General features: G+C 52.7%; 6 protein-coding genes across 11 annotated transcripts; 3 read left to right on the forward strand and 3 right to left on the reverse strand.

Moving 5' to 3' along the window:
• Positions 1-1975: 1975 nt before the first annotated feature.
• On the reverse strand, positions 1976-13552 carry ANKRD54 (ankyrin repeat domain 54; the record flags this gene model as incomplete). Of its 2 annotated transcripts, XM_082666852.1 has the most annotated exons (8): positions 1976-3248; positions 3586-3693; positions 3901-4025; positions 4099-4146; positions 4648-4719; positions 7068-7166; positions 11526-11573; positions 13228-13552. In XM_082666852.1, 8 exons carry the CDS (start codon positions 13550-13552, stop codon positions 3174-3176), a joined length of 900 nt encoding a protein of 299 aa, XP_082522978.1. In that variant the 3' UTR covers positions 1976-3173. The 2 variants fall into 2 exon arrangements, with proteins under 2 accessions (XP_082522978.1, XP_082522979.1); XM_082666853.1 differs by lacking the exon at positions 7068-7166.
• An 8469-nt stretch (positions 13553-22021) lies between these two features.
• On the forward strand, positions 22022-42641 carry EIF3L (eukaryotic translation initiation factor 3 subunit L). Of its 2 annotated transcripts, XM_082666137.1 has the most exons (13): positions 22022-22080; positions 22627-22675; positions 23579-23789; positions 25088-25167; positions 27941-28002; positions 31204-31273; positions 31473-31546; positions 34092-34263; positions 35989-36143; positions 36915-37085; positions 37899-38396; positions 41154-41234; positions 42420-42641. In XM_082666137.1, the coding sequence occupies exons 1-13, from the start codon at positions 22048-22050 to the stop codon at positions 42456-42458; spliced, it is 1695 nt and encodes a 564-aa protein (XP_082522263.1). In that variant the 5' UTR covers positions 22022-22047; the 3' UTR covers positions 42459-42641. The 2 variants fall into 2 exon arrangements, with proteins under 2 accessions (XP_082522263.1, XP_082522264.1); XM_082666138.1 differs by lacking the exons at positions 22022-22080; positions 22627-22675; positions 25088-25167 and having other exon boundaries at positions 23583-23789.
• Positions 42642-59779: 17138 nt separating this feature from the next.
• Positions 59780-88042, forward strand: MICALL1 (MICAL like 1; the record flags this gene model as incomplete). 2 transcript variants are annotated; one of them, XM_082665183.1, is made up of 16 exons in its annotated part: positions 59780-59925; positions 64147-64195; positions 64641-64782; positions 69550-69638; positions 70760-70902; positions 72560-73005; positions 74581-74638; positions 75313-75671; positions 77103-77518; positions 80117-80251; positions 80866-80992; positions 81128-81218; positions 81365-81438; positions 84465-84579; positions 84750-84796; positions 85834-88042. In XM_082665183.1, 16 exons carry the CDS (start codon positions 59780-59782, stop codon positions 85953-85955), a joined length of 2559 nt encoding a protein of 852 aa, XP_082521309.1. In that variant the 3' UTR covers positions 85956-88042. The 2 variants fall into 2 exon arrangements, with proteins under 2 accessions (XP_082521309.1, XP_082521310.1); XM_082665184.1 differs by having other exon boundaries at positions 77103-77512.
• Positions 88043-88329: 287 nt separating this feature from the next.
• On the reverse strand, positions 88330-95401 carry LOC309830317 (UPF0193 protein EVG1; the record flags this gene model as incomplete). Of its 3 annotated transcripts, XM_082666789.1 has the most annotated exons (6): positions 88330-89259; positions 89451-89551; positions 89734-89865; positions 90570-90752; positions 94246-94308; positions 95299-95401. In XM_082666789.1, the coding sequence occupies 6 exons, from the start codon at positions 95399-95401 to the stop codon at positions 89188-89190; spliced, it is 654 nt and encodes a 217-aa protein (XP_082522915.1). In that variant the 3' UTR covers positions 88330-89187. The 3 variants fall into 3 exon arrangements, with proteins under 3 accessions (XP_082522915.1, XP_082522916.1, XP_082522917.1); XM_082666790.1 differs by lacking the exon at positions 94246-94308; XM_082666791.1 differs by lacking the exon at positions 90570-90752.
• Positions 95402-95966: 565 nt separating this feature from the next.
• On the forward strand, positions 95967-107560 carry POLR2F (RNA polymerase II, I and III subunit F). The gene is made up of 5 exons (XM_082665133.1): positions 95967-96080; positions 97364-97433; positions 102578-102708; positions 106797-106868; positions 107373-107560. The coding sequence occupies exons 1-5, from the start codon at positions 96061-96063 to the stop codon at positions 107461-107463; spliced, it is 384 nt and encodes a 127-aa protein (XP_082521259.1). The 5' UTR covers positions 95967-96060; the 3' UTR covers positions 107464-107560.
• Positions 107561-112525: 4965 nt separating this feature from the next.
• SOX10 (SRY-box transcription factor 10) lies at positions 112526-120939 on the reverse strand (the record flags this gene model as incomplete). The annotated part of the gene is made up of 3 exons (XM_082665563.1): positions 112526-113229; positions 115617-115885; positions 120506-120939. The coding sequence occupies 3 exons, from the start codon at positions 120937-120939 to the stop codon at positions 112526-112528; spliced, it is 1407 nt and encodes a 468-aa protein (XP_082521689.1).
• Between the last annotated feature and the right edge of the window lie 17799 nt (positions 120940-138738).

The raw sequence follows: 138738 nt of genomic DNA on the forward strand, positions 1-138738 counted from the left end.
CTCACCCGTCCAAAGCACCAGCAAGGCCGGTTATCTCACAGCATGGTTGGGAGAAGTTGTGAACATCTCCCAGGCATTACCACCGTCTGCCATGGGCAAAGGCAGGGATTTTAGTTTGCTTTTCTTGTTCCCTGTTGTATTCCTACCTGGAACATTGCCCAGCACATGGCAAGTGCTTGATAGGTATTTCCAACGTGAATGAAATGGGAGGTATAAAGCAAAGGACCCTACCCAGCCGGGGAAATCAGCAAACAGGACTTCTTCTTACTGCCCCCCCAACCCCCTGGCCCCCTCCCTGCTCCCCCCACCAACTCGGTAGCTCCCAGAGCAGCTAGTAACAGAGCTAACTCCCGTGTGGGCAGTTCTGCATCCTGCTGTGTCCAGTTCTCCATCCTGCCCTGCTCAGCCCAGTCTGCTCAGGGCCAACTTGTGTGTTTTCTGACTCACCCTAATGTCAGGCTGACTTTAACTGGCTGGATCTTCAGAGAGATTTGGGATTGCAGGAAAAATCTTGGCCACAAAAGGATCGAGGCAGATTGGCTAGCTGCCTGGCCGTCTGGCAAGTGTCTGATGGCTGGCCCCCAAGCCACCTTCATCTGTCAAGCCTTTTGTTCACTGTCTGTAGGCCAGGGTGGGGCTCATAATGGCCCCCTCGCTTGCCCCAGTGGGCATCCTCCTAGTTCCATGGCTACAGGGCCAGGGACGGGTGGGCGGGGCACCACAGGGATAGAGGATGCTGCAGGGAGGCGCCCCACTTGCCAGGTGGGGATGGCTTGGTCCAGGCCAAGGACTTGTTAGGGGTTAGCCCGTGAGTCTCCGAGGCAGGTTAGTTATCTTAGAAATGCGCAGTCATCTCAGGGCAATTTCACAGTCTCAGCACGCCCCACCTCCTCAGCTCTGCCAATAGAAAGCAGGCTGCCCTAGGGGATAATGGGTCCCAGAAGTGCCCAGGCAGTCCCCAGGATGCCCTGGGCAGGCCTCTCACCTATCTGCTCCCAAAGTTCTGCAGCAAGAGATCCTAACCTCTTCTGAATGTGGACCCTGCTCAGAATAAATGCTATAGACCCTTTTATCAGTACATGCGTACTCTTCCCACAAAATCTTGCATCGTTTCAGGGGGTTCATACCTCTCTAATGGCCCACTAATTGAACCCCTTAGACCTGAGGTTGAGAAGCCTTGCCTCAAGGCTCTTTAGGGTGATCAGCCCCGGAGGTGTGCTGGAGGGAGGCCCAGAGAAGCAAGCTCACGGAGTTTGAGGTCCCTTCCCTCCCATCCTGCTTCTCCTCTGCCCCGGGCTCTTCCCTGCTCAGCCCCACCCCTGGGGCCAGGGCCAAAGCGGGGCTGTGTCCAGGCACAGGCCCCAGCAGAGCCCCCAGAGGGCAAGCTCTAGCGTGCCCCCTGGGCCTGAGGGGGCAGGCTCACCTGCGGGGGTTAATCACGTGGGCAGGAAGGAAGGGAGAAAGGCCGCCCCGCCCACCCGCCTGTCCCACTCACAGGTCGCTCCTCACCTTCCTCTGGCACACGGCCAGCCCGCAGCCACCCTGCTCACGGCAGCAGCAGCTTGTGTTGCATGGACACACTTTACTGCTTCCTCTGCCCTCCTCTATCCCCAGTTTTGGGGAGGGTACCGTCCCCAACCCTGGCCACCTGGTGGGGCTTGCAGCCTCCCCTCTCCCAGGGTCCTGGAGGCAGCCCCGGGCCTGTACCTCAGCCCCACAGAGAGACCCTTTTTTTCCTTAGGGTCTAGGGAACAGCTGGGTCCCATGAGTTCAGTTCAGGTCTGATCGAGCTGGGATTTGGGAGACAAGCTCCCCTCCTCTGAAAAGCAGCCAGGATGCCAACTGGGTGAGAGGGAAGGTGGGGCAGAGCCAGAGCAGACAGGGACTGCCGATCTGGAAACAGTCTGTCTTTACTCTGCAGTAGAATGGTTCCTGGGAGAGGGCTGGGCACAGCAGGCCCTCCCTTCAGGCTTCCTGCTGTGGCAGATCCCTTCCAGGAGGGGGCGCCGCCTTTGGCGTGTTGGAGTCCCAAGGGGAATAATGTCTGCTCCTATCGGGGCAGAAGTGGCAGGGGGTGGCGGGGTGGGGCTTCTTTGCAATGAGTTTTTGGGCCTTCAAACAACACAAATTTATTCTCTTATGGTTCTGGCAGTCAGAATCTGAGATCTCTCTGAGCTAAAGTCAAGGTGTCGGCAGGCCGGTCCCTTCTGGAAGCTCTGAAGGGAGAATCCATTTCCTCGCCTTTTCCAGCTTCTGGAGGCCGCCTGCATTCCTTGGCTTGTGACCCCTTCCTCGAGTTACTCCGATTTCTTGCTTCCGTCACCACATCTCCTGCTTCCTCTCTGAGCTCCTGCTTCCCTCTAATAAGGATCCGTGTGATTATATCAGGCCCGCCTGGATAATCCAGGACAGTCGCCTTGTCTAAAGACCCTTAATTTAATAACATCTGCAAAGTCCCTTTTGTCATTTAAGGTAATGTTCACAGGTTCCTGGGATCAGTACATGGCCATCCTGGGGGACACTCCTCCACCTACTACAACTAGGCTGCAGAATGGCGACCCCCTCCTGGTGTTTCAATGATTGGGAGAAAAAAGGCTGGGGATTCCCTGCTTTGGGTTCAGCCGGGCCCTTCCTAACCTTGTATTTCTAAGGTCTAGGCTTCACCAACCCCCTCCTTCCAACCAGAGAAACTCACTGCCATGTCTCCTTGAAAGTCCGGTGACAAGCCTAAATCTAAGTGCTGGTGAGAGGTGCGGGGCCAGCCCAGAAGCCCTCTAGGCCAGAGGGTGCCCGCCCTAAGCCAAACCCTGCTGGCCACAACGAGCCCACGGTTGGAGACAGAGAAGGGTCTGGGGCCTGCCGAGGGTGCCAGGGAGGCCATGGGACGAGTGAGGCCTGCTAGGATAGCGCGTCGGCCAGAGCTGAGTGAGGCGTGGCTGCGGCGCCGTGGGAGCCGAAGGAAGACGCTGTGGGCTGTGGTCCCGGCCTCCAGGGACGATGGAGACCGCGGCTGGGAGTGGCGCTGAGGTCAGTGAGGGAGCATCTCTGCCTCACAGCAGCTGGGGGCGAGGGCCTCGGCAGACAAAGTCCCAGGCACTGGGCTTTTCCTTTGTAATGAGAGGGCAGTGGGGCGGGGGAGAGCGGCGGAGCGGGAGGGCAGGGAGCCTCTCTTGCTACCTCTTCTCCATGTTCTGCATCTGCAAACTGAGGGAGGTGAAGCTGGCCAGCAGGTCGGTCACTTCATCCACCTGCGGGATGAAACCGAGGCTCTGTTATGGGGTGCCCCCGGGTCCCCCCAGCAGCACCACAGGCATGGAGGGCAGACACTGTCTCTCCCCGCAGGGCATGTGGTGGCTTCACCATGACTAGGGAGCTGCTGTCTGAGGCTGAATCCTTGCTGCCAGGTGGTCTCAGACCGCCCCAGAGAGAAGGGCCCGGGAAGCTTCAAAGGAAGTGGACAGAGGCTCTGAGGTCCACAGTGGGCGACAGGCCTGCAGCCACGCCTTTCTCCTGCGTCAGAGCAGGGGTGGGCTGGCCCTGAGGCTCCGGCCAGGGCCTGGGTCTGGACCTGCAGCTGCGGCTCACCTGCTCTTTGGTGCTTGTCATCTGGAGGCGGGTGCAGAGGTCATCCAGCCGCTCCCGCTGCTCGTGCCGCCCCAGGCGCTCCAGGTACTCCCTCAGCATCTGGATGATCTGAAACCGGAGGGTGGGCTGAGGGTGTGCTGGGAGGCACAGAGCGGCCTGATGCTGCTGCCGAGGGGCACAGTGGAACAGGTGCCAGCTGGGGTCCGCGTGAAGCCACCCAGGAGCCCTGGTGCCGAAGGTGGGCGTGTCTGTGGTTCGGGCAGCACCTGCCCAGGGTTTGCTCGGGGCCGCAGCTCAGCTGAGGGGGGCGCTCACCTGCTTCACCTCCAGCCGCACGGCCTCCAGGCACTGGGAGTGGCCTTCCTGCAGGATGTTGAGCTTCGACTTGGCCAGGTGCAGGGGCGTGCGGCCCGCTCGGTCCAGGGCATCTACCCGGGCCCCTGTGGGCAGGCAGAGGTGAGCATGCTGGGGGTGAGGGGGAGAGAGGAGGGAGAAGGGGAGGAGACCACTCACCTCCTCGCAGCAGTGTGGTGATGACAGGGACGTGGTTGGTGCAGGCCGCTGAGGGAGAAGAACAGGGACTGAGAGTCCAGGACCACTGGGGCTTGGCCTGGGTGCCCACCGGAGGAGCAGGACTGTCTCTGAGGGTCCCGATGCCAGGTCACGCCCCCTGAGAAGGCATCCCCAAGGCAGCAACTGGGAGGGACTCGGTGATCAAATCCGACTCCCTCCCTGTACAGCTGGGGAAACTGAGGCTTGGAGACGGGACCTGCCTCACCGTGAGCCACAGTGTGAGTCAGCCTCAAGGCGGGAACCTCCCCTAACAGAGCTGCTGCTGAGTCAGCTCAGGTTGTAAAATCAGCTCTGCTCAGGGCACAGCCAACTGGTGATGGATGGGGACAGCCACGGGACACAGTCCGAGGGGAGTGTGGCCCTGGGGGCTCAGGCTCCCCCCAGATGACAGCAGAGCCTGCTGGGAGCCTGCAGGACCCCAGGCTCTCCATCAGAGGAGCCTGTCTGTGCTGCAGAGAAGGGTGTCTCGGCAGCTCGCCAGGCACTTACCCAGGTGCAGTGGTGTGTTCCCCAGCCCGTCTCGCTGATTGGGGTCGGCTCCATGGTCCAGAAGCAGCTGCACTGGAAACAGGAAAACCCAAGAGGAGCTGTTGGGGGCTTCTATGAGCAGCACCCTAACCCCACCCGTGACCTAGCTAAAGAGGCTCGCTCAAAGTGGGGGACACTGAAAGCTCACACAGTCCCCCACGCTGTTTCATCCACTCACTCACTGGCTCATTCGCCCCTAAGGCTCATGTGCAGGACTCTAGGGCCAGGAACTGAGGATTCTGGGAGGGCCCCCTGGCCTATGCAGGCATTACGGGACTGAGACTCTAGGGGTTAAAGAAAGTTCTTCCAATAGCAGTGGCTGCTAGTGAAGGCTCTCAAGGGCATTTTCTGCTCCTTCCACAGCCAAGCACCAGAGTGGGAATTAGGCCAATAGAAGATGCTGAGCACCCCCTCCTCACGAGTCTCTATGTCACATCAGGGGCAGGCTGTGGTGTCACCAGGGCTCACCAGTTACCCAGATGGATGTGCAGGCAGACTAACTCACATGAGGAGGCCAATCTGAGCCTCACAACATATACAGAAACTAATTCAGGAGGGACCATGACCTAAATGTGAAAGCTATAACAGTCAGGCCTGTAGAAGAGAACAGGAGAATATCTTCACAACCTTGGGACAGGCAAAGATTTCCGAAACAGGTCACAAAAATACTAACCATAAAAAAGAAAAGATTGATAAATTGGAATCATTAAAATTAAGAACTTGTGGGACTTTCCTAGTGGCGCAGTGGATAAGAATCCGCCTGCCAATGCAGGGCACACAGGTTCGATCCCTGGTGCAGAAGATTCCACATGCCGTGGAGCAACTAAGCCCGTGCACCACAACTACTGAGCCTGCGAGCCACTACTACTGAAGCCCGCACTCCTAGAGCCTGTGCTCCGCAGCAAGAGAAACCACCGCAATGAAAAGCCTGTGCACCGCAACAAAGAGTAGCGCCCGCTCACCGCAACTAGAGAAAGCCCGTGTGCAGCAATGAAGACCCAACGCAGCCAAATATAAATAAATAAATAAAAATAAATAAAATTAAAATTAAGAACTTGTGTTCATCAAATGAGAACATTCAGAGAACAAACAGGCAAGCTGAGAAAGTCATTTATATTTAATAAATGATTTATGTCCAGAATATATGAAGAATTTCTACAAATCAATAAGAAAAAGATAGGCAACTTGTTAAAAAAAATGGACAAGAGACTTGAACAGATACTCCACAAAAGAGGATACAAAAATGGCCAATAAATACCTGAAGATGTGCTCAACATTACTGACCATCAGAGAAACGCAAGTTAAACCACAAGGAGATACCACTATACCAGAAGGGCTAAAATTTAAAAGAGATAATACCAAGCACTGCCAAGGATGTGGGAAAATGTGGAACTCTCTCACAGTGCTGGTGGGAGTGTATATGGGTAGAACCATCTTTGGGAAAAGTTCGGTAGTACACGCTAGCTAAACATGTGTGTACCCCAGTGACCCAACAATTCTAACACAGATAAGTGCTTATATCCATCAGGTCACATGTACAAAAATGTTCCTAGCAGCTTTGCTCCTCCTAATAGTCCAGACCTGGAAAAAACACAAATGCCCATCAATAGTAGAACGGGTGAACCATGGTCCGTCACGCGATGAAACACCAGCCAGCAATGAGAGCAAAGAACTACCATTACTCACAACCTTCAGGGATGAGTCTCAAGAATATACTTCCTTTTCTTGTATTTTGGCCGCGCAGCATGTGGGATCCTAGTTCCCCGACTAGGGACAGAACCCTCCCCCATGCATTGGAAGCGCAGAGACTTAACCACTGGACCACCAGGGAAGTCCCTCAAGGATATAATTTTGAGTGAAAGAATTCAAGATACAAAAGAGTGCATATTCTGTGCTTCCATTTATGTGAAATTGAAAAACAGGCAAAACTAATCTATGGTGATCAAGGTCCACGCAGGGGTAAGGACTGGAAGGGGCATGAGGCAGGCTGCTGGGTGCTGAAAATATTCTATATTTTGATCCAGGAGGCGGTTACAGCAGTGTATACACACAGAAAGCTCACTGTTTATAAGTTATACCACGTCCAAAAAAAACTTATAAAAAAGGGGGGGCTGTCCCGCTGCTGCCCTTAGCACTGAGTAAATGCTGCCTGAACGTCTTGAAGGACTGGTCCGACCTCAGAGGCAATCATATTCTTTCCCCTGGTGGACCCCTGGCCCGGTCTGGCAGTGCCAGTTCCACAGGCTAAAGGAGTGAGAGGGGCTGGGTCTTCCTTATATCCAGCACCCGGCTGAGCAGACAGCAGATCCTCCCCCAGCCCCTCAGAAGTGATGCTACTCGCCCAGCCTCCCTCCCTCCCCCTCCCCCTCCCCAGGACTCACCAATCTGGTCATTGCCGTTGCAGGAGGCAAAGTGTAGGGCTGTGCGGCCCTTGTCGTCAGCTGCACAGGGATCCGCGCCATCTTCCAGCAGCTGCTGCACTGACACCACGAAGACAGAGGGAGCAAGTGGAGAGAGCGGCAGTGTTAGCCAGGCTGCAGCCCCAGGGGATAGATGGGGATGCTCAGGGGCCCTTCCAGGCAAGGCATTGACAATGTTTGGGAGAGCCAGTCCCTCCTAGATGCTGGCCCCACGGGGACTGCCACGACAAGGGACTTGTTCTCCTGAGGACACAACTGAGGGCCCGTATTCTGGGTGCTCAAACTACGTGTCTAGGGATAAAACATCATAGAAGAATCTCGGCCCTCAGGGTCAGAAATTTGGGCGCCGTGGAAGTCCCCGGCGTGGACTCGGGCCCCGCCCCTCTCCCTGCATCTGGCTGCACATCCATTCCAGCTGGACACAGCCGAGCGAGCTGTGGGCTGATTCTTACTTTGCTCCCAGGAGGCAGCCCTTTAGAGTGGACGGAGCACAGGCTCTGCCACACAGACCAAGTCCCAGGCTAAACTAAGCAAAAAGGAAAGGAGTTCATTGCCAACAGCACGGGGCAGTGGGAAGGCCTAGATTTAGGCCCCCGTTCACCAGCGAATGGGAGGAATCTCTGCCCTGCTAACCTCCAGAGTTGCTGTAATGAGAATAATGGATGAGCAATTCCTTCCTTGAAAAGTACAGAGCCATTATAAAATGTGAGGCATTGTGCATTACACGTCCACGTCAACTGAAAGGCAGAACTTACCGCCAAACATCATTCAGAGCAAGAAACAAAATGCTCTAGTAAGCCCCCAGCAAAGCTCTCAAGGACTTGAGTCCTTCCAAATGAAATCCAGGTATCTCCTGCTTTGTGAATCTCTCTCATCTCCTCAAGCTGAGTGAGCTGCCCCCTCTCCTGCATCCCCATAGTGCCCTGTTCATCCTGCTACTCTCAAATTCATATGCTGTGCTCTTTTAGAGTAACTACGACTGTAGACGGAGCACCAGCCAGGCGTCAGGTACCTGACTGCCAAACCCCTCAACCACTCAGCACAGTATCACATCCATGGTACAGATCAGGAGACAGACTCCAGCCCAAGCCAACAGGAGGCCAAGCTGGGATAGGAACCCAGGTTTCTCTGGCTCGAGAACTTACACCTCTCCAACTAAATACAGGACTTCAGTTTCCTCGGGTTTTTTTTTTTTTTTTAGAAGTGGTGTTGCTTTATACTCTTCTTCTCCAACTATTCTGTAGGTTTTTTGTTTTGTTTCTTAATATCTTGGACCAAGATATGACTTGCCCTGCTCCATGAATGTTGCTGACTGACTGAATAAATGAACGAATGAAGGTGGTGGGAAAGGGTTATGAGAGTGGAGGAGAAGGAGAAGCTTCCAGTCACCTCTGTGTTCATCACCAAACGAGGGCCAGTATCCAAGAGATAGAGCAAAGCTAAAATAGTCAGTTCCAGTTCTGTGATTTGTGCAGCTACAGTCTTTATGGAAAGCACTTCAGCAACATCTATCAGAAGCCATCAAGATGGGCGTATCCTTTGAGGTAACAACCCCATTCCTGGGAAATTATCTTAAAAATGAAAAGCCAGTGTGCAAACATGTGACTGACTAAATAACTCTTGCTTTGTCCCTCTGAAGGCATCATGTGCGTCCACTACAAATTGTGGTTATAACTGAGGCATGGAATTGCAAGGTGATTTCTACTTTTTACTTTATAAGCTTCAAAAAAATTGTACAGCTACATATTCATTCTATAAATAGGAAAGAATAACGCTTCCGTTTTGAAAAGACAAATGGTTATGAAGACTATGAAAAATGTTTATGATACACAAAACATTATGCGGGCTACAAAATTGTGTATACAGCACAGTTTGCAAGCCCTTCAAGAAACTTCCTCTGTATAGGAAAAAGGACAGGAAGGATATTCACCAAAATATTAACAGAGATTCCTTTGCTGACATTAAGGATGTTTTTCATGAAGATTTTTCTAATTTTCAAAACATTTTAAATGCCCATATTATTTTCACATTTAAAATCTTTTAAATGATTATGAATTCACAGAAAGGCACTTACGATTTAACGATAGCAGGGTATAAACTTTACATCCACTGTAATTGCTAACCTATACCAAAAAAACCAACAAACATGCAGAGCAAGATTAAACAAAATGCTAACCATACAGGAAAAGGAATGAAGAGGCCAATCTACAGCCACTTTCGCTGTCAGAGTCCTGCAAGGGCCTGGTAAATCTAAGAGCCACTTAGATTTGAAGATGGGTGTGTCACAGACTCTGAATGGAAAATTACAGCATTTCCACCAAAATAATAAAACCATCATGTGGACACCTGATTCAAGATAAACTAGATGTGGAACTTCCCTGGTGGCGCAAAGGCTAAGAATCCGCCTGCCAATGCAGGGGACACGGGTTCAAGCCCTGGACCAGGAAGATCCCACATGCTGCGGAGCAACTAAGCCCGTGTGCCACAACTAGTGAGACTACGCTCCAGAGCCCACGTGCCACAACTACTGAAGCCCACATGCCTAGGGCCTGTGCTCCACAACAAAGAGAAGCCACCACAATGAGAAGCCCTCGCACCACAACGAAGAGTAGCCCCTGCTCACCACAGCTAGAGAAAGCCCGTGCACAGCAACAAAGACCCAACGCAGCCAAAAATAAATTTAAAAAAAAAAGATAAACTAGAATATAGCCAGTATTTTATAATAACTATAAATGGAGTATAACCTGTAAAAATTGTGAATCTCTATACTGTACACTTGTAACTTATATAATATTGTACATCAACTATACTTCAATTTAAAAAAGAGAGAGGGACTTCCCTGGTGGTCCAGTAGTTAAGAATCTGCCTTCCGATGCAGGGTACGTGGATTCGATCCCTGGTCAGGGAACTAAGATCCCACATGCCACAGGGCAACTAACCCGAGCGCCACAACTACTGAGCTCACGCGCCTCAACTAGAGAGCCTGCAGGCCGCAACCTACAGAGCCCATGTGCCGTAACCTACAGAGTCCATGTGCTCTGGAACCCGTGCGCCACAACTACAGAGCCCACGTGCCCTGGAGCTTGCATGCCACGACTAGAGAAGAGAAAACCCACACGTTACAACTAGAGAGAAGCCCATGCGTCGCAACAAAAGATCCCGCATGCCTCAACTAAGACCCAACGCGGCCGGAAAAAAAAAAAAAAAAAAACTAATTAATAAATCTTTAAGTAAATAAATGTGAGAAAGAAAATAAAAGAAAATAAACCCATTTTAAAAAAAAAAGATAAACTAGACTTTCTGTGAAACGGAGGTGTAATTAAAATATTCTCTGGCCACACACTCAAGATATTAAAAAGAGAACACATCATCTTTCCTTGAAAAGCTATATAGGTTGCTACCCAAATATTCCACAATATTAAAGTTCATGGAAAAGAGATAAAAGTGGAGAGCGCTGGAAACCCCTCCAGTTTCCAGGCCTGCTCACTATGCTCTGCCAGGGATAAGGGACCCACTCTAGGCCTGTGTTTTAACGCCCAGCTCCCTGAGGGGAACGACCTTCTCTCCACGCCTGCTATAAACGGGCTCTTATCCCTCGGCTGACTTTGAAGATGAAGGTAGAAAACTACGAGGTGGAAAAGGCGGGGAAACAGATCTCCCTTGAGCCTCCAGAAAGAAATACAGACACTTTGATTTCAGCCTGGTGAGACCTGTGTTAGACTTCCGACCTATAGAACTGTCTGATGATAAACTTGTGTTGTTTTACATTATCTTTGTGGTAATTTGTTACAGCGGCCAAAGAAAACCCATATACCACTTTTCCCTGATTCACAGAAAGAATTGTCAGTGAATACAATTAAAATTTTTTTCCTATAGCTTGTCTTGTAGCTTTGATGCTGCTACTGCCCTGTCAGCTAGCAAATGGTGAAGAGCAACAACAAAAAACAAAGTGGTGTCCTGCTAGGAGCCTCTCCCATGCCTTTCAGATGTTCTGTCAACTAAAGTTTGAGAACCACTGACCCAACTACCACAAGGCCTCAGGGAGCAGTTGAAAGTGGTGGCTCTCCTGGCACTTCAAATTGACTGTTCATTCCCATTAACCACAAGTTCCAAAAAGCTCCTACTCTGCGGCTGGGTGCCAGGGATACAAAAGCAGACATGGTCCCCACCACCATGGAGCCCACAGGATGATAAACACTATGACATCAGGAAGTACAGGGTGACAGGGAAGCATGGGAAGAGTGAGCATCTGAGCCAGACTTGTCATCTGCAAGATGACTGCAGTTATACAATAAGTACAGCGAGCCTGGTCCTAGGGGTGAGCCAGCAGAATTCAAGCACTGTCTTCCCAGATGTTGGTTACCTGGATTCTTCCTTCCCCGACCAGACCGGGGAGCTGGACTCACTCTGCACACTCACCTGTTTCCACATCGTTGGCATTGGCTGAATCCCTCAGCCTCTTCAGAGCTGTGAAGACAATAAGAGTGCCAGTTAAAAAAAAAAAACAAACCAGCAATGGCCATGATGAAGCAAAAAGTGATGGCTTCCTAGCTACCCACCACTCTGCCACAATGGCATCTAAAGAGAAAGAGAGGGCTTCCCCGGTGGCGCAGAGGTTGAGAGTCCGCCTGCCGATGCAGGGGACAAGGGTTCGTGCCCCGGTCCAGGAAGATCCCACATGCCGTGGAGCGGCTGGGCCCGTGAGCCATGGCCATTGAGCCTGCGCGTCTGGACCCTGTGCTCCACAGGGGCAGAGGCCACAACAGTGAGACGCCCGCGTACCGCAAAAAAAAAAAAAAAAAAAAAGAGAAAGAGAGGGGCCAGGATACAAGTGACACTACCTCGGGAACCAGGAGAAACCTGAAAGGTGACACAGCTAGTGCAAAAGCCACATTTTGTAGCAAATCCTCCAAGGCCTTTGGAGGCAGATCTTGGCTCTGCCACTTGTCGGAGCTGGGTGACCGTGAACAAGTTAGTTAACCCCCTGGGCCTCAGGTCTATCACCTGCAAAACAAGGTTGAGCTCTTTCCTGACAGGCCTGAGTTGTTGCAAAGACCAAATGAGGTGATTTACACGGAAGCGCTCTGTGAGCTGGTTACACAGATAATCTTATATCCTCTTTCAAAACAGACCACTCCCAAATGACTTACTTAAATTTGATGATTCCTATGGAGAAACTTTTTTCTCCACAATGACACTACCTGTATATTAGAGGCTAATAGAAAGCAATGCCTTTATCATCAGAGAAATGGACAAAAATTGCAATTCATATATATAACGATTCCTTACATTCATATAGCACTTTCAAATTTTCATTTAATCTTCATAACACCACTAAGATACAAGTAGGTATTAAAGGGCCCCTAAAAGTCCCCATTCTTAAAACTTTCAGGGTTTCCATGGCATCCATAAAATGTAAAAGACAATATGGTAGAAGTACCAGAGCAGGAGTTCTAATACCAGCATAGCCAATTTCTAGCTATGTGACTTGGAGCAAGACAATTTCTCTGAACCTCAGTTTCACCTTCAGTAAAATGGGAACAGTATCTGGATCTCAGTGAGTTATGACGAGGATCAGAAATGATCAGAAACCACCCAACAGTGTTTGGCACACAACAAAGGCAGAATAATAACTATATATTCCTTACCTTACTTAATAACTCTGGCAACATCCCTGTAAAGCATACCATACCCATTCTACAGATGAGAAAACTAAAGCTGAAAGGTTCTACAGTTTGCCTAAGACCTAAATGAGATAGAAAAGTCCAATCCAGGTCTGTGCATTTAAAGAAGTAAGTTGGTAGGACTTGGCTCTGATATCATAATATTCTCCAGTATCCCATTTATTATCTACAAATAAACACCTGGAGTCAGGAAAAGTTTCTATTCAAGAACTACCAAATGTGAAAAGCCACCGGGACTGGTTCTGAGCGGGAAGACTACTTTTTTTACACTCATGGTCCTTAGCAGCTATAATTCTACTATTGGTACTGAAAGTGGACTCAGGGGTCACTCCAGGTCCGTAACTCAGACGTCGGAGGACACCATCCTGAACGGGCTGGGGAGATCAGGGCCCGATTCTCAGCCGAGGGCCAGCCCCGCCTCCCGCCGCGCTCCTCACCGTGCACCTCCTTGCCCGTGGGCCCGAGCCGGCGGTGGGGCCTGGCGGCGCGCCTCAGCCGTCCGGAGGGGATCTTACAGAGCAGCTCATCGCGGGGCTCCGCCTCCTGCTGCCACAGGACGTGAAGGTAGCGTAGCGGGGACTGGGCCCCGCCGGCCGCTCGGCCCGGGAGCCCCGCGCCGCCGCCCAGCGCAGACCCGAAGTCGGCGAAGGAGAAGAGGCCCTCGGGCCCCGTCAACGGCTCTGGCGCCACCGCGCACTCGCCATCCGAGCTCGAGCGGCCAGAGCGCGACTCTTCGTCCGCGCCCCCGGCGGCGGCTGCCATGGCAACGGCTCCGTGCTGGCCTGGCCGCGGGAGCCTCGTGCTTGTGGGACCGACCGACCCGCTTCCCTCCGCCCTAAGGCTCGCTGTCAGAGGACAAGCGGGCGGGCCTGGCCTGCAACCACGGCAACCGAACGGGGGGCGGGCTCGGGCCGCAAGCGGGGCAGTTCCGGACCAATGAAAACCCTTCCAGCCTAACCCCCACCCCCTACAGCCAAACGGGAGTGGTACGGGCCGAAGAACTTGGTTCGCTGCAGCGTGACTGACGGATATAAGAACCAATCATAAATTTGAGATGCCCAAGTCTTCGCCGTACGTCCCTAAGCGGAGCCAATAAAACAGCGGAGTTTAAGACACTTTTTTTCTTCCCATTTCTCCCATCGGATCAAGGGAAAGATAACTGGCAGATGCCCTAGCCAGTCATGTTAAGATGATTTGCAGCCAATCACAAAGGAAAGTGAAGAAGGCAAAGGAAAGGGATTGAGAGATAAGAAAATGTGTAAATCAATGACCGTTAAAAAAAAAAAAAAACAACACAGAACTTCCCACAAATACAGAATGTAAGTAGGAAAGTGAGAATATGTTAAAATGTGGGGCTAGCAACACGAACTGTGGATAGTTTCTAAATGCGATAGATCCCGTTCGTTCTCTCGGTAACTCTGGGGTTGATCACTGATTTACAAAGAATTCTATAATTCAACACCAGAGCGACCGACGCTTGAGTCCGAGAGCCAGTCACTGACCCAGGTAATTCTCTGTGCTAGGTCCTGGACGCAGAATCAGACTCGGTGCCTTCTGAGACGCTCAAGTGGGATGGGAGAAGTCAGAGCCGGAAGCGGAAGTGTACCGCAAACAGCTGATGATGAGCTTAGCAACCACTCCCAGGTGCACTGTTTTGTAGAATTTTCACAACCCTGAATCCCACAAACACTTCTATAAAGTGAGCAAGGAGGACCATCCCTATTTTATAGACGAGGAGCTGAAACCAGAGAGATCACGGACTTGTTCATGGAGGCCCAGCTCTCTTGAGAGGAAGGCTGTGTCCAGGAAAAAGTTGTTCCTTGTCATTCAACGCAGTGAAAATATAATCTTGGGCTTCCCTGGTGGCGCAGTGGTTAAGAATTCGCCTGCCAATCCAGGGGACACAGGTTGGAGCCCTGGTCCGGGAAGATCCCACATGCCACAGAGCAACTAAGCCCGTGCGCCACAACTACTGAGCCGGCGCTCTGGAGCCCGCGAGCAGCAACTACTGAAGCTCTTGCGCCTGGAGCCGGTGCTCCGCAGCAAGAGAAGCCACCGCAATGAGAAGCCCGCGCACCTCAACAAATAGTAGCCCCCCGCTCGCCACAACTAGAGAAAACCCTGCGCAGCAGCGAAGACCCAACTCAGCCAAAAATAAATAAAGAAAATTAGAAAAACAAAAAGAAAATGTAATCTTTCTCTGACAGTTGAAAAACACTTTCAGATTTTGCAGTGTTCTCAGAACACCACTATGAGGTTTATCATTGTAATGTATGGAGAAAAATGTTTATTTGAATTCTTCTCCTCTGCCCGATGCGGGAGAAGGACATATGCCAACTCCACTTGTAGCTAGAAGGAAACCGAGGAAAGAAAGAAACATTGAACGCGTACCATTTACCAAGTGCTTGATATGTATTTTACCATTTAGTTCTCCTTCACAAGAGTCTTAGCAGGTAGATATTATTATACCCACTTTGCAGATTAGGAAATTGTAGTCCCTAGATGTCATATGAATTGTCCAGGGGTACGGGACTAGAAATTTGGAGGACTGGGATTTGAACCCAGAAAAGTCTTCTCTTTCCATCACGCTGATCTCTTTAATGAAGAGCCTACTGGAAATCTGCCTCCAGAAAATTTAAGTGACATCTGGATATGTATACCTCACTCCTGCTGAATGTACCCTGAAATAACTTTATTATTCATTTCTCCTCTTTTTCCACGTAATAACCTCCAAAATAGTCGTCATTCCTCCAGTCCCTCTGTGAAGAACCAAAGGTGTACTTGCTGTCTAAAGTACAATTCTCTTCACATTTCTAGGATCTGCTCGCCCACTGAGCTCAGGCTAAAGTCCAAACCTTTTATCCTAGCAGTCAAGACCCTTGATGATTCTGACCCAGTTGTCTTTGCAATCAGTGTCTTTCTCCTACCAGTGGGTCTTCAAACCATCTGGTCTACAAAGATGTTTGCATTGACAGAAATCTTTTAATTTAAACAGGATCCCTAAACATCTAGGGGTGACTGTTACTTCTAATTTTTAAATCAACTTTGTTGAAGTACATAGCCCAACCCTCTGTGTGTTGCAAGAACCACTTGTTATTTTGGACTTGAAGAACGGGATGTGGGTTGAATGTGGACCCAGTTAGCCGCACCAGCAGGATTTTAGACTGGAACTTGGGTCTATGAAGTTGTATTCCCTCATAATGCCTGGCTCAGCAACTGGCACCAGCATGTTGTAGCTATTTGACTGACTGACTGACTAATTAAATGAATGAATGAGTAAAAATAGTAGCCCAGCGGTTAAGACCATGAGTTTTGTTGGTTTGTTTTAATATATTTATTTATTTATTTTTGGCTGAGTTGGGTCCTCGTTCCTGCACGTGGGCTTTTCTCTGGTTGTGGCAAGTGGGGGCTACTCTTCATTGTGGTGCGCGGGCTTCAGTAGTTGTGGCTCGTGGGCTCTAGAATGCAGGCTCAGTAGTTGTGGCTCGCAGGCTTAGTTGCTCCGCGGCATGTGGGACCTTCCCGGACGAGGGCTCAACCACTGTGCCACCAGGGAAGCCTCAGACCACCAGTTTTGAAGCCACAAATGAGTGGGTTTATAGCTTTGAGCAAGTGACTTTCCTTTGCTTATCTTCAGTTTCCTTATCCATAAAATGAAGGTAAGAGTACTACCTATATCGGACATCCCTGGTAGCGCAGTGGTTAAGAATCCGCCTGCCAAGGCACGGGACATGGGTTCGAGCCCTGGTCCGGGAAGATCCCATGTGCCGTGGAGCGACTAAGCCCGTGCGCCACAACTACTGAAGCCTGCGCGCCTAGAGCCCGTGCTCCACAACAAGAGAAGCCACCGCAAGGAGAAGTTTACACACTGCAATGAACAGTAGCCCCCACTTGCCGCAACTAGAGAAAGCCAGCGCGCAGCAACAAAGACCCAATGCAGCCAAAAATAAATAAATACATAAATAAATAAAAGAGTAGTACCTATATCATGTGGTTATCACAATGACTAAATAATATAATGTGAGTAAAGCACCTAGTACAGAGCTGGGTACAGAATTAGGGCTCAAAATATGGTAGCTATTGTTCTTATTATAAAAAGTTCAGATGCAGGCTAGGGCCCATGCAAATCCTACGCAACTGTGGGCACATAACACTGGCACGAACTTGACCTAAGGGTGCTGCAAGCATGCATACACAAGTCATTTATGTTTGGTCAATTAGCAAATAGAACATGAAGCACTTAACAGGAGACAAAGAAAGTACCTGTAATGTTGCTTTGGGGGAAAAGCTTCTGCCTGGGAGTCCAAGAGCTTGTGTTCTAAGTCCTACTCTGCCGTGACTCACCTCATGATTTGGGGGCAACTGTTTCCTTTCTTTGGGCTTCAATCTTCCCATCAGAAGGTTTTGTTCTAGGTCAGCTACTGACACTGGCTCAGGCTGGCTTAGGCTTTCCTTTTATTCTTTCCCTCATCCTGTTGGCCTACACAGTATTTTATTTTTTTGCTTTTGTTTTATATTTTATTTCTTTGTATCAACAGGGGCACAAGAGAAAAGATCAAAAAGCAGGTTGTCCCTGCTGTCTCAATGCCACCAGCCGCTTCCTTCCCGTGGCTTCAGATGTGATAAAGAAAGCTGTGGCTTTCTGTAGTTTCATTCACAGTCCTTTTTTTTTTTTCCAAAATACCACAAATGTACTTTATTTCTTCCCATTCACCTAAAGCAAGTTAATTAATTAATCAAAATAATCAGTGAATTTTCTTTTTTTTAATGCCCAAATCACAGTTTATTATGTTTTTTTAAAAAATATCTTTATTGGAGTATAATTGCTTTACAATGTTGTGTTAGTTTCTGCTGTACAACAAAGGGAATCAGCTGTATGTACACATAAATCCCCATATCCCCGCCCTCTTGCGCCTCCCTCCCACCCTCCCTATCCCACCCCTCTAGATGGTCACAAAGCATCTAGCTGACCTCCCTGTGTTATGCAGCAGCTTCCCAGTAGCCATCCATTTTACCTTTGGTAGTTTATGTATGTCTGCTACTCTCTCACTTCGTCCCAGCTTCCCCTCCTCCCCACCCTCCGCCCTCCCCCCCAGCCCCGTGCCCTCAAGTCCGTTCTCTATGTCTGCGTCTTTATTCCTGCCCTGCCACGAAGTTCATCAGAAACATTTTTTTAGATTCCATGTATGCTACACAATATTTAAGAGCAATTTGAACTAGTTGCCAACATATAAAAATTGAGAGCTTTAACATAAAACTTTTGATTTCCAGATTCTCTTAAAAATGAGAAGAGGGAATTCCCTGGTGGTCCAGTGGTTAGGACTATGCACTTTCACTGCCGAGGGCTGGGGTTCAGTCCCTGGTGGGGAACTAAGATGCCCCAAGCCGCGCAGTATGGCCGAAAAAAATAAAAAAGAGACAGAAGATATGGCAATACAGGACTAGTTGGCTGGAGCTGCACAGCAACTCTCCTCTTGAGATGGGGCGTGCTGCAGTCCCCACCACTCTCCACTCTCTGTTACCTCCACATTGAGGCCTAAATACAATTGCCATTTATCCTCATACTTTTCATACTTGTGATGTTGTTTTTCTTTTTTTTCTTCGCGCCACACGGCTTGTGGGATCTTAGTTCCCCGACCAGGGATCGAACCCACGCCCCCTGCAGTGGAAGCTCGGAGTTGTAACCACTGGACCGCCAGGGAATTCCCAGTGACGTTGTTTTTCTTAAATGGAGTTAACAGGAAATTAAAATATCGCTTGTCTTTATCAAACGTGGAGTAATGGAAACTAGTGTGGAGGAAAATTATTTAGTGTCTAAAAACATGACATACAGTGATTATGTGACTTCTTAATGTCATGCTAGAGTATTTCTAATAAACCCACATAAGGGACATCTGACTCTCTGGGGAAGTTTAACTTTGACTAACAATTGACTAGGACTCAGTGATGTCTTATAAATCTGTAAAGTTAGAAGTTAGCTTTTAGGAAACTGATAAAGTGCAATAATTTTTGTATGTCCAATGGAGAAGATAACCCCAAAGGTTATGGTTTTATTATTCTGTAGGGCAGGAAACAGATTTGGATCTAATTTAGTAATTGTATTTCATCCTTCCTTTGCCCATTAACTATTCTCAAATTCTTTTCAAGCCAGCTCTGTCATACTGTTGTTTCCTTTATTAATGATTAAATAAGCTCACTATTGGTAGGCGAATTACGTTTTTAATCTCTTAGTGGCATTAATCTTTTGTCTATTGTGTAAGTTCCAAAACTTTTTGGTTAGTAATTTGTTGTTAATTTTACTTATAATTTTTTAAATAAATTTATTTATTTATGGCTGCATTGGGTCTTCATTGCTGTGCACGGGCTTTCTTTTTGCAGCAAGTGGGGGCTACTCTTCGTTGTGGTGCATGGGCTTCTCACTGTGGTGGCTTCTCTTGTTGTGGAGCACGGGCTCTAGGCGCGCAGGCTTCAGTAGTTGTGGCAGGTGGGCTCAGTAGTTGTGGCTTGCGGGCTCTAGAGCACAGGCTCAGTAGTTGTGGCGCACGGGCTTAGTTGCTCTGTGGCATGTGGGATCTTCCCGGTCCGGGGCTCGAACCCGTGTCCCCTGCATTGGCAGGCAGATTCTTAACCACTGCGCCACCAGGGAAGTCCCTACTTATAATTTTTAAATCAAATTTATTGAGGTATAAAGTATATACAGTAAAATCCACACACACACAAGGGGATTAAGTGTACAAGGCTGGTGATTTTTGACAAATGTATACACTTAGGTGACTATCACCCCAATCAAGATATATAGCATGACGATTATATTTTTAACAATTTGAGAATTGATCTATTGATCTTTTAGACTGCAGAGAGAGGGCACTGTATTTTAAGAAAAGTAAGTGAATATTTATTTGCAGGCAAGAACAACAGTCTTCGATATTCTCTGTGAAAGAAGGCTACAACTTAACATGCACTCAGGAAACATTGTTCTTTTCTATCTAGTGGATTCCTATACCAGATCATCCCTAAAGACACTTCTAGCTCTGATTTGTAAAGACTCAGCTACTGGTCTCTCAAGGCCTACATACTCCTGCCCCAAAAGGCAGTGAGCAGAGGCTTCTGAGATCATCTCAGGAGAGGGAAACAAACCAGACAGTACATGAACTACAAACAAACTAGAGATTCTTGGGAAGTGGGGCTTGAACTTTGAACATAGCTGAAGAACCCAGGACGACTATAAAACATAACTAATGGCTTTTCTGAGTCAGAATTTCCTGCCTCAAATCCCAAGCAAAAGAAGATCAAGAGAAATAGGGTAGCTTTTCAGCTGCTGAATCCTCTCAGCCAACTCTCCCAGGTAAAATTATTCCAGGAGCTTTGTTCTGCCCACAGTTTCTTTCCCTTTGAAGTACTGGTTTTCCATTAACCAGGGAGACTTAGAAAATCAAACACCCGGTGATCAAACATTTCATAGTCTACAACGGGGTGCAGCTGCTCTCAGGTCAAAGTTGGATTTCTAAGCAGACTAAATGTGCTGCCAAGCAATGTCCGAAATTTCCATTCAAACGCAATTCTACAAATAGGGAGAACTGGAAGCAGGAACGGTGAGGAAGCTGCTACAATACAAATGAGGTGATAGTGGCTTAGACTAGAACGATAGCGGCAAGGTGGTGAGAATTGAGTCTGGGAACACTTTTTTTTTTTTTTTTTTTTTTTTTTTGCGGTACGCGGGCCTCTCATGCTGTGGCCTCTCTCGTTGCGGAGCACGGGCTCCAGACGCGCAGGCTCAGCGGCCATGGCTCACGGGCCCAGCCGCTCCGCAGCATGTGGGATCCTCCCGGACCGGGGCACGAACCCGCATCCCCTGCATCGGCAGGCGGACTCTCAACCACTGCACCACCAAGGAAGCCCCGAGTCTGGGAACATTTTGAAGGTAGAGCCAAGCAAGGGCAGATGCATTGAATGTGTGCTGTGAGGAAGACTCAAGACAAGGGTGGCGGTTTCCCTGGTGGTGAAAGACACAATTCTTTTCTAGTAATGTTATGAACATTTGGGGAGTTGTCAAAGTCGAGGGCAAACTGTATCAAATTTTTGTCATAGATTAACTGTAATTTCAGGTAATTTCAAGTCTTCTAGTGCCCTGATTAACCTTAAATACTTATTTCATTGAAGACACTCATTGATCACAGCGGGCTAGGTGTATCTTACACACACGGAAGGCCAGCAATAACTATTTACGCTAGAGTGTCACATAAATATATCCTACTAAACTCAAATGTTCCCAACAGGATTTCCTTTAGCTGAATCCCAAACGCCACTAGACACAAGGGGAAGTGTGACAGGGGAGAAATTGGAGTAGAGGAGCACGTTGCTGGGTTACCTTCCTTGCGCCGACGAAGAGTCTCGATGGGTCCTTAAGCTTAGTTCCACGACGGTTATCACCTCTAGGTAACAGACAACGAGGGAACGCAAAGCAAAAACGCGGTACAAGGAGTTGGGGCGTGGCACTGCTATTCTAAATGGCTAAACTAAGGCCCTTGACCTACATATCGGTTTGTGTTGGTTTGTTTTATAACCCACTCCCTAACTCCAGGGTTTCTTCAGGAGCCCAACCCACCCCCATGCCCGATTCCGAACACCACCCACAGCGCTCAAGGCTGCACGAGAGGGTGGGTCCTACGACACTCTCCTCACATCACAGCTGGCTTCATCTTTGCCTGCTCCAACCTTAACGTCCAAAGTCGGCGGGCGCCTTTTCTCAATGCCCTCTCACTGTATTGGACTAAGCCTCAACTTTTACACCCAGTAAGTTTAGACTTTTGAGGGCGGAACGTTTGAAGACTTTTTTTTTTTTTTGCCGCAGGCAAACCTCTTGCAGCTAAATCCACGATCAGGCCCCCCCATATCCGATTTTCCCTTCATGCGAGAGGGCGGCCGAGGAAGCTGTCAGCCATCTTTTGAGTGGCATTACTTCTTGTTTCAACTACTTTGCCCATCCTTTATTAAGCCGAAATATTTAATGTGTTTAATTCTAAATTTTTGCGAGTATTATAGAATCACCTTCCTTGTGGAGCCTCTATTTGAAGGAGGAATAAAGTATGGGGTTGTTGCTTTCGCCCTTCCAAACATGGCTGCCTTAGATTTCCGGCGGCTCCGGAAGAGTTTCCGGTTTCCCGTCAGCCTCGAGGGGGCTGGACTTCCGGCGTCAAGAGGCAGGCGAGGCCCGCCTTTTCCGTTCTTTCCGGCCTAGGTCCGCGAGCGGCGCAGCCATGTCGTATCCTGCCGACGATTACGAGTCTGAGGTAATCTGGTCTAGAGCGTGTGCGGAGCTCCGCGACAGGGGCAGGGCTCTTTGGATGCTGGGCCCCGCGGGGAGACGGTGTCCGGGCCTCTCCGGGAGCACTCGCGGGCCGCGACCAGCCCCAGCCGGCCTCCCCGCTTGCGCGTTCCTCATGCCGTTGCCACCCGCAGCTCCCGGCTGTTGATCAGCCCGTCTCGGCCCGCCCATCTCGTGTGTCCGGTCCCCTGGTCCTCTCCTTTTCCAAGTCCGGGAACGGAGGCTAGTTATAGGATTCTGTGTGTCTGTAACTGCACTCTGATTTCTAATGGTCTGGGTTCAGTCTTGTCAGGCCCCGCAGATTCCCACAGCCTCTTGTGCTTTGCTCTACCTTATTGCAGCCGTAACGCGGTATTGTCATTGTCTGTTTATTCTCCCTTTTCTCACAGGCGTGTGAGTTCCTCAAAGAACGAGACTGTGTCTTACCCACCTTTGTATCTTTAGAACCTAGAACGAGCATTTTGGATTCACGAGCTGGTGACTGTCTTGTGTGTGTCTCTTTCGTTTCTAGGCTGCCTACGATCCCTATGCTTACCCGGGCGACTATGATATGCACACAGGTGAGTCTGCAGGTTTGTCTGGCCGGCTTCTAGGGATTGACACCTTTTTGGATGTCTCAGAGCAGCTCTGACGGGCACCTGCTTAAAACTCGGTCTTGATGGTCCAGGTTTAGAGTCAGTTACTAGCTCTCACCACGAGAGCTATTAAACCAGGCCTTATTCATGGTCCACCTCAAAGTCCCAGAAGGGAAGGGTTACTGTCCTGACTGTGGTTTCCCTGTTGAAGCTATTAGTTGAAGAAGAAAATCTTGTTGTGAAAAATTAAAGTAATTGAAACCAAGTCGAAGTGAAATCTTTTTTGGAAGGTTTTTGATGTTTCCTGAGTTGTTACAGTAACTTGGTTTGATTTAGCACTTATTAAGTGCCATGTGTTGTTCTGGGTACTTGGGGTGAAGTATTTCATTTACCCCTTACAGCAGTTCTCCAAAGACATAAATTAACATTACAGGTGAGAAAACTTGAGGACAGAGAAGTTTAGTTACTTGCACCAAGTCATATGGGTAGAAAATGGCAGTCATTCGTTTATTCAAAAAATATTAAGTGCCTACTACTTGCTGCCCTTCGCACCGTTCCCCCCCGCCCCCCATAGCTGTTCCAGGTCTTGAAGGTACACCTGGGTGCAAGACAGACAGGGTTCTTGCTTTCATAGATGTTAGGTTCTGGTGCGGGAAACAATAAGCAAATAAATAACTTCAATAAATAAAATAAATAAGTAGTGGGAAAATGTTCTGAGGAAACAGGCCCGTGGGGATTGCGAGTGACCTGGAGAGGATTTATATTTCTGAGTGTTTAAAAGGGAATTGTACCCGATTTTATAGACTTGAGTTTTGTTTAGCGGATGGCCTTGCCCTTTTGTTATGTTCTGAATGTGGATTTGAAGTATTTATTGTATCTAATCTCTAGGAGATCCGAAGCAGGATCTGGCTTATGAACGTCAGTATGAACAGCAGACCTATCAGGTGATCCCTGAAGTGATCAAAAATTTCATCCAGTATTTCCACAAAACTGTCTCAGACTTAATTGACCAGAAAGTGTATGAGCTACAGGCCAGTCGTGTCTCCAGCGATGTCATTGACCAGAAGGTATATGAGATCCAGGACATCTATGAGAACAGGTATGGGCCATTGGCTGAAATGATCTCTTACTGGGTGAGACTGGCTTAGTAATGCAGTCTCTAAAAAGGGGTGATGTTTATTCATTTCGCTGTAAAGAGAGTGCCCGAGGGGTTTCTGTGATTCTTTGGGGGCTAGGGACATGTTATTTTGTTGAACTCATTGCCCAGAACTTGTACAAGGCCTAAAATAATACCATGACTATCAATAATTATAATAGCAATAATATGTATGATCATTACAGATCAGGCAATGTTCGGAGCGCTTTTTCTGTATTTACTGATTTACCCTTCCCAGTAACCCCATGAAGTAGGTTCTGTTGTTTTCCTCATTTTATAGATGAGAAAACAAAGCACAGAAAGGATAAATCTCATAGCTAGCTAAGTGGATGTGCTGAGTTTTGAACCTGTCCAGTCTGTCACCAGAACCTAATTTCTAAACTGTGCTGGACAACTTCTCAACACAAAACAGGGTGAGCTGAGCTCTGAGTGGTTGCTTCTGGATTTTATTTTATTTTTTATTTTGTTTGCTGTTCGCGGGCCTCTCACTGTTGTGGCCTCTCCCGTTGCAGAGCACATGCTCCAGATGCACGGGCTCAGCGGCCATGGCTCACGGGCCCAGCCGCTCCGCGGCATGTGGGATCTTCCCGGACCGGGGCACAAACCCGTGTCCCCTGCATCGGCAGGCGGACTCTCAACCACTGCGCCACCAGGGAAGCCCTGCTTCTGGTTTTGAGGGGACGGCCCTTATGTAATGGGCGTTAGAAATGAGACAGGTCAATCAGAGTTGGATAGTCAGGAAAGACTTCATCAAGGAAATAGGGTTGTGAAGCATCTGGGCATCAGTGTTTGCGTTGGACGCTTGAGGGCTGTTGTGGCGTCAGACTGCAACAAATAGCCTGATTTGCTTCCATGTTTGGAGAGGGGGAGGAGGCACAGTGCTCCAGGAAGTGGAAGGGGAGGTGGAAAGCTGAGGGAGGCGGGTGGGGGTGTCTAAGAGGTAGTTCTCAAGTCAGGGAACAGTAAGCAGTGGAATATGACTAGAGTTCATGATACAGAGGCAGGAGATGATCCTGAAGAGCTTGGTAGGTGCCTAGCTGATGTAAAAGAAATGTTTCACCTTATTAAGAAAGATTGTCTGGGGTGAGGAAAGTTGTAGACTTCGAGGCTCTGGCCCTGGCTCTGTTTCCGTGACTCCTTCCCTTTTCGGAGTTTGGGTACTTATTTATAAAATATGAGGATTGTCTCTTCTCAGATCCTTCCTGTTTTGGAGTTCTAGAATATTTTTTCTTGATTTTCAGCTGGACCAAGTTGACTGAAAGATTTTTCAAGAATACACCTTGGCCTGAGGCTGAAACCATTGCTCCACAGGTTGGCAACGGTAGGTGTGAGTGTTTTGTGTCCTGTGTGTTGGATGGGATCCTATGACTGAGGCTCATTAGAAAGCTCAGGACGATCTGTGTCTGTTTTGGTCGCCGTTTTATTTCCCCAGGGTTTGGTACATAGTAAATTCCTTAGTAAATAACTTGTTGAATGAAAACTGAGTAGATGAAGAGGGGACAGAGGTGTTTCACATGTCGTGAAAACTGAAGTTGGGATTTTTGTCTTGACTGGTTTCCTTTTCCCTCTGTAATTTTTGGGGTCATTACAGTTGCTCCAGAATGGGCTCTCTGGCCTCCTCTCACATTTCACTTTCTGATGGTGTCTTTTATATATGGTGTGAAGTAAGAAGAGCCAACTTCATTCTTTTGCATGTGATTAGCCAGCTGTCCCAGTACTAATTTTCAGAAAGACCATTCTTTTTCCATTGAATTGTCTTGGCACTTCCCGAAATCTGTTATCATGTAAATGTAGAGGTTTATTTCTAGACTGTCACTTTGATTCCATTGATCTATGTCTGTCCTTATGCTTGTACCAACCACACTGTCTAAATGATTGTAGCTTTGGAGTAAGTTTTGAAATTGGCAAGTGTAAATCCTCCACCTTTGTTCTTTTTCAAAATTGCTTTGGGTCTTCTGAGTCCCTTGAATTTCCATGTGAATTTTAGGATCAGCTTGTCAATTTCTGCAAAGAAGCCAGCTTGGATTTTGATAGAAATTATGTGGGATCTGAAGATCAATTTGGGAGAGTATTGCCATTTAACAATATTAAGTCCTGTAATCCATGGACATGGATGTCTTTCCATTTATTTAGGTGTTTGATTTCTTTCAACAGTGTTTTGTAGTTTTTTAACGTACAAGTCTTTCACTTCTTTTGTTACAGCTAACATTTTTTGAATACTAAACATTAGCATCATCATCGTTACTCAGGTTTAGAACTCATTCTTTTTTTTTTTTTTGGCCACACAGTGCGGCCTGCAGGATCTTAATTCCCCGACCAGGGATTGAACCCGTGCCCCCTGCATTGTGAGTGCAGACTCTTAACCACTGGACCTCCAGGGAAGTCCTAGAACTCACTCTTTTTTTTTTCTTTTAATTTAATTTATTTTTTATACAGCAGGTTATTAGTTATCTATTTTATACATATTAGTGTATATATGTCAATCCCAATCTCCCAGTTCATCCCACCACCACCATCCCCACCACTTTCCCCCCTTAGTGTCCATAACGTTTGCTAGAACTCAATCTTAAATGTGTTTCCGTGTTGCTCAGACATTACGCTCTGTTTAATATTTTGCCTATAAAGAATATAATATTATGTATGTTGAGCACAACAGGAGTCCTGTAATACATGTTTTTAAACAGGTAAGGATTCACAGGACTCAAAGTATGAAAGATTTGGTATAAAAATCCCCCTCCCATTTCTATCCCAAGTTGTCTGTTTTTCTCTCTGGAGCCATCTAGTGTTCACCATTTTCTTGTTTATCCTTCCTCTGATACTCTATGCATATATAAGCAATTAGGAATAACTTTTTCCTTTTTTACAAAGACTAGATAGATGCTCCTTTCTTTCCATTTTTAAAATTTATTGTATTTTTGGAGAGTATTCTGCACCTCCAGGATTCCCAAGACCCTCCCCAGGTTTGATTATTTGCTAGGAGGATTCACAGGACTCAGTCCGACAGCTGTGGGGCTTTCTATGGAGCTACCAGAGCAGATCATTACAGACTCAATGTCCAGGCATTTTATTGGGGGCTGGTCGTGTAGGCATATCCTCTGCCTAGCATGTACTGAAATTCCAGACTCCCAGAAGGAAAGCAGGTGTTCAGTATAAACCATGTTGTTTGCACAGTTTAGGGATAGCAGACCACCCTTATGAGATTGGTGGGAAACCCTCCTGAAATCTAGGTTCCCAGCTGCCAAGCAAGGACCAACTTTACCAGCAGGCCTTTTTAAGGCTAATAGTCTCAGACCTGTATGTTAACTTCTGCACAACATTGATATCCAAAGAGCTCATCCCTGCTTTTTTAAAATTAATTAATTAATTTATTTTTGGCTGCATCGGGTCTTCGTTGCTGCGCGCCGGCTTTCTCTAGTTGTGGCCAGAGGGGGCTGCTCTTCGTTGCGGTGCGCGGGCTTCTCATTGCGGTGGCTTCTCTTGTTGTGGAGCATGGGCTCTAGGTGCACGGGCTTCAGTAGTTGTGGCACTCAGGCTCAGTAGTTGTGGCTCATGGGCTCTAGAGAGCAGGCTCAGTAGCTGTGGCACACGGGCTTAGTTGCTCCGTGGCATGTGGGATCTTCCCGGACCAGGGCTCGAACCCGTGTCCCCTGCATTGGCAGGCGGATTCTTAACCACTGTGCCACCAGGGAAGTCCCCGCCTTCTTTCTTTTTAATGGTTGCATCGTATCAATAGGATAAATTCCTTAAAATAGGATGTCTAAGTCAAAGATCCCCATGTATTTGCAGTTTTGATCCTGTCATATCGCCTTCCGTGGAGCCATTAGTATTTACATCTTGGTTAAGCAACTGTATGGCAAAAATATCTAAGTGGTGAAGGGAAATGGGCCTGAATGAGATTAAGATGAGGTTGAAAGGATAAAGTGGGAGATGAAGTTTCTCGTTGCATGTATTCTTGGGGTGTAAGTGTTAGAATTTTGATGTTGTTTGGTTTCTGAAATCACATTTACCACTTTACTTCCCACCACAGGCTAAAACTGCCAGAAGACCCCGGTTGTCTGGTGGATTACTAAAGCACCCTCTGCCATCTCTTTCAGATGCCGTCTTTCTGATTCTGTACAAAGAATTATACTACAGGCACATATATGCCAAAGTCAGTGTGAGTATCTAAACGTTGCCGGCAGTATTTAAACTATGCCATTTTTGTCCCTGGCAAACAGTTGCTAGTTTATATTGGTTCAGTGTCCAAGAGTGGTTGGCATGTTTTCTGAGCTTTCTTTTAAGAAAGGATGGAGGGAATGATTGAACCCAGGAAGCTGGGTGTCTGTTTCAGGCAAATGGTACCACTGCATAGCCTGTCCATCCTTTTTAATTTCTTTATCCCCACAGTTCTTGACTGGACACTTATCACATGCACTGGGTTGCAGGACGTCATCCTAAAAGTGTGTTCCCAGGTACCTTCGGATGCCTCCGCTTGGAATGCCCTTGCTTTTTCCCTTTAGTGCATTGCCACTGAGCCTCCTGCCCTCTGAGAAATACATACAACTGTCGCTGTGTGCCAGGCACAATTCTAGGCACTTGGCACACATCTGCATGTCTCTAGTCCTCATGGTGATCCTGCAAAGTAGGCAAACGGAGGCGCAGAGAGGTTGCTTTTTCTCAAATTCATGCAGCTAGTAAATGGCAGAATTCTTTGAAGCTAGGCCGGATTCTTTTCTTCCTGATTTCTAAATTTTAGAGTGCCCTAAGTCTCTTAAAATACCGTCTACACTGTTTACAGGCATACCTTGGAGGTATTGCAGGTTTGGTTCCAGACCACTGCAATAAAGTGCATATCACAATAAAGCCAGTCCCATGAATTTTTTGGTTCCCAAGTGCATATAAAAGTTATGCTAGGGACTTCCCTGGTGGTCCAGCAGTAAGGAATCCACCTTACAATGCAGGGAATGCAGGTTCGATCCCTGGTTGGGGAACTAAGATCCCACATGCCGTGGGGCAGCTAAGCCTGCGTGCCACAACTAAGACCCGACACAGCCAAAAATTTGTTTTTAAATAAATAATCTTAAAAAAAAAAAAGTTGGGCTTCCCTGGTGGCGCAGTGGTTGAGAGTCCGCCTGCCGATGCAGGGGACACGGGTTCGTGCCCCGGTCCGGAAGATCCCACATGCCGCGGAGCGGCTGGGCCCGTGAGCCATGGCCGCTGAGCCTGCGCGTCCGGAGCCTGTGCTCCGCAACGGGAGAGGCCACAACAGTGAGAGGCCGGCGTATCGCAAAAAATAATAAAAAAAAAAAAAAAAGAAAAGTTACGTTACACTGTACTGTAGTCTGTTAGGTGTGCATATAGCATTGTATCTTTTAAAAATGCACATACCTACCCTGGTTCAAGGCATTATTATCTGTTGCCTGAATGACGGCATAACTGCTCACCTGGTGTCAGTTTCCACTCTTGCCCGCTTACGTTTATTGTCAACCTAGTAACCATGGTGATCCTTTTAAAACATAGTCTCATCAAGTCACCCCCTTCCTCACAATCCTACCGTGACTTCCCATCATACTTAGAATAAAATCCCAAGTCTTAGTCATGGTCCTGCTTGACCTGGCCCCAGACTTCCTTGCCAGTCTCACTTCCTGCATCTTTCCCTCCTTCCCTTGGCTCCTAGCCATACTATGTGACACTTCAGAGCACCTGTCACTCTCTGACATTGTCTTATTTATTTGGGTTTTGTTTGCTTCCCCCACTAGAGGGTAAACTCCAGCAGGGCACGGACTTTGTCTTGTTCGCTGCTCTAATCCTGTGTCTGATCCCCCACGTTGACACGTGAATTGTTGGAGCGTGTATGTGCGTGTGTAAATTAAAGAAACTGCCACCACAGTCTCCTTAGGGTATTTCCATCTAAAGAGTTCCCAGCTTCTCACACTCACTCTCATCCCCCTGAGGATGACTTGACCTGACAAGAGCTCTGGCCTTGGCCCAGGAGCCCCCCACCATCAGTGGCGGTAGGTGAAGGAGTTCTTGTTGCCAAAGTAATGCGGGGGGCCATGTTTTTCTGGCATCCCAGTGAGCTCTCTGACTACCTCATTTGATAGAAAGTAAAGATTCTCTTCTGTCATTGATGCTATGGCTCAGGTACTTTGCAGGCTGGGCTAGTGATCTAGCCAGCCTGTATAACATGGCTTTCGGCAGAACGTGGCATCAACCCATAGTATGGCTGGCTGCCTCCTCTGATCTTCCCTCTGGTCTGTAGATGAAGGTGCAGCAGAAGTTTGTTGACCCTGTGATCTCTTCACTAGGTACCAGATGGGGCAGTTTCACGTACATGATGGGGGGAGTTGGAGGGGGAGGTTTTCATTGAAAGAGCATTTACTGTATTAGGCACTTTCACTTCATAATCTCATTTTTCAGAGGGATTAAGTACCTTGTCAGACCCCACAGTTAGTAAGCAGTGGGGCTACGACTCCAAGGCAGTGTTCTTTCTACTCCATCACAACATACACCATACATCACGTTGTTCCCCAGCTCAGAACTCTTCAGTGGTTCTGTTGCCAGCCACATGAAGTCTAGATCAGGGGTCAGCAGCCTGCTGTGTACAGGGCCAGATAGAGAGTATTCTAGGCTTTGAGGGCTGTAATGGTCTCTGTCGAATCTATTCAGCTTTGTAGCAGCCATGACAGTGAGTACACATGGCTGTGTGCCAGTTAAGGTTCTTATTTACAAAAACAGGTGGTGGTGGATTTGCTGACCCCCGGCTTAATTCTTGTTTGGCACTGTAAGACCTCTGCATTTCTGGCCCAATGTAGCCCAGTGTAGCATTGTCTGCCTTACTCCCTAACCTTCAAGCACCACGATTTTACTTCTTTGCCTTCATTAGTCCTGTTTTTCCTGAAACACCTTCCCCTCACTCTTCTGCCTTGCCAGATCTATATGCCTGATCTTTAATGGTCAGTTAAAGTTTTTGGTATAAAACTTGACCGTTGGCGTCGGGTATTCGGTGCCCCTTTGAACTGCTGTAGTACTTAACTATCTTCCCTGTCACTTGAGTGCTCTCACACGCTAAGAAGGGGAGAGCTGACGTCAATTCTCATATATAGTTGACCCTTGAACAACACGGGTTGGCACTATGCGGGTCCACTTATATGCAGGTATTTTCAATAAATATTTATAGTGTTATAGGATCCACCATTGGTTAAATCTGCAGATGTGGAGGGTCAACGATACATTATACACAGATTATACAGAGATTTTTGACCAAAACCCCTGTGTTTTCAAGGATCAGCCGTATTTGTTTTCAACTGTCAGTGGCAGGCCATGAGTAGAACGCATTTAGATTAAATGTGTCCTCCTTTCTCTGCTTTCTTTACAGGGGGGACCCTCCTTGGAGCAGAGGTTTGAATCCTATTACAACTACTGCAATCTCTTCAACTACATTCTCAGTGAGTCTGAGGTTATGATGAGACCTCGTATTGGCCTTCAGCTCTTTTTAGCAGGATTTTAATGTGCAGGTGGGAAGAGGGGGAAGTCATGTGGTTCATAGTCCTTTTAAGAGAGAAATTACAAAATGCATTCTGCAGCCTCACTGAATGGGCATATAGTCATTGATCGAGTCTGACCTTTCTGTGGTCTCTTGCCCAGATGCTGATGGTCCTGCTCCCCTCGAACTTCCCAACCAGTGGCTCTGGGATATCATCGATGAGTTCATCTACCAGGTATCTGGTCACCCTGGGCCTAATTTGAAATAACTGGTCCAGACAAGGAGCAGCTGTTACCATTGTTTGTGTTGTTGGAAAGATCATGGTGTATAGCCACCCTAGGGTAGTGTGACATACCCTGTGGAAGTGGCCTCTGTGTTGTGGTGTTTTGAATCAGTGAGGTCTAAGAGCTCCATTCTGACCTCAGAAGTCTGGAGAACTGAGCTCCTGACATTCACCACGTTCTTAACTGACCTTGAGAGGTGGTCTGGCAGGAAGAACACAGGTTTCCAGGCTTTGGAGTCAGCTAGGAGTGGGTACTTGTCTGGGGGCTGCTACCTGGTGGCTCTGTAGTGATGATGTGTTACTTAGCTCTCTGAGCCTCACTTTCCTCGCCTACAGGAGAAAAATTCTATATCTTGATTGTGGTGCTGGTGATGTGAGTATATGTTGGATCAGAATGAAAGAACATTTTTATCAAAAGGGAAAAATTACCTGTCTCAGAGTGCTGTTGCTAAAAACCATAAAATAATTGATTTTGGAAAAACATCTTTTCCATGTTTTACAGGGACGGCACAGTTCTTACTAGGTATTTCAGGAGAAATCAGTTTCCTAATAAAGCAGTTATTTGAGCCCCATGGATCAAAGAGACTTTGAGTACAGAGTGCTGATAAGTTGTGATTGGTGAGCTGAGGAAACCTTCCTAGGGCACTTTGAGAAAGAGGCTTCCTGCTCAAGACAGACTTCAGTCCTTTATGCAGTGAAGGCCACAAACCACACTGGCCTCGTTTGCCCTCTCTGGCTCCTGGGCTTGTTATTTGGCGTAATTTTAGAAGATTGGCTGTCCTGTTGGCTAGCAGCAAGTCAGCGAGGATCATCTGTGCTAAGGTTCTTCATCCGTCTTAAAATAATCCTAATTCCCTGGGCTTAACTGGTGTTCTCTTAAGGAGTTTAAGTGCTCTTGCTTCTAACAAAGACTGGCCAGTGTGGGCCAGGTGTGATGCCACCAGCCAGTCTTTGTGAAAAGTGAGAGCACTGTAAGCCGCTTAAGAAGAAAACACCAGTTAAACCGCATGGGGTGAGGGGCTCTTCCCCACCGCTCTCTTCTTTATTCTTGTTGTTTTTTGTCTTTTTTAAAATTTAAAAAAAAAAAAAAAATTTTTTTTTTTTTTTGCTCCTTATTCCCCACCATTCTTTCATTTATTTGTATTGATGCAGCAGTATATGAACGTGTTGCTATTGTTGAGATTTTTTTTTTTAACTGCAGATAAAGTGAAAGTGTCTTCCTTCCTTGCCTTTGCAGAGGCATCAATTACTCTCTGGAAAGCTAGTCATCGTATAGAGACCTGCCTTGTTCTTTCGTGCCATGTACATGGTGTACCACTCTTCTGGTGTATGTGTTACAGATAAAGTCTATTTCTAGGGATGATTATAAGTAGAACTGTTGGCTGAAGGATATTTGCTTTTAAAATTATTTTATAAATTTGTTTATTTTATTTATTTATTTTTGGCTGCATTGGGTCTTCGTTGCTGTGCGTGGGCTTTCTCTAGTTGCTACTCTTCATTGCGGTGTGCGGGCTTCTCACTGTGGTGGCTTCTCTTGTTGCGGAGCACGGGCTCTAGGAGCGCGGGCTTTGGTAGTTTTAGCACGTGGGCTCAATAGCTGTGGCTCGTGGGCTCTAGAGCGCAGGCTCAGTAGTTGTGGCGCACGGGCTTAGTTGCTCCGCGGCATGTGGGATCTTCCCAGGCAAGGGATTGAACCTGTGTCCTCTGCATTGGCAGGTGGATTCTTAACCACTGCGCCACCAGGGAAGCCCCGATACTATTTGTTTATTGTAAATTTGGAAACGTTTTCTCCTGCGCTCTTGGAGGAGGATGATATTTCAGAGTTGAAAAGTAATCTTAGGTCATCTAGAACCTAGATTCTAGGTCCCTGGTTTCCAAACCTGTGCATGCACCAGAAATCAACCAGGGAGCTTTTAATTCTGACAGAGTAACTAGGTCTCCTGTGCTAGTCTCTGGGTGACAGATGGAGCCAGCCCAGTGCTGGTCCCAGATAGAAACCCTGCCCCAAACAAATAGCTGTGGTATGTACCCTATATGTGCCTTACACTTGTCCAGGCTCTGTGGTTGGGACAGGGGTGACTCAGACTGGGTTCCTGTCACAGGTGAATTGATGGTCAGCTCTGGAAGGGAAGACACACGTGCAGGCACCTGCCCCATCTCTACCACGTATGAGTAGATCTGTTGTAAGCCACCTGATTCTGGTGGCCAGGCTGATGGCACTGTGATGCCCAGAGACGTTAAGTACTTTAGACTATGTTTGACTCCAAATTGAATGTTTTTTCCCACAAATTACCTCTCATTTTAGAGCTTTTTGCTTAGCTGTGGAATAAGTAACATAGTAATGAACAAATCCGCAGCTTAATCAAAGATGGCTTTGAAAGAACCAGTAGTGCACAGACTGGCGTAGTGGGAGAAGTGGTAGCAGTAGCGTGTTGTGTGCTGTGCTGTCCCTTTGGCGTTAATGCCACTGCTGCACGTTTCCCTTCTTCCTCAACAGTTTCAGTCGTTTAGTCAGTACCGCTGTAAGACTGCCAAGAAGTCAGAGGAGGAGATCGACTTCCTTCGTTCCAATCCCAAAATCTGGAATGTTCACAGTGTCCTCAATGTCCTTCACTCCCTTGTAGACAAGTCCAACATCAACCGACAGCTGGAGGTGTACACAAGTGGAGGTGAGTGCTGCCTGCCATCTGTGCCTCATGAGTAGAGGCCGCGGGTAGTGCGGAGGAGCGACGGGCTGCTCCTCTTTGGTATTTGCGTGTGAACAGGAGCCGAGGGCTGATTTGGGGGCTGCTGGGCTTGGCAGTCTGTTGGCCGACAGACTGAACAAGCACTTCCTGAGAGCTGCATTTGTAAACACTTCTACTCCCTCTCCAGGGCCTTTGTTTAGACAAGCACTTCTCAAACTTTTTGGTGTGAGGACCACTTTACAGTCTTAAAAGATTAAGAATCACAAGTTTATCTATATACAGATCTTGTTACAGTGAGAAGAGTGGTGTTTTTGCAAACCTCTTTAATGTCTGGCTTCGTAGAAGAGAGCTGGAGTCTCCTGCTTCTTCACTCAGTCTGTGGCAATATGCTGTTTTGGTTGAAGTATCTGAGGGAAATCTGGCCTCACGCAGATATTTAATTGGGACAGGGAAGAGAAACTCAATAGCCTTTACAGGTAGCCTGGCTCTTCTCTGGTTCTGCATCAGAAGTTGACAGCGGGTAGTTTCATACAGGTTAGTTGCAGTGTGGAATCTGAAGCCTTATCAGTGAACTTATACTTTGTTACATTAAAGTTTATCGGTTTATCCTGCAGCTTGAATGAATTTTTTTTACTCATGTGTGATTTTGTAAAATACTGATTCATTGAGCTATCAAGATTTTCTGAAAGTTGACACATTTTATTGTACATTTTTGTTGTTGTTGTTGTTTTAATTATTTATTTATTTTGGCTGCGCCAGGTCTTAGTTGTGGCATGCGAACTCATAATTGCGGCATGCATGCAGTATCTAGTTCCCCAACCAGGGATCGAACCTGGGCCCCCTGCATTGGGAGCTCAGAGTCTTACCCACTGGACCACGAGGGAAGTCCCAATTATACAGTTTTTTGAAACCACATCTGTTACTTTGACCATCAACCTTATCAGATAGGTCTTCATTGGGGAGCTGTTGAGTTCATAGTGGCAGATAGAAGTTTTATGAAATTCTAATTTTTACTTAAAAGCTCAAGTTTTCATTGGCAGCAAACACTGCCAGTTGTTTTCATTGACATCTTAACAAGCTCACTGCACTCATTTTTGAGAAAATACCCATGTCTCTATTCAGTCTGTGTATCAGTTATTTTTGCAATTAAAAATGGGGTTTTGTGGGGAAAAGGAAGTGGCTGGTTCTTTGATTGCAGGTGAGCGGTGGTAAAGAATACAGCGATGACAGTAGAGTTTGGTGCCGCTACCCGATTGATGCTACGTTGTCCATAGTTTTACCCGCGTTGTTTTTGCACCATCAGTGCAAATGTCAACTCAGTGAGAAAGGCAAATAGTATCTTAGGAAGGTAAATAGGAACACACCTAAATAGTGTTATTAGGAAGATAGCTTTGATCTCATGGACTTCCTGAAAGGAGGGGCCTTGCCAAGTAACTCTTACTGATGAGAGGGGTCCCCTCATATTCTTAGGTGTGTATGGTGGGGGGGGCTGCCACACCCCTTAGGTGACTTAGAAATGTAAGCTTAGCATAAGGCCAGGCATGGTGTTGCTTGGTGTTCTTTCTAAGGCAGTCATTCCCTATTGCAGGAAGCTTTAGAGACTGGCAGTAGACGAAGAGTTTACTGAGGGTAAACGTCAAGGGTCAGGCTTGCCCTCCTTCCACTGCTTCTGCTGAAGTGCTCACAGTGTCCGTGTGTCTCTCTCAGGTGACCCTGAGAGTGTGGCTGGGGAGTATGGACGGCACTCCCTCTACAAGATGCTTGGCTACTTCAGCCTGGTGGGGCTTCTGCGTCTGCACTCCCTGTTGGGGGATTACTACCAGGCCATCAAGGTGCTGGAGAACATCGAACTGAACAAGAAGGTAATTCATTCCCTGTTTCCTCAGGCCCACCTTCCCAGAGCCAGAAAGTCTGTCTGTCTGCTTCAAGAGAGACTCTGATCTATTATTAGGACAGATTTCATGGAGAATAAAAGAGGATTCCTCCCCAGGTCAGTGGAAAATTGAGACAAGAACTGGGAAAACCACTGCAGGGAAAATCTGAACCTGGACCAGGTGGTTTCTCTTTGGTGCTTAACAATTAAAATATTCAGCAGTCTTTTGATTCTGTTTTCAGACCAGACTGATGCTGGCAGATTTTTACTTTTCAACTTTCACTGAAGAATTAATGAAAGACTTACTTAGTTCTAAGGTGGCACAGGTAATGATACGTTAGCAGTGGTTGTTTTCCTAGCCACAGAAACTTGGTACGTTTTTGTTTGACGTGTGCGTATCTTATCTGTCCTTTTTCTTATAGGGCTATTTGGAAAAGCAAGGACTAGAAAGCAAGAAAGAATGTGAAAGTGAGGTGTAGCTGATTTTAGAGCTGAAAGAAATGTTAGGGTTACCTGGTCCAGTCCTTTTCTGTTACAGCCAAGAAAATGGAGTCCTCAGGTCACATAATCAGTAAGTGGTACGATCTGCACTCAGAGCCTCTGACTTCAGAGCCAGGATTCCTCTGGGTAGTTCAGGGCCTCTGCAGGGAGCTCTCAGTGCTTCCACCTCAGCCGACACTAGGCCCCAGCAATTTTCAGATCCTACCTGGGATGAATTGGTCTTGAGATTCATGACTGCTGCTTCTGCCTCCTTCCACAGAGCATGTATTCTCGTGTGCCCGAGTGCCAGGTTACCACATACTATTATGTCGGTTTTGCATATTTGATGATGCGTCGATACCAGGATGCTATCCGGGTCTTTGCCAACATCCTTCTCTACATCCAGAGGACCAAGAGCATGTTCCAAAGGACCACGTACAAATATGAGATGGTAAGGAGGCCTCTGACCAGCTGACACACCTGTGACAACAGTTTTTGGGTAAACGCCTTCCAAAATTTTGCTCTTCTATGTGCTTTTCCAACAGGATGAGTTTTTAATGGCTCGCCTACTTAAGTGTTTTCTTTGTTACACCTATTATTTCGGATCATTAACACCCTGATGATAAGGACAGGATTTTTGTTTCACTTTTATTCCCCAGCAGTGCCTAGAGTGTTCACTGGGCTGTGGGTGTTTAAAATCAGTTAGATGTGGGTACTGCCCTCAAGCAGTTTGCCTGGAGGAGGGTGGATTCAAAACATGCATAGAATTGGGAGCAGGTTTCTAAGCAGAGCAGAGGTGTTGAGACTTGGAAGTGTGGTCATGTAGTAGCACAATAAATCATTTTGGCTAGAAGGCAGGAGAACAGTCCGATTGGGGTGTTAGAGTCTGGGGTGACCTTCACGGCCCAGCTGAAGTATTTAATCTTTATTCTGGAGGTGTTAAGTGCCAGCAGAGATTTCTGGGTGAATTGATCATACTTGGTGTGGAACGATTGACCTGCCAGTGATGTGTAGGGCGGATTGGTGAGACCGAGGCAGAGGTACCAGTAAAGAGTCCAGGAAACAACTACAGAGGACCTGGAACTAGGCCAGAAGTTCCGTAGAGCTAGAGGGAGGATTGGAGGAGACATTGGGAAAGTTAGCTGAAGGGTGTAAGACAAAGGGAGAAGTCAGAAGGTCTGTACAGAGTGTACTTGGGAGGATGGTGGGGACCTCAGAAAATCCATTCATTTGACCCTGCACCGATCTCTCCCCCCACCCCCAGATTAACAAGCAGAATGAGCAGATGCACGCCCTGCTGGCCATCGCCCTCACCATGTACCCCATGCGTATCGATGAGAGCATTCACCTCCAGCTGCGGGAGAAATATGGGGACAAGATGCTACGCATGCAGAAAGGTGACCCACAGGTCTACGAGGAACTCTTCAGCTACTCCTGCCCCAAATTCCTGTCACCTGTAGTGCCCAACTATGACAACGTACACCCCAATTACCACAAGGAGCCCTTCTTACAGCAGCTGAAGGTGTTTTCTGATGAGGTGCAGCAGCAGGCCCAACTCTCAACCATCCGCAGCTTCCTCAAGCTCTACACCACCATGCCTGTGGCCAAGCTGGCCGGCTTCCTGGACCTCACCGAGCAGGAGTTCCGAATCCAGCTTCTTGTCTTCAAACACAAAATGAAGAACCTGGTGTGGACCAGTGGCATCTCTGCCCTCGATGGCGAATTTCAGTCAGCCTCTGAGGTTGACTTCTACATCGATAAGGTATGACTGCCCCTTGGGCTAGGTTCTCAAGGCACCCACTGTTCTGGGCATCTGGGACACATCATTGAACAAAATCAACAAAGATTTTTGCCCTTGTGCTGGTATTCTAGTGTTAAGAAAATGACAAAAAGCGTTATAATTAAGCAAGCATATAGTAGTTTGGAAGTTGCCACGTGCCGTGGAGTAAGTTGGGGTAATGGTGGTGGAAGGCACAGGCTGCAGTATTAAGTAAGGTGCTCAGGGTAGAGTTTGTTGAGAAAGTGAAACCGAAGCTAAGACTTGAAGGAGGTGTGGAAATTAGCAAGCAGATACCTGGAGGAAGAGCATTCCAGGTGGAGGGAGCAGTTAGAGCAAAGGCCCTGAGGCAGGAGCGAGCCCAGACAGCTGCAGTGTGGCTGGAGTGGCCTGAGAGGAGGTTGTGGTGGGAGATGAGGTTGGAGAAGAAGGGGGGAGGGTGCTTAGTAGACTGCTGGAAGTCCTTTAGTGGGTGGGAAGCCATTGTCCTGACTTGTACCACCCTAGATTGGTGCTGCCTGGTTTTGAACTTGATACAATGGGATTATGCAGTATGTGGTATTTTCTATCCAGCTTCTTTTGCTCAACATTGTATTTGAGAGAATCGCCATCCACCGTTGTCCTGTGTAGCAGTAGGTCAGTCATGCTTATTGTTCTGTGATGTGTGACGGGCCAAATTCTACTGCAGTTACTGACCACGGTGTTTCCATTCTTCTACTGGGGGACATTTGGGTGGTTTTTGGCTATTGAACAGTATACATAACGGTGTTTTTGGGGTTTTTTTGGCTGTGTTGGGTCTTCGTTGCAGCATGCAGGCTTTCTCTAGTTGAGCTGAGTGGGGGCTGCTCTTCATTGTGGCGCACAGGCTTAGTTGCTCCGGGCATGTGGGATCTTCCCGGACCAGGGCTCAAACTCGTGTCCCCTGCACTGGCAGGCGGATTCTTAACCACTGCACCACCAGGGAAGCACCTATGAGGCAATTTTTTAAAATATCCTACGTTTTTGGTTGCTTTCAGAAAGATGTTGGTCTACAATACACATATGTACACAACATCTCTTAGGGATACACAAGCCTAAGAGACAAATAACCTCACAAGACGTATACCATACATATGTGTGTGTTTATCATTGCTAACAACTACTTTTTATTTATTTAATTTAAATACTCTTTTTTCACAACGTTGTAAATCAACTATAATCCAATAAAAAATAATTTTTAAAATTAATTTTTGGCTGACAGTTTTTAATGATAAAATTTGCATAACAAACTTCACCACTTTAAAGGGTGTAATTCCATGATTATTAGTTTGTTCACCGTGTTGTGCAACCATCTCTGCTATCTAATTCCACATTTCCATCATCCCCAAAAGAAATCCCTGCCCATTAACAGCATTCCCCATTCCTCCTTCCCCCCGCCATCCCTGGCAAATTAGGGATCTTCCTTCTGTCTCCGTGGATTTTTCTATTCTTGATATTTTCTAAAAATAGAATCATGAAAGATGTGGCTTTTTGCGTTTGATTTCTTTTATTGAGCATCTTTTCAAGTTTAATCCAGGTTGTAGCAGGTATCAGTACTTTATTCCTTTTTACAGCCAAATAACATTCCACTGTTTGGGTATACCACACTTTGTTTATCTGTTCATTAGTTCGTGGACAGTTGAGCTGTTTTCACTTTTTGGCTATTATGGATAATGCTGCTATGAATTTTTGTGTACAAGTTTGGTGTGAACAATATTCTCTTGGGTATATATACCTAGTTGTGGAATTGCTTGGCCAGTTTGGGTAGTTTGTTTTTGGAAGCTCATCTTGCTAAACCAGATCCTCTCATTTTAGACTTAATGGCTTTTTGAAGGCTTGGTGTTTGGCAGAACTTGGCTATCCCTGCCATGAACAGACTCACCAAAAGCAGAAACATGTCTGTTGGGGAAGTTTTTCAATGTTGTTTTTAAGTCATGTTTTTAAATATCAGAACTGCCTATCCCCTGCCGTATCACGTCAGCTAACTAAAGTCCTTTTTGCATTTATTCCCAATGCCTGACATGTACACGTTCTTTGGCAATATCAGTCATTTGCTCCATCCCTCCATCCCTTTTAGTGGCCCAGCTGAACTGGTCCCAACCATCTGGATGGTCTTTAATAAAACACTTCTCCCAAGATTTAGCAACTTGGTTATTACAAATAAAATTTTGCTGTGAGGTTATATTCAGGTTAAATTAATAATATGATTTAAATTTCCTATGAAAATGTTTTTAATTGCATGTTTTTATTATTGTTCCTTATTGGTTCAGGTTTGTCTTTGGCAAATTACTTTCTATTTTTTTTGCCTTTTTTCATACTTGACTTGAAAAAAATCCTATCAAAGAGATTGAGAAAGTTCTTGGATCTTAACCTAGATTATGTCATAATTTACAAGTAAAATGGTGCTCAACAAAATATTTTGAGCTAAAAAACAATTTAAAATCTAGACTAATTTGCAACTTTATACTCATAAACAGTGTATAAGAATAAAATGCTATTTTAAATGTTACTATAGCCAAAAGATTCATGTTCGTTAAAAAGACTAGAAAATAAAATAAATGAATTAACAGGAAGAAAATAAAAATCAGCCATCTAAACAGAAAGGGCAGCTCTTGACTGGTAGTGCTCTTCCATAGGGGTCTATCTGGCACTTAGCATCACTGCTGTATGCAGGCCCGAAAGCGGCTCTCCCTCACCGCTCCTGTCTGGTTGCTTTTCTCATAGGACATGATCCACATCGCAGACACCAAGGTGGCCAGGCGCTATGGGGATTTCTTCATCCGGCAGATTCACAAATTTGAAGAGGTGAGAGGTCTAAGAGAGCGGTGTGTGGGCTGGGGACAGAGGTTAGGAACTGGGTGGAGAGTTATAAATTGTTTATTTCTCATTTCTGTTTTCAGGAAAGCCTGAAATTGGCCCTTTAAGTTTCTGAGCTAGACTGGCTGGCTGCTTGGGGTTTGGGGAGTGGGGTTGGGCCTGTAGGAGTTGCTGTGTCAGCCTTCTCTGGAGCATCTCTTTCCAAGATCTCCCGCTGCGGGTGGCCGGCTCTCTTCTCCCTCCCTGGTATTTCCTAATATGGGTGGATTCACTGCCTGCTCTGACCCATCCCTCACCACTTGGCAGTTACTCTCTGACTTAGACAGGTCTGGCCAGTTTCTGCAAGCTGAGACCATGAAGCTCTGTTCTGACAGACTTGGTGCATTCCACATCCTTCCCTTGGAGAGGTCTTGTGGGTCACTTTTTGTGGCCGTAGCTAGAGCCACTGCGTCTTGGTGCTTTGAGTCCTCCAGCAGAGGTCACTGCTGTGCTGTGGTCCATGCTACCAGACTCCTCCTGCAGGATAATAATAGAGCCTTGACAAGTCTAGTCACCCTGGGTCCCTTTCCTGTCTATAAAATGGGCAGAGCAGCATGGGATGTGTGTTTGTTGAGTGTGAAGGGCAGATAGAACAAGCTGCATGAATTGTGTGACACCATAAGAATGTCAGGTGGAGGACCTAACCGAGCATTTACACATGATAGTAGACAACTCATGCTCATGTCAGAGGGGCAGCCTGGCCTGGTGATCGTGCACACTGTAGGGAAGGGTGTGGTGAAAAAGCCATATCTGACTGGGCTTCCTTGGTGGCACAGTGGTTAAGAATCTGCCTGCCAATGCAAGGGACATGGGTTTGAGCCCTGGCCTGGGAAAATCCCACATGCCGCAGAGTAGCTAAGCCCGTGCGCCTCAACTACTGAACCTGTGCTCAAGAGCCCACAAGCCACAACTACTGAGCCCACGTGCCACGACTACTGAAGCCTGAGTGCCTAGAGCTCGTGCTCCGCAACAAGAGAAGCCACTGCAATGAGAAGCCTGCGCACCGCAACGAAGAGTAGCCCCTGCTCGCCACAACTAGAGAAAGCCCATGCAGCAACGAAGACCCAACACAGCCAAAAACAAACAAATTTAAAAAAAAAGCCATATCTGACTTTGCTTTTCTTTCTCTTCCAGCTTAATCGAACCCTGAAGAAGATGGGACAGAGACCCTGAGTATATTCATACTTGACACTACTCAGGAACCTATTTTGATGTCATCATAGGTGGGGAGTGTTTTTGCCACCATGAAGCCTTTACCTAGCTCAGCCATCAGCCAGTCAACTGAGTTGAAGTTTATTTAAATCAGGGAGTGAAATTTTTTAAGTAGGTCTCAATAAAGAATCTTCCTTAGAGTCACATTTGTCATCTCATTATTGTTGGGGAGCATCTGTGGACAAGGGCAACAATATGTAATTTCCCATTTGTCATGAGATACTTTCTCCTGATGCATTCGTTATTGGTGTTTGAATTATTTAATCCCTGGATTCATAAAGCAGTATACAGGACATTTTCATATTCAGTATCTTATCTGCATCTCACAAGACTCCTGTGAGCGTTAATGACCTGCCATAATTTGCGTGCATGTTCGTGGAAGTGCTGGGTTTCAGGAAGGAACTACTGAACACCTACTGCCAGGACTGTGCTGAAAGGACTCCATGTACATTGCCTATACTTCACAGCGCGGGTTTAGTGGGATCCCCATTTCACTGATGAGGAAACAGACTCGGGGAGTTAAGTGACTTGATCGAGGTCACGTAGTTACAAGGAAAAGCAAAGAGTTGGCTCCAAACTCTACTGTCTTCTACTCCCAGGTGTCCTGACTTTTCACACTGAAAACTTTGGTTTATGTCGTGGGCAGCCTCTCCCACCCTCAGTGAGGTTCGGAGCTACTGCTTGTCTGCCGGAACCTTCACGGCCAGTCACAGCTGAGTTGTGTCTGTTTTTCCCTCTCTGCCATCCCTCCCTTAAACAACCATATGGGATCTGCCATCTTGGGTATTTCTTTGAGATGGCATCTTCTGCATCCCAAAACCGAGCAGCCCACACTGTTATCAGAGCCAATTTCTAATCTTTTCTAACAAAGCACAGATCATACTGATCTATAATAATAACAAACTTTACTGAAACTGGTTGTCTCAGGTAACTCACACAACCTACCCATCAAAGATCAAATGTTCCTGGAGCTGTAGAAACTTTATATTCAGGAGTAAGGCCCTCAGAATGGTCTGAACACTGTTCATGCATTGTCTCACTCTGGAGATGGGTAGATGTGGAATCCTGGTTTTATTGATGAGGAAAGTGAGGCTCAGAGTAATTAAATAGCTTGTCCAAGGCCAAAGCAGTAGGTAGTGAAGGCAGGTCTTTCGCTTCTCAAACTTGTGGTTTTCCTTTAGAAAGCCCTACCCTAAGACTGGCAGCAAGAGGTGAAACAGCAATAAATACCCCATCAAAATCTGCATGGTCGGGACATCCCTGGCGGTCCTGTGGTTAGGACTCCGCGCTTCCACTGCAGGGGGCACGGGTTCCATCCCTGGTCTGGGAAGTAAGATCCTGTGTGCCGCGCCGCGTGGTCTATATTAGCTCCAAAGCAAGGGGATATTTCCTGGAACTTGGATGGGTGTGGCTGATGAGGTTGCTACCCCCCACCCAGTGACAGGGTTGCTGTGAATTCTCAAGCTAGGCTTTGTGCTGGTTCCTTTTGAGTTTTCTGGTTATAAGGGAGCTTGAGAACATGGAAAGAGCCGCTGGCTTGAAGGCATGACACCTAGATTCAAGTCTGAATTGTCTCACTAATTTACTATGTGACCTCTGGGCACACCTGAGGGGCCCTAGAGCCTGCGGCCAGGCAGAGCTGGGCCTGCTCCAGGGACTTGGCATGGGGATGGCAGTGGCTGGAGCTGGGTGAACTGGCTTCCTCCTTATCTGGGGTGTCACCTGTCACTCGGGTGGACACCAGTATGGCTCTTGGGGTGGAAGCTCCTGCTTGCAGGAGCCCCGTTCCTTGCATGTAAACAAGGATAGTAGAATCTGCCTTACTGGGCAGTCGTGAGGAATAAGTGAGATGCTCAGTTATTTATTTCTCCCCCGTGCTTGGAATTCATAAGCTCTTCTGTATCCTTGTTTCCTAGTAGTTAATGAATGCTGGTCCCCGAAAAGATACGTCTATGTCCTAACCCCTGGAACTTAGCAGTGTGACGTTTGGATAAAGATGTGAGTTCAGGATCTCAAGATGAGTGCACTCTGGATTATCCAGGTGGCCCCTAAATCCAATGACAAGTGTCCTTAGACACAGAGACACACAGGGAGGAGGGGACCACATGAAGACAGGCAGAGATTAGAGAGATGCAGCCGCAAGCTAAGAAACGCCTGGAGCCACCAGAAGCTATGAGAGGCGAGGAAGTGCTCTCCCCTAGAGCTGACACCTTGATTTTGGACTTTTCACCTCCAGAACTGAGAATAAGTTTCTGTTTTAGCCATTAACTTTGTGGTAATTTGCTGCGGCGGCTCTAGGTGTCTAATAGAATGCCTGCTGTGTATCAGGCACATTATAGGATTTTATGCACGGAAGGTTGTATCCTTTTTTCTACAAGTGAGCCAGCCAGGCACTGCTAGGTGAGAGGGAAAAGGAAGTGGGTAAAAAACAAACCCCCTAGAAAACAAATAACAATTTAATTTTTCAGTTATAAAGAAAAAAAGCCCTTGTCCTTATGGGACTTAAATTCTAATGAGTGGAGACAGGTGGTAAAGCATATATAGTATGTTGGATGGCGAGGTATCTTGTGCAGAAAAATCCAGGGTAGGAGTTACCCCTTTGAATTGGATGGTCAGAAGAGATCACAGTAATTGGTATCATTTGGTCAGAGACATGCAGGGGGCAAGGAGGCCACATTGCAGATACTTGAAGAAAGTGTTAGGAAGAGGAAACTGCAAGTGCAAAGGCCCTGAGGTCAGAGCATGTTTTGTATGTTGAGAGAATGTAGTGAAAAGGCCAGCTGGAGCAGAGCTAGCAAGGGCGAGGGAGGAAGAGGCCAGAGACCAGTGAAGCTCCCGATCATGGGGAGTCATATAGGCCTTGTCGAGACTGTAAAGGCTGTGACTAAGTCTGAGTTAGGAGGCCATTCTCCACCAGGGAGGTTACACAACTTGTCCAAGTTCCCAGAGCTAAAGAGGACCCAGGACAGAACCCAGGTCAGCCCAGCTCTAAAGGCTGTGCTGTCTCTGGGATGCCATCCTTCCTCCAAAAGGAAGGAAAACGAAAAGCAGCCTCTTAGTTAATATGTAATAAGTCCAAACATTCATAGAGCTCTTGGTAGCTTTCCAGGCACTTCATCTGTTACCTTGCTGGAGTCTAACGAGTGGCAGCATTGGGATCCTGCCAAGCGTTTGGATCGCCAGGCCAGTGCCAGCCAGGCCTTACTGCACCCCCGCCCCCAGTGCCTGTGTACACCCTGGTTCCCTGGCCTTGTTAAGAATGGCCCATGCAGTACCCACAACCAGTCCTGACATTTGGCACTGGTGACTCATAGAATATAGACGCACCTGAGCACCCCCGGTGTTAACTTGTTTTGATTTCACCACCAGAGTCTCATAATTCATGTCAGAGTCTCCTGTCTCCATCACTAAAATTATGCCAGGTCAAGGTGTGTTGTGTCTCACCCGGTCCCTCAGCACTCTTTTTTTTTTTTCTGCTTCTTAACAGTAAATTTTATTTTTAAATTTAATTTAATTTTTTTTTAGGTTTTGGGGAAAATATTTTATGTGCTTTTTTTTTTTTTTTTTTTTTTTGCGGTACGCGGGTCTCTCACTGTTGTGGCCTCTCCCGTTGTGGAGCACAGGCTCCGGATGCACAGGCTCAGCGGCCATGGCTCACGGGCCCAGCCGCTCCGCGGCATGTGGGATCTTCCCAGACCGGGGCACGAACCTGTGTCCCCTGCATCGGCAGGCGGACTCTCAACCACTGCGCCACCAGGGAAGCCCTTTTATGTGTATTTTATTAATAAAATATAACATGCATTCACTTTTTTTTTCACACACGCACACTGCATTTTATTTTTACAAGAGATAAATAAACTGACACCAAGCATTGTAAGTGGATGACCACAATAAAAGCAACAATGATTGCAATTACCAAACATGAAACACACTCATACTATGTCATAATATTGACATTCAGTCCAGTAATCCTCCACTGTAACAGCTCCTTTACTTTGCAGTGAAAATTGATTTGTATATTTTTTGCCTCTGAGTCCTTGTGGAAATTTTTTTTTAATTCAAACAGAACGTCACAAAAATTATAATCATCCTCATCAGTTCACTCAGTCCATGTAATTAATTTTTTTTCATCTTGATCTTTTGTTAGCACTTTTATAAATTCATCAGTTTTCCATTAGAGTTCTGAAAATGCTTATTCATTCAGTTCAGCAGTATAGTCAGTTATCAGAAACCTGTCCTCGTCAGAGTCTTTTCCATGAATTCCTTGAAGATGGAACCCTTTTATAGGAACATTTTTGCGAAAGCATCAGTGTACACCCAGAACTGTCTGTAAATGACAAAAGACTTAAAAATGACCACGGTTAAAGATTTGATGAAAGTTCATAATAATGCAATTGACAAGGAAATTTAGTTATTTCTGAGATATACATTTTAAAGTAATAACTAGAATTATGACTTATAACATTATACCAGAACATATAAGATTTTTAGAAATTTCATGTAATGTCTGAAACATTTATATTAACATATTTCCATACAAATAACCCAAAGAAAGTTTCGTATTAGTGGTTCTTTTGTTTGTTTGTTTTTTTATACTGCAGCTTCTTATTAGTCATCAGTTTTATACACACCAGCCTCAGCACCCTTCTTACCAGTAGATGGGCCATTTGAGGAGCTCAAGGTCACACAGAGCCAGTGTGTGAGAGCCTGGCTTGGGCCGTTTCCCAGTGTCTTGGCCCATGTCCCGAGGCAGTGCTGGGCAGCCGGCAGCCCTTGTGAGGGGGCAGGCACAGCTGAACTCCGCCTGGTACGGCTTGAGGAACGCAGGGCTTTAAGCAGCTGCAGCCAGCTCGCAGGGGTTTTATTCCAGCTTGCCTGGAGTGGAAGAAGCAGGTTCATAATCCTCCCACGCATAAAGGGAGTGAGGGTTTAATTAGCAGGGAACGAGGAGCTCTGGGTGGTGCCAGTTACCAAAAGTTCCTGCACCGGCAAGAGAAGGCAGCACGGCAAAGCGTGTGGCTCGGGCTTGGCCAGACCTGGGTTTGAATCCCGACTCCACATACTAGCTGTGTAACCATGGGCCAAGTTACTTAGCTTCTCAGTGCCTCACTTTCCTCATCTATAAAATGGGGGTAGCATTTCACTTGATTAAATTATATAAAGTACTTAGCACAGCACCTGGCTGTAGTGTGTGATTAGCGAATGAAGTCCATTATTATTAGCTGGCCATGACCTTGGAAATCACAGGCATAGATTATATGGATCAGCAAGGCTACTTCATGGTGGAGCTGGGACTCGGAGCCTGCAGACTCACCCAGGGGTTTTCTCTACTCCCTGCTCGTTGGTGGACCCAAGGCAAGTCTGTGTAGGGACAGTGTAGAGACCAGTTCACAGAGAGGCTGAGACACTTGTCTAGAGCAGCCCAGCTGTAGAGGAGCTGGGGCTCGTGCAGAGTGTGGCAGCAGGGGTGGAGAGAGGCTGGGGAATTCAAGAGCCATTTGGGAGTTTACAGAGGGCAGGACTTGGCAGTTGGCCAGATATGCAGGGGCAGGGGCGGGGAGATGCCCAGTCTTCTGGCTTTTGCAGCTGCGGAGACAGTGGAACCACGATTGAGATGGGGTGAGTGGGCAGGTTTGAAACAGGAAGGATGTGAAGGTGGGTAGAGAACTGGGTTCAGACAGGAGTTCAAGGACCCTGTGAGACATCCAGGTGGAGATGCCCAGGGTGTAAGACTTGGGCAGAGGCAGTGAACAGCTGGGGCCGGAACCCTGCTCTTCAGACCCCAAGGCTGGAGCTGGTTCCTCGCCACACAGACCAGCCTCTGGTGGCCTTGGCTTCCTTTCCACAGTGTGGACTGGACTGCAAGCCCAAGATGGGGCTTCTCTTCCCGAAATGGCCTTGGCCTTCGGTGGATACTGACCACCTCCTCATCTACAAAATGAGGCACTGAGACCTGCTGTTGTCCGAAGGCTGCGGCCCTGCAGTTCTAGATTTCTGGGTAACATTCTAGGATTAAATGGGCCAGGATCCCCCATGAATGCCTGAGAAAAGGGAGGCAGCAGTTGGGAGCAATGGCCTTTGCAATAAAGAGAATTAGTTGAATGAATGAATGATGAAGGCACAAGGAAGTGAATCAATGGGGTTCATCAAATGAAATGATATAAGTGTATCAATAAGTGATGGTGTGCCTTAAATCCTTTCTAGAAGGCAGATGCATAGAGTGAATAAATGACGAATGTATTCACTCTTCAGCAAATGAAGAGTGTGGGTGTGCTGCACTGGCTCTTCCTCCCGATGGCCTTTCATCCCCGTGTCCACCTGCCCTGCACACTGGAGAGGGGCCGGCCTGGGCTGTTGCTTGGGGTCAGGAGCCAGGCTGTGGGGTGGGGGAAGCACATCAGGAAGAGGTCGAGAGGGAGGCAGGGGGCGGCCAATTTGATCCAAATCCTGACCAGCAATTTTCCTGATGTTTCTGAGAAGGAGGCGGGTACCGGAAGCAGCAAGTCATCCCGGTTCCCAGCTCCACATTCCTATCAAACCTGCGGCTGTATTCCTGGCCCCGCCCTTGATTAAGGTACCTTCCTCCTGTTCCCACCCCCACTCCCATTTCTCTCCCTGGGGCTGGTGGACCTGGAGGGTGGCCTTCTCCACTCTCTGATCAGGCGGGGGGCCTAGATACAAGTCCTGACACTGCCCTCTTAGAAGCTGGGAGATTTCAGGAAGGTTGCTTAACTTCTCTGGGCCTCTGCTTCCTCGTGCATCAAATGGAGTGAGTAGTTCTTCCCCACCTGCCTCCCTGGGCCCCTCTGAGCCTCAGCATATAAAGCTGTCGAGCATGATACAAGTGTTTGCTGTTACCCTTACCCGTCCCAGTTGTGTTGTATTGTGTCACCTGGAGATGAGGTTCGCCCTTGCTAACCTCTCTCTGTTCTATCTACCGGGAAAACAACTCACTCAGAGCTTCTGCAGGAAAGTCTCATGTTCTGTTTCAAATGGGAAGAGCTGCCTTGCTCACAGTTCCGTGTAGACAGTCAGGTAGGTGGGAGACAAACAGTCCTCTTCTAGTGTCTGACAGGTGGCAGGTGCTCTGACCTTCTGGCTGACCGAAATCTCTCCAGCCTGACAGCCCCTTCCTTGTCACTTGGTCCTCAGAGGAGAGGTGACCTTCCTGGGGTAGGGAGGCTCAGAAACTGTTTCCCACCTGCCTGCTTTTGACTTGCAGATCGGGCTGGGTTGATATGGAGGGGTAGTTGAGAGGGCTCCAGGCCCCAGGACCTCAACTGTAACCCCAGTCACCCCTAAAGAGTCCAAGCATAAACGAGGGCTGGCTTTGCAGACCCAACTCTAAGTCAGGCCCCTCTGGCCTCCCTCTCCCTCCTTCCTGCCAAATTTCTGCCCCTGAGCCCCACTGCAGAGCCACAGGAACCCAACTTAGGGCCTAGAACATTCCATCTGCATCCGAGCACCAACCCTGTTAGCCTTCCAGTACTAGTCCTGTTTATTGCCATCGGAAGTGAGCTGGGAGTGAAACAGGAGGGAAGGGGGCAGGGCACAACCTTTGTTTTTGTTTTTGTTTTTGCGGTACGCGGGCCTCTCACTGTTGTGGCCTCTCCCGTTGCGGAGCACAGGCTCTGGACGCACAGGCTCAGCAGCCATGGCTCACGGGCCCAGCCGCTCCGCAGCATGTGGGATCTTCCCGGACCGGGGCACGAACCCGCGTCCCCTGCATCGGCAGGCCGACTCTGAACCACTGCGCCACCAGGGAAGCCCAGGGCACAACCTTTGAAAGAATAACATAGCCCGAGGACATGACATAAACTGATTAAAACCAAATGGGTCCAAGAGAGCAGACAAGTCGACTTCCACTAGACCTTGAGCCTCAGTATATGCTCACCGTAACACATCAGCAAGCTAAAGACACATCCACAGGCGCCATGGCAGTTCCAAGATCAGCCATAAAGATCAAAAAGTGGGTGGTGGCCCACTTCCTGGAAATCCCCACCCCTTCCTGAAATAGCTGGAATACTGCTCCCACTCATTAGCCTATGAAATTACCCACCCCTATAAAAACTGACAACCCAGTACCCTGGTGCCTTCCTCACCTTCTGAGATGGCCCACGCTCTGTCTGTGGAGTGCGTTTCTCTCTAAATAAATCCACTTCTTACCTACCACTTTGTCTCTCACTGAATTCTTTCTATGATGAGACATCAAGAACCTGAGCTTCATTAAGTCCTGAAACCAGGTGTGTGATCTCAGTTGAAACACTGTGGGTTTGGGCTGGGTTTGAGTCCCGGCTGTGTGGGTTTGAGTCCCGGCACGTAGGTTCAGGTCCCAATGTGAGGTGCACGGTTTCAGGAGCATTGCTGCCAGGGCTGCCAGGGGCTGCAGACATGGGGCACCTGGGAGGTTCTTGCTCACCAAACTCACAGGTACATAGCAGTGAATGAACTTATAGTGAAAACTAGGTATGCAGGGGTGAACCAGACACGATGCTGGCCTCAGTCCACCAGCGGCACATCCTTGTGGTGAAAATTCTTTGTGAAGTCAGAAAGAGCCAGACGGCGTCCTGACCATATTTTGACAGCTGTGTGGCTTCGAGAGGGCTTTACCCTCTCAGAGTTTTATCCTTATTAGTAAACAGTGATCATGTGAAGCTCACAGAGTTGTGAGAAACCAGAGGTAATGCACATTAACAAGAAAAACACCACATGGGAATTCCCTGTACGTCCAGTGGTTAGGACCCTGTAATTCCACTGCAGGGGGCACAGGTTCGATCCCTGGTCGGGGAACTAAGTAAGATCCCACATGCTGCGTGGTGCAGCCAAAATTAAAAAGAAAGAAAGAAAGAAAGAAAGGGGATTCCTTGGTGGCACAGTGGTTGAGAATCTGCCTGCCAATGCAGGGGACACGGGTTCGAGCCCTGGTCTGGGAAGATCCCACATGCCGCGGAGCAACTGGGCCCGTGAGCCACAATTACTGAGCCTGCGCATCTGGAGCCTGTGCTCCGCAGAGAACAAGAGAGGCAGCGATAGTGAGAGGCCCGCGCACCGCGATGAAGAGTGGCCCCCGCTTGCCACAACTAGAGAAAGCCCTCGCACAGAAACGAAGACCCAACGCAGCCATAAATAAATAAATTAATTTAAAAAAAAAAAAGAAAGAAAGAAGGAAGAAAACACCACACACACACACACACACACACAATGTCTAGCATACGGTTAGTGTCAGTAAAGGTTATCTATCAGTATATTTTTTTTAACATCTTCATTGGAGTATAACTGCTTTACAATGGTGTGTTAGTTTCTGCTTTATAACAAAGTGAATCAGCTATACATATACATTTTTTAAATATATTTTTAAAAATATTTATTTATTTAGTCTGCATTGGGTCTTCGTTGTGGCACACGGACTCATCGTTGCGGCACGTGGGATCTCTAGTTGTGGCACATTGGCTCTAGAGCGCGCAGGCTCAGTAGTTGTGGTGTGCAGGCTTAGTTTGCCCCTTTACACATGGGATCTTAGTTCCCCAATCGGGGAACAAATCCAAGTACCCTGCATTGGAAGGCAGATTCTTAACCATTGGACCACCAGGAATGTCCCAAGCCATCAATATTCCTAAGGATTGGAGACTTCCTGGTGGTGCAGTGGTTAAAATCCACCTGCCAATGCAGGGGACGTGGGTTCAAGCCCTGGTCTGGGAAGATCCCACGTGCTGCGGAGCAACTAAGCCCGTGCACCACAACTACTGAGCCTGCGCTCTAGAGCCCGCGAGCCACAACTACTGAAGCTCGTGCACCTAGAGCCCATGCTCCGCAACAAGAGAAGCCACCGCAATGAGAAGCCTTGAGTAGCCTGTGCACCGCAACGAAGAGTAACCCCTGCTCACCACAACTAGAGCAAGCCCGCACGTAACAAAGAAGACCCAACACAGCCATAAATAAATAAATAAATAAAATATTCTTAAGGATCGGATCTCACAGCCTAATGGGGAGAGACACATATGCACAAATAAATGCCACACAGTGTGAGCCACTGTTCAAATGCCGTTTCCTCCACACAGCCTTCAGGGATAAAGCCTCAGTCCCCGGACAGGAGATGAGAGGCTCCTTGTGGAAGTGCTATAGCACTTTGTCCATCTCTATATCACCTCCCTTGTCTTGTCTTTCTGTGACTGTTTTTTGTGATTGTTTACATGTCTGTCTCCCACACTGGCCTGCCAGTCCCTCCAGGGTAGGCATGTGGAAATTTCTCTCTGAAATTGGCAAGGATTTCCCTGTAGTTTCCATCTAATTCAAGGGTGGGAATCTGTAAGAAGACCTGGAGCTGTGGCTTCCATCTGGGCCTATCAGGGAAGGCTTCAGGGAGGAGGTGATGGCTTCCATCTGGGCCTATCAGGGAAGGCTTCAGGGAGGAGGTGATGTCTGGGCTGGGCCTTGAAGCCTGTGCAGGATTTGGAACAGCAGCAATACATGTTTCAGAGGAAGCCAAAAGGGGCGGGGGACAGCGTGGCAGGCTGAGGCCTCCCAAGCATCCTGTAGCACGGAGAGTAAGGGGCTGGGGATGGGGTTCAGCCCCAGCTCCCCCTCTAACTGCCTCTATCATCCTGGGCAAGCACCTCCCCTCCTTGGCTCCAGTCTCCTGTATACTGAGGGGCTTTGCTAAATACTCCCAAAGGGTCCTTTCCAGCCTGGATATTTCAGTGGCTTCTCTGACCTGCCTCCCCTCCGGGGACAGACGCAGAAGGCAAAGTAGGAGTAACTCCCAGCTAAGAGAGAACCCTCCCAGTGACGGACAGCACATGGTCCTCTCTGCTCTGGAGGGTTTAATTGGAGAGTTGTTTCATTTTGGGGTAAGGATTCAAACTTGCTTGCCCAATCCCAGACCGATTTTCCAGAATGTGTATACAGTATGTGGGGAACAGTACGGTCTGTGGAGAATGGCTTGGCATAGCTGCCTATCCGCAGACATTGCTGGGATTCCAGGAAACCGAGGCTCATCCCGGCAGGCCGGGACGGGGGCGCAGGATGCTGTCCTGGCAAGCTCAGGGCATGCCTGTGGCGAAGTGAGGACCAGGAGAGCAGCGAAACCTCCCACATGCCTCCAGGCCCCAGCTTCCGAGGTCCCACAATGTTCCTATTGTCCACAGGGCCCTGCTCCCCCAGGGAGCAGCTCAGAGCCAAGGGCCTGGGTAGGGCCCTGAGAGAAAAGCACAGTGGTCAGACCCACATGGATCTTGGAGTCAGAGAAGCTTAGAAAAATGAAATCCTAGAATTAGAAGCTCACAGGTACTGAGGGTCCGAGCTGTCCAGACTGGAAGGATGGTCCACTTCCTAAAGTCCTGCTCCCTCACCTGTTATTTTTTTCATTATGAAATTATACTTGCTCTGCCTGACTTACCTGGATTTCTTGTCTTCCAGTGACCTGCCGTGGCCCTCTGTGTGAGCAAATCTCCTCTTGCTTATTTGGGGCTGCTTTTGTTTTAAAATTAGAGCCCCTTTCGCTTCTAGCACTGTTAATTAAACTGCAAACGATGTTGTGTTGGTATGAGAAAGTTCATTTGTTTTTTCAAGTGACTGGTTAAGATTATGATCAGAGCAAGAGTCTAAAATTAATCAGCAGCAAATATTGGATGATTCCACTTATAGGAGGTGCCTAGAGGAGTCAAATACACAGAAAGCAGAATAGTGGTTGCCAGGGGTGGGGCAGGGGTGGCGGGCAGGTATTGGGTGTGAGTGCTAATGGGTACAGACTTTGGGGGGTAATGAAAATATTCTAAATAAAATAATGGTTGCACGACCCTGTGAATATACTAAAAACCACGAATTGTTCACAAGAGTGAACTTTATGGTATGTGAATTATATCTCAAAACTGTTATTTTAAAAAGTTATGCCTGCTGTTGTTACAAATTCGGTCCATAATGACTTGTAAAAAGTGAATCTGGGACTTCCCTGGTGGCTCAGTGGTTAAGAATCCATCTGCCAATGCAGGGGACATGGGTTCGAGCCCTGGTCCGGGAACATCCCACATGCCACAGAGCAACTAAGCCCGTGCGCCACAACTACTGAGCCTGCGCTCTACAGCCTGTGAGCCACAACTACTGATGCCCTCTCGCCTAGAGCTCGTGCTCCGTAACAAGAGGAGCCACCGCAATGAGAAGCCCGCGCACCGCAGGGAAGAGTAGCCCCTGCTCGCCGCAACTAGAGAAAGCCTGCGCATAGCAACGAAGACCCAACGCAGCCCAAAATAAATAAATACATAAGTTTATTAAAAAAAAGAAAAGTGAGTTTGCCACACCCCCATCTCACTCCCATAGTGAACCATTGACAGCATTTGGGTAGATTTTTTCCTTTCTTTATGATGTTTTAAAATTCCATATATCTGCACATGTACATGTTCATATACATAAGTATACATGATATATATGTTATATATATATAAATTTTGTTTTGCAAAAATGGAATCCTAGTATATCTGTTATTTTACAGCTAGCTTTTTTCACTTCTTTTGAGGATGTATTTCCATGACACTTGTTAAAAAAACTTTTATTGGGCTTCCCTGGTGGTGCAGTGGTTGAGAGTCCGTCTGCTGATGCAGGGGATACGGGTTCGTGCCCCAGTCCGGGAGGATCCCACGTGCCGCGGAGTGGCTGGGCCCGTGAGCCATGGCCGCTGGGCCTGCGCGTCCGGAGCCTCCGCGACGGGAGAGGCCGCGCTCCGCGACGGGAGAGGCCGTGCTCCGCGACGGGAGAGGCCACGGCAGTGAGAGGCCCCCGTACCGCAAAAAAAAAAAAAAAAAAATTTTTATTGAAGTATGGTTGATTTACAATGTTGTGTTAATTTCTGCTGTGCCGTAAAGTAACTCAGTTATACACATATATATATTCTTTTTTTTCATATTATTTTCCATTATGGTTTATCACAGGATATTAAATATAGTTTCCTGTGCTATACAGTAGGACCTTGTTGTTTCCAGGATATTTTTTTTGTGTGTGGCCACACCGTGGGCATGTGGGATCCTAATTCCCCGACCAGAACCTGCGCCCCCTGCAATGGGAGCGTGGAGTCTCAACCACTGGAGCGCCAGGGAAATCCCCCAGGACGCTCTTTTTAACAGCTGGTGGTTTTCTGTTTTCCAGCTGTATTGAAACTCAATTATGCTGTCCCTCATGAACATTTAGGTTGCTCCCAGTGCTTTGCTGTTAGCGAACAATGACCATCTTTGTATGTGCATCTTGGGGCCCCTGGGATAGTATTTCTGGAGGATAGAGTCCTAGAAACAGGCCTGCTGCATCCCAAGGTGGGCAAAGGCCCACCTTTTATAGATATTGACATTGAACCTTTGACAGGTGACATATTTATCCAGGGTCTCCCAGCAGGTCAGTGGCAAAGAGAGTAGGTGGTGAGTGAAATGGGGCCAACCAGGCATCACCTCCCACACCCAGGAACTCACAGACACAGGTGGACTTCCGGCTCTGAGAGAGAAGCGGCCCCCAGCCCCCGCCTCTGAGCAGGCGCAGAGTCAGGTGGGGACTCAACAGCCAGAGATTCCCAGAGGCAATGATGACATTCTTTTCCCCCTCAGCTTCTCCAGGTCCCCACCATGGCCATTCCTCTCCCTTTCATCTTTCTGAAATTTACCTTGAGATCTGTGTGTGAAAATAAGTGTAAGCTGTAAGTGCTGGTCATTCATTCACTCAGCCATTCCCACCAGTGCTCATTCGACATCAGCTTCTCCCCCCACCCCCCCCCCCCCCACCCCGTGGGGTTTTTCTTCATTCTGCCTTTGCATCTCCCTCCATCACAGCCCTCCTGCAAAGCAGGCTGGCAGGAAGAATGGGAAGTGGAAAGTATGGCATCCTTTCCCAGACCAGTCAGGGCCCTCCTCTGGACGCCTGCTCTTCCTTCGGGCTTCTTTTTCCTTTGCCCCTTATCATTCTGGACGAAGAGTAGTCACTAGCCTGTCTCACTCACCACACTAGCCAGCACTTCCCTGCCAGGATCCTGCCTCGTGCTATTACTGGGAATAAATTAGAAGGATTCCAACTACCTGCAATGATCTCTCACTGGCTCGCATCCGACTTGCTTTCTTGGGGGATGGGTGTCATTCAGCTCAAATGTTCCCACCACAAAGAGGCCTTCCCTGGAAGCCCCGTCTGTTCCCATGGTTCTCTGTCACAGTGTCTTACTTTATTCTCTTCCAAGCCCCCTTCACCATCTAAAATGATCTTTGTTGCTTTATTTGTTCCCTGCCTGTCTTCTCCATTAGAATGTTAGTTCCATGAGGGCAGGGATCCTGTCTTGTTCACCCTATCTACCCTGGAGCTCCCCAGCCAAGGAGCAGGTACTTGGTCAATATTTGTTGAATCCATGTTTGAATATAAATGCATGCACAAGGTCTGGAAGGTTCGACTTCATACTGACAACCATGGGACTTCCCTGGTGGTCCAGTGGTTAAGACTCTGTGCTCCCAGTGCAGGGGGCCCAGGTTCGATCCCTGGTCAGGGAACTAGATCCCGTGTGCATGCCACAACTAGAGACCCAGAGCAGCCAAATAAATAATAAATAAATAAATATTAAAAAAACAAAAAACTGACAACCGTGCCTACATCTTAGGAGGGGACTGGGGTTGAGGGAGACAGTCAAGTAGGAACTTTAGCTTTATTTTAAAATTTTTGATAAGGAGAGTGTATTTACTTCTTAACTGATAGTTAAAAAATAAACACACCAAACGAAGGGCCCAAATCCCTTCGTCCTAATCCTGATATTTTGGTGTGATTTTGGGCTGGTGACCTGACTTGCATAGCTGTCTGTGGCTTCTGACCTCACCTGTAAACACAGTCCCACCTCCCACCTGAACCCTGGATTTACAGTCTGCACGGCATTTGTCCATTCATTATCTCACCGGATTACCCACAACCTTGGGACGCAGGCAAGGCAAAGATTATTATCCCAATTTTATAGGGTAAGAAATTAGGGTTCATAGGGGTGGAGTTGTCTGGCCTGTGGTCACACAGCTGTGGTCATGGAGGCCCTTACCTCCTATCATGATGAGCTGACTCAGATAATGAGTTTCTAAACCCCACAAATGGCTAATTAGGGCCCAGAGGCTGGGCTGGGTGAGCTACTATCATGGCAAAGGGATCAAGGTCAGATCTGAAACTGTCTTCAGGGACCTGAAGGGAGCCCCTTGGGCTGGTGAGGAGAGGAATATAATCCCTCCTGGGCTTTAATGAAGAGTACTGGTGGTCTTTGGAGGCCAAGGTGGGTGTGTGAGCCCAAGTCCCTGATTTAATGAGAGTACCTGGAACCCTCCTTTCTTAGAGTTGCTTTCCCACAGGGACAGGGCCGGAGGCAGCAGCGAAGGGTTGGTGAGGGGCCAAGGGGGCTGGCCAGGCAGCCTGGCTCGTGGCAGCCCCTTCCTAGGTAACCTGAAAGTTGGCGTTCTGGGCCAAGATGGTGGCCTCCCAGCTGTGGACAGATCCAGGGTGTGAGGCTGCCCCAGGCTGGCAAGCGGGGGTCCCCTGGGTCATAATTGTATTCCGAGCTGGGACTCAGTGAACCTTTGAGGAGGTGGGATTCCCCAAGTTGGCCTGTTTCCTCCATAATTTACTCACAAAGGTCCAAGGGACAAGCTGGGTACAAAATGTTTTCAATCCATTTTATCACATGTTTACCAGGCACCAGGTATCAATAGTTAGAGTTTATGAGTGAAGACTAATTGTAAGGCACATCTTACTCCTCTCAGCCACTTTGTAAAGCAGGAATTATCCCCATTATTAAGATGTGGCAACTGAGGTTCATGGAGGCACACGGTCACACGGCAGAGTGAGTGGGGAAAGCCAGGATTCAAGCCTGGGTTGGTACACCCCTGTTCTTTCCACTCCTCCAAGGGCTGATGGCTGACAGAGATGAGTAGGATCCCGCTCCTTCCTTTGGGGGGAGTGGTGCGACAGACTCATCCCAGCTAACTATTGCACTGGTCAGAGTGATGTCACTGCCACGGCAGCCTAGTGGAAACTGATTCATCCGGAGGTTGGGAGAGGCCTCTGGGGAGGGTGGCTAACCCAGGTCTGGAAGGGGGAGCAGGAGAATGAGGCTGCAGAGGTTCCAAGGCCAGACACCCAATGTCCCATTAGACAAGGGCCTGCTTCCCATAGGTCCTTCCCATGGGACCCCAACCCCCCCAACCCTAGTCAGGATGCCCCAGTGGGGAGGGGTGAGATCCCTGACCCTACACGGGGGGGGGGGGTAAGGAAAACTCTGCAGGACCCCTTGTCAGGCTCAATACATCACTGAGTGGACACCTGGACCACTGTGGTGGTGGTGGTGGTGGGGGCGTCCCATGGGAAGGGCCCCGGGGTCCCATGGGTGGGAGCATGGAGTCTCCCGGTCCGGCTCTGGGGGGAGGGGAAGGTGGCAGACAGAACTACCTGTAGGTCAAGGGTGTTTTGGAGTGGTGAGACAGGGTGAATGAAGCTAGTGGTCATCTGGGGGTGCTTTGGGGTCTGCAGGGGAACTGCCTGATTGGCCGGGGGTGGGGAGAATGCCTCCGCAAAGTTTCAGGCCAGGGGAATGTGGGGGATTTGCAGGTCCTTAGAGTGGGAAGCACTCAGGATGGGAGGAAGAGGAGACTTCCCGGTGGGCAGCGTGGTGGAGGAAGAAGTCACTGTGGGGAAGGGCTAGTTTGCGGTGGGTGAGGGGTTCAGGGGCCATCCCAGAGTTCTTTGAGGAGTCCACGGCGGGGAGTGGGAAGGGGTGACCGGGATCGCCGAGGAGAGGGGCGGTGGGGTGCTGGGCACGTGAGGCGGGTGGGGGTGCGGGGTCCGCGTCTGGGGGGCGGAGCCACCGCTGGGTGGGGCGCCAGGCCACCGCCCCCTCCCCGCTCCCCCGCGGCGGCGGGCGGGGACCGAGACCAGCGGGACGACCGCGCCCGCGGCCGGCCCACAGCAAGGGGAGCGGGCGGCAGTGAGTAGGCGGCGGCCGGCCGGGCCGGGCCATTCGGGCAGCGGCTGCTCGGGCAGGTCCGGGCAGGGCCGGGCGGGAAGCAGGCAGCAGATCCGGGACCCCGCTCCGGAGCCCGAGCGAGGACTCCGAGGCCGCGGCCCCGCCTCCTCCCCGCCCCGCGCCCGCCGCTAGCGGGTCGCGCCCCGAGCTCCAAGCCGCGCCGGCTGGGCCGCGCCGGAATCATAGCCGCAGCCGTAGCTGGAAGCCGGCCCAAGCCGGGTCCAAGGGTGAAGCCCGGTCCCGGCGGCGCCCGGAGCCGGGCCCGAGCCCCGCGCGGCTCATGGCGGGGCCGCGGGTCGCGCTGCTGGCTTGGTGCCGCCGCCAGTGCGAGGGCTACCGCGGCGTGGACATCCGCGACCTGAGCAGCTCCTTCCGGGACGGCCTGGCCTTCTGCGCCATCCTGCACCGGCACCGGCCCGACCTGCTGTGAGTGCCGGGAGGGCGGGCGGCCGGCCGGGGCGCAGGGCGGCGCGGGCTCGAGCTGGGGACCCCCGCCCCGCTCAGTGACGCGGAGCCGGGGCGGCGGCAGGCGCCGCCCCCGGAGGCCGAGACTCCCACCCTCCCGCGGGCCCCCAACGCCTCGCGGAGACCCTCTGACCCAGGGCACCCCTCCCCCACTTGGTCTCTTTGACCCCGCCCACTGGAACACAGCCCGCCTCCCATGCTGGTCTTTCTACTGACGCCCTGGCCCCGCCCACAGGGCACTGATTTCCGCCCAAGGGACACCGAAGCCTCCAAGGCCTTGCCTCTTTGAAGGAGCACCGAGCCCTCCTCGGGGACCCTGGGCCTTTCTTACACTAAACTCTTAAACAGGCACTCTGAGCAGCCCCCTCCACGTGGGGCATTGAGGCCTGTTCCCTCTGTGGGGCCCCCTTGCTTTGATTCCCCCGTGGGATCATGTTTCCAGGGCACTAGCACAGTTCCTGACACAGAGGAATCCCTGGGTTAATAGAGGTCAGATGAATGGATGTAACCCCCTCCCCATTAGGACACAGACCTGTCTCCCCAGGTGTGTTCTGCATGACTCTGCTGTCCTCAGTGGGGCAGGGAGGCTGAATGAATACCCCTAGGGTCTGACCTACAGCCCTAATGGGCTGCTCCAGGGTGTGAAATGGCCTCTTCTTGCCCCCAGGTGCCCAGTGAGGTTCCACGGGAGAATTTATTCAGACCCCAGAACAGTTGACTTGGTGTTTCTATCTCAGCTCCCTCTTCCTTGGGCCCTGGAACCTCTTCATTCATTCATTCATTCATTCATTCATTCATTCATAAAACACTGAGTGCATGTTTATCTGGCAGCTGCCATTCCTTGTACTTCCGGTCTCATCTGCAAACTGGGGACAAGAGTCATGGTCCTTGACTGTCTTGCTTACAGCCCCTCGGACAGGGCTCCCCAAGCCTGACAGGGTCTGGAGTCTTTGTGTGTCTGTTCCACCTCCTGTGCTCCCCAAAGACAGCACCTGGGAGGCTTTGATGAAGGAGGGAAGGAAGGGAAGCATTGCCTCAAGGATTCGATGGTGTAGATGCATTTATTCTGTACCATGTAGGTGGTGGGGTGGGCCCTGGAGGAGAGGGTTTTGGGGGGTGTGGATGCAGAAGCGAACGAGATGAGGTGGAGATGTAGGTGGGCTGCTGCCTCTTGTGGGGCCTGTGGCCCGGGGTAAGGGGGCTCAGGAGCCGCGCCTTGAAGGTTGGAGAAGGAGGGCACCCAGATTGGACCCACGCATTAGAGCGGAGGGCTCAAGGGGTCTTCTGTTTTGGCTGGGGGGCAAGTGGTGAGGCAGGGTTGGCCAGTGTGTGACAGGACTTAGGTGTCAAGCTAAGCCACGCAATGGACCTGAGCCTGCCAGCACAAAGGGCAGGCTGCTTGGTTTCCGGTCAGCTCCTCCATGTCTTAGGTGTGCAACCTTGGGAAAATCACTGGATCCCTCCAGGCATCAGTTTCCTGGTCAGTAAAGGGGGGTTGATAATAAGACCTACCTCACAGGATTGTTGGGAGAAATTAAATGGGACAATGAACATTCAATTAACATTAGTTATTATAAGAAGTGTTATTAAGCAGGAAGGGATGATGAAAGAGTCTCATTCCTTCGTTTATTCCACAAATGTCTGCAGGGTTATACTCTGTGCTGGACACTGTGCCTGGTAATGGAAATAGCTACTAACCAACCAAGAGGCAAACCCCACACAGTCCCCCATGGCCTATGCGGGTAACAGATGTATAAGCAGTGCTGATAACTCCACGTGGGAAGTGCTGTGTCAAAGGGCTAGGTTGGGAGGGCCTCCCAGCCGTCACATAGACTTCAAGGAGGTAGTAGGAGCTGGGTCAGGGCTGAGGGAAGGGCATTCCCGGCAGAGGGGACCACCTGAGCAGAGACACAGGCGGCACTGTTGGAGCCCATAGCACAGGGCAGGGAGGGCTGGGAGATGTGGCTGGGCCAGAGTGCTTAGGGCTTCCTGCTGGCTAAGGAGGGTGGATGGGGCCACAGGGAGGGATGTGGCTAGAGTTCGTGTGGAGCGGAGGGGGCTTCCCTCCTGCGAAGAGATCCAGAATCAGGTCCAGGCATTCATTTGCAAGGCAGGCCAGCATCTGGGCTGCCAGCCCATTGCACGGGAGAAAAACCGAGGCCCGGGTCCTATATGAGGCATAGAGAGGACCTCGGTGATGGCTAGGGAGGATCTCCATGAGAGTAGGGCTGGGGTAGGGGCGAGGGCAAGCACCATCTTCTAAAGTGGTTCAGGCTTCTCGAGCTGTGGGCTCATTCCCCCTCCTCAAATCCAGGCATCTTTAAGCTCCCTTGAGGGACCATGTGGGTTTCATTTTTGTGCTCCTCACCTCCCCCAGAGCCAAACAGAACTTCCCAGCCTTCGAAAACTCTCAGAAAATATGTTTCCAAAGCCTAGATGTTGATTAGGGACGAAGGTAGGGGAGGGAGAAGTGGAGGAAAAATTGTAGTATCGTGGGGACCTTTACAGTTTTCACGCTGTTTCCAGCATTTATGCATTCAGCAGACATTTATGGAGTGCCTGCTAAGGACCGGGCACTGCGGAGGGTGTTGAGTGCGCGCCGTGAACAAAAGGTGACCCTAGCCTTCTAAGAACACTGCTGGGAGACTGAAATAAACGGCCCAGACAAGCTGCTTTTGTCTCATTCGGCCTCAGAACAAGCTTTTGTTGGGGGCTGGGCTGGTGTCACAGTGTCCCCGAGGTTTAGAGAGGTTGTGTAGCTTGCTCAGGGTCACACTCTTAGGCAGTGGCCACGCAAGGGGAGGAGTTCGGGACCCAGCTGAGGGGAGAAAGAAGCGGTCTGGCCAGAGGTGGCCAAAGGGGCTGAAGTGCATGCACAATGCCCTCCCCAGTCCACTCGGCCTTTGGGCCTTCGGCACCTCCTGGGGTTTGCAAACTACCCCCTCCTGCCTTGGCCCACGTTCGCTGTACCTTGATCTCTGCCTGGAGAAGTTAGCAGGCAGCTGGGCAGGAGGAGGAGGGCTCTCTTGTGTCTGTGAGGCCGGCCTCTAACAAGCCTGGTCCTCCCCACCAGCCTGGGAGGTGGTACGAGGGCTTCCCCTAGTTTGCAGATGGGAAAATGAAGACCACAAGGACTGCCAACCCGCCCAAGGTCACACAACCTGACCTGGAAGAACAGGGCCTGGGACCCAGACTTTGGAGGCCGTACTGCCTTCTCCGGCCTCTGGGCCCAGGTCTCAGGCAGTCAGGCTGCAGTTTCCAGCCATAGAAGGACAAGGCTTGGGGCGGGTGCACCCAGGAGGCTGCCGAGCAAGAAGGCTGGGTCTCCTCTGCTGGTTTCAGCCACTCCAGCAGCTGGAGCCAGGAGGTGAGGCGGGGAATAAATAAAAGCTAGGTTACTCCGGCAGGCCCTGCCACTTCTCACCTGTCCCAGCTTAGGAACTAGGACACCCTTCACTGCTCCCTGAAGGATGGTGCCCCCAGGAGTGGCTCAGCAGGGTTGGCCGACCGTTCAGTGCCAGCAGCTCTGGAGAATGTACTATTTCCAGGCTGGTTCAGACTTGTTCTACTCCCGGCCCCATTGGAACAACGTTCCTCTTCGGCCTGGGTTAGGGTTTCAGCAAGTTGGTGTGGCTCTCCAGGTTTGTGACATGCAGTGGAAGGAACAGAAATGTGGATTCCCAGGGCGGCTTCCTCTTCCCGGGGTGGCTTCCTCTCTCTGGGCCTCAGTGTCCCTATCTGTAAAGTGGGGTGAATACCTGCCAAGTAGAGTTGAAAATAAATTCCAGACAGGAGCTCAGCCCAGTGCTCAGCGTGAGGCCAGCAATCTGTGGGTGTCCTTGTCGTCACCAGCACTGGTCCTGGTCTTAGTTTTGTCTTTGCCACTGAGTCAGGACATGGCTTCCTGGGGGATAAACTTGAAGCTGGGGCTTTTCAACCCCGCCCCTTCTGAGTGATTTCCAGCCTCTGCTTGGAGGCCCCCAGGGGCCATGTGCTCATTCTCTGCCCCACCTGGCAGCCCCCGCTCTATTAGCACACGTTCCTTGCCTCAGTTTCCTCCTCCACAGTCCCCTCCCCCAACCCTGCTGAGACCCAGGCTGGCTGGGATGTGGTCACCTCCACTGGTCACGCCCCTGCCCCAGCCCTCTCCTCAATGCTCCTCCCCCACTTTGTCTCTTGCAGAGAGTTTGATTCACTTTCCAAGGAGAATGTCTTCGAGAATAACCGTTTGGTGAGTCCCCCAGACAGATGGAAGCCCACGAGGCTGTGTGTTTTGGGAGGGTGTGTGTCGGAGGGCAGGGGTCTTGCAGGGCAGGAGCTGAGGTGAGGGGCTCATGGACCAGCTCCCAGAGCAGCTGCCTTGCACTGGGGCCCTGGCCGCTCCTCTCCCCACCCCCTGCTCCCCTCTGGCCCACTTGTGCCTGGAGCACCAGACCTTCCCCTTCTCCAGGTCACAGTCACCCCTGCCCTCATCGCCCTCATCCCGCTGAGCAAAGCTGGGTCTGTGCAGAGTGGCGCCCACTGACCCTGCCTCATCTTCCTCTTCCTGCTTGTGACTGCTTCTGTGCACCCCTCATCCTTCTCCCACCCCTGCACCTGCCCCCCACCCCACACGTTTCCTCCCCCCCCAACCCCGCCTCAAACCTTCCCCCACCCTGGCATCTGCATGCCCCCAGGCCTTTGAAGTGGCTGAGAAGGAGCTGGGAATCCCTGCTCTCCTGGACCCCAGTGACATGGTCTCCATGAGTGTCCCTGACTGCCTCAGCATCATGACCTACGTGTCCCAATATTACAACCACTTCGCCAGCCCTGGCCAAGGTGAGAGGGGTGCAGCCCTTCAGGGAGGCTGGCTCTGGGGGCGGGGCATGTGTCACACTGTCTTCTGAGGTGCAAACAGGCACAGGGAGGCAGCTCATCATTCATTCACTCACTGAAATATTAATTGAGTAAAATAACACTGTGCTGGGCCCGGGGGGCACAGCGGTGAAGGAGATCGCTGCCTTCGGGGAGCTCATAGCCTGGCGGGGTAGACAGACAACAAACGCGTGAACCAGTAACTGAGTGAAATAATGTCAGAGGAGGGAATTCCCTGGTGGTCCAGTGTTAAGGACTCGGCGCTCCCAGTGCAGGGAGCACGGGTTGAATCCCTGGTCGGGGAACTAAGATCCCACAAGCCACTTGGTGAGGGGGAAAAAAAAAAAAAAAATTAATAATGTCAGAGGAGACAAAGCAGGACGAGTTCATCCGCTGTCTGTGAGTTCACCTCTCTGGCACCCACCCTCACTTCCTGTTTGCAGACACCTCCCTGGGGTTTCTTTTCCTCCAGTGGGGAAGTGGTCCTGTAGGGCTGTTGTGCAGCATCTTCCCCAGCAGTGACCTTCAAGGCCTGAGAACTAAGAGGCTGGGGAATTGTGTGGGGTGGGATAGGGGGGTGGGTGTGGGGGGATGGGAGGCTGCAAGGGTATTTCTCGGCCCTGAGTCAGGTCACTGGGTAGCTACTGAGCCTCCTGCCTGGAGAGTCCCCATGTGGGAATCTCTCCTGGGCCTTGTCTTCCGCAGAGAGGAAATGGGCTCAAAGAGGGGAAGGGAGGAGCTCAAGGTCACACAGCAGGAAAACCAAGTTCAGGTGTCCCGACTCCTGCGCTGTGTCACTGCTGTCAGGGGTCCTCTGGGGGTGGGCACCTTGCCCCTCCACTGCCATGTCAGTCCTTCCTCCAGCCTCTGCTCTCCATTTGGACAATCTCAGCCCATCTCTTAAAAGAAAAGTATTCTAGGAAGTACCGATTTTCTTTTTCTTACTAGGAGTAAAACATGCTTACTGTAGAAAATTAGAACATAGAAAACATAAAAATTAAAAGATTAAAATAATCTGTTATTCCCCATCCCCCCCATAATGCTAGGCATTAATATTATAATTGAACAAATAACATTATATGTATTTTACTAGAAATAAAAATGAAAGTATTTCTCAACTGCCGAGTGTCTGGTGAGAGGCAGGTGGACTGAACGTTTCTGTGCTGCCATTTACTGTCTGGGTGACAGTGGGCCACAGGGTCACCTCTCGGCTCAGGGTCCCCTTTGCAGTGAGGATAAGAACAGCATCCATCTTGCAGGGTTGATGGGAGTAAATGAGGAAGGATGATCTGTGTCTGGTCCTTATTGAGGACTCAAGGTTACTATTATTATTACTTTTTTATTCCATTGGTTAGAATTTAGCTTGCTCACCTAGAATCACAGTTCAGTCGTATCTTCTGGAGGGTTCCCTGTGGCCAAACCCCGATCTCCCTCTACTAAGCTCTTCTCTGGAGGGCCTCCTTCCGGGGACCTGTGGGCTGGGCAGGTGGGGCAGGGCCCTTGGTAATACTGTCAGTGGTGCCCACTTTGTTCCCGGTCCTCACCAGGCACCCTGGGAGTGAGGTCACCCTGGTGGCCCAGCTCCCCGTGTTCTGCCCGGGGCAAGAGCACCCCCTGGGCCTGTGGGGAACTCCTGTTGCTAAAGGCACAGCTTGTGCTACCATACGGCTTGGCCCCTAAATGCAAACCATTTTTATCCCACCTGCTGCTCAACCAGAGGGAATGCAGCGAGGTGTTCCAACGCTGGAGGCGAAGCTGGCTCTTAGGCTCCCCCAGATGGTCCTCTTCTGTACTTTCTGGGTGAGGGGAGGGATTTCAAGGGTAATCTTGACCAGGCTTGACTTTCACTCTACTGGGTAACTTTGGAAGCTGGCTGTGGCTGAGACAACACCATGCCAACACCGTGACCGTGCCGTGCTCTCCTTTCATCTCGTGCCAGGCTCCGTGGAGGCCGGTGACCCTGGGCATGTCAGCTGACCCCTGACCTCCAGGAGCCACAGCCTAGTCTGGAAGCAGAGTGTGACGGAAGGAAGCCCAGTGGCTGAGGGACTCAGAGGAGGGGTACCTCCCCCCTACCAGGGTGACAGGGGTGGTGTCATCAGGATGAAGCCCAGTTTCTTAGCGGGGCCCCTGAGGGCCTCTCCCCACTTAGCTTAAGCCACTCACTGCCCCTGCTGTAGTCATACTGAATTTCTTGTGCTGCTTTGAATGTATCACATTCCTTTACTGCTAAGCCTTTCTTCTTGGTGATCCTCCAGTCCCTGTCCTCACCCCCATGCTCTGGCACATTCTTTCCTACTCATCCTCTCACCCCACATTTTGCCTCCTCCAAGCAGCCTGCCCTGATATACTCCAGGTGTTCTTATAGCCCCCTGCCCCGTGGTGAACATATAAGACTCTGGTCATAGTATCTCAATTACTCCCTCTCCCCTGTAGACCTGCTACATGACTCCAGCACCTGGCCCTTATTCATTCATTTAACAAATATTTATTTCGCCTCTACTGTGTGCCAGACACTGTGCTAGGTGCTAGGGAGAGAGCTGAGAACGATACAGACTCACAGAGCTTGCAGTCTAAAGGATGGGGGAGGGAGAGAGAGAACAAAGTAATTAATATAATTGCAGATAAGTCCGATAAGCAAACAAAATAAGGTAATGGTATAAAAAGCAACGAGAGGGGCTTCCCTGGTGGCGCAGTCATTGAGAGTCCGCCTGCCGATGCAGGGGACGCGGCTTCGTGCCCCGGTCTGGGAGGATCCCACGTGCCGCGGAGCGGCTGGGCCCGTGAGCCATGGCTGCTGGGCCTGTGCGTCCGGAGAGCCACAGCAGTGAGAGGCCCACGTACCAAAAAAAAAAAAAAAAAAAAGCAACGAGAGGAGGAAGTGGCTATTTCAGGTGAGTAGTCATGGAGGGCTTCTCTGAGGAGGTGACATTTGAGCTAAGCCTTGAACAAGGAGGAGAAGGAGGCCATGTGAAGATCTGGGGAGGAATATTCCAGGCAACGGGGCAGCAGGGGGCCTGTGTGCTCCAGGGGAGTGAGGGGGAAGGAGGAGGTGAGGCCAGGGTTGGGGTGGGGGTAGGGGGTGGGGGGGTGGGGTAGTGGTGGTGGTAGGGAGTGGGCCCAAAATTTTTGACCATGACTCATGGTAAGAAATATGTTTCCCATTATAATCCATGTTCATGTACACATATGTCACTGAAACAAGTTTCAGGAACCGATTCTTCCCCTTAAAACATGAGATGCCCGCAGATCTTTCCTTCTAATTCATCTTTACAATATGCTGGTTGCCATCCACTCAGTCGATTTCAGGGTCCGTTAATGGATTGTGACCTGAGGTGCTGGCAGTGCTACCTTAGACCACAGTAAGGAATTTGGATTTTTTTTTTTTTTTTTTTTTGGCCGGGCCTCACAGCTTGCAGGATCTTAGTTCCTCAACCAGGGATCCAACACAGGGCCCCCTGCATTGGAGGCGCCTAACCACTGGACCACCAGGGAATTCCCTGGATTTTATTTTTAAGAATTAGCATAGGCTTCCCTGATGGTGCAGTGGTTGAGAGTCCGCCTGCCGATGCAGGGGACACGGGTTCGTGCCCCGGTCTGGGAAGATCCCACATGCCGCGGAGCGGCTGGGCCCGTGAGCCATGGCCGCTGAGCCTGCGCGTCCGGAGCCTGTGCTCCGCAATGGGAGAGGCCACGACAGTGAGAGGCCCGCGTACCGCAAAAAAAAAAAAAGAATTAGCATACAGTAGTATTGATTTATCTTTTGGTATACAGGTCTCTGAATTTGGGGGTTTTATTTTAATCACTGGGTACAGAGTAGGTGCTTAGTGGGTATTTGCTGAAGTAATGAAGGAGCAGAGTCATGGAGGAGGCGGGTGGGCTGGGCGGTGGGTTTCTTCTGGTTCGAGGGCGTGCAGGCAGGGTTCCGGGCTGCACCTGCCCACTTGGGCTTGGGTGGGGCAGCTTCTCGGCCCCAGGGAGCCAGCCCATCTTCCTGAGCCTTCAGGCCGGCGCCGTGTGGTTCCTCTTCTTTCCTTCCCTTCACCTGTTCAGCCTCGTGGGCAGGAAGCTACCCGTCCTTTCACATGTTGGGTGCTGATGGTTCTGTGCTTGTCCTGGTGCCTTATTTTATTTTATTTTTTAAAAATAAATTTATGTATTTATTTTTGGCTGCGTTGGGTCTTCGTTGCTGCACACGGGCTTTCTCTAGTTGCGGTGAGCGGAGGCTACTCTTCGTTGTGGTGCCCGGGCTTCTCATTGTGGTGGCTTCTCTTGTTGCAGAGCATGGGCCCTAGGCACACGGGGTTCAGTAGCTGTGCCTCGGGGGCTCTAGAGCGCAGGCTCAGTAGTTGTGGCACATGGGCTTAGTTGCTCCGTGGCATGTGGGATCTTCCCAGACCAGGGCTTGAACCCGTGTGCCCTGCACTGGCAGGCAGATTCTTAACCACTGCGCCACCAGGGAAGTCCCTGGTGCCTTATTTTTCACGCTGCCCTGTGTGGTGGGAGTCACTGTTCCGCTTTGTGGAGGCCTGGCAGGGTTGGGTAGCTTGCCCTTGGCACTTAGTTTGGAAGGAGGCATCCCCCGCTTGTGTGAAGTGGGAGCCTGGTCCCACTGCGTCGGTGGTCTGCCCTCAGGCGGTAGCCATGGAGCTCAAAGCTCAGGCCAGGTTGGGCCTCCTGGACCTCCAGGGTCTCCAGCTGCCTCAGAGTCTCTTTCTGGTCTCCTGGCAGCCGGGGTCTCATCACCCAGAAAGGGCCTGGCAGCATCCTCCCCGCCATCCAAAGCACCCACTCCCGCGGAACCAGGAGACAGGGCTCAGGTAGGCAGATGCCGGGTGTGGGCAGGTGGGGTGGGGGGACAGCTGCCACTGCCGCGTTCCGCGGGTGTTCTTGGTCCCTTTCCCGTTGGCTTTGGGACTAGATTCTCACAGGCCAGGCCAGGGCGGTAGGGGCAGGGGATGGCAGGCCTGGGAGGGGCCCAGGGCGTCCACAGCACTGACTCCCCATCATGGGACTCACAGGACTCGCCCATGCAGTACGACAAATTCTCCCCTTGGTTCCCGTGAGACAGAGCTTAAACTTCCTAGGGTGATTCTGCTTAGTCCTCTCAGCAACACTGGGAGGTGGGTATTGTGTGTCCTGACGTACAGATGAGGAAACTGAATCTCAGAGAGGTTTGGTCATTTGTTCAAGATCTCTCAGCTGGGAAGTGGGGGCCTCACTGCCAGCCCCCTGCTCCAAGATGCTTAGGGAATGACACCAGCATTTCACATCTGGACAACACTTCACAGTGTGCAGAGGGCTTTTCCCACCTGCTCCCAACTGCGCCTTGCTGGAGGACCTCTTGAGGGACAGGGAGCCCAGCCCACGGTGGGTGTCCAGTGAGCATGTGCAGGGCTGAGACAGGCAGGGGTTATAGGATTCCATTTGGCAGGTAGGAACCCAAGGCTCAGAGACGAAGACAGCTTGCTCAAGGTCACAGTGCTTAGAAGCTGCGAAACTTGGCCTTAAATCTGCTTGGTTCTAGTTGGGGGGACAGAGAAGGCAGACGAGGTGGGCCTAAGAGGGCAGCCACCTGTCAGGCAAGGCCCACCTGTGGGGACGGGAGCGGGACAAGAGCAGCTCAGGCGAAGGGGTTATACAGCCGGAAGCTGCCTTCTTGGCGGACAGGGCCCCAGAAACTGGAAGTCTGGATTTTTGTGTTTCCATCCTGACTCAGTGACCTTGAGCAGGTCTTTCCCCCTTTCTGGACTTCAGTTTCCTCATGTGCAAAGCAGTGACAGTCCCCACCCTCTGCCCTTCTGGGGCTCTGACGGAGTGTGTTAGCACTGCGCACTCTTGGGAGATGGCCACCTTTAGAGCGGGGAACAGGGAGTGTTCTTGAACAGGAAGGCTGGTGACCCCAGCCCCACCCCCAGTCTGCCCACCCCATTCCCTGCAGGGCGATGAGTGCTCCTCGGGCAGCCTGTCAGAGCAGGGCGCCCACCGGACCCCCAGCAGCACGTGTGCGGCCTGCCAGCAGCACGTGCACCTGGTGCAGCGTTACCTGGCCGACGGCAAGCTGTACCACCGGCACTGCTTCCGGTGAGTGGTGGGGACCCTGGGGGGGCGGGGAGCTCCCCTAGATGCAGCACCATGGTGTGCCAAGCCCCTTGGCAGGCTCGTCATACTGGAGCATAAGGCCTAGTGAGGGGAGAAGACTCGGTCAGTCACAGAATTAGAGACAGAAATGGGGCCAGAGCTCTTTGAGACTAAGTAGCTGATGATTAAGGAGCAGAATGTGCTCTAAGAGCTGTTGAAAAAAGAAAGCATTTTCAAAATCTTATTTTATTTTTTTCTTCCTTTTTTTTTTTCTAAAGAAAGCAGTTAAAAAAAGAAATCATAGTAACAACTTGTTTTCAGTGTGTGGTTCCCAGGGGAAGCCAGGTTTAAGAAAAATGGAATAAGAGGCAGGGAAGATATAAATAGCTTAGAGAATGTATGAAAACGTTTTATATGTTAGAAAAAAAATCAGCAAAGAAAATTGAATAGTCCATGGAAACCAGTGACTGGGAGTTATAGTGTGTATTCAGTTGTGGTTTAGAGTATGTGTGTGTGTGTATGTGTGTGTGTGTGTGTGTGTGTGGTGTGTGGTGTGTGGTGTGTGTAGGTGTGTGTGGTGTGTGTGTGTGGTGTGTGTTGTGTGGTTGTGTGTGTTGTGTGTGGTGTGTGTGGTGTGTGGTGTGTGGTGTGTGTGGTGTGTGTGTGGTGTGTGGTTGTGTGGTTGTGTGTGGTGTGTGTGTTGTGTTGTGTGTGGTGTGTGGTGTGTGTGTGGTGTTGTGTGTGTGTGTTGTGTGTTTGTGTTGTGTGTGTGTTGTGTGTGTTGTGTGGGTGTGGTTTGGTGTGTGGTGTGTGTGTGGTGTGTGTGTGTGTTTGGTGTGTGTGTTGTGTGTGTTGTGTGTGTGTGTTGTGTGTGTGCTGTGTGTGTGCTGTGTGTGTGTGGTGTGTGTGTGTGTTTGGTGTGTGTGTTGTGTGTGTTGTGTGTGTGTGTTGTGTGTGTGCTGTGTGTGTGGTGTGTGTGTGTGGTGTGTGTGTGGTGTGGTGTGTGTGTGTGTGTGTGTGTGTGTGTGTGTGTGTGTGGTGGCTGGACCTGGAACCCCAGGCACCTGATTGCAGAACTGAGGTGTCATGGGGGAAAAATCTCGAGGAAGGAAACCATTGCACAGTCACGTCTGGCCATCAGGGCAGTGTTTTAAATACTTTTTATGGTGACATACGTTTGCCACTGTGACCGTTGTAAGTACATCCCTGAAATCAAACTTGTATGAATAGATGCACAACTGGAATTAGAGTTTCATAAAACAAGTGTGATACATTCTGATATATCTTATTTTATTCTATTTCATAACAAAACAAAACAAAAACGTCTGGTTGGTTGAAAACCACTAAATTGATTTCTTGAGCCACTAATGAGTGGCAGCCCGCACACTGGATGGAACCTCCGTAGGAGCTGGGGGAACCTTTGCTTCCTCTTGCAGCAGAAACTGAAGGCGTGTTTCACAATTTATGTTGCTGATTTCACATGGTTTTATTGTTGTGGTGTGATTCTGACATTTACCCTTTTTCTTTTCCGCTGGGAAGTTCTGGGTACTGAGACGGGATCCAGGCTGGCAGTTGGGAGGAGGGGTAGCCAGCACCCTGGGCCGGGCTGCCTGGCTAAGTTGATCCCCCCATCCCACCCCACCCCTGTTTTCCCTGGCAGGTGTCAGCGGTGCTCCAGCACCCTGCTCCCCGGAGCTTACAGGAGTGGGCCAGAGGAGGGCACCTTCGTGTGTGCAGAGCACTGCGCCAGGCTGGGCCCTGGTGGGCGGTCAGGGGCCAGGCCCACACTCCCCCCACAGCCAAAGCAGCAGCAACTTACAGAAGAAGCCAAGGATGTGGAGAGAGGCGGCCCCAGCCCTAATGCAGCTGCAGGGCCCGAGGTGGACGTACCCAAGGCCAGCCTTGAGGGCCGACCCCAGATCCCCACCAAGCCCCAGGTTCCCGGCAAACCACAGGAGCTGGCCAGCACCCCGGGCAGCCGCCCCACACCTGCCCCCAGGAAGGCCTCTGAGAGCACAGTCCTGACGCTCCCCACGCCCCGGCCCCGGTCCAGCCTGCAGCAGGAGAACTTGGTGGAGCAGGGAGGCGGCAGCGGCCTGGTGAATGGTGAGCAAGGGCCCGGCTGGGCGCTTCCTGAGGTGTGCCTGGCGTCTAAACGTACATGTGCCTGGGAGTATTCATGGGGCCGTGCTGTCCTTGCCTGTGTGTGCTGGGGATGTGCTGGGGACGACCGTGGTGCTGGGGTTATTAATTCACGCAGCAAACAGTTACTGAGGCCCCTCGGTGCACGCTCTGTTCTCCATGCTGCAAGGACACAGACCCCTGCCCCATTCTGTGTGCCCAGGATGTGTGTCCTTTTGTGTCCATCTTGTGTGCTTCAGTTTCGGGGTGTAGGGAGTGTACATCATGTGTGCCTGTGTCCCGAGTGTGTCTGGTTCTGTGTCCACACTCAGGTGACCTCCCCTCCCAGGCCCAGCCTGTGTGCTTGTCCACATCTGGATGTCTGGCAGGGGACAGCTCAGGGGCTGGGGGTAGGGGAGGGTGTGTCCCTGGTCAGATGGGCCCCTGGGGCGCTCCCCAGGCTGGCCTGTTTTGTAGTGGAGACCCCTGCCTCACCCCTCATTGTCAGACCTTCCCACATGACCTCCCTGGGCTTCCATGAGCTCATGGAAACATGGTTCCTTGTAACCTGAGACGTGCTGGGCAACTCTTATCAGAGGAGGCCCAGGGGAGGGAGACTCCCAGGGTCTCCCCCTGGGACTTGTTCGTTCTGTTCCGCACTTGTGGAGGCCCGTTCCTGAGCTGGGCACTGGGGATAGAGATACTGTTCAGACCTGTTTGTGCCTTTGAGGTGCTGCCAGTCTCGAGGGAGAGATGGACACAGACATGAGGATTTTGGTAGAATGTAGACGTCTGTTAAGATGGGGGAGCAGAGGCTATGGTGGGGTTCACGGAGGACACTTGGGAGTCAGGGGAGGCTTGCAGGAGGAGGTGACCCTGGGGCTGAGTTGAAACAATATTTCCTGTCTACTTTGGGGAAGTGTCAGAGGGGCACTTGGGTTCCCCCTTCTTTTTGTTTTAAATAAATTTATTTATTTTTGGTTGCCGCGCATGAGCTTTCTCTGGTTGTGGCGAGTGGGGGCTACTCTTTGTTGTGGTGCGCGGGCTTCTCATTGCAGTGGCTTCTCTTGTTGCGGAGCACGGGCTGTAGGCGCAAGGACTTCAGTAGTTGTGGCATGCGGGCTCTAGAGCACAGGCTCAGTAGTTGTGGCGTACAGGCTTAGTTGGTCCGCGGCATGTGGGATCTTCCCGGACCAGGGCTTGAACCCGTGTCCCCTGCACTGGCAGGTGGATTCTTGACCACTGCGCCACCAGGGAAGTCCAGGGTTCCCCCTTCTTAACTGAAATACGAATGGGGTCTCTAGGTGTCCTGGCCTTGCCCCTTTGACCTTCTCTACCTGTCACCTTTGGTGTTTATCTCATCTCCCTGAGTGCTGGGCTGGGGAGGTAGGAGGGTGCTGGTGAGGTTGCCATGGCCACCTGGAGTCCATGACCTGGCAGGTGGGACGGAAGGGCATCCTTGGTAAGGCAGGCACTTGGGCTGGCTCCCTTGGTGCCCCACCGTGCTGCCTGGCTCACAGCTGCCCGTGAAGACCTGTTTCATTCTCCTTTCCCATCTAGGGAAGCTGCATGAACCCCCCATCCCCAAGCCCAGAGGGACACCCAAGCTGTCAGAGAGGTATGCTGGCCCTGAGGGGTTTCAGGGCCCTGGTAGGGGGAAGGGGAGTACCCTGGGGTCTGGGCGGGTAACAAGGCCATGTGACCCACCAGCACACCCTCCCAAGAAGGGGTGGGGCTCATCTCTGGGGGCAGGAGCCTGTGCCCACATCCCCTTCCCTGTGGCTCCCCTGGGACCCCCTCTCCTGTGGGCAGCAATGGTGGTGGAGACGGCTGCCTCTGGGGTCCCTTCACCCCTCCAAGCCTCCGCTGCCTGTGGAACGAGGGAGGCCTAGGCCTCGCTCCTAGAGTCGTCGTGCGAATCAGCAGCAGAGTATAGAAGACCCAGCAGAGCTCAGCGGTACACCTGGCTCAGATCCTCCAGCCCTGGGACCCCGTGTCACAGGCGAGGACATCGGTTGCCAGCTCTTGTTTGGGAGCTGTGTTTCCCCTGTATGGTCCATGAGAGAGAGGGCCGGGGAGAGAGAGCCAGAGACAGAGGAAGGGGAAGGGAGAGGCCTCCTTCTTTCTGTTTCAGCTCTGGGCCCAGACTGGCCCCACTGGGCTGGGGTGGGAGAGGAGAAGGGTGCAGTTTCTCATCCACCCCCTTTGGGCTGCACTCAAGACTGTCTGGGGAGAGAAGGACATGCCCCCCTTGCCTCCTAACCGTTTCTGCTTCTTCCTGCCTCTGTCCAGGACACCAGCCCCCAGGAAAGACCCCCCATGGATCACACTGGTGCAGGCAGAGCCGAAGAAGAAGCCAGCCCCCCTGCCCCCGAGCAGCAGCCCCGGGCCGCCGCCCCCGGGCCGGGACAGCAGGCAGGTGGAGAACGGAGGTGTGCATGAGGTGGCTGGCCCGGAGCCCAAGCCCTACAACCCCTTCGAGGAGGAGCAGGAAGAGCCCCCAGCTGCACCCCGTGCAGCCACCGGCCCTGCCCCGACTCACCCGGAGTCCACACCCAAGTCCCTGCACCCCTGGTACGGCATCACCCCCACGAGCAGCCCCAGGACAAAGAAGCGCCCCGCCCCCCGAGCACCCAGTGCATCCCCCCTTGGTGAGTGCCGTTCTCGGGAGCTCTCCTGACAGTTGGGACTCTGGGGTTGGGCACCTGGGTGAGCCCAGGGCCAGGGAAGGGCACGTGGTGCCACAGGATCCCCTCCAGGCCAGGTGCCGTGTGTGTCATGTCTGTCCTCAATCCTTGAGCAAACCTGTGACGTAGGTATCATACCCCATTTTGTAGGTGAGGAAACTGAGGCACAGAGAGGGTAAGTGATTTGCCCAAAGCCTCACAGCGCTTAAGCAGTGGAGGCAGGATTTGAACCCAGACTCCTGACTATACTCTTAACCCTTTGTAACCCACCTCACAGGGCTCTTGTGAGAATTAAACGTGTTATCCATCAGTGTGCATAACACCAAGTTAGGCTTGTGGAAAGCGCTGGGCAGGGGTTAGCTCCAGCCCTGCCCATCTAGTCACTCTCCTCCAGTTGCCAGGCGCCTCGGGCTCTGACCTGGCTGCGTGGCACGGGTGCTAGTGGCTCTGAGCAGTTCCTCCCCTGTGTCTGTCCTCCGTCTCCCCATCCGGGATATGGAGGTGGTGGGCCAGCTCCCAGGCGCTGTGCCTCCCTCCGCCCAGCCCTCCCTCTCGCCGTCTTGCAATCTTCTCGGGCCCTGTGCCTGGCCACCTTCCACCACGGCTGGGGTCCAGCTGCCTCTGAGACCTCAGTGGGAGCCCCTCAGACAGTGGGTCCGAGGGCACATTAGAGATGACCGGAGGCCGGTGTTCAGGTGGCCCAGGCCCCCCTCTCCGGCCCCTGCTGGTGCCCTGGGACCCTCCAGCTGAGCGTGGTGGGTCAGTTGATTGGAGGTGATTGCCGGGTGGGAGATGCAGCCAATGGGATGAGCTCTGAGTCGGACACAGCTTGGTCCAATCCCAGCCCTTCTCCTCTCTGAGTCTGTTGCCTCCTGGGAAAGCGCAGATGATACTCTGAAGCATGGTGTCCCTCAACGCATGAGGATGAACCTGGCACGGGGCAGTGCCTGGCCTGGCGCCGGCCACCGCCAGGGCTGCCTGCTTCTCCCTCCCACCTCTGCTCGGGTCAGAGGCAGAGAAGGCAGACAGAAGCAAGGCTTTTTTTTGGCCTTTTCAGTCTGGCTTTGCTTTGGGTCACATCAGACGTGGGAGGGGAAGTGGAGGCTGCAGCCACGCTGGATGGGGAAGCGAGGGCCGTAAGGAAACCAGGGCTGCGACGTGCCACGAGGCGCACGCCGGGGCCCGAGGAGCGCAGGGTGACTTGGGATGATTTGTCTGCCAGTGACCTTGGTCCAGTCACAGCTTTGCTGTCCTCTGGGCTCTTGCCTGTCTGGATGTGGAGGACTTGGGTTGCCAGGGCCTGCAGCTCTGTCGAGAGTGGAGCGTGTTAGGTGAGGCCGGAAAGCCTGACTGTGCCCCCTCACGTGGCACCCACTTGTGTGTGTGTTTGTACAGCTCTCCACACCTCCCGCCTGTCACACTCGGAGCCACCCTCAGCCACCCCGTCGCCAGCCCTCAGCGTGGAAAGCCTGTCGTCCGAGAGCTCCGGCCAGCCCCCAAGTGGGGAGCCTCTGGAGCCACCAGTCGTGCCCAAGAGCTCCTCAGAGCCTGCTGTCCATGCCCCGGGCAGCCCTGGCACCTCGGCCAGCCTCTCTGCCAACTCCTCCCTGTCCTCCTCTGGGGAGCTGGTACAGCCCAGTGTGAACCGGACACCTCAAGCCAGCCCTGGCCTTGCCCCCAATACTAGGGGCAGCCCAGGTCCCCCTCCAGCCAAGCCCTGCAGTGGCGCTGCTCCCACCCCTCTCGTGCTGGTTGGAGACAAGAGCCCTGCGCCTTCCCCTGGAACCTCATCCCCACAGCTCCAGGTAAAGGTGAGTGCCTCACCCTCGCTAAAGGCTGCTGTCCTGTCTAGTGGCCGTGGGCCTGGTCTCAGGGCAGGGTCTCTGATCCTTCCATCGTTGCTGGCCCTGACTTGTTGGGTGACCTTGGCTGTGCCCATCTACCCATTCACCACTGCATTCATTGAGGCACGGCTCCCCCTCTCCATCCTTTCATCCATTAGCCAGACCTCCTGTCCATCTGTGCATGTCTCCACTTGCCTGGCCTTCCATGTCTTGAGGCGTCTAGCCCTTATTTACCTGCCTAGCACATGCACGTGCCCATTTGGGACGCATCCACTAGCCACCACTTAACCCACACATCCTTCCGTTCACCCTTCCATTCACTGAGGTCCTATTTGTGCCAGACCCTGGCACAGTGGCGTTGAGACCTTGTCCTTGCCCTCTAGGGGCTTACAAGCTGCTCAGGGAGACAGGCCTAGATGATTGTTCTACAAGGCCGCCTGGGGTAGAGCACAGAGGGGAGGGGATGACTCCCTTCTTGGGGTCATTTTCCTTCTCCAGAGACCTCAGTCTCCCCTCCTGTAGAATGGGGCAGATGGTGTTCATTGAGTCCCTCCTGTGTGTATGGGCTGGCCTGGGCTCCAGAGGTGAGATGACCGTGGCGATCCCTGCCCCCCAGGTGCTCACAGGCAGGTCGGGGTAGGGTACTGGGATGACTGCGCCTTGTGTAGAGTTTGTTTTTGGCGGGGACGGGTAGAGGAGGGGTCGGCCCTCAACAGGCAGAGGGCCGAGGAAACAGCTTTCCTGGGTGCTTCTCTTGTGTGCCATTGCAGGGGTGCGGACAGCCCGTGCTGTGGGCTCCCCTTACCAGGCCCCTTCCCAGGCTGGCCCCGCGATCCATCCCCTCTGGGGGCTGCAGTGGGCACGAGGAGGGTCTGCTGGACACCCATCCCTGGCAGCTCGTTTTCCACCTGACCTCTGTGGCTGGTGAAGCACTTGTTTCTCAGTGTCACGCCAAGAACCAGGGGTCACCAGGGGTCAGGACAGTCCTCTGGGCACCTAGTTCATGAGGGGGCCTCTCCTGCCACCAGAGTCCCTTTGCACCACCAGGTTCTGATTCTACCTTTTTTCCCGTACTCTGCAGCCCTCTGAGGGCCCGGCTGTAGTCCTGGTCTGACCTACCTGACAGAGGATAAGTCTGGGGAGGAGCCTGAGCTGTTGGTCTGTGCACCTTTCAAATGCCACTTAACCTTCCCTGGCCTGGGCAACTGCCTCCTGTCCAACTCTATCACCACCTGCTGTGTGACCTGGAGAAGGCCCAGCCCATCTCTGGGCCTCAGGATGCTCTGAGGAGCCCCAGGGCTCCTTGCTGTGGGAGGTGGGGGAGGGAGTTGATTTTGGACGCCCCTCCCTTTCCCCCTACAGGCAGCTGCCTTTCAGTCTGTTTCCTGTCCTGAGGTCTGTGAAAGGTTGGTCTGAAGGAGTTCCGTGGCTGAGAACCCTTGAGGGACTCAGGGGCCTTTGGGCTGTTTGGCCCTGCTGGGCCCCTCTGGGTGTGACTGTGGAGGGTGTGGGCAGAGCCCAAGAGGACTTCCTCCTGGGGTGCCCCGTCCCTTACCCTAACCCCAGGATTCGGGGAGAACCCGAGACACTGGGGACAGGAGACAGGCAGGCCCGTTGGGCGGGTGCTGCCCTGTGGGGCCCAGACTATCACCCTGCGGCGCCGGTGGCCTGGGACTTCCCTTGCTTCAGATCCCAGAGCAGCCGCCAGCCTGAAGGATGGCAACCTGAAGGCTGGCACAGGTGAGGTGAGCGGGCTCCTCCCTCCCCCCAGCTGTTGGAAAGCCCGGTAAATACTCCTGGGAACACTCCATGGCCTCCAGTGATGCCTGGGGAGGGTGGTTGGAAGGTGCTGGCACTGCCCACGTGGCAGGCAAGGCCCGTCCCAGTGGGGGGCCTGCCCGGCTGTGCTGGCCTCAGGACAGGGATTACCCCAGAAGGACAGAAAAATGCAGAGCTAGGGCGCAGCAGAGGATGGGCAGGGGGAGCTGGGCAGGAAGGGAGCTACCTTCCTCCTCCCTCTACTGATAGTGGGTTCCCTGTTTTTGCTTTTCCTGGCTGGGGGACCCTGGGCAAGGAGCTGAACCCCGGCATCCCCGCTGGAAAAGGGGTGGTTGTGAGGCCTGGATGAGCTGCTATAGCTCTGTCCCACCCTACACTGCATGTCCTGACCACTGCCCCCAGCGCCGGAGGGCTGCCCCAGCCCGAAATAGAGTCTCACTGCAGCTTGGGCCCTTGGGAAGAGCGTGACCTTGAGCCAGTTACTTAACCTCTCTGAACTCGAGTTTACTCAGCTGTAAAATGGGCACGACACTACCCACCTTGTGGAGTGGTTGTGAGAATTGAACAGGAATGTAGAGAAGTATCCAGTGCGGCGGCAGCACACGGGAGGCGCTGGGAAGTGGAAGTGTTTGTTGAGTGACTGAGTTCCTCAGAGACTGGCTGCTGGGGGATTCTGTCTCTGCCTGATTCCTACCGCCCCGCTTTCCATGGTCCCATGTGATCAAGCTGCCTGGGTCTTACTGACCCCTCCCTGACTTATCTTCTGCCACGTCTCCCTGCCTTTAGTCTTCCTGCAAGGAGAATCCTTTTAACCGGAAGGCATCACCCACAGCGTCCCCAACCGTAAAGAAGGCCACCAAGGGCTCCAAGCCAGCGAGACCGCCTGCCCCAGGACACGGCTTTCCGCTCATCAAACGCAAGGTACAGCTGGGAGCCCCAGACAACTGGCTGCCTGGGCCCCGGCCCCCTCCCTTGGCCGCCTCAGGCTTCCCGTGGGACTCTGCCACAGGATGGGCTGCCTGGGCAGCTTCCCTCAGATGCTGGAGGGGGGCATGCTTGGGAGGCCCAGCTGGGAGATTTATGAACTTGCAGCCAGGGGGATTCTGAGCAGATTAGCTGCTCTGACCAAAAGCATTGGGTGATGCATTTAAATTGTTACTAATAATAGTTCAAGGATCTGAAGCGTTCACGTGACAAACAGCTTAGAGTGTTCTCAGGTTTCTCTGTCTAATAGGGTCACTTTCGCACGTTGTGATATATTTTCTCGAGTGGCAGAGGAGGGGAGGAAGTTGCCAGAGAGAAGCAGGAAGTTGTATCGCCCTCTGGGCATGCCTGTTGGAGCTGGGACCAGGGGCATGGCAGGGGCGTGACTGTCCCTACACCCATCCCTTGCCACACCGGGGTGTGGGACGGAGCCAGGGCGCAGGGCCTGTGGAGGCCAGTGCTGGCCGGAGAGAAGAGGGAAGCTCCTGTTCCTGGCGGCCAACAGGTGGGAGGGCGGGCTGACCTTCAGATAACTGGGCGCTGTCGGGCAGGTTCAGGCTGACCAGTACATCCCCGAGGAGGACATCCATGGGGAGATGGACACCATCGAGCGTCAGCTGGATACCCTGGAACACCGTGGGGTCCTGCTGGAGGAGAAGCTGCGTGGTGGAGTGGACGGTGCGGGAGCTGCCGGGGGCCTGGCGGGTGGGACTCGGGTAGGGGGAGCCTCTCTTCCAGGGTAGGAGCCGCCGTGGCCCCTTTGAGGGTGGGGACTGCCTCCAGCCCTGGCCTCAGTGGGCATCTGGTTTCCAGAGGGCCGTGAGGATGACATGCTGGTGGACTGGTTCAAGCTCATCCACGAGAAGCATCTGCTGGTTCGACGGGAGTCCGAGCTCATCTATGTGTGAGTCCTTGCTCCCCTTGGCTCCTGGCTCCTCTCCCCAGGATCCAGAGAGCTTAGGACTGGGAATCTTCACCTTCCTCCCTTATCAGTGACAGCACAGGGCAGGCAGCCGCAGAACTAACAGTCACCTTATTCCCACCTTCCAGCTTCAAGCAGCAGAACCTGGAGCAACGCCAGGCCGACGTGGAGTATGAGCTCCGGTGCCTTCTCAACAAGCCAGGTGAGTGTGGCCACACCCACTCCCCAGACACCTGCGCTGGGGCCTGGTGACATGGAGGAGTGGGCTGGGGAGTGGACAGACCGGGCCCTGATGGGGATGCACGGGCAGAGCCTGGGAACAGGGCAGGGGGTGCTGCCTGGGTCATAACAGGTGAAAACTAAGCTCAAGCCACGACGGGAGAGGGAACGGCATGGCCAGCGTGGGGCTGTGACGTCTGTGGTGTTGGGATGGCAGGCCTGCAGAGAACACCAAGACCAGGAGCAGACTGGCTTGTTGTTTTTAGATGTTGGGGATAGGAGTTTATTAATTAATTAATTTATTTTTGCTGTGTTGCATCTTTGTTTCTGTGCGAGGGCTTTCTCTAGTTGTGGCAAGCGGGGGCCACTCTTCATCGCGGTGCGCGGGTCTCTCACTATCGCGGCCTCTCTTGTTGCGGAGCACAGGCTCCAGACGCACAGGCTCAGTAGTTGTGGCTCACGGGCCCAGTTGCTCTGCGGGATGTGGGATCCTCCCAGACCAGGGCTCGAACCCATGTCCCCTGCATTAGCAGGCAGACTCTCAACCACTGCGCCACCAGGGAAACCCCCCTTTTTTTTTATAAAGTAATTTTTTAAAATATTTTTTTATTTTTTAAAATTTTATTTATTTTTGACTGCATTGGGTCTTTGTTGCTGCGTGTGGACTTTCTCTACTTGTGGCGAGCGGGGGCTACTCTTCGTTGCGGTGCACGGGCTTCTCATTGCGGTGGCTTCTCTTGTTGTGGAGCAAGGGCTCTAGGCGTGCAGGCTTCAGTAGTTGTAGCACTCGGGCTCAGTAGTTGTAGTGCACAGACGGGCTTAGTTGCTCTGAAGCATGTGGGATCTTCCCGGACCAGGGATCCAACCCATGTCCCCTGCATTGGCAGGCGGATTCTTAACCACTGTGCCACCAGGGAAGTCTCGATTGGCTTGTTTTGGTACCCTCCTCTCCTGGAAGGTGTGGGTGGGCTCCTGGCGGGGAGGGGTCAGGCTCCAGGGCCCAGGGCTGCCTTGCTGCGCGAGGCAGAGCAGGTACCTGTCCAGAGGCAGCTATGGGCTCATGGCCGTTAGGCCAGAGCATGGCAGGGCTCTGCTGGCGGGGGGAGGGACAGTGGAAGTGCCCCTGCACAGCGTGGCTCAGGGTGACTCTGGGAGGGAGGGATGGGATGTGCTGAGAATGGAGCGGGGCCATGGGAGGATAGGGTGTGGAGTCACACGGCCCTGCGTTCTGCCGCTAACTTGCTGGGGGCCCTTAGGCGGCTTCCTTAGCCCCACCGAGCCTCAGCGGCTTCATGTGTAAGACAGGGATGAAGGTGCCCGCCTGGGAGGGTATTCTAAGGCCCAGGAGCCGGTGCATGTGGAAACACTCTGTGCCCTATGAGGGGCTGATGGCTGATGGTTTTTATGTGGCTGAGCTGGGGTCTGGCCATGACATGGGGTGAGCACAGCTGTGGGCTGAGAGAGAGCACAGGACTGCGGAGTGTCCAGAGGCTGGAGCCAGGGCTTTTGACCGCTTCCTCTAGCCCAGGTGGTAGGAATCATTGTTCCCATTTAACAGAGGAGGAAATGAAGAGCCCGAGAGGCTGAGAGTCTCGCACATTGGTGGTGGAGCTGGGCTTCTAGCCATGTCTCTGACTTGGGCATGTCCCTGCACACCCAGCCCCTCCTGCCGGCTGGGACAGTGGCCCTGCTTTTCCACTGACCAGGGAGCTTGGGAGGCTGGATGTGACCCAGAGGCAGGAGTTTTCCCTGAGGAAGTCACAGAATGTCCCAGCTCTTTGCTGCCACCTATGAATCACTCCCAAATCTCTGGAGGCTGGGGCGTGGCCGCCGCTCAGAGGAAGCCGCAGCGACACCTTGTGGTCGAAATGGGGACAGCACCTCTGTACCCCAGGCCAGCCTGGCCCTGGGCTTTTTGTGTTGCTTCTCCAGTCCTCTGTGTGGTGGCAACACATCGGGGCTTGTCATCCTGTCCTGGTTGTTGCCTTTGGAGGGTGAGACTGGCTTATAAGGCCCCAGGTGGGCTGGAGATCCATAAGACACTGTAAGGGCTGTAGCTTGGATCAAAGCATTCCAAGGCTGGCCGGGTACAAGCACTGGCTCCACCCTTGCTGTGTGACACTGGTCAAGGACTTAACTTCCGCAAGCCTTGGTTTTCCCACACGTAGGTCGGGGACATAACTTACCCAGGCCCCAGATTTGGGAAGCAGCAGAGTAGGATTTGAACTGGGGTGGTGGCTGAAACCCATGTTGTCCCCAGAACTATGCTGGGTCAACGGTTCCAGTTTTGGCAAGGGGTGGTGGTAGGGGCAGGTGTTGCGGAGGGAAGGTCCAGTGTGGGCATCCCTCCCCTGGGAGCCTGTGGGCTGGGTGAGAGGAGTACCGGGGTGCAGGTAGGCCTCTGAGGGAGGTTCTGTAGGATAGCTCAGGTTCTTGAGAGGAGGCTGGAGGGGCAGCAGGTGTCTGAGACATCAGGGACACCTCCTGGCAGGGCTCCCTGCCCCCAGGGACCCCTCTAGTCCACCCTCCTTCATGGCATTAGATGAATGTCCCAATATGCCCCTTGGGTCACATTGCTTCTCCTGCATGAGGACCCCTGGGGTTCCCTGTTATCTCCCCACCCCTGCCCCACTTTGGCCAGCTCGCCATTGGAGGCTCTCAGCAGACCCAGCCTGAATCCTTCCCCCAAGAAACCATCTAGTGAACATTTGTTGAATGAGTGCATGAACATAGCAGGAAACTCTTTGGCACGTGCTCTTCTCTGTTCTCAGAACACGTATTGTGCTGGACCTCCCGGAGCCCCCTTGGAGAGTTTTTTTGGTAGGCAGACTGGTATCCTTGGTCTCTCCTATGACAACCTTCATTTCTCCAAAAATTTGTAATCCCCACCCCTCTGGGCCCCCCTCCCCAGAGTGTCCAGCGTGGGGCTGGTCTGCAGCCACCCTTAGCACTTAGACGTTAGTTCCTCGCTTCCTGGGACTCATGTCCCCAGCTTTTCTCCTCGGGCAGAAAAGGACTGGACAGAAGAGGACCGGGTCCGAGAGAAGGTGCTGATGCAGGAGCTTGTGACCCTCATCGAGCAGCGCAACGCCATCGTCAACTGCCTAGATGAGGACCGGCAGAGGTGACGTGGCTGGGGGAGGGGTTCCCCGGGGCTTCCCGGGGGCGGGGCCCTCACTGCCAGTCATCCCAGCGCCGCCTGCTCAGCCTGCGTGGACTCGGAGTCTGGAGGGGCCTGAGAGATTACCTCGTCCTTCCTCCCGTGGGACACTCAGCTTCCCTTTCTCATTTCAGGGAGGAAGAGGAAGATAAGATGTTGGAAGCCATGATCAAGAAGAAAGGTGAGGCCCCTCCTGGGGTTCTGGCCCACTTGAACTCCTGGAGGGTGGGGGGTAGGTTGGACAGAGGGTTGGAGTGGGCGCTACAGGGACGGTGTGTGCAAACTCCTAGCCCCTGCTTTGCCAAGAAGGCCGTGTGTAGCAAGGCAGGTCACCCTACGGCCAGGAGAGTGGGCGTGGGATGCCCTGGTGCCCACAGGGAGGACGGTGGCATGTGGGAGCATTTCCCAGGGCGCGTCTGCCTTAAACTGTGCGTTCCTCCTTGAGATCTGCAGCTGGTGTAGGAGGGGTCTGTGGGACCAAACAGCAGGCCCTCCCGCAGATACGATAGTGCCCAGCATGGTTAAGAGAGCACTGGACTGGGAGGCATGAGCCCTGGGCCTAATCTTGGTTCCACCAGTGACTCATTTGGCGGCCTTGCGGTTAAGTCTGGGCTCCAGTTAGACTGGATTCCGGTCCCAGCTCTGGCACTTCCCAGCGGGGTGGCTTTGAGCCGCTTCACCCCTCTAGGCCTCGCTCTCCTTGTCCGTGGAATGGGGGACAAGGCACGCACCTCCCGGGCATGTGCTGAGGATGACTGAGGTAGTGTGTATAAGGCACTTAGTCCAGGGCCTGGCCCCTGCATAAAGCTCGGTTGGTGCCAGTCTGTTTCAAAACTCCCATTTTCCTCGTCCATAATAAGCTAGGGGCTGGGCGAGATGATTTCTGAGGTCTCCTCTGCCTCTGACAGTCAGTGTTCGTGTTGTAACCCACAGAGCTGTGAGCACCAGCCTAGGGGAACCAAGCCCTTTAGAGATGAACGTCTGCCACGCTGTAGGGCTCCCCCATTGCTTTCACGGGCGCTCGTCTCCCGATCCTGCCAAAACACTGGGAAGGGGTAGGGTCTCGTCCTAGAGACAAAGAACTGGAAGCTCAGAAAGGTGAAGGGGCGCACGGTTCCGGAGAGGGGGTAGCGGTGGGCTGAGCCTGTTGGCCGGCGCTCCTAGGCATCACCACCACCCCCCGGCCTGCCCCGACCGACTCTCCTCTCCCTTCTGCAGAGTTCCAGAAGGAGGCTGAACCCGAGGGCAAGAAGAAGGGGAAGTTCAAGACCATGAAGGTCCTGAAGCTGCTAGGAGACAAGCGCGGTGCCAAGAGCAAGTCCCCGGGAGACGAGAGCTAACAGTGCGGGCTGCCAGCTGGGGACCCCGCCGCTCCTGGCTCGGCCCGGGCTGTGCTCTGCCAGGGACGCCCAGCTGCCCTGCAGGATCAGTCGAGGGGAAAGACGGCTTAAGGGGAGGCAGCCTCTGGGTGATGGCCTCTCCCTCCTCAGGGTCCTCTGGCTCGTCTGGGCCAAAGAGTTTTCTTCCCTCTCCTCTGAGCCACCGGCAGCTGCGCCTCAGCCCTGCCCAGCCTGGCTGTGATGACCCCAGATGCTGGGACTGACCCAGGGAGCGAGCTGGCTCCTGGGTCCGGGGAGCAGCCGCAGCCGAGCACACCCGCCCTCGTCCCACAGCACCTGGCCTGCCGTGCCGGGCAGCTCCTCGGTCCCTCTTCCCTTCTGTGCCACGTGCAGAGGGGAGCCTTACCTGTCAGAGTCTCTGGGTCTTTCTGCCCACGAGGTGGGCCCAGGGCGGGCCTCTGGCCTGGGTCTCCCGCCCCGGCCCTGGTTCTGAGTCTCTGTCTTCCTTTCGGTGCAGGCGGCCCTCACTCTCTTTCTCCTCACTCAGGACCTCTATTTATGAAGTCTCTTAATTAAGTTCGAGGTAGTTACTGTGTCCTCAGACACGAATGGGCCTGGACAGATCCCTCCCTGTGTTGCTCGGAGTTCTAGGAGCTTCCCTCGTCTCCCCTCATTCTGTAGGAGGTCTCTCTGTCCAGGACACCGTGCCGGGGTGGGTGGGAGCCAAGTGCTGAGCCCCCGCAGGGAGGGTCCCGGGGACGCAGGCCCCAGCTGCGGTTCTGGCCCCGCCCCTCGGCCAGGTCAGCAGCAGGCGGGGCTGCTGCCGTAGGTGCTAACCCTGGTCCTTTACCGCACTGCGGCCCGGCCCCTCCTTTAGGCTCTCCCCGCCACCCCAGGGCTGGGGCGCAGTGGACCCACTCCGGGTGGTCATCGCCAGCCTGTCTTCTCACACTCGTCTGTTGTCTGTTCTCTCCCGACTTGTTGCTGCCGAAGGACTCATGGTCGCTCGGCCCCTGGGATGGCTGTGGGAGCGGAGGAGCCGATGGGGGCCACCACCTTCCCCCCACAGAGTGTGCCCAGCAGCTCTTGGTCAAAGCACTGTTGCTGTAAGCTATTTCCGGGGTGCCTCTAGGGCCCCCTTCCCTCAGCCCACCTGTGGGGAGAGGTTGTACTGTATTAATTTGAGAGGGTTTTCCTCCCCGACAATAAATGGAGACCACCTCAGTCGCCAGTGCCCTGCAGCCTCGAGGCGCCTTCCCCTCGCCAGGCCTGCCTTCTTCCCTGCCTCTGCCAGGCCTTGAGGCCGGCGTCTCTGCTTGCCCAGGAGGGCGTGGAGGGGCTGTCCACCGCTGGGGGCCCTGGCCCTCACTGCCTGCCCCCCGAGCAGGACCCCTTCCTCTGCAGGGACAGGTGGCTCCCGCGCCTGTGCAGCCCGCGGCCGCCTCCTTCCTGACATGCCTGTTGACCTGCAGCTGGGGTCACCAACTCCAGCGGCAGGTGACGCACGTGAACCGGGCTGGGTGTGTCCTGAGGGACGGCCCCGACACCCGGGTGGTGGGGACTGGGGTGAATGGGGGTGGATACGCCACAACTAGAGGGGAAGTTCTTCCTCATTTAAGTCAACTGTAGCCTGTGGGATGTGGGCCCAGTGGGGCCAGATCTTTCCATTTTTCAAGAGAAACTGGAAATCCCGATGGTGCGTGTGTGTGATTTGTAAATGTCGGCAACCGATGCGAATTTAAATCGAGGGCAGGCTGCTGTGGTGTCACGGGGGGGCCGACTTTGTCCCGGGCTGTCCTGGGTTCTCTGGTTTGCTGCCCCTGGGCCACGTGCTGGGGCCTTCGAGGTGGAGGGCGGCTGTCCTCGTCATGTTGCACCCTTGGCCCTCAGGTTCTGGAGGGTGTGTGGATACAGCTTCTCATGGAGTGTTACAGAGCCCAGCCCTTGGTCTGGTCCTCTCTGTTTGTCTGTTTGAGGCTGCAGGGCCGTGTTTATTCTGCAAACCCAGACTTGGGTCATGTGGCCTGAGAAGATTATATGAATCCCTCCAAGTGGGATGGTTGGTTGAAATTTCTGAAATACTTTGATTTATGGGGACAGAAAAATGACAGAATACTGGAGACCATAAGGCTTGTGGTTGTCAAGACACGGGGACTGCCGTGTGCCGTGCGCCAGGCCTGGGGCGCTGCTCCTGGGGGTGGATGTCTCCTCAGCAGCCTTTTGAGGCAGGCCGCACAGGCGAGCCATCGGAGATGAGGCTGCTGGGCTCAGACCGCACAGGCTGGGAGTGAACTTCCAACGCAGGACCCCTTCCGTCTGGGTCCCTCCTACCCCTTTGGGTTTCTTTCTATGGGCTGTGCGTTTGGTGGAAAGACAGAAAGCTAACTTTTAATCCTGAGTAGGCTACTTGCTAGTTAAATGACTCTGGTCATAGCATCTTGGTGAGCCCCGGTTTTCACATAGGGATAATGTACCATCACAGGCATTTATTGAGAATCAGCTGAGAGTGACACCGGCACCTGCCGTCGTGCCCGGCCATGGGGTGCTCCAGGAGCCTTCGTTCCATTTTCACTTGAAATGTGCAAAGCAGCTAGAAACCAACTGGGCTTGGAAAATTCTAACCCCTTGAACAAATAAGGTTTATCCCTCTGAAAACAAAATGGTGTGTGTAATGACCTACGTTAAATGTGTTTTATTAGCCTGTTAATCACAGTGGTTAAATATTTGCCCAAAGCTGTAAGAAGTCAAATAAGTAGGTCCTAAGACAGGTAGGAAGAAAGGAATCATATTCATTACTAAGTTCTGAAAACCTAACGTGCCAGACACAGGGACACGCAGTGGGTGAGGCCGTGGGAAGGGAGCCCAGTGGATGCCCTTAGACATACACCCAAGATGGTGAGACCTGGATCCTTGCTTTCACTGTGTGTGTGGCGCTTTCCCCAAGAAAAGACTCTGTGTGTGTGTATGTGTCTGTACCTGTGACTGGTCTCAGAGGCTCAGCTGACTGAGGATCCCTGGGCAGAGTCTCAAGGAGAATCAGCTCGTTTTCTGAGACGTGGTCCATTTTCTAGGGTGCTATGTGCAGGGTGCCCTAGGTGGGGGCAGATGCTATACAACCATTTACATGGCTGAAGGCTGGGGTGGGTGGGCTGACCTGGGGGTGACCCTGCTTGGCAAGGGGGTGGGCTCCAATGGTAGAGGTTGGGCTCCCCCGCCCCCCTCCGGAGGCAGATTAAGTGGTGGCAAGAGCCTTCCTAAGTTCCTCACTCCTCTTGTGGTCAAGGTCTTCCATTTCCTGTAGTTTCTGCAGAGGGCATCAGGGAAAGCTGGGGATCAGGGAAGGAACTCCAGGAGCCATCGCAGATGGGAGGCTAGAGCCGGACTCCCGAAATGGCCGCAGCTGACCCTTTATTCCTGCTCACATCTCGTCCTCCACACTCACAGGGGTGCATCGCCCCCTCCCCGCCGGCTCCATTTCCCTGTTGCTTCTCCTACCTGCGAGATTTCAGTAAGGATGATCGCTTGGTACTGTCTGCCCTGCCCTAGGGCCTCCATGTCAGCCAGGAATTCTTTCCTCTCCTGGATTTCCTTTACCACTGGAAAGGGAAAGGGCCGTCAGTGTACAGGGCAACGGGGGCCCTCGGGCTCCCAGGAGGGATGGCAGGGACGGCAGGTTGCTTTTCTTGGGAACAGGAAGCAGTTCTGCGGTTGCCCCTCAGGGATTCCCCCCTCCACACACACTCCCCTCCCCAGCGTAACTGGCCCATCAGGGGCTCACGTTCTTCAAACCGGTCCAGCTCAGGGGCTGGGTTCTCCTGTCGCACAGGAGGGGGCTTTTTTTTCCGTTCCACTGGCTCCTTCCCGGTGGCAAAAATATTTTGGAGTCTTCGCTTCTCCTTCTCCAGATCTCCTGTTGGGCCCGGACATGGCCTAGTTAAGGCGTGAAGAGCACCCCCATTCATGGTCCGTGTTCCCAGTTGGGCAGGCTCGCTCCAGGGTAACGTGGGTAGGGCTTCTGCAAACCCAGCACCTTCTACCCTAGGTGCCCCTGAGCTGGTCAGTCATGATAGGCAGGAAGGGGTTGAAAGGACCCACAAGAGAACTTCGTCAAAACCCACACGTTGCCCGGGCGCAGAGCAAGGCTAAGAAAACTCAGTGACTGCCGCAGTGCAGCTGGGATGGGGAGGCTGCCTGGGAGCTGTCGGAGGGGCTAGCCCAAGAGCCATGTCAGGTGCCAAGTAGAAACGGGTGGGGGGGAACGACTCCCTGAAATAGGCCGCAGCGCAGAGGAGCCCTGGGTTCCAGGCACCGTGTGAGCTTCAGAGAGCAGTGGCCGTGATGCCTGACCGCCGAACATTCATCAGAGATGGGCGGAAACCAGTTAATGGTTAAAGAGAGTTCTGGAAAAATGTATGAAAACGAGCACCTAACTGGTTTCCCGTGCACCCTGAATGCCCCCAAGCTAACATGTGCTGAGGTTCAAGAGCATCGGTATAAACAACGTGAGAATTTGATTAGCTGCCCGCTCCGCGCTCTGCGGGCTGCAAGTCTCCCTGCCCCCTACCCCCTCGGAGGGCGGTAGGAGAGGGGCTCTAGTGGAGGCCCCTCACTTACGGGTGGCTTGGGGCTTGAACCGCTCCCGGCTGTAGGCCCCGTTGGCTTGGCACATGCTGGCGGGCCGGAGGTGGGACCGGACGGCCAGGATGGGAGGCAAGTAGATGGCTGGGGCCGGCTGCTTGGAAGGCAACACCCTCTGGCTGGAAGTTGGACTGCACTGTAGGGGGAGAGTGTCTCCTCCTGCGGAAGGAAGGGTCAGGGTGGGGGGGCCCTCCTGGCTTTTTTTTTTTTAGTTTATAAAAGCGGTCCCTACCTGTTATAACAAGTCAAACAGTACAGAAGGGTCTTCCCTTCTCCCCTCCGAGCCCCCCTCTACGAGAAGCCATGGTAACAAGTTGGCGGTCTCGGCCCATTCTTTTTGTTGCTTACATAAACATGTTCAAAGATACGTGTGCATATGTAAGATTCATGTTTCAAACACTGGATCATACTGTATTTTATTCAGTAATAGACTCTTAACAGTCTATCATGGACATCTTTCCAGATCACTCCATTTATATATAACTTATTTTTTATAGCTGTATACTAGTCCTTAGAAACATTATTTATTCAATGAGTCTCCTAGTTTCAGAAATGCAGGCAATTTCCAGTTTGTTTTTTTTTTAAACTATTTCAAACAATGATGTAATAAACATTCTTGTACATCCAGCCTTCGTCCTGGTGCTTTGGTTTCTATAGATGGATCCCTAAAACCTGCTTGCTACATGGGCAGGGAGGGGTGGTTTGGATGGTCCCTCCTGTCCATCCCCACTGCCTTGACCCACCCAGACCTGGGGCTCCTCCCCCAGGCCAGCCAAATGTGTCACCTCCTACCTGGTTGACTGGCCCCTCCTCTCAATTGCCTTAAAGCCCAGCTCAGCACAGTCCCCAGCCACTGTTCTGATCTGGCCCCTGTCTACCTCCCTTACATTTCCAGCCTTCTATCATCCATCTGGCAAATACGTATTGAGCGTGTACTCTGTGCCAGGCCCAAGGCACTGGGGGTAAAGTGTGAGTAAGATGAAGCCCTGCCCTCGTGGCACGCACATCTGGGGTGTAGATGATGATAAAACAAGTAAAATATATAGTACGTTAGTGACAGTACAGCGATGGAGCACAGGGTGTGTCGGAGCAGGATTTACAGTTATAAACAGGGTAGCCAGGGAAGGCCGCACGGAGACAGAGACATTTGAGGAAAGACCCCAAAGTGGTAAGAGGCCAGCCCTGCAGGTGTTTCAGGGAAGAGCATTCCAGGCAGAGGGAGCGGCAAGGGCACAGGACCTGAGGTGGGAATGTGCCTGGAGTGCCTGAGGAACAGCCAGGAGGTTAGGGTGCCAGGAGCGGACTGAGCAAGGGGTGGGGTGTAGTGGGACTAGAGGTCAGAGGTCACGGAGGGCAAGAGACACACCGGGCCTCGTAGGCCTCTGGAAAGACTGGCTTTTACTGTGTGTGTGGTGGGAAGCCATCGGAGGCTTCTGAGCAGAGGAATGACATGAGCCCTTTAGCTGCCTTTGAAAATACAGTGTTGGGACTTCCCTGGCTTCCCAGCGGTTAGGACTCTGCACTTCCACTGCAGGGGGCATGGGTTCAATCCCTGGTCCAGGAACTAAGATCCCACAAGCTGCTCGGCACGGCCAAAAAAAAAAAAAAAAAATACAGCGTTGGGGGTCGAGGGTACAGGTAGTCACAGTCAGGATATGGTTTGAAGGTCAAGCAGACAGGACAGCTGATGGGTTGGATGTGGGGTCTGGGAGAAAGAGAAAGAGGAGACAGGATGTCTCTGAGGTGTCTGCCCTGAGGAACCGGAAGGATAGAGCTGCCATTATTCCCCACTACCCTTCCCTTCTCACGCCCTCTACCTAGGGCCACACCATGGTTTATCTCTCTTCTCTGAAGAGATGCTGTGCTTTCTAGAATGTTCCTCCTACTCTCTCTGCTATTTCTACCTGTCCAGTACCAAATGCTACCTCTTCCTTTGGCTCAGTCTCAGTAAATAATTATGGCCCAAGTAATTCTGGGAGTTCAGGTGAAGGAGAGGAATTTGTGGCTTGCAACAGAATTTGAACTAAGCCTCAAACCAACAAGTAGGACTTGGTTAAGAAGAGAGGAATAGGGCTTCCCTGGTGGCACAGTGGTTAAGAATCCTCCTGCCAATGCAGGGGACACCGGTTCGAACCCTGGTCCGGGAAGATCCCACATGCCGCAGAGCAACTAAGCCCGTGCACCACAACTACTGAGCCTGTGCTCTAGAGCCCGCGAGCCACAACTACTGAGCCCACGTGCCACAACTACTGAAGCCTGTGTGCCTAGAGCTCATGCTCCGTAACAAGAGAAGCCACCGCAATGAGAAGCCCGCGCACCACAAGGAAGAGTTGCCTCCGCTCGCCGCAACTAGAGAAAGCCCACGCGCAGCAGACCCAACGCAGACAAAAATAAATAAATAAGATAAATTAAAAAAAAAAAAAAGAAGAGAGGAATAGAGAGATGATTCTAGGAGAAGAAACCAGACTCAACACCAATGCTTGGAGGCACTATTTTAAAGAAAAAACTTTTAAGGAGAGCAAAACTTCCAGGCAAACCGGTGACTTGTGTTGCCCTAACCACTAATGCAATTAGTCCTTCAACTAATGTTGAGCACCTAGGAGCCAAGGTACCATGGTGAACAAGGCAGACCCAGTCCTTGGTCTCCTGGTACTTACTTTTAGTGGAATTTCTAGCATATTCTTTGTAGTCATGTTATAGGGGACCCCAAGTGATTAGTAGATTGCTGAGTATGGAGATTGAGTTATGTGACTCAGCTGTGTTGTGGTGCTAGGCAATGGCGGCCTGAGTTGTCCTTGTCTACAATGAGGAAGGAGATCTGACTTCTGAACTGGTCTGACGGAGCCTCCCTCCCTCTGCCAGTGCTGGGCAGGCACTGTCGATACTTGTCCCTCTGACTTTCCCATCCCCATGCCTCTGTGGTTGACCAGATGCCTCCTGATAGGTACCTTCTTTCTGGAGAGACGGCAATAGCTATTGGTAGATTCAAGTGAGATTTGGCAGGTTTGGACCTTCTGGCATCCTCTTAAAGGTAACTCTACAGATCTCTGTTCTGATCCACTACGTGTTGATTCAGTTAAATCTCAGAAAGCAAGGTTGTTTTTAAGATCTTAGAGAGCACCTTGTTATTGTGCCCATGTACATTCACTTTTTTGTTTTCCTTGAAAATAAATAATACAATGTGTGGTTAGAGGTGAGCTGTGGAAAGGTTTTGCATACTTTTCCTAAGTTGGAAGCCTGCCAGTAATCTTGTTCCTGCCAGCTAAGCTATGAATGAAAAAATCTATGAATGAGACACACACAGTCCTCTCCTCTGGCGAGCTCATATGGTATGTGTGTAAGAGGGCGGGATTAGTTTGTAGACTTGACAGCGTTCAGAGTATTTGGCTGGGCAGGAAGTCTCGAATGGGCTGTGATCTGTTGGGAAGGTTGGCTGGAGCCAGACTGCAGGAGGGGCTCATGTGCTGTGACCCACGTCGGGGGAAGAAGCAAAGACCCTGCAAAGTCAGTTCCCCAGGAGCAAGAGTCAGAAATACTATTCAATTTTTTTTTCTCTTTTAAAATGAGGTCCCCTACTCCTTAATATGGAGAAGCATGAAAAATGTGGCATAGGATCCCTCTGCCCTGGAAGCTTCTGCAGATGGCCTCTTACGTTTCATGGTGTCCATGATGTGGCGCCGTTGGAAGTTTGTCAGTTTGGATTCCTTCATCATCACTGCAGGACAAAGCACTTCAGTGAGGCTTCCTGAGCTGCAAGCAGATGCCTTTATCTCACCCCACTGAAATTTAACATTGTATCACCTCCTGCCCCCATTCAGCACTTGAGTACTTGGCCGCCCCCGCACTGCGGCTTGTGGGATCTTAGTTTCCCGGAACAGGGATTGAAGCCAGGCCCCTGGCAGTGAAAGCGACGGGTCCTGACCACTGGACCGCCAGGGAATTCCCTTCCTTTCCTGCTTTGTTTTTTTTCTATAGCACTCATCACTACCTAAGTTCTATGTACCTTATTATTTGTTACCTTCCTACTAGAATATTAGCTCCATGGGACCAAGAATTTTTGCTTGTTTTTCTTTTCTTTTTTTTTTTATTGCTGTATTTTCAGCACCTAGAACGATGTCTAAAGCACATAGTGGGCTTAAATTTTTTTTGTTGTTGAGTGAATGAAGGAATGAATGAACAAGAATTCATTAAGCATGTGCCAGGGGCTGGAGCTACAATTGTAGCTACAAATGTAGCCAAAACAGGCATCCTGTCCTGATGGAGTTCATGAACTCGAGGGGCAGATGGATGTTGATTCAATGTTAATTCAACGGGACACACTAGGTATCTGACTACAGGTTGCCAATGAAGGAAATTGACTACTAAGTATCCGACTATTAAGCCCACAAAGGAAAAGGTATTTGGTAGAGTGCTGGCGCCTAACAGTTGGTTGCACTGTGGTGGCGGGTGGGGAGGAAATAAAGCTTCCCTGGGGAAATTGAACGTGTGATCTAAGGGACGCAGGGGAGTTAACTACTCTAAAATTCTTAGTTCTTTGACTTTTGGCCACTTCCAAGTTGTAGGACCCCTGAATCTTTCTGAACTCCAGGCTTCTTATATGTAAAATGGAAACAGCAATTACTAAACCATAAGTCATGCAGGGGAGAACTGAGTTACAGAGAGTAACTGTGACCGCCGCTCTTCTTGTGTCCTTTAACGCACTGACCTCTGAGCAGCTCGCAGGTCTCTGGGGTGTAAGTGGCCGGCTTGGGGCAGCGCCAGAACCCTGCTCCTTTGGTCACTGTCTCCACCCTCTCCTGGGAAGCCATGGAGGGCTCTGAGGAGGGAAAAACGCAACGACACACCCACTGTCTCCCAGATCCAACCTCTGCTCCCACACCCCCAACACCACCCATAGTTTGGGAGCAGGGATCGGGTCGCAAGAGAATCGTGATGCCGTCTGTGAACATCGCGACAGTGCCCGATCCTCCCACCCAGAACAGATCCACTGGCAGATCCACACGCGTACAGAGACCTCAACCTGACCTGGCGCCTGTGTCAGAGAAGTCCCCTCGGGAGGAAAGGGGCGTTAGGGTAACCGTGCCCGCTGGGTGACACGCCTAAACGGAAACCTCACCCTAAAGTAAGACCCCGGCTGAGTGGTCCCTCCCCACAGAGAGCGGAGGCTGCGCTCAGCGGATCGTAACCAGGGCTCTGAAGCAGCACCCGCGCCGGGGCGCCGCAGAAATACTTTTGAGATCTCAGCGACTAGAGCCCGCAGCTAGCCTGTCTGGCTACCATGGTAACGCGCACGCGCCGCTCGGCGCATGCGCACATTTATCGCCGCGCCTGCCTCCCGGAAGTGATTACCTCTAGGTCACGGCGCAGGCGCAGAGTACGCTTGGCGTCGAGCGAGGCGGAGGCGTGCTCTTTGCTGGTCTCCGCTCGGGTCTGGGGCGCAGAGCCCGGTAGCTGTGCCGCGGGTGTCATGTCAGACAACGAGGACAAGTGAGTGCGGGAGCGAAGTGACTTTTGCGGAGCCTCGCAAGGGGCGGGTGAAGCGGGAGCCTGGGTCGAAGGAAGTTGAGGAGCCAGGTGTCGGGGGGCAGTGTCTGAGGGCACTGGGGGTGCTGAGGGGGCCCGCGGAGCTGGAGAAGGGTAGGGCGGTGAGCCGGCAGCATAGACCCGGCCAGAGGCTGGGCACAGAAAGACCCTGGCTCGAGGGTCCAGAGAGGATCACTGAAAAAGGTATCTTTCAGCAAACTTCCGCTGAGTCGGGCTCTCTGTCAATACCTAATAGGTGTATTAGGTATAGTCTCTGCTCTCCAGGTGGGGTCCCTTTCTAGAAGAGGGGACAGGCCCATAGACATAATGCCGGGTCGTGTGAATTGCGTAGTAGGTCTGTAGTATAGAAGTAATCCCGAGGAGGGTCTGGGGAGACTTTGAGGTCGTAAAGGTCTGGGAGGCTTGCAGTAATCCAGGTGAGAAAAGGTAGTGACTTGCACTAGGGTGATAGTAGTAGAAGTGGTTTTGAAGTCTGGATTTATTTGGAAGCTAGAGCCCAGGAGATTACCTGACGTGTGGTGTTGGAGGAGAGGTCTATCCTGAAGATAAAAATAGGGGAGTTCTCAGCATAAGTATATTAGTCAAAGCTGAGAAACAGAGGAGATCCTCAGGCGGGTGTCAGTAGAGAAGAGGAGATGTCTGCGTGTCAGAGCATCCCAACATGGAGTGCTTCGGGGGAAGAGAGGAGAAACCGGCAAAGGAGACTGAGAAGGAGTAGCCAGTGAGGTGGGAGGACACCAAGAGTGTGAGGTGTCCTTGCAGTCAAGTGAGGAGAGTGTTTTGAGTGAGACAAGTGGTCCTGTGGGCCAACTGACACATCAGGCTAAATGAGAACGAGAATAGTCCATCACATTTAGCAATGTGGAAAACATGAACAAACTTGAAAGGATGGTTTGGGTGGAATCATGGAGGTGAAAGGCTTTGGAGTGAGATGATGACAGAATGGGAAGAGAAGAATCGGAAACAGTGAAGATGGACAACTCTTGCAAGAATTTTGCTCCCAAGGGGAGGATGGAAATAGGGCTCTGTGAGGAGGGAGTAGAAAAGTAAGCTGTTTGTTTTTTTAGACGAGAAACTCAAATGACTTAATGATTTATTAAGTGATTCACTTATTAAGTAGATATTTATTGAGTGCCTCCTATGCTAGTAACTCAGATGAGACACAGATCTCTGCCCTCTTTGATTCTACTAAGTCGTGCTCTAACTGGCTTCTTCTTCTTGTACAGTTTTGATGGCGACGACTTTGATGACGTGGAGGAGGATGAAGGGCTAGATGACTTGGAGAATGCCGAGGAGGTCAGTATCTAGCCTTGGGCTCCCCTCTCTGCAGCCCAAGCTGCTGCATAGCCCAGCCAGTGATGACTGACTGAATGCATCTGCCTCCCGTTTGTGGTCAGGGCACCGCCAGTTAGAGTGAGGAGAGATCTAGTCCTGGGTAGTGGAGGAGCCCCTCAGGGTGGGCCTGAAGGCTTTTGTCCACTTGGAGCACAGCGCATGGCTTCTGGGGCAGTTAACTTACTGACAGTTGAAATATTCCCTTCATTCATTGAGCAAACATGTGTTGAATGTTTATTATGTACCAGGAGCTCTGCAAGGTGGGGCTACATAAAGAGCAAGGGGGAGAGTGACCTGGGGTAAGGCTGGAGAGGTAAGGGCCAAGATCAGACAGGATTTTGTAGTGTGAAGGTATCGGGAAGCCACTGACAAGTTTTGAGCTGGGGAGCGGCATGATCCAGTGAGGAGTGAATTGAGGAGGAGCAAGGGTGAAAGAGAGCCCAATTAGGGAGCTCTCATAGACCTCCAGGTCAGACCTGTAGCTTGCACTTGGGTGCTGGTAGTGTCGGTGATGGGAAAACGGATGAAAGAGCTATTGTGGTGGTTTGGACATGGGGCTGAGAAAGTGGGAGATGACAGGGATGACTCCCATGTTTCTAGCTTGAGCAACTAGGTGAATGAGTTACTAGCGTCATAGATAAAGTAGGGCTTTCTGTCCCTTGTGACTGATGGAGGGAGAAGTGCTTTATGTCTCTTGGAGAGAGAGTGATCCCTCGATTTTTTTTTTTTTAAGGCTGGGAAGCTGAAGGCCCTCTTGGGATTTCCTGTCTGCCTGGCACTCTGAGGTTATATGTCTCTGAGTCAGAAACCTCCTTCTCTGTCCTTCTGATCCCTTTCCATCCCTGTCCTATTGATTCTGCCTCCTCTGTGTGGTTCGGTCCTGTTTTCGTTTCTCCATTCCTCGTGTCTCAGCCTGGTTTGGATCTTCATTGCTTTTCACCCACGTTACTGCGGAAACGTGTGGCCGGGTTTCCTGCCCTCAGTCTGCTGTTGCCTCTCTGCTGCCAGAGTCGTCGTCTTCCCCTACCACGTGATTGATGACTGTTGGTCTTCCTGAAAGGTCTCTCTGCTTCTGCCCTTTCCACCTACGGAATATTCTCAACAAGGTATCCAGAGCGATCCTTTTAAATCTTAAGTCACTCTGTCTCTCCTCTGTTCAGAATCTGCATCCAGTGGCTTCTTAGCTCATTCAGAGGAAATGCCAAAAAGATGTACAAGGTCCTCCAGGATCCGGCCACCTGCTCCCTCTGGGACCTTATCTCTTCTCGCTGTCCCTGTCATGCCAGGGAGACCCCAGCTCAGAACCTTTGACTGTGCTGTTCCCTCTTCCTTTTCCTTAGGTATGCACGCGACCTGCTCCTCAGCCTCATCAGGTCTTTGTTAAATGTCACCTCGGTGGGGCCTTCCTGACCACCCTGTTTAAAATTGCCACATTAACCCCTTCCTCCAGCATCACCACCCTGGCACGCCCTGTCTTTTCTCTGTTTTTATACCACACATTGTACTTAACTAATTTTGTTTACTGTTTGTCTCAGCTCATTATAATGTAAGTTCTATAGGAGAAAGAATTTTTATCTGTCTTACTGCACTATCCCAAGTGCTTAGAATACTATCTGACATGTAGTAAGCACTCAGTAAATATTTGTTGAGTTAATTCTTTATTATAGAATTTATTCTTCTGCCTATAACCCTGTACACACCTTTTGCTCTAATCACACTCCACAATTAGGTGTCCAGACCTAGTACATTCTCTCCCTCCTCTGTGCCTGTTGCGCATGCATTTCAGCCTGCCTGGAATGCCCTTTCCTTCCTCGTTAGCTTGGCAGCTCCTACTCATCCTTCTAGACCAGCCCAAGTCTCATCTCTGGACTGTATTCGTAACCCCCAGTATGAGGTAGATGTCTCTCACTTTCTTGTTAAGTTTGTGGCACACTTGCATACTTTTTTTTTTGGTTAATTTTTTTTTGAAGTGCTTTGATATTCCATTTTATTTATTTAAATACACACGCTCACACACACAATTACAACTCTGTAAATTAGTGAAATGGCACTCATTGGATGAATTAAATTACAACCAGTAAATGAGTGAACAGGAAAGACAGAGTTAAAGAAGATATTTGCAAAACATATAACTGAGAAAGTACATCTATACAATGAATTCTTACAAATCAATCATAAAAATGCAGAAAATCCAATACAAAAAGGGGCAAGGGATTTGAACAGGTACATCACAAAAGAGAATATCCAAATAGCTAATAAATATATAAAACAGATGCTTAACATCATTAGTCGTCAGGAAACTGGAAAGTAAACCACAAGACACCACTCCACACCCACCGAGATGGCTCAGATTAAACCAGACAAAGCAGACATCTCACAGTGACAACACCAAGTGAGAAGAAAGATGTGGAGCAATTGGAGCAACGTTTATATTATTCTGGTCCGAGTGTAAATTGGGCCAGCGCTCTGGAAAACTCTGTGGAGTTATGTACTAAAGGGGAGTATAGATGTATATTTTTTAGGGACCAGTGATCCCGCTCCTGGGTGTATACCCAACACAGATGCATACTTATGTTGACCAAAAGACATGTACAAGAAAATTCATAGCATAATAGCAAACTAGTCCAAATGCTCATTATAATTGAACGATTATATGGATTGTGGTATATTCCAACCATAAAATCCTAGATGGCTGTGAAAATGAACAAAGTACTGGTAGACACAACAGAATGGATAAATCTACAAATATAACATTGAGTGGAAGAAGCTATATAGAAAACAGTACATAAGGTGTGATTACATGCACAGGAACTTCTTTTTTTTTTTTTAATTTTTAAATTTTATTTATTTTTTTATACAGCAGGTTCTTATTACTCATCAGTTTTATACACATCAGTGTATACATGTCAATCCCAATCGCCCAATTCAGCACACCACCATTCCCACCCCCCCCGCAGCTTTCCCCCCTTGGTGTCCATATGTTTGTTCTCTACATCTGTGTCTCAACTTCTGCCCTGCAAACCGGTTCATCTGTACCATTTTTCTAGGTCCACATACGTGCATTAATATACGATATTTGTTTTTCTCTTTCTGACTTACTTCACTCTGTATGACAGTCTCTAGATCCATCCATGTCTCAGCAAATGACTCAATTTTGTTCCTTTTTATGGCTGAATAATATTCCATTGTATATATGTGCCACATCTTTATCCATTCGTCTGTCGATGGGCATTTAGGTTGCTTCCATGACCTGGCTATTGTAAATAGTGCTGCAGTGAACATTGGGGTGCGTGTGTCTTTTTTTTTTTTTTTAAATAAAGTTATTTATTTGTTTTTTTTTTATTTTTGGCTGCATTAGGTCTTCGTTGCTACGTGCAGGCCTTCTCTAGTTGTGGCGAGTGGGGGCTACTCTTTGTTGTGGTCGTGGGCTTCTCATTGCGGTGGCCTCTCTTGTTGTGGAGCATGGACTCTAGGTGCATAGGCCTCAGTAATTGTGGCATGCGGGCTCAACAGTTGTGGGTCACGGGCTTAGTTGCTCTGCGGCATGTGGGATCTTCCCAGACCAAGGCTCGAACCTGCGTCCCTTGCATTGGCAGGAGGATTCTTAACCACTGCGCCACCAGGGAAGCCCGTGTGTGTCTTTTGAATTATGGTTTTCTCTGGGTATATGCCCAGTAGTGGGATCGTTGGATCATATGGTAATTCTATTTTTAGTTTTTTTTTTTTTTTTGCGGTACATGGGCCTCTCACCATTGTGGCCTCTCCTGTTGCAGAGCACAGGCTCCGGACTCACAGGCTCAGTGGCCATGGCTCATGGGCCTAGCTGCTCCGCGGCATGTGGGCATGTGGGCACGAACCTGTGTCCCCTGCATCGGCAGGCGGACTCTCAACCACTACGCCACCAGGGAAACCCTATTTTTAGTTTTTTAAGGAACCTCCATACTGTTCTCCATAGTGGCTGTATCAATTTACATTCCCACCAACAGTGCCAGAGGGTTCCCTTTTCTTCACACCCTCTCGAGCATTTGTTGTTTGTAGATTTTCTGATGATGCCCATTCTAACTGGTGTGAGGTGATACCTCATTGTAGTTTTGATTTGCATTTCTCTAATAATTAGTGTTGTTGAGCAGCTTTTCATGTGCTTCCTGGCCATCTGTATGTCTTCTTTGGAGAAATGTCTATTTAGGTCTTCTGCCCATTTTTGGATTGGGTTGTTTGTTTCTTAAATATTGAGCTGTATGAGCTCTTTATATATTTTGGAGATTAATCCTTTGTCCATTGATTGGTTTGCAAATATTTTGTCCCATTCTGAGGGTTGTCTTTTCGTCTTGTTTGTGGTTTCCTTTGCTGTGCAAAAGCTTTTAAGTTTCATTAGGTCCCATTTGTTTATTTTTGTTTTTATTTCCATTACTGTAGGAGGTGGATCAAAAAAGATCTTGCTGTGATTTATTTCAAAGAGTGTTCTGCCTATGTTTTCCTCTAAGAGTTTTACAGTGTCCGGTCTTACATTTAGGTCTCAAATCCATTTTGAGTTTATTTTTGTGTATGGTGTTAGGGAGTGTTCTAATTTCATTCTTTTACATCACACTTACATACTTTTATAGCACTTGTTGTTTTGTTTACTCTTGTCTTTTTCCCCAGACTATGTATTCTTTGAGAGCAGAAACTCTTAGCTTTCTGTCTCAGCACCTATTATGATGTCTGGCACATGACAGATGCTTAATAAGTGATTGTTAAATATATGAATATGTAAAGATGGGGTGCTTGTTCCTCTTCCTCTTAGGGTGATTTGTTGTCTGTGCTCAAGGACTTCTCTTCTGGATGAGGCAGCTGGCTTTGGACTCCCTGATCATGAGTCCTTTTTTACTAGGTCTGAGACTTTGGCCAAGTTAGCTAACCCTCCAAGCCTCTAGAATGGGCATTGTAATCCCCACCGCATCAGGTTATTGTGAGGATTAAATGAGGTGTTAATAAGGCAGTTGCAGGTCACTGGCACGTAATAAGCAGTAGCGTAGCGGTGGTTATAATCGCTGTCGTCGTCATCCTGCCCCTCACCCCCGATAATGCATCCTGAGATTTTTCCCTCTTTCTTCCTTGGTGTCCAGGAGGGCCAGGAGAATGTTGAGATCCTCCCTTCTGGAGAGCGACCGCAGGCCAACCAGAAGCGAATCACCACACCATATATGACCAAGTATGAGCGAGCCCGTGTGCTGGGCACCCGAGCCCTTCAGATCGCGTGAGTATGAGCCTCCTCACCATCTTTTCCATCAGACAGGCTACGGGGAGCCTGCACGCTGTTGGTGCGGCTCAGCCTGGCACCTGACCACAGACCTTCCCTCTTCTCACACGCTGAACAAGGGTGGTGCTGTCCCTGTGTGCCAGGCACTGTGCTAGACCCCCTGCCCGCAGAGAGTTTGTGACCCAGTGGAGAAACCGGACATAAACATCTGAGAAGTCAGATAACAGTACAGTGGAAGAATAGTGATAAGAATACAGAGTGTAACGAGTGCCTGTCAGTTAGGGAAGCGGAAATAAATAAATAAATAGAGTAAGATCAGCCCTCGACCGTCGTGGGCTGGTTAGTTGGGGGTGCTGCGGCAGCGCCCCCCTGGGCTTAAGGTGGTTCTTAAGTCGATAGACAAGGGCCAGCCCAGAGGAGTGGGGGAGCCCTCCATGTAGAGGTCCCGCTGGAAATGTGAAGGCACAGAGCAGTGGGGGGGGCGTTGGGGATTGGAAATTAGCAGCCTTTCCTTTGTCTCCCAAGCTTGGAGCTAGTTGAAGACGAACAGGATTCAGGAGCTAGCAGTAGGCAGGTGGGGATCGCAACGTGCGACGCTTCCGTGTCCACCCCAACAGCCCTGGGCACTGCCGCCGCCAGCGGCCCTGTGTGCAGGTGTCAGCCTGCCTGCTAAGCTTGTGGGCATCGTGGAGGACAGGTCAGGCGGCTTTGAGGAAGCAGGGACTTTTGAAGAGGCTGGACCACAGATGCGTGCTTTCCCCGCCAGGCTCCCTTGTCAGATGAGTTCCTCCTCCGTTGTGGCGAGAGTAAGTGGGAAGACAGAGAGGGAACGGGCATGTTACTGTGGCTCTCGTGGAACATCCTCCGCGGGGAAACGTGATGCCGGGGAAAGGAGCCCTACCCCAGACCTCTTATAAGCTGCTGTGGGAAATGGTGGGTACCTAGAGGAGAGGGTGCTTCAAGTAGGGAGTAGTCGAAACTAGGCTTGAAAGAAAAGCTGGGGCCAGACTTGTGGGACGACGCATGCTGGCGGAGTGGTGATGCTCAGTCTATGCATCCGTCCGTCCCCACCCCGCCCAGGTTTTTAGACAGCATTGGGCTTCATCTCCTCCAGTCTCGTGGAGTGAAGGTGGCCACCGTGTTCACCTCGACAGAGGGCTTTATGGGCGGGCAGCGTCGTTCCTCACCCACTTGGCAGCAGTAGGCGTCCTGCCAGCCTGGTTGTGCTCCTTGCTGGTCTGGGTGAAATGAGAGCTGCACTCAGTTTGATGATTTTGGTATCGCTGGGGTCAGGATCCTCTAGGCCTGCACCGCAGTTATGGTTGCCACTGGCTACATTTGGTCTTTTAAATTTAAATAAAACTAAATAGAAGTTCAGTGTTTCGGTCTCATTAGCCACGCTTCATGAGCCCAGTAGCTCCCTATGGCTACCGTAATGGGTAGTACAGATAGAGGACATTTCCATCATTGCAGAGCACTGATTGGGCAGTGCTTACGTCTGCTAAACATGATCAAGCAGAAAGAATAATTCGTAAATTATTTTTCAAACAAACAGACTGTATGCAAGTTAAAGTCTGTCAGCATCGAATAAGATATAGTGCTTGCACCTGTCGGGGGTGCAGAGATGATCACAATTCCCCAGGTCTCTAGGTGTTTACAGTCTGGTGGGAGAGATGGACCCGTTCTAAATACCCAGAACCCAAGGCGGATGGGATTGCTGCTTTACAAGAGAAACAAAAGAGAGAAGGGAGTAATGGCAGGGGTGACTGGGGAAGCCTCACGAAGAGATGAGAATTAAAGCGAGGTGGTTTTGAACGTATCCCAGGTGCCAGAAACTACTAGGAAAGGTCCAGGTAGAGGCAGGCATGTATGGATTGTAGTGGGGGAATGGCAAGTAGCTTGGGGCACAAGACGGGAAAAGATGTCACTGGTTCATTGAGTGACAGGTTCAGAAGATGGGCTTGCATTTGGTGGACAGTATGGAGCAGGCATTTCAAACACTACCGAGGCCCAGGTCCTGCTTTCCTCGGGGAGCAAGCCTCGGTCTAGCTTAGTCTAGTCTATAGTGCTCTTTCCGACTGAGGGCTAGGGTGCTGTCTGGTGGTTCCCCGGCTGCTGTAAGCCCTTGGACAGCCAGGGCTGGAGCTTATCCTGAGTACGAGGCCTGCAATTCTGCGCTTAGTAGATGCTGAACAGATGTTTCTTGGATATTTGTGGATGAAACCTCTCTCTGGTTCACTAGCCCCACCTGGTGGCTGAATGGTTGCCACAGGTGGAGACGTTCCGGGCACACTCTCACACTTCCTGTGCACATAGTAGGGCTGGATGAATTAATGCTGTTGAGTTATTCGTATCTTGAAAGAAATAAGGCATATGCAGATCAGGGAAAGCATTTTGCCCCATTCTTTAAAGGTTTACATTTTGGGGAAGTTCAAATAATTATTGAGAGAGGATATAGAGAAAGTTAAAGAACCTGGTCTCTGCCCTTGGGAAATTTTCAGGCTTTGGGGAGTAACAGACATCAGAATATTTAGCAATGAAATTAGTAGATTATTTAGTGTGAACTGGTGGCTGTCAGACTGGCTGGTTATGAGAAGCACCTGGGGAGCTTTGCTAATGCAGGTTCTCAGGATCCTTCACTAGAGAGTGAGGGGGAAGGGTCTGGGGAAGGACCTGGGAACCTGTATTTTTAGCATACTTTCCCAGTAATTTTGATGATTATTAGGTTTGGGATCCATTAGTGTAAACTTGAGCTGGAATCAATAAGTGTGGCTTCCTAGAGGAGGTGGGCCTAGAACTGGCCTGTTTGTTTCTAGAGCCTCTGCTGTGGGCCAAGTGTTGTGCTAGGGCTCGGGGTCCTGGGCCACCAGGTCTCGTTGGAAAACTTCAAACACGTAGTCACAGTGTAGTGGTAGTGGTGCCAAGAGAAGCGTATGTAAAATGAGTCAGGGCACTGAGGCCTCCGCAAGTGCTTTCCCGAGTGGAGACATCTGAGCCTCTTGCAGGCCTGTAGGGAGAGGAAGAGCTTGTACGAGGATGCAAAAAAGGAAACAACAGGGTATGTCTAGGGAACTGTAGTAATTTGGTATGGCTGGAATGTGGGGTAAATATAGGCAGGTAGCATGAGAAGGTACTAGAAAGGTAAGCAGGGGCCAGGTGAGGTTCTGCCTGCCTGATGGCTGTGGGGTGTCATGGAAGGGTGGCAAGGAGGTGAGCGCCCCACCACAGGCCCTGTGTAGAGGCTGGAGGAGCAGGACCCTGGGGGTATTGCCAAGTCAGAGAAGGAAAATGAGGCGAGCTGGGCCCCGAGGCAGGGCTGGGGGGTCGAGTTAGAGTGGTCAGAAGGGCGAGCTTTTGCACGTGCGGGTCCTTTGTGCTGGAACACTCTGCTGTGGCTGCAGGCTCAGGAGTCTGTGATGGGCCCTGGGGGAGGCCCGTGGCAGGGGAGCTGACATGACGCACGTCACACGGCCCAGTGATGAAAGCCCACACTTGTCCCGTTCACAGTACCGGGCTTCAGTTTGTGAATCACCAGCTTTTAAAAATAATGGGAGGTGGTGGAGCACAGTAGGGAGGAGCCTTCGGGGTTCAAACCTTGGTTCTACCACTTACTGGCTGTGTGTCCTTAGGCAAGTTACTGACCGTCTGTGCCTCAGTTTCTTCATCAGTGAGACAGAAGTAACAAGCGTGCTCACCTCAGATACAGTACTCTGAAGGGCTGAGAGCAGCCATGCCACCTGCTCTTTGCTTGTTCCAGTAGTGCTTTAGCATCATTGTTGTGTGGGCGTGGCAGGGCTTTTTGTCTTCATTTTCAAATGAGGATAGTGAGATTTGGGGAAGAAACTCAGTATCTTTGGAGGCAAAGTTTAAGTCTAGCGTACAGGCTCCCACTCGCATACCCTCGCTGTCAGTGCCCTGGAACTGCCGCTCCGCATCCGCTGTGCCCGCCTCCCTGGAAGGTGCCCTTTCTGGGTGAGGACTGGGATGCTGATCTGATCCTGTTTGTGAAGCTCCCCCCCGACTTCATGCTGGGCCTTTCTCCCTGTGTTTGTAGTCTCCCCCAACACCTGTCCCTGTACCTACAGGATGTGTGCCCCCGTGATGGTGGAGCTGGAGGGGGAGACAGATCCCTTGCTCATCGCCATGAAAGAGCTCAAGTAAGTCGCCCAGATCATGGTTCACTGCTCCAGAGCCCTGGGAGGCAACCCTTGGGTTCTCTGCTGCTCACCCTTCCCCCACTTCCCTGATGGGGAAGTGTGGTTCTTGTTCCTGTAGACCCTTAGTTTGTTTGGGAGTCAGCCCTGCAGGGAGGAGGAGGGAGGGGGAGGAGGGGGCAGGCAAAGGCGGAGGGGAGGACATTGATGAGACCTTTGCTGTCTGTCCGAATTTCCCTGTTCCTACTGCAGTTGGCCTTACCAACATCCCTCTACGTTTCCCCCTCCTCCCTTCAGCCATGGGATGGCAGAGCCCTTCCAGACTCAAGTGCCACACTCAGAGATGCAGGAACTTTTTTTGTTGTAATTCCTTTCCTACAAAGTGCATTCATAGTCTCAAGAGGATGCTGCTGAGACTTCTCTTGCCTTGCATTCTGCACATCTGTCCCTCTGCTGCAGGGCTGGGGTCACCAGCCCTCATGTACCTTGACTTCTCCGCTGCCACAGGGCCCGAAAGATTCCCATCATCATTCGCCGCTACCTGCCTGACGGGAGCTATGAAGACTGGGGGGTAGACGAGCTTATCATCACCGACTGAGCCGGAATCGTCTTCCTGACTGTGCCTCAGCCCCAGTTCCTAGTGTGCCTCAGCCCCAGTTCCTAGTCTCATATTCTTTATTCGTGTAAATAATAAATTCTTCAACATTTCAACCCCTCCGCCTCCAGCTGCCTGGGAGGCCTACCCACTTCTTCCGCCCTGCTGCCTGGAGGGTGCACCCATCCCAGTGGCCCTGCGACTGTCAGCTCTTTAGGAAGCACCAGGGGCCCTGACCCCCTGTGGCTCCCCCACGTCCCTCCCTCCATCTCGTAGTCCACCAGAGCAGAGGCTGCTGCAGGAGACACCTCAGCTGCCTTCCCAGCAGACAGACAAGCCTTTGTGCCCAGGGAGCTGGTTGCCACGGAAACCCCCAATTTCCTTTCCAGTGGGGACTGGCTGCAGGGGCTTCTCCCTTCTCAGGAGTATCACAGAGCAGGTCTCATCAAGCCACCCATTGTTTCCTAAGGACCTGCCTCGAGCCTCTTATCGTGGGCTCGGATCCCCTTTCAGGAGCCAGTGCCCCAGCAGGAAGCTTGGGGATGCAGTGATCTCCTGCCCTCCCCGAGAGAGCCCTGCCGGGCAAGTCAGCAGCTGGACCAAGGGCCGAGCACCTGCCCACCCCCGCCTCCCTTCCCCCGCCCCCCCCTCGATCCCCGCTCGTCAGGCCACTCCCCACACACCATCCTTCATGACCCACCTCTCTGGTCTGCCACACCCATACCCTCTCCTTCCCAGCTTCTGGAAGATGTCCTTCCCCTTCTGTGTGGGGCCCCTGCTCCTCCGAGGCCTTCACTAGGATGGGTGCTGGGATGATGGTGGGCAGGGGAGCAGGGCTTCTGGGTTCAAGGCGTGACATTAAATCAGGACTGGAGCTCCCCTTTCTCTGCCCTAGGTTCTAATGGGTCCTGTTCTCTTCACTCTGCTTACCCAATCAATCATGCTGGTTCCTCCCTTTCTCGGGGTTGGCGGGTGGGGGGAACAAATGACAGGGAGAGGGTGTATACTGACACCAACAGGGATAGAAGGGAAAACGGGCTTCCTGAATATTCCAGCCTTGACCTCCCTTCTGCTGCCAGCTCCCCTTCCACGAAGAGGAGGAGCTTGCCTGACCTCTGCAAGAGGCAGGCACCCTGGGTGTGGGTGCCCCCTGGACAGGGTGGGAGTGATGAGCATCCCCAGGAGCGGGAGGGGTGTTTGCTGCTCTGGAGAAGGGTTAATTTGGGGGAGCAGTGGACTTCGCACCCCCTTCCACCCTCCTCCAAGCCTGTGGAATCCTTTAATCAAGTTGGGTGCTGAAATTTCAGCTCTGAAATGCCGCCTTTGTGCTGGCATCCAGGCGGCCGCCCCAGAGTGCGGGGGTCACTTTCTTGGCCCCGTTTCTCTAAATGGTCTCTTTGTTCCTGCTGGACCGCTCAGTATCAGATGTGATTAAAGGGAGATGGGGCTTGGGTGGAGGAGGAGAGAAGCGGCTGGGAGAGGGAGGGGGTTAACCCTTAGGGGATAGGGTGTAGAGGAGTTGGAGAGAGGGGTGTTTTTCCTCCCATTTCCCCCTTCCCATTCTGCTGCTCTTTCACGGAGTCAGCCCCTTCCAGCTCAGCTGGCCAGGCCAGGGCATGGTCCCCTCAGCCCTCTCCCGATACACCTGCCCCTTCTCTGTTTACATGTGGAGCCGCTACTGAGGCCTGAGCTCATCCAGAAGCTCAGGTCTGAGGCATGAGCACAAGCTAGGTCTCCCGACTTCTGTCGGGTTATTTGTTCTTTTGGGCCATTTCCCCTTCTCCCGTATCCCCAGTGACTTTCCAGTGAGCCTCACGAGGTCCTGGAGGTGGTGATTTCATCTTCTTGATGTAGCCCCTCCCACCTGCCCTGCCAGCTCCACGTCCACAATCCCACTGAGCACAGGAGAAGACTGGAAATACTGAACAGACCAGAAATGGACTAATGTCCTGCTTGTCAGTAGAGGGAAAGGGTGGGTTGTAAGAATTATGAGCACATAAGGTTGGTACTGGTTGATCCCTAACAAAATTCTAGAATAGGCTATTGCATATTTGAAAACACTTGGATAATAAAAGGATCCTGGAGCTAGCATAGGGTTTCTAAGAATATCACCAAGTGAACCAGATTTTCTGTTTTCAATGGTTACTGGTCTGGTAGGTTGGAAGAATGCCACAGGTACAGTGAACCTTGATTTTAACAAGGCATCAGGCAGTCTTTCTGTGCAGCTGTGATGGAGAAGTGTGTACTTCAAGGTGATAAAATTAGATTCAGAATTGATTGGACAGTCTTTTCCCTAAGAGTATAGTTAACAATGGATGGAGAGGTTTTTAGTGGTGTACACAGGGCATGTCCCTCTTCATTCCAACCTTTTTTCATTAGTGACCTGAATGAGGATATTCAAGTTTCAGACATAAAGCCCAGGAAAACTATGAGCTGGATTCAGAATTCTGAAGGATTTAATGTAGGTGGGGAAATGGTCAGATGCAACAAGATGAAATCTGTTAAAGGTGAACATAAAATCCTGCATTTACCTACAACGCACCACATCAACAAAACACTGGAGAACCACTTGTGTACAGGTGGTCTGACTTGGCCGCAGGTTCTATCCACAAGAGCAGGGGTTTGTGGTTACCACTCCGCTTCATGGGAGCCAGCGGTTTTGGCGAAGTGGCCTGAAGAGCTTGCGTGACATAGCTTCCAGATGGCAGTCTGGCCACTCGGGAGGACTGGGCTAGTTCTTGGTGCCCCCTACCCCGCCCAAGGTCCTGACTAGGAGGTGAGGGGCTGGAGCCCACAGACAGAAGAAATAGATGCAAGATCTGGGGATGCTGGCCTGGAGCCGTGAAAGCATCATTGCTTTAGATTACAAGCGGAAGTAGGGCAGGTGGGAGGGATGGTTAAGGGCGCAAGCTTTGGAGTCAGCTGGCTTCCAAATCTGCATGAGCACTTCTCAGCACCCACCTCGCAGTGTCAGGTCCCCATCTGGGAAATGGGGATAACGACTGGACCCACTCCCTCATAGGCCTGAAGGATATAAAGCACTTGGCCAGGGAGCACCCAGTACATGGTAGCTATTACTGTTACTATGAGCTGAGTGCAAGGAAGGACTTCCAACCATTGGAGGTGTCTATCAATGGAGCACGGGGAAGAGGGGAAGAGATTTCCCTGTCACTGTGGTGGAGGAGCTCCTGGCGCCAGAGTGCAGGTTGGAATTCCGTTGAGGAAAGAGCTTTTGGGGAGGAAACCCTGAAGGATTAGATGGCATGTCTGCCATCCTGGTTTACACTTAGACACAGGCACCTGCTACGAGGACTCGGCTAGATCCTGGTGTTGGACAAGGTGTGTGTGTGTGTGTGTGTGTGTGTGTGTGTGTGTGTGTGTGTGTGCGCCTGTGTGTGTTATTGGTGGCAAGTGGAGGGCACAGTGAGAGAAGGCCCATCCACCCATCCTAAAGGACCAGGCCTGCTGACTGCAGACAGCAAGACATGAGGCCTGATCTCCCTTTCAAATACTTGTTCCTTGAATTCTGTGCAAGGCCCCTCTCCGCTGGGCGAGAAAGGGCTGCTTGCAAGGCGCTCTCGCTGAGTTCCAGCTGGGTCAGCAAGTGGCCCACCTGCAGTGTGGGCACAGCTGGGCTGGGGGCAGAGCTCGCATCTGAGGCCTCAGTTCTGAGCACACACTGACCCCACTGTGATGCCAGTTGTCCTAACCTGCTGCACTGGGAGAGAGGAGACCTTTGGATTGTCTGTTCTTTGCATTCTACCCCTAGCTACTTTCAGAAAGTGTTTGAAAAAGCACAGGTACAGGGATAAGAGACCAAGAGACAGGCCAGGTCAGGCCCACCAAGCAGGTAACCGGAACCTTTAATTTTATTATGTAGAATGCTTAATGCAGAGTTAATAGGGGCTAGAGTACCTAGCAGAGGGGAAGGGGGAGAGGGAGCTACTGAGATAAATAAGAGGGGGGCAGTAATGAGTTACATGTGGATTGGGGGGCTGCAGAACAGGAAGATAGGGGCAGAACAGAGCTACATACTTTATTCAAATACCATTGGGAGGCAAAGGGCAAAAGGCCAGGGCAGAATGTACATGTCAGGAGTTTAGTGTCTTCAGCCTGCTGCCAGCAACCTGGGTGCTGGGCCCTGGGTCTCCCCCTGGAGCCGAGGGTTTGGGCCTGAGCAGCCTATAACTCTGGGAAGCCCAAGGAGTTGGGGCTGACAGAGCAGGGGCCACAGAGCCTGGTGAGGGGAGAGGGAGTTGGCGGGGAGCCGGGAGGAAGGCTCTGTGAATTGTCTCCGAATCCTGGGGTCCCTGCCTCCTCATCTCCTGGGATGTGCCTCAAGATCTGGGAGCTTGTAGTGGAGTAGGACCTGGGTCCTCTTTCTCCATTAGACAAAGAATGAGGTTACTGGCATGAAATTGGATCTGGGGGCCTCTGTGCCAATCCCTTCCTGTGTTCAGGAGGGGAGGGGGCACTGAAGGGTTGAGGAGACCTCCCTCTGAGCTCCCCCCCCCACCCCCTCTCCCTCGAGGCTATTCAGAACTGTCCTCGGCCCCTGCGGGGCAGACGGAGCCTGCTGCAGGCGCTGACGCAGGTCTCTGGCTGGCCTTGCTCTTAGGCACATGGCGCAGGTGGCACGGGTTATGTCAGTCCCCTTATTGCCCACGAAAGAGGAAACATGGGCACAGGAGTGGCAAGGCCTCCAATTCCCATCTGACCCTGGATGCTTCCCCTCCTCCCAGAGGAGGGTGAGCGGGGCCTGCTCAGATCCTGGGATCGAGGGTCATTCCTGGGGGGAAGGTTCAGCCCCTCGTTTTTCAGTCTGGGGCAACAAGCAACCTCCTTCTCCTCTGCCCAGCCGAGTAGCCCAGGGCTGTGCCTGGGCTGGAGTCTGGATAGGACGGGGTGGGGTCATCAAAGGCAGTGGGCCAGACAGAAGGCCTTCCCTCAGCTGTCAGCCTCTGCAGCTGCCTCCACAGCCGCCACCGGGCCTGAGATGGGCGAGGAACAGGGCGCGAGGGCTGGGGAAAGGGGCAGGGCGAGGGTGGTGGTGACAGGGCCTTCTTTAAGGCCGGGACAGCGTCGTATATACTGGCTGCTCCCAGTGTGTGGGGCTGTGGGACTGGGGCCCTGAGGGGCTGGGGTCAGAGATGGCCGTGTAGAGGGGACGCTGTGAGGGCCCCATGTAGGAGAAGGCCGAGTAGAGGCCAGAGGTCTGGCTTGAATGGCCATAATAGGGTCCTGAGGGCTGATGGTCAGAGTAGTCAAACTGGGGGCGGGAGATGGAGGGGAAGGCGGAGCCATAGTGGGGCAGACTGAGGGAGGTGTAGGCGATCTGCGAGGTGGACGGCTGGTCAGTGTAGTGCGGGGGCCCCTGGGGCCCCGCGGTCTCCGTCTTCACCTGGGCTTTGGCATCCACACCAGGTGGTGAGACCGTGGGCAGAGCCACACCTGGAGGCTTGGAGATCCAGGCAGAGTGTCCACTGGCCACAGCCAGGGCGCTGCCCAGCCCGTAGCCAGCTGCCGAGTAGCTGCCCACATGGCCCGGGTGCCCGTTGGGCGGCAGGTACTGGTCCAACTCAGCCACATCAAAGGTCTCCATGTTGGACATTACCTCGTGGCTGATCTCACCGATGTCCACGTTGCCGAAGTCGATGTGAGGCTTCCCGCCCTCCCCCATGGAGCGCCCATCCCGCTTGGGGTCTGCCTTGCCCGACTGCAGCTCTGTCTTTGGGGTGGTCGGAGGGGTGGGCGGGCCATGGCTCTGGCCTGCAGGGGAGGGAGACAGAGAGAAAGGAAGCAGGAACCGAGGTCAGAGGCTGCTGGATTCTGATGGTTCACTTTCAGACAAGATGCCTCCAGAGGCTGAGGACTGATCACTGCGTGACCCTGCAAGTTTTACACGTTTGGGCAGCCCGAGGTGGCATGTAATTATGTAATGATCTTGGGTTGATCTCCAGTTATTTATGAAGTGCCCCAATCTTAGGAATGAGTCCTGTCTCCTACCAAAATAGGACTCCCGCGTCACCCACCTCCTGGAGAAGCCTGCTTCATTCTGCAAAGCCCTTCCTCACACCAGCTGAAGTCGGCTTCCCTGCCTGCTCCCATTGTTCCTTAACTGTTGAGCCCGATGGGGTCTGGCCTGTGGGTCTCGGCTCGCCTGTTCTCTCTTAAGCACACTCAGCCTCTGCTGGCTGCTCCCTCTGCTGACCTCTCCTGCCCTCATCGCTTTTGCTGGCTTGCCTGGGCCTCCTCCAGCCCTGGGCCCTGAACAGCGATGTGTCACCTCCAACCCACTCCTTCCTCCCAAGGCCACCTCAAGTGCCCCTTATTCAAGGAAACCTTCCCTGTGACCCAGTGCCCCCGACCATGCTCTCAGCTCCCATCACACACCGCGCTGTCTCATTGTTCCTCCAGCTTTCTCCCTGCCTGTTCAGGAGAGCAATGAGATAAGTGACCTGCTCTACCCCGTTCCTTTGTCTGTCCATTTGCTCATTCACACATTCATTCAGCAAACACTTAGGGGGCACTGCTAAGTGCCAGGCACTGTGCCAGGCATAGGGGATACAAATGTAAATCAAATGGGTCCTTGTCTGCACAGCTCCTAGTCTTGGGGGAGATCCAGGGACCCACACATGGCTAGAGGGCAGCATCCGAAGTGCTGTGATGAGGGGATGTGTGAAGGGCTCAGGGGACCAGCGCAGGAAGCTGCTCACCCTGCCCTGGGGACGTGGGGAAGGTCTCACTGAGGAGGAGTAGCTGAGCTGTTGAAGGGGAAGAGAAAGCCCAGGCCTACAGTAATACAGTGAACTGGTTGTTCTGTACAAGGTCCAAGGTCTTCTGGTGTGTCTGTGTCCCTGAATCTCCAAAGGAGTGTGAGGGCGGAATGGCTGGATTGAGGACCCCATCGGAGAGAGAACATGTTCATGGTCTCGGAAACCAGACGCTCCTCGAGGGCAGGCCTGTACCTCCATCAGACCAGAGGCAATGCTGAGTCCTGTGCTGGCCAGAGTGTCTAGACTTTGAGTTTGAATCCTGGTTCTGCCACTTACTGTGTGACCCTGGGCAGACCCCCTATCTTCTCATCAGTTTCCTTATTAGTAAAACAAAGGTGATAGCAAGCAGCTCAGACATGGCCTCCTTCTGGAAGCTTTCCTTGACCAGAGTCTGGTGGGTAGCTGGGTATCTCTGGAGACCGACTGGGTGGACAGGTCGATGCCTCCTCCCTAGAGGTCATGCCCCCTCATGGGCTTTGTGTGCACTTGTTTCATCCTGTACTTAATTCAGTTGTTTTCATCCCTCTAGAGTGGGCTCCTGAGGCCAGGGACCGTGGCTTCTCGTTTGTATGCCTGGTGTCTGCTTCCAGGTCTGGCACAAAGGAGTACTCGGAGCGTGTCTTCTGAAGGCAGAGCTCTGCTCACTGAGACTTGCCAACGTGCCTGACCCCAAGCACGGTGTTCTGTATGCTACGAACACAAGTGAGGCAGCTGTGGTGGAGCAGAGGCCCCGGAGCCAGACCACCTGGGCTTAGACCTCAGCTGTACGGCAAGTTACTCTCAGTTTTCTGTAGAGTTTTCTCTCTGTAAAATGAGAGTGATTTGCCAGAGCTGAGGTCTGACCCCAGGCAGTGTGACCGCCTCATCACAGCTTAGAGTGATTGCATGTGTGCCTGGCACACAGTAGGTACTCAGTTAATGTTAGCTGTTATCATCATTAATGAGAAGGAAACAGGATAGATACCCTGTGTCTGGCTCATCCATGGCACGTGCTCAATGTCACATGCCGTGTCTCCCCCATCAGACTGGGAGGTGGGAAAGAGGCAGTGATCTCCCCTTCATCTGCTCTCCTGTTTCTCAAAATCGTCCTGTCCCACTTTTCTTTGGTGTAACTCCCCCACTGGCCTCCATGGCCTCCTTAACTGGTCTCTTCACCCCAAAGCAGTGCCTCTTCTATCAGTCCTGGTCAGAGCCCTCTTGCCCAGCCGCCTCGCCTGACACCTGAGTCCCCACTGAGCTCCCTCTGGGCCCCTGCACCCTAGCTGGGCAACCACCCAGTCGGGCCAGCCCTTCCCAGAGCCTCGGGTCTCAAGCCAGCCAGCCTTTGCCTCTCCCCACCGCCCAGCCTCCCCCAACCCAAGCTCCCAGCTCCGTGCTCACCCGAGGGGTGCTCAGGGTTTCCATCTGACATCGGGGAGCCCTCGCCCGGGTGCCGGTGGTCCAGGTGGGCGCTCTTGTAGTGGGCCTGGATGGCAGCAGCACTGCCCTGCTCGGCCTCCCCGCCTGGGCACTCTGACTCTCCCTGGGCCGCCTTCCCGTTCTTCCGCCTCCGCGGCTGGTACTTGTAATCTGGGTGATCCTTCTTGTGCTGCATCCGGAGCCGCTCGGCCTCCTCAATGAAGGGGCGCTTGTCACTCTCATTCAGCAGCCTGGGGTGGGGTGGTTGGGGGAGGCAGCAGAGGGGGAGACATCATAAGTGTCTGCCCTAGAAGAAATGAGGCCCCGGGACGGGGAGCCCAGCGGGCAGGGGGCTGTGCCGTTTGATTTATGGACTGGAGGATGTGAGCCCAAGGCACCACAGCCTCAGGGGGCAGTGATCGCTGCCCCAAATCTCTCGGGGGCTGGAGTGTGAGAGAGGAATCAGCCTGCTGCTCCTGGCAGCCCCTGAGCATGGAGTTAGAATAGAGCTTACAAGAGGCATAGAGCTTCCTTCAGTTCAAGGAAGAGAAAATGTTTCTCGTCATCAAAGCTGTCTGCAAGTGGAGCTGGCTGCCTCATTAGGGGGTGAGCTCCCTGGGACTGGAGGTGTGCAAACAGAAGCAGCATGGTCAGGGGGAAGAGTCCAGTGTCTGCTACTTACTAGCTGAGTGACCGTGGGCAAGTCACTTCTCTGAGCCTTAGTTTCTTCACCTATAAAACGGGGATGATAATACCTACTTCACCAGGTGTGGGATTGGCCAAGATAATGGCTGTGAAGCGCTGTGCACGAGACCTGGGGATGGGGGACTGGCACCTTGAGTAACAGGTGCAATTCTAATGCTGCTTGTGGGGTGGGTGGACAGGAGGACCTGGCGTGGAACCCCTCAACTCTAGAATCTGGATTTTTGTGAATCCCAGTGTGGTGGGGCCTAGGGGGCAGGATGTGAGTGTCCCTTACTATGTAGGAGCCACTGCCTCCTGGGGGAGATCAGATCTCCTTGTCCAGGGGGGTGACAGAGGGTAAAGGAAGCTAGACTCTCTTCTGAGACCCTGGACAGGGGCAGACAGACCTCCTCCCCAGTCCAAGCCCAGCCAATGGAAGGCAGCCCCTGAAGACAGTACCCCTGCCCACTTCAAGCAGGGGTACTCCAGCCTCAGGCCAGGGCTGGGGCAGGGGGAGTTCAGGGCTTGGCTGCTCAGGGTGAGGAGGGCAGGATGGGGTACCTCAAAGAGGGGCTCAGGGGAAAGAACACACACTCAGACTCCGAGACATAAGGCACTCTGTGGGAGCAGCTCTGTCCTTTGGCCCAAAGGGCCTCTCTCTCCAGCTGCCCGCCCCCCCCCCCACAGTGGGCGCCCTCTTCACCCAGTCAGCAGAAGGCTGAGCCCTCCCTGCCCAGGATGGGAGGGGGTGGTCATACCAGGCACCTCCTAGCGGGCAGCGGCATTCCTCTGCAGCTTAGCCTCCCCTGGCTGCCCTCCCCCTAGGCCACCCGGCCCAGCCCTAGTGCAACTTTCACTTTCCAAGGGTCCCTCTAGCTGAGTGATGGGATGGAGACCCCAGACCAAGGCCTCAGGAGTGAGGGAGTGGGATGCGGCCTTTTTCACCCCAGCTGTGCCCACCCCCCACCCCCAGCCAGCCTAGGGGAGTCGGTGGGGCAGGCCCAATGGTGTGTGTGTGGTGAGGGGAGAAGCTGCATGTGAGAGCGCCTCAGCCAGCTGTGGCCCCGGCACAGAGGCTCCCAGGATGTCTGGGGACACTGCACTCCCTCTTCCACCCCAAACCTTCCCTGTGCCCTCTGTCCAGCTGGCAACCGGATGTGAATCAGCAAGAAAATGGCAGGGGGCACGGAGCCAGGGCACAGGCCAGAAGAGAGGGAAGATTCCAACACTGCATCCCATTGGCACCTCCCGTGCTAGTTCCCAGCAGTACCCTAACCTCGATAGAAATCTAGCCCGGGGGCGGGGTGGGGGGATGGCCAGCTTTAGCCCAATGCTAACCTCACCCCCAAACCACCCAGCCGCACCCAGACCTTCAATCTCGGCTCTTTCCAGGCTCTCTCCTGACCCCAAACCCGCCCTGCCCCACCACGTAAACCCAATCCCAAACTTCATCCTGCCTCCAGTGCCAGCCCTCAGTCACCACAGCTCTAACTACAAACCTCATGCTCATCTGCACTTCGCTTCATCTCTGGGTCTCCGAGGTCTGGAATAGGGATGGGGAGGGGGTAGGCTGGTTCCCCACCCAAACTGGAACCCCATGTGGGGGGCTTCCACGGTGGGGCACTGGCTGCCACTTCACCTGCTCCTGTCAGGGAAGGGACCTGGGAGTCGGGAGAGGCTCCAGCCTGCTGTAATTATTCTCTCCAGGCAGGCCAACCTGTATACCCCCAGCACCACGTGAACAACATCTAACAGTCCTTTCCCAGGCGGGCACCGAAGGTTAGCGTGACCGTCGGCGCTCCCCCAGCCATTTAGGAGCCAGGACCCGGACGCTGGTGTGTCTGACCCCAACCCCCTTCCAGCACCCCACACAGTCTGTATGTCTTTCTCTTCTCAGGTATAGGGCCCCTGATTTCCAGTTCTGCCCAGATAACCATACCCCTTCCTGACCTCCCCAGCCTGGGAGTACCCCTCCCCAGCCTGGGAGTCATGAGCCTGGGCCGGGGGTGGGGGGGATTTCAGGAGGAGCCCCTGGAGAGACTGGCCAGCCCAGTGCATATACAGATGTCTCCTGGGGCCCCCACCCAGGCTCTAGGTAGCCCGCCCCCTGTTAGCGTAGCCTTTGATCCTTGCCATTGTCTGGGGTTGGGTCCTGAGTAAGCAGTGCCTGCTTTCCTGATTGCCCCACCCCAGGTTGGCCCCTGGGGGGCACCCTGGGCCCCTGTGCGCACAACTTGAGTGGCGGCCAGGAACAAGTCCTTCTGAGGTAGCCCATGCCTGGGCTAAGGGAACAGGGACAGACAGGGACGTTGGAGGGTCCAATTTTAAATCCTTGGCAATGGCATGGGGGAGAAGCAGGGTGTCCATCCTTGCTTTGATGCCCTCACTGTGGTCTGCTCGTGGTCCCAGGGCCTGTTTTGTCTGCCTGTCTCCCTCCTGGTTGTCCGTCTCTCACTTGCTCTTCTCTGTCCCATGGCACCAAGGGTACTGGCCTGGCTGAGCCCGGCCACAGTGCGGATGGACCTTGGGCAGAGGAGCTAGCTTTGGCCTCTGCTCCTGGGCAGGGTTAGACCCCCTGAGTCCATGCAGCAGGTTGGCCACTGAGCCCAGCGCCTGCTGGGGTGAGCAGAGCGCTGAGAGCGGGACGGGAAGGAGCACGAGGACTTTAGCAGACACATGGCCAAGGACGGGGCCGGGGGCTGGATGGGAATTCCTCTAGGTCTCTTGGGGGCCCTCCCGCACCTTCCACCACCTTAAGCCTTTGGCCTTCTAGGCCAATCTGCACTGTGCTGGGGCCAGCAGGGGGAGGGCAGCGGCAGGAGGGTGGCAGGCCCCTCTGACAAAGCCCAAACTTTCTGCAGCTCAGAGGCTCCTCGCTCCTGCTCTCCTCTGCCCTCACCCTCCCCACCTCCTGACCGTGTCTTAGAGTGCAGGCGTGACCCACTTCTGTCACCAAGGATGGTGTGTGGGAAGACCACTGGACGAAGAGCCAGGAGACCTCGGTTCTGGCCCTGGCTCTGCCCCAAGCTGTTACGTGGCCTTGGTGGTCCCTGTGCCTCTCTGGGCCTATCTCTTGGGCAGTCCAGTGGGGAATCAGGTAACCTCTGCAGACGCACATCTTCTGGAGCCCTTGCTCTCGATCTGAGCTGCCCAGGACTTCTTGGGGGGCGGGGTTGCCCTGGTCAACAACATATTCCCAAGGGGCCAGCCTAAGCCCCAGACCTGAGGTGAGGCCGCCTGCCTCCTCGAGGGCTGTTTTTCCCAGAGGTTTGGGCTGCTTCCAGAGAACCTGGGACTCTGAGGGACCCTGGGTAGGCAAGGCACCAACGTTTCCTCCTGGCCAGGGCTCTCCGGTCTAGGGCTGGAGGAGTAGGAGGTTACTGCTGGGTGGGGCCCTGGAAAAGAAGATGGCGCCTGGACTGGGAGAGGGAGGGAGGGGAAGAGTCGGGCCTGGCAGCTCTGGGGCCGGGTGGGAGGGGCAGGCTTCTTCCCATGTGTCCCCTTCCCTGGGGGAAGAAGAAGCCCCCGGCCTGAAGGAAGGGTGGTCAGAAGGGCACAGAGAAGGCAGCTGGGGTAGGACAAGATCCTGCAGTGGCCGAGTTGTCCTCAGCAGTTCTCCATCCCTCACCCTTTCAAAGACCCGGATCTGAATTCCTTGTCTGCACCCCCCCCACCCCACCCCATCTCACTCCCCCAGCCCTCCACCTGGCTGCCTCAGTTTCCCTGCCTCTCCAGCCTGGCCTTCAGTTCCTTCCCAAGCGTTTCCCCCGAACCCCCCTGACCGGCGGCAGTGGCACCCTTGAGTGGCTTGCCTGTGGAAGGGGTTAGTGGAGCCCCGTGGTGTGGAGTCCTCCACCAGCCTTCCCTCCCTTCCGCCTTCACTCTCGCCCCAAGAAACCCAGGCCCGAGCGCCTGCCACCGACAGAATTCCAACCGCGAGGGGGCGCCTTCCAGCCCGCTGCCCCGGCTGGGGAGCCGGGCCTAGGCCGCTGGAGATCCGAGCGAGCGCAACCACAAAGGGGTACTGGGGGAAGGGCGGGTCCGATGCACCCAGCTGGCCTTCCAGTCCCACCATCAAGGCGGTGGCTGCCCCAGGAGAAAGGCTCAGGCAGTGCCCGTCTAGCCCGAATCCACCCGCAGGTAGGGGGCCCGCGGGAGCTCCCCGGAGGCGGGTCGGGGGCGCTCACCTCCAGAGCTTGCCCAGCGTCTTGCTGAGCTCGGCGTTGTGCAGGTGCGGGTACTGGTCCGCCAGCTTCCTGCGCGCTGCCTGCGCCCACACCATGAAGGCGTTCATGGGCCGCTTGACGTGCGGTTTGCTCTTGCTGGCGCCGTTGACGCGCACGGGCATGGGCACCAGCGTCCAGTCGTAGCCGCTGAGCACCTGGCTGACGGCCTCGCGGATGCACACGGGGAACTTGTCATCGTCCGCCTCGCCGTCCTGCTGCTCCTTCTTGACCTTGCCCAGCTCGCCGGGCCCCGGGCTGGCTCGCAGGCCCGATCCGCCGCCTCCACCGCCGCCGTCGGGCCCCAGAGAGGGCGCGCTCCCCGGGGACAGGCAGCGCGGCTCCTCGGAGCCCACGGGGCTCAGCTCCACCTCGGACAGGTCCTGCTCCTCCGCCATGTCGCCCCCGGCCGCCGCCGCCTCGGCCGCCTCCCCGGGGCCCGCCGCCGGGGTCCTCGCAAAGAGTCCAACGCCCACCTGGACGGGAAGGCGGGTGCGATGGGAGGAGTGCGCGCAGCCCCGACGGCGTCGCGGCGCGGGACGCGATGCAGGCACGGCCCCGAGGTGGCGTCTGCCCGGCTCCCCCTAAACCCACCACAGACCCTGGGCCCCGCGCACATGCTAGACCCTGGCTCGGCCTCCTAGCTCCCGCCTCCGTGTCTTCCCGCCACCTGGTCCCAACCGTCTCTTGGTGTGGGTGGGTTTGGGTTTTTTTTTTTTAAAACCTCCTCTTGGGTGGAGGTTTGTTGATGGAAAGGAAGAAAAACGGACTCTTTATTCTGCTCTAATCCTGGCTCCTGGAATTTCCCACCTTTTCTCTCACCTTTCCTTCTTCCCTTCCGCCTGCCCCGACGGTGGCTGGAGGAGCTGGGTGGGGGGCAGATGCGGGTGTCAGCCTCTCGCCACCCCACGCCCCACCGCAGGGTCCCAGGCCTGGGCCCCGGAAGGGAGGAGCGGGCTGCACACTCACTCACCTCGGACCTCTCCTCCAGTCTGGGGCTCGTCCTTAGGAAGTGGAAAACCGTGTCCCAAGGTGTGCGGTCCAGCTCGGGGCTGGGTGGGGGACGCTGGTGGGCTGGGAGGGAGGGGCTGGGGGCCCTGAGCTTCAGGCCACGGCCTTGTCAGGACGGAGCCTGAATCCTCACCACCAACCACCCTGGCCGGACAGCCTGAGACTGACTGAGCGCTGAGCTGCTGCCGAGGGCTGGGGAAGGAAGGAGGGGGAGAGGGGGAGGGGGAGGGGAGGGAGGGAAGGGCAGAAGGTGGAGCCTCCAGCGCTTTCCTTCATCCCCAACACTCAGGGCTCCTCCGCCAGCCCCCCCCACGCCCGCTCCCTGCGCTGCTGCCCCAGGCCCATCCTGGGAGGTGTAGGAGTGGGGTGGTCAGGCCAGGAAAGCCAATGGATGCAGGTGGGCAGGGTCACAACCTGTAGCTTGAAGGAAAATTGGGCTCAACTGGGACCCCCCACCTCTGCCTCAGGTGGAGGGATGGGCAGTTGGCAGAGGATTGGGGAGGAATGAGGAGAAGGCAGGTGAAGCCTCTGTCACATGTGGGGCTCTGGCCTGTGTCGCTTCACCTAAGACCTCTCGTTGAGTGCCAGCCCGTCTCACCCCACCTCCTGCCCGCACCCGGGCTGCCCTCTCTTTCTCACCTTAAACAGAAAGAGAGGAAGATTGCAGGTCCATACCTGGTGAGGCGGGGAGAAGCTGCACACCCCCTGCCCAGTGCAGATGCCCCAGCCCCTGGTCCCCTCTCACTGGACACCCAGCACCGCAAGGGCTGGGCTGGCTCAAGGTAGAGGGACAGGACTAACGTGCAGGAGGCTGGGCCTGAGCTGGGCTGGGGTCCCTCTCCAAGTAGGTCTGAAAGGCTTCTGGGGCCCCACTTCCTGGCACCCAACTCCCTCCACCCTGGTAGGGTGAGTCTCAATCCTGGTTATCGTGATGTTCCCCCCCCACCCCGAGAAAGAGTGGGGAGTCGCCCTGCCTCTCTCTTCCTCCTCTCTGCTCCCTTCTCCCCTCAGCTCCGTCCCCAGCAGGGTGACCCCTCCATTTTTCTGTCCTGCTCATCATCTAAGGCTTCCCCAGGCCTCTCCTCCACAGATCGCAGCCCCTCTCTCTTCTCAGAAGGTGGGTGTTGAGGCAGAGGTGAGTGTGTGTGTGGAGGACAGATGGAGCCTGGGCCGCACTGGCGACCATGGATGGCTCTGAGCTCCTCAGCAGCTGGGCGAGGCCCCAGGCCCACCCCAAGGGAGTCCTGTGTGGAGTGGGGCTGGGAAGGGGGCCTAGGCAAGGCCTCATGCTTGGGAAAGGCCAAGGGGGTGGAGGGGTGGGTAGTGGGACACAATGAGGTAGTCACACGAGGCGAAGGCATGTTGGGGGTGGGAGGAGCGGACACTGGAACACACACACACACACACACGCTCGCACACACACAACCAGCCAGACAATCGGGCCAGTGTGTCTGGGCCCTCGGAGCCCAGTGAATTAGGAGTTTGATAAGGGTTTTCTCTTTCTGTCGCTCGCCGGCCTTGGACAATCTCCCCCCAGTTTTCCTCGACGCCACCCCCGGCGCTGCCAACCCTCCTCCCCCCCCGTCCCCCCCGCCCCCCGCCTCCCTTCTCTTCCCTGTGCCCAGACTCTTGTTCGGGGCCTTGAAACAGTGAGCTGTCTTTGTTCGAAATACAGGTGAACGGCAATCATGTGATTAACACACACACACATAAAAAGCTTTTTAACAGCGCCCGCCTGGCCTCAGAACCGCCCAGAGAGGAGCCGCCCTGGATGGACAGAGGGACAGAGGGACGAGCCTCCAGCCGGTCGTGTCTGGCTACCCTCAGCAGTCTCCGACACCCGCTGCTGCCCGCCCGCTGCCCGCCTGCGTGGCATCTCTCGATCCCGGTGGGTCCCCGCTCATCCTTCCACCCCTCGGTTCCTCCTCTCGAGGAGGTGTGGTGCCTGTGGCGTCTGTGACTCGGCCTGAGACCCCCTGGGGCAGGGAGGGGTGGCTGTGGAGGGTAGGAAGCCAGGTGTGGGGTCCCACAGCTCCCCTTTCGACTCCCCGCCTCCTCCCCTATCCTCCTTGGCCCAGCTGTGCCAGGATGGGGGTGGGGGGGCAGTGGGTGCTCTGGGTTTGCAGAAAAGCCACACTGGACAGAAGGGGCCTCTCTCTTCCCTTCCCTCTGTCTCTCTCTCCCTCTGTCCCTCTCTTCCTGTTTCCACAGTGCTATGTGGGCTCTCTGCTGAGAGGTGCTGGATGAGGCAGGTGGGCCTGCAGGGGGGCAGGGGTACAGTGCCGTGAGATGCCCAAGGCTGTGCGTGGGTGGGGTACCCCGTGCTGTGAACACACTGCCCACCATGCGGGCAACTCTGATCCCCTCCATCTGTTGCAGGCCCCTGGGGCCCAGCTTTCTCCAGCAGGGGAGGGTGAAGGGTCCATGTGCATCCCTGGAGAGCAGGGAGTTTGGAGAGGGGGAGGGCTCCTGGATGAGGATGGCGGTGCCTCTGCCCTTACCAGAACAACCTTCTGGTCAGCACCTGCTTCTGCTCCCTTCCCTGCTCGGGGTGGGAGGGGTCCTTTTCCCCCTCATTCCTGACCCTTCCCCAAGGATGCTGGTGACCCCCTTGCCCCACCCTGAATCCCACCTGCCCATTCCGGGTGAGGTGTGATGCCTGGTGCACTCTCTGGCCTGTTCTCTCTCCCCAGCAAGGAGGGCCCAACATGAGAGTATAATGGTGAGGTTCAGGCTTCCTTCCCTGGGCAGAGGCCTTTCAGGAGTATCAGGGTTTTTCTGCGATCCAACCTGGGCTCTGTGAAGCTGGTCCCAGATTTACTCCTCAGATGGGCCCCTGGAGGAGGAGAGCTAATGAAATTCTGTCAGTCAAACGTAAAGCCCAAAGCCCGCTGATGCCCCTGCCTGGCGGAGCTGCTTTGGTTCGCTGTGACCCTTAACCCCTTAGCTCCCCGAGTCCTCCTCTCGGGGCACTGGCCCTGCTTTGTGGAAGGCCCACCCTTGGCTCCCCGTCCTGGGTCCCAGTGGCTCATCTGTCCCCTGGGGTGATGAGCATCTTGCCTGGCCTGCCTCTCAGAACACCCCAAGGTGAGACGGTGAAATCTCCTGTTCAGCAGAGCCAGGGCCGAGCAGGGAAGGCACTTTCCCACCTCTAGGCACTGTGAGGGTGAGACCTGCGTGGGCCAGGCTGTCCCCTCACTCGTTCCTCAGGCCTGGGCCCAGCTCCCCGCTTCTGACCAGCTCCCAGCAATCGCCTTGAGTACCGCTTCTAAGTCTCGCTCCACGTTAGGGTCACTGTGGAGTCTTAAAGAAACATTGAAGCCTGGATCCCCTGCAGACTGGCTAATTCTGAATTTCTGGGCATGGAGTCCAGACATGTTTCCTTTTTGAAGCTCTCTGGGAGGCCTTGCTTTCCCTTACTGGGGTCTCTGGAACCCCGAGGTGGCGGTGACCCTCTGCAAGTCCCAAAATCTCCAGGGAGAGGGGAGAGTGCTGGGCTCTGGACCCCAGAGCTGGAGACCAGAACTGCAGTGACCCTGGGGTGTGCAGGGAATTGTGGGGTGTGGCAGGGGAGGGGCTGTGCATTGGAAAGAGGGAGGGCTGAGGGGCACAGGTCAGGGTCAAGGGTACAATACTGACTGAGACAAAAGCTTAGTCTGGGTGAGTGTATGGTGGGGGGGTGGTGGGAGCTCCCCCACCTCTGGACAGGTGTGTTCTTCTGGGTTCGGGTGCAGTAGAAAGAGCATTGGTCTTGGAGTCAGGAAATCCTGCCACTAGTATCCAGATGGCCTTGGGTGGATTATGCTTTTAACCTCTCAGGACTTGCTTTTTGCATGTATAAAATGTTGATGATTTTATATATCACCGTATCCCAAGTGGATGGGAGAATTAAATAAGAATACACAGGGAATTCCCTGGTGGTCCAGTGGTTAGGACTCGGCCCTTTCACTGCTGGGGCCTGGCTTTGATCCCTGTTTGGGGAACTAAGATCCCACCCCATGCAGGGAGGCGAAATTAAAAAAAAAAAAAGAAAAGAACACACACACATACACATCTGGTGTGGAGTAAGTGCTCCGCAGTTAGTTAGAAAAAGTAGTTTAGGGACCGAGAGGTGGGGAAGGCTCACTTCGGTTCAAGTGCACAGGTGTTCACCTCAGGAGTTTGTAATCTGCCTGTTGAATCCCAGCATCAGACCAGGGCGGTGCGTGATAACCTCCTCACGGGCAGGCCTCTCCTGCTGTGCCCCTCAACAGCGAAGGCCCGCACTTCCACAGCCCCCCTGTGGGCCGGCCCAGCTCCGGGCCCCTCTGTCCCTGGAGTCTCAACAACTCTCTCAGTAGGTGCTGTCATTATTCTCCTTCTAGGAAGGAAACTGAGGCACAGAGACGTTCAGTGATGAGCCCGGGCTCACCCAGCTAATGATGGGAGGGCGCGGCCTGGTGCCCGCAGTTTCCCTCGTAGCCCAGCCTCTGATCATATGCTGCTCTACTGCCTCTGGACCCCAGGCACGGCCCCCCACCGCCCCCCAGGCCTTTGCACTTGCTCTGCGTTTCCCCTCCCCGTCGTCACTGCTTGCAGCCCAGCTCAGAGGCCCTCTCTTCAGGGACGCACTCCAGGACACGCCCTGGTTGGAATTCTTTTCCTGTATTACTTTCCCGTGGAGGAGAGGATGATGGCTTCATAGCTGCCTCACCTCCTCACTGCGCAGCCAGCCGGGCATCCAGGCCCGTCTCCCCTTCCTCCTGGGAGCTCCCCGAGGGCAGGGCCACGCCTTCCTCTTGGTCTTGGCCTCTCGAGGCCCCAGCACAACCTCAGGGAGTCTTCCCTGAGTGGAGTTGCCATCAGAGTTCCAAGGGGAGAAAGATCAGGAAGGTTGGGGTGGGCAGGATTGGCTTCCTGGAGGTGGAGGGCCTGAGTGCTGGTGGCAGCGGGGGGGGGGGGGGGGGGGGGGCGGGGGGGAGAAGGGGGGAGGACAGCATTCCAGGCCTGTCCCGACAAGCGCTCTCTCCCGTCCCTGTTTCTGGTCCAAGCTGAGGGTTGAGGACCTGCGCCAGGAAGGCAGCTCCTGGGGCCTGCGTCTTCCTTCCCTCCCAACCGCACCCACTCCGGGAACAAGGAAGCCGGGGCCAGTGCCCAGCGCTGCCTCAGGGCAGTTGGCCTCTGCCCTCTTCTTAGAAGCCCTGAGCAGAGACTGCTCGTTCCTGTCATCTGAACCCAGCTGCCGGAAAGCCCTTCCTGGTGTCTCCCCAAACCTCACGCTGCAGTGAACTTTTGTGAATGTGCCCTCTGTGCGGGGCACTGAGCCAGGAGCTGGGGTAGGGAGGTGCTGGAGGCCAGACCTTGCTTCGAGGAGCTCAGACTTTGATGAGAGAGACCTGCATGGAAACCCAGAACCCTGGCACGGCCGAGGTCCTCCATGGCCAAACGGGGGTGAGGGAGGTCAAGTCCCAGCCGGGCTGTGGGGGTCCTGTGTTGCCTCTGTCGCCTTCTTCCCTCTCTAGGCCTCAGTTTCCCAATCTATAAAATGAGAGGCAGGCTAGGTTATCTCCGAGGGCATTTCCAGATTCAACAGCCTGTGAATTTTATTTCAAAACAAGAGGCCAATGCCTGACCCAGTGTTTCCGAGGTGCTGCCTCAGGGCCCTCGGTGTTCCTTAGACATTGATCGGCATCTCTTGAAGAGACAGTTCTGTGGTCTAGTAAGTTTGGGAAATACTGCTTTCCACTTTGTCTTCTTAAAGATGCAGGGCCTTTGAGGGTGTTGAAAGTTCTAAGTGCTGCAGATAAGAAACGATCTTTGTTTGTTTGTTTGTTTATTTTTGGCTGCGGGGGGGTCTTCGTTGCTGCCTGCGGGTTTTCTCTAGTTGCGGCGAGCGGGGGCTACTCTTCGTGGCGGTGCGCGGGCTTCTCATCGTGGTGGCTTCTCTTGTGGCGCACGGGCTTAGTTGCTCCACGGCATGTGGGATCTTCCCAGACCAGGGCTCGAACCCGTGTCCCCTGCATTGGCAGGCGGATCCTTAACCACTGCGCCACCAGCGAAGCCCCAAGAAATGGATCTTTGTTTAAAATACCCCAACTCCTCTTCCTCCTTATCCTTCTCCTAACGCCTTTCCTCTGACTCTGGTCCTTTTCTCTCCTCCTTCCTTTCTCCTAAGAGTCGAGAAGAAGGTGGCGTGCTCCCGTGAGGAGCCTGGGTGTCCCGTAGGGCATGGTCCTCAATTCCCTGGAGGGCAGGGAGTTTGGAGAGGGGGAGGGCTCCTGGATGAGGACACCGGTGCCTCTGCCCTTACCAGAACAACCTTCTGGTCAGCGCCTGCTTCTGCTCCCTTCCCTGCTCGGGGTGGGAGGGGTCCTTTTCCCCCTCATTCCTGACCCTTCCCCAAGGATGCTGGTGACCCCCTTGCCACACTCACTCCCCTCAGTGCAAGCACAGAGCTCCACCACCCCCATGCCCCCTTTACCCCCGCCCTTGACCGAAACTGCAGCCACGTCTCCTCTCCCCGCCACCCTGTGTGGCCCGAACCCCGCAGGCCAAGCCCCGCCCACAGGACGCCTTGCCTGTTGGTCGAGGCATGGAGCCTCCCCTGTGCCCTGACTCCGTCACCTTTCCAGCAGGACATTGTGCCTGCGGGGCTGTGGGTCTGTGAGCTGTCTTTCTCACCTTCCTCTACGGCGCCTGGCACACAGAAGGTGCACAGTGATACAGATGAACGAGTGCCCTGCAGGTCGATGAACATACACAGGCAGCGAGGTGTGGGGCTCTCGAGTCAGGCAGCTCAGGGTCTGAATCCTGGCGGCCCCGCTCCCTAGCTGTGTGTCCTTGGCAAATGCCTTAATGCCTCTGAATCTCAGTTTCCTTCCAAGTCAGGGTGAGGATTAAGGCAGATCATGTGTGTAAACACTTAGGACAGTGCCTGGCACATTATGGGGCTCGGTAAATGGCAGCCATTGTTATTAGCATCTCGGGGATCTGCCTCAAAGCGTGGCTGTCGGTTGACCTTGGGTTTGATAGAAGTCACTGCTTCTTGTCCCGTCCAAGCGCTGTTATTAGATGTTCTCCCATCGGCAGGTTCATCATCCCACTAAACAAAAGCAGAAAGGGAAGTGATTGGCTGAGGTCACATGACCGTTTGGTCTTGGAACTTGACCTCTCTGCCAGGACTTTTTGCCCCAGGTTTCCTGAAGACCCACCCTCGGCTGTCTGTGAGGTAATAAAGAGAGGCGAGCGCTCAGCTTGTGTTCAGGGAGCTTGTGGACGAGCTGGGAGTCGGTTCATTCATTCAGACTTTCCCACACACCTATTAGGCAGACTTGAGTGAGGATGAAGAGAGTGGAGACGGTGGAGGAAAGAAAGGATGGGTGAGGAGGGCTGAGGGTGGCCTTTATCAGATGGGACTCCTGGTGTTGTCCCTGGAGGGGCTGCTGCTCTGAGCAACAACTGGGCAGCTTGTGGGGAGGGGCTTATCCAGGTTTGCCAGTTTAGGAGGTGACTGGAAAAACCCGAGTCTTCCCATTCTGGATTCCCTGTCCTTTTTGTCCTCCAGGGCATTGCCCAGGACCAGGCTGTGGATGCCAGATGGCAGGGGACTGGGCTGGGTGTACATGGAACCAGGGATGCCCGTTTGAGGTTGGTGCTGTGAGTGCATCCCTGCTCTCGCAAGGTTACCTCTGTTCCCTGAAAGTGAAAATGGGTGATCCGGTGGGATTTCAGTGTTTGTGTGAGCTTGGAGGACAGCCTCCCCACAGTGAGATGACTTTATCCTTTGTCGATGTCACTTTATAATGAAGAAAGGAGCTGAGTGATGAGAAGCCTGAGACCCAGAGCCAGAGAGACCAGGGTTCAAATCCAGTCCTTGCCCCACTAACCAGCAGCGGGCTCGCGCCAGTCCTGTAATCTTCCTGTGCCTCAGTTTGCTCATCTGTAAAATGAGGATAACACTGCCTGCCTCATGGGAATGCAAAGGTGAAAGAAACAAGGAAGGGCGGGTGCTTAGCACGGTGCCTGGGACGAAAGGCAGGCCTTTTGGTCATTGCCTTCTCTACTCATCTCAACTGCTGCCTGCTGCCCAGCATTTTCCAGGTCGTGTCAGGTAAAATAATGCCGTGGATATAATGCACCCAGGAAAATCTCTTCCTTTTCTAGGGGCGAGAGTTGTACTTACTGCGATAAGAGCACAGGACTCGGCACAGCCCTGGGGGTGCTCTGATTCAAGCAGAAAGTGTAATATATCCTTGAGGCTGCCAGGCACGGGGATTTTGTATCCAGGTGGCAGGTTGAGAAGTCAGAGTTTGAAGATCTCCTGTTTGGGGCTACAACCCTGAGTGGAAGTCTCCGTGCCTCAGCTTTGGCAGGTGCAGTGGGAGGAGCTGCTTCTGACTCTGCCAAGGTCTCCACTCTTGCTGTGTGACGTTGGGCAGGTCAGCCACCCTCTCTGGGGCCTCTCATTCCTTCATCTGTACAATGCAAGAGTTGGCCTCTGAGATATCTGGGGGTGCTTTCAGATTTACTGTCAGGGGTTTCGGGATTCTATAGGAAAATGCTCGTATCTGGTTTTGTCTCCCTGAGGCAGCTGCTAAGGTCTGGGCATGTGAACATATAGCAGGTGCTCAGTGAGTGCTAGTTGAATCTCATTGACCGGGGAGAGAACTCACTGACAGCCCCGCCCCACGTCTCCTCTCCCGAGAGAGCCTGTCCACTGGCCTGCATCCCAGCATCCTGTTAGCCCTTTGCGGGCAGGACCCTCAGTTCACTCTCCGTGGTCAGCCATTCACCCATTTGTTCTAATGCACATAGATGCCACAGACACACGTGCACGTAGGGGAATAAAACCTCAGATTGCAGATGGATCAAATAAATGTTTCCTTCTCATGGCTCCTAGGGTCAAAATCCCAAACCTTTAGCCTGGTCTGGCATGACCTGGCCCCACTCTCAACCCCAGACTCCAGCCAGAGTGGCCACCCTCCACCTCCCTAAACTCAGGCCTCTGAGCCCCCAGGGATGCCCTCCCTCCGCTGAATGCGCTTCCACCATCACCTCGTTGGCTTCTCCTTTGGGCTCAGCCTAAAGGTCTGCAGAGTCACCTCCCCAGTCCTCCAGTGTCAGTTATCCTTTCTGACAGCCCCCTGTTGAGTCAAAACCCATCATCTCTTCACTCCCTGTCCTCACCCCCACCCCCACCAGTTAGACAATGAGACTAGACAGAGCTTCACGGGCCATCGAGGCCAGCCCCTCACTGCTCAGATGGGGAAACTGAGGCCCAGAAGGGCGAGAGCACGGCACTCACTGCAACTTATGATCATATATTTATTTATTTATTGTGAGATTAGTTCTTCTTCTTCTTTTTTTTTTTTTTTTTTTTTGGTCTGTGCCATGGCTTATGGGATTTTAGTTCCCTGGCCAGGGATCAAACCTGGGCCCTCGGCAGTGAGAGCACAGAGTCCTAACCACTGGACCTCCAGGGAATTCCCGAGATGATTTATTCATTGTCTCTCCTCCCACAAGGATGTCAACTTCATGAACCCCTGGTGATCAGCTGAGCGCCTGGCACACCAGAGGTGCCCAGTAAATGAATGAATGAATGAGTGAACAAACATAGCCTCATGGGGAGGATGGGTGGAGAGAGGACTGGAGAGGTGATGAGAGGGGAGAGGCTGCGGGTCAGAGGAGGAGACTCATCCAGGGTCTCTCATGTGATGGAGGCAAGTGTCTTGATTCCCAGGCCAGTGTTCTTCCTCCTTCTGGAACGCGGGGCGCCTGGAGGGTCAGGCTAGGTTTCGTGGGACACCTAAAGCCCCTGAGGATGTAGGGAAGGGGTGGAGGGGATGGGGCATCTGAGCCAGTTTCCCAGCCAGCTCCACCCCTTCCCCCAGCAGGCAGGAAGGACAGGGCAGATCTGTCAGCTTCAGACACCACCGCTCCGGGGGACCCAGCCCTGAGCCCAAGGAGGCTGAGGGAAAGAGCGGAGGGTGTGTGTGTGGGGGGGGCTGGGGGGCAGGAAGCATGCGTGTCTTCTCCCCCTCCCTCCTGCCCCACCCTCCACCCCCATCTCTGGCTAGAGCTGGCAGCCCCAGGCCTTGGCACTAGGGGGACGGGGGCAGGGAAATGGGGGATAGAAATCCCATTCTGGCCCAATGCCTTCCTCTCCCCTATTTGATTTCTGGGTCTGAGGATGGCGACTGCCCTGGCTACCCCCTGGAGAGTTGGATCCAGAGCCTTGAGGCTAGAGGGACAGAGGGAAAGGGAGAGGGCACTGCCCACTTCAGCCCTTCCTGTGTGCCTGGCACTGTGCGGACCACCCTGTGACCCCGGGCTGGGACCGGGGAGGCCTCACTGTGAGGCCCGGCTCTGCAGGGAACTGTGCTGTGACCTTGGGGTGGGGCACAGCCCCTCTCTGGCCACCAGCATCCTCCTCATCTGTCAGTGTGGTCCAAACCTGGCGTCGCTGCAAGCTCATTGGAGAGCTTGTTGTAAACACTGATTCCTAGGTCTTATTCCAAGTCGTAGATTTGGGTGGGATTTCCTTTTGAAAGTTCCACTGTGATTATGCTGCAGCTGGTGAGGGAACTACTGGAAGAGATGGTCCCTAAGGCCCCCATCCTCAGCCTCAAATCTCCAGCCTCTTGGGCAGGCCGCTCCTCTGGACTTCCGTGGTGCCCTCCTGCCTGCTGTGTCCTGAGAGGCTCGGCTCAGGCCCTCCAAAGCCAATGGCCGAGTCCTCCTGCGTGGCGCGGGAGCACGGTAGGTGTGCAGGCTGCAGGGGCCCATGGGGGCTGTGTGGACCTGCTGGAAACGCAGAGGAGCCTGGGAGGGGCCTGAGCAGCGCAGCCAGGGCTGCCCCCACTGCGTCCGCCCCTCCTCTTCCTCCTGACCTTCGCTTTCTCCCTTTTCCTCTTCTGTCACCGCCTCTTGTCCACGGCCTGGTTTTTCTCTCTGCTTTGACTTCCTTCTCTCCCTCCATCACTTCCACTTTTCTTCTTTATGTCCGCAGCCCGCCCCCTCTGGGAAGCTCCCTCATTTTGAACCTGCATTTGGTGGTTCTGTCTTGGCATCCTTCCCTTTCCGGCCCTCTCTGCCCCTGGCTGGAGTTGTCTATGTCCTCATGCTCTCTCTCCAGCCTCTGGGTCTGCTCTCAGAATCTCATCTTTCTGTCTGTCTCTACCTCTCTGTTTCTCTCTATATCTCTGGCTCACCCCCCTACCGTCCCTCACCTGCCCTATCGCTGTCTACCGGGAAGTCTGGGGAGGCTGCCAGGGAGTAGAGGGCCCTGGGAAAATGAGAAAGGTGGGGAGAGGCGACTTAGAGAGACCGAGATTTGTGCGAACGAACGCGGCAGAGCAGCTCTCGGGGCCAAGGGTGCTGGGCTTCCTGCCCCGACCTTCAGGGTCCTCCCCGCCTGGCTCCAGCCCACCTCTCCAGCTTGTTTCACCCCAGGCCACCTTGCCCGGTCCACTGCCATGCCCTGGTCCCCCTGTTGCTCCCTCGGGTCTGTGCCAGCACCTCGTCTCCCTCTTTCTATTTCCAGCATCACCGCCGCTGCCTCTGAGGCCTTCCCTCCGCCCCACCCCTACCCCCTGCCCCGTGCTCCCACAGCACTGAGTCTGGGTTGGGGCCAGGCAGGAGATGAGGCCAGAGGATGAGTTCAAGCCTCCCTGGGACGGTCCTCATTGAGTCAGACCCAAGGATCTGTACCTTATTCTGGGGCAAGAGGCAAAGGTTGCAGATATTGGTGGCAGAGCAGGTCTTTGGGTTCCCTTTGTGCGTGAGTTTTCCAGCGCCCAGAGAGCCAAGATGATTTGCTCAAGGTCGCACAGCAGGCCTGCAGGACTTGGACAGCAGCAGGGGAGGGCGGAACGTGGAAACGGAGGGAGTATGGGGAAGGAGACAGTGTCTTGGTCCAAAAGCCAGGGACCTGGGGATGGGGCTGTGCTACAGACTTGCGGAGGGACGGGGGCCGTGCTCTCGCCCTTCTGGGCCTCAGTTTCCCCATCTGAGCAGTGAGGGGCTGGCCTCGACGGCCCGTGAAGCTCTGCGCAGTCTCGTTGTCTAAGCTGGTGGGGGTGGGGGTGAGGACAGGGAGTGAAGAGATGGTGGGTTTTGACTCAACAGGCCAGTTCCTCCCTGTCCTCCAGGCTCAGAGGATCAAAAGAGGCCACGGGCACCTCTTGTCTCTCCTCAGTGACCTGCCCGGACAGGTGGTGTCGGGCGGGCCTCTGGTCCTGTTAACCCCCTCGGGGCCAGGGCGGGGCCAGGGTGGGGCCGAGGGTCCAAGCCTCCCAGCTGCCCCTTGAAGGAGCGTCTCAGGGGGCCAGAGACATCAGGCTGGCCCGGGGGGAGGCTGTAGGTCCTGGGCCTCCCACACTGCGGGGGAGAGGCCTTCTGGCCACCAGGGTCTGGCGAGAGCCTCAGGCTCCCCCGGGAAGGTGAGGGTGGCCCTGCTCTCCCATCGTGGGGACTTCATTCCAGGAGCTTGGGCTGGAGGGGCCCCTGTTTCTCCTAGATGCCCTCTCTGCACCTCATCCCCTGCTGGCCCCATGGCCCCGGGTGTGGGGACATGCAGAGGAGTGGCCAGGAGAAGGGTTAAGTCAGGAACTCTTGGGATGGCTTTGGGCACGGCTATTCCTCCGGGAGAGGAGAACAAGGGGCCCATTCTCTGTGTGGGAATTAATAGCAAAGAGTCATCTGGGGTGTCATTCAAGCCCTGATCGGCTCCCAGAGGAATGCAAGAGAGAGAGAGAGAGTAAAAGAGTTGGGGTGGGGGTGGGGGGAGGGGCCTGAGGCAGAGATGTCAGAGGAAGGGCATCGGGGTCCGCTGGGAACAGGAGCCCGCCCTGGCGGGTGGGTCCATGGCCCTAAGATGAGTCTGGCTTTTCGTCACACATGTGCCCCTGCCCCACTCGGGATGGAGACCCCGTCCCGTCATTCCCTCACCAAGGGTCTCCTCCTTCTGTCTTCCCTCTTTCCCAGAATGGCTGCGCCCTCCATCCCCACGTGACTGTCTTCCCTGAGGCCTGGAACTCTGCCTGGGCTATGGGCCTGTCAGGGCGGGCCATCGGGTTTGCTCTCCTGGGCGCCCCCAGTCAGAGTCCGTGTTTGCCTAAGGGTCCCTGGTGTTCCCTCTGGAAACACGGACTGCCAGCCTGGGCTCCTGACGTGTACCCTCTGTCCCAGGGTCCAGTGTCCTGGCTCCAGGTCCAGCGCAGACACATTCCTGTCTGGTGACAGCAGGCACCTTCAGCTGTGTGCTCGTGGTAGGCACTGGGACGCTGCAGCCACCACGAGGCCTCAGCCTCCCCTCGCTGTGTCAGCCTCGGCTGTAGCCCGTGCGTGAGGTCCTGCAGGCCTCCGAGGCCTCTTGAATGTCACGGCCTAAGGACGGGCCTTGGAGAAGCTCCAGGTCAAACTCCTGTTTTTGCAGACCTGCAGGCTGAGGCCCAGGAAGACACTGCCTGCCCCCGGGTCATTTGTCTCTCAGCCCAGTGCCCTGACTCCACCCCACTGAGGGCGTCCCAGGCCACTGGGCAAAGGTTGGGGGCTTTAGGGCGATGGGAGCAGGGCTCCTGCCTCCTGCCTGTGTGACGGGAGTGGAGCTCGCTAGTTTCTTGAGCCCGCGGGGGGTGGGGGGGTCTCGTCTGTAAATGAGGTCATGTAACACTCAACTGGCAGCTTTGTTGTGAGGTAAGAGAAGGTAACAGGTGTACAGTGCCTGACACGGACGTAGGCTGCGGAGCGCTGTTGCGATTTGTATGGCGATTATCGTCATTATTGGAGGTCTGGGCAGCGTCCGCTGCCCTCGGACTGAAAGGCACACCTGCACACCGTTTGCCTGAATCCGCTCCGGGCGGGCTGTGTGCTCTTGGGCGAATCGTAGGAAGCCCATGGTTGCTGCTCCTGGGCTGTGGTTTCGGTGGGGGTGAGATTCCCAGCCCCCAAACCTCCTGGTGTCAGCATCATTTCCACACCTGGTGACCCATCCTGCTGGTCCTTCTAGAACTTGGTGCCTCTCCCCCGATAGCCTGGTGCAGGGAAAGAGTGTGCAGCCATTCTGGGAGCTCTGGAAAGCTCTAGGCCTCCGTTTTCTCCTCTGTAACAGGTAGACTCTGGGCATGTTGAAGCTGAAGGGATTTAGAGATTGTCCAGTCGGATCCCCTCATGGTAGAGATGGGGAACGGAGGTCCAGAAAAAAGAGGGGCTTTTCTGAGGTACTGAGAGATGAGAAGAGCTTGCAAGCCCCTCTGCACTTGGCTGGAGTCTAGACTCCTGGGTCCTGGTCCAAACTCTGCCTCGAGCAGCCAAGTGGGCCTGGAAAATTCCATACCCCCAGCTGGGATGGAGAGAGGGTCAACTGAAAGAAAGGAGAGGGAGCCTTTGGCAAACTGTCAAGTGCTTGTTATCTGGGGGGTTATCAGGAGGGCCCCTTTGGGACCCCGCTGGCCTAGAGGCCCTGGGAGGACGACAGCAGTTGGCCAGGCCTGTCCCCGTGCTCTTCTACAAACCCCGTTTAGGGGTCTAGGTCCAGAGACTGCTGGACTGAGGCCCCTCCCAGAGGGACAGACTCAACTTGGGTGAGAGGTGGAGGCAGCCCAGGAGTTCCCTGCCCAGCCTGGGAGGTGGGCCCCGTGTTGGAAGGTGACATTCGCCAACATCCTCAAAGTGAAGGGCAGGCTGATGAGGTCCCACTGTCTCACTGCTCTGGGCTCAGTCCCTGCCCTTGAGGAGCTCATAGCCTGGTGACCTTGGCACTCGTTATATTAGCTCTAGTTCTCAGCCTAGCGCTTGGGACGTGGTACTAGGGAAACGTTTATGGGATTGAATGGGGTGATGGTTGAGACAACCCCGCTGCTGGCAAGATGAAGTGTACAGATGGAGGCAAGGCCCGTGTCCTGCCTGGAAGCAGAGCAATGGACGTGGAGTAAGTGAGGAGCGATGGCTGGGCCCTGCGGCCGGTGGGCGGGGTGGTGACGGAGGTCGAGGACAGGGAGTCAGGCAGTCCTGAGTTTATGTCCTCACTCTGTGACCTCCTACTTGCAAGCTAGTTCCCTGCTCTGAGGCTCAGTTTCTTTATCTGTCAAATAGGGATAATAGGATCTATTTCAAGGTGTTGTCCTGAGACTCAGCAAAGGTAAAACACGCGTGTTCTCAAGTGCGTGCACGCTGGGCACTCACACAGTGTGACATGAACAGAGGTCTTTGGAGAGAACGGATATAAATTACAGAAACATTTTATAGAGACACAGTTGACAGATACAGAAATAAATACAAGTTGCATTGTCTTAGATTCATAGAGACGAAAGATAGATTTTTAGGGGAATTCATGAATTTACTCATTCTGTGGACAGTGCCTGAGTGCCTGCTCCATGCTGCCTGTCTGCTGGCCACCAGGGATACAGAGGGGAATCAGGCACTGCCCCTTGACCTTGAGGTTCATGGTCCTGAGGAGGAGATGGTAGACAAACACCTAATTCATTGTACCCAGTAGTGGTCAGCCTTGGGGGCTGACAATACCAGGGGGTATCTTCTTAACTTTTGGCGGGGAAGGCTTTTCATTGACCCCAAAAAAGTTTGAGAACTAAAGAAAAAATCACTAGCTTCAAAGTATGTGAAGAAAATGGCAAAATAGAAATTAATCAAAATTTCAAATGAAGAATCACAAAAGTCCTTTAAAACTTGTTTAAAGCTAAATGATTATATTTATTGGGTTGGCCAAAAAGTTCATTTGGGTCTTTCCGTAACTAACATCTTACAGAAAAATCGGAATGAACTTTTTGGCCAACCCAATATTATGTGATGTGAATACATTTTAATGTGTTTGATATGATGCAGGATCAGTTTGGTACCCTCTTATGAAATGATTCTACACACCAGGGACTAAGAGTGCTTAGCAAAGGGAGCTGTGCCTGTGGCAATCAAGGAAGGCTTCTCAGTGGAGGTGATATTTGGGGGCAAACCTTAGAGAGAAGGGGTTGAACAGAGGGAAAAGCAGCCTGATGACAATTGAAGTAGAAGCAGCCTAGTGGCAACTGAAGCAAAGGCACAGAGAAAGGGAAGCACATGGAGAATTTGGGAGAAGAGCAAGGTGTTTTGGACCTGGGGTATGGACAACAGGGGAGGGTCCAGAGTGACACTAGAAAGGTTGGCAGGGGACTTTATCTTGAGGACAGTGGGGAGCCATGGAGAAATTTTAAGGAGAGGGGGGTGGTGACACAGTCAGACTTGTTCACTCTCAGAGCATCATGGAAGATGCATGCTGCGGGGGAGGAGAGGGAGGTGCTGGAAGAGACTGGAGGCAGGGAGGCCAGTTGAGAGGCTGAGGTGTTAATCCCAGTGAAAGATGATGAGGACCTGTGCTGGAACAGGGCCAAGATGGAGAGAGAAGGGGAGGAGAGATTTAAGAACTAATCAGGCAGTGGTTGGAGTGAAAGATGCTGCTGGAAACAGGTGGTGATACCAACACCTGCTATTCCCCGAGTGCTCTCTGTGGGCCTGGCGCTTTCGTGACGTATCTCCTGGCTGAATCCTCATAACAGGAGACAGGTTTCACTTAACGGAAATCTGCATCGTGTGATCCTTCAACTAACCATAGTCCTAGGTGTCCTGCGTTTAAAAAAATGTTGGGGAATTCCCTGGCGGTCCACTGGTTGGGACTCTATGCTTTCATTGCTGAGGAAGAGAGTTCAATCCCTGGTTGGGGAACTAAGATGCCGCAAGCTGCATGGATGGCCAAAAAAAAAGTCAAAAAAACATGTAACTGAGATATAGACAAATTAGAAAATATAGAGAAACAAAAAGAAGAAAGTAAAACTCACTCTTAATCCCATTGTTCAGAGAGTGGTAACAGTTTGATGTAAATGTTTCCACACTTTTATCCCTGCATGTGTGCAGCTATGTGTACATCTGAATGTGTCTGTGTGTCTGTGTGAGCAGTTCAACGCACATTAGATGAGCTTGTCTCTAGGTGGAGGACATAGTAGATGTTTGGGGTTTATCTGTGTACATGTGCGTATCTGAGAGTTTGGGTTTACATCAGCTTCACGGGCAGCAAGCTGTTCTGGTCCTTATTTTTTTTTTTAAATAAATTTATTTATTTATTTATTTTTGGCTGTGTTCGTTCTTTGCCGCCGCGCGGGCTTTCTCTAGTTGCCGCGAGCGGGGGCTACTCTTCGTTGGGGCACGCGGCTTCTCATTGCGGT

Source organism: Grampus griseus (genome assembly GCF_964374135.1).
Source record: "Grampus griseus genome assembly, chromosome: 11".
In the NCBI taxonomy this organism is placed as follows: domain Eukaryota; kingdom Metazoa; phylum Chordata; class Mammalia; order Artiodactyla; family Delphinidae; genus Grampus; species Grampus griseus.

Coding starts and splice junctions, on each gene's coding strand:
- EIF3L (XM_082666137.1), top strand. CDS start 22,048: ATGTCGTATCCTGCCGACGATTACGAGTCTGAG. Junction 22,081..22,626: donor CCGACGATTACGAGTCTGAG/GTAATCTGGTCT, acceptor TTTCGTTTCTAG/GCTGCCTACGATCCCTATGC. Junction 23,790..25,087: donor CAGGACATCTATGAGAACAG/GTATGGGCCATT, acceptor CTTGATTTTCAG/CTGGACCAAGTTGACTGAAA.
- POLR2F (XM_082665133.1), top strand. CDS start 96,061: ATGTCAGACAACGAGGACAA. Junction 102,709..106,796: donor ACCCGAGCCCTTCAGATCGC/GTGAGTATGAGC, acceptor CTGTACCTACAG/GATGTGTGCCCCCGTGATGG. Junction 106,869..107,372: donor ATCGCCATGAAAGAGCTCAA/GTAAGTCGCCCA, acceptor CCGCTGCCACAG/GGCCCGAAAGATTCCCATCA.